Source organism: Chiloscyllium punctatum, chromosome 26, assembly GCF_047496795.1.
Source record: "Chiloscyllium punctatum isolate Juve2018m chromosome 26, sChiPun1.3, whole genome shotgun sequence".
NCBI classification, from domain to species: Eukaryota; Metazoa; Chordata; class Chondrichthyes; order Orectolobiformes; family Hemiscylliidae; genus Chiloscyllium; species Chiloscyllium punctatum.
In genome coordinates this window covers 74,535,969-74,666,448 of record NC_092764.1, presented here as the reverse complement: position 1 = coordinate 74,666,448, position 130,480 = coordinate 74,535,969, and the positions used below count along the sequence as shown (strand labels likewise).

The 130,480-nt window shown below is 46.6% G+C and overlaps 1 protein-coding gene across 1 annotated transcript; it reads right to left on the bottom strand.

The window, feature by feature from the left end:
• Positions 1–20,143: 20,143 nt before the first annotated feature.
• e2f4 (E2F transcription factor 4) lies at positions 20,144–68,502 on the bottom strand. The gene is made up of 10 exons (XM_072547655.1): positions 68,214–68,502; positions 47,413–47,522; positions 42,196–42,357; positions 41,304–41,347; positions 40,880–40,944; positions 40,462–40,735; positions 39,081–39,284; positions 33,101–33,148; positions 29,234–29,278; positions 20,144–28,913 (listed from the first exon to the last, which is right to left on the bottom strand). Exons 1-10 carry the CDS (start codon positions 68,328–68,330, stop codon positions 28,798–28,800), a joined length of 1,185 nt encoding a protein of 394 aa, XP_072403756.1. The 5' UTR covers positions 68,331–68,502; the 3' UTR covers positions 20,144–28,797.
• Positions 68,503–130,480: the final 61,978 nt, after the last annotated feature.

The following is a 130,480-nucleotide window of genomic DNA, read 5'->3' as shown; positions in this document are numbered from 1 at the left end:
AGACACATACAGGAACAGACACACACACACACAGATACTGACACAGATGAATATACAGGTGTTAACTTAGACTAACATACAGTCATTTCTACAGAGATACAGAAAACACAGTGTGTTAAAGCATTGAGCAAGTCCGCAGAGTCGGGAGCTCTGATTCCATGAATTAACAGTCGAATGCCAACCCTTTCTGGAAGTGGAGGAGGGTGCTAATATCAAGACTCCAACTGCTCAGTCTTTCAGATTGACATAACCTCTGACCCCAGGAATCAGCTTTGTGAAACCTCTCTGAATTGTTTCCAATACCATTATGTCACTCTTTAAGTAAGGGAACCAAAGCAGTGCTCCAGGTATGGTTTCACCAATACCTCATCCAGACATCCCTACTTTAATAGCCCATCCGCCTTATAATATCAGCCAATGCTTCCTAATTATTTGCTGTCCAGGTATCCCCCGCTATCTGAATGTACAGCATTCTTACGAAACCTTTCGTAAGCTAAAATGGCGTAAATTGAAGAAGCATTCATTTATATGGGGAAAATTTCGCCTTTTCTCACAAAAGCAGAAATCCTCTTCGGATTTCTTTCAGTTAGCGAAAGCAGGTACTAAGGTAGGTCCTTCGTAAAAGTGAGGTGACGTGGAGCGAACTTGTGAAAAGTGGGCGATGCCTGCACCTTCAGATGAGCTTTGAACTTCATCTTAGACCACACGATAGGAAGGATTTGATTACAGTGGAGGGGTCGGATGCAGAGGGTGTTCACCACGATGCTGCCTGGGATGGAACACTTCAGCAATGGAGAGAGGCTGAACAAGCACGGGTTGTTTTCTTTGGAGCAGAGGATGTTGGGGGGGAGCTGATAGAGGGGTATACGGTTACGAGGGGCATGGCCAGGGTGGATAGGAGGCAGCTGTTCACTTTAGTCAAAGGGCCAATAACAAATGGGCATAATTTTAATGTGAAACACAAGAGTTCAGCAGGAAAAAAAAGCATTTTCACACCGAGAATTGGTGGGAATCTGGGATGCGTTGCTTGGGAAGGAGTTGAAGCAGGAAACCTCCCAGTATTTGGATATGCACTAGAAGTGTCGAACTTCATGGCTATGGGCGTACTGCGAGAAAGTGGGATGACTGCAAGATGTAGGATATTTTTGGCAGTACAGACTCAGTGTGCCAAAGGGCCTTTTCTGAACTGTCTGCTTCTACGCACAATATAGAGCACCCATTCTCTCCAGACCACAGCATTCCACAGTCTTTCACCGTTTAAACAATACTATGCTTTCCATTTCTTCCCAGCCTTTGTAGACCTCGTTGAAGTGGAACGGAGAACCTGACACCCAGATGGATTCCAGGTCCTGACCCTCTGTCTGAATGCACTGCCCCCCTGCGGTGTTATTCCAGCTGGTGAGGGGTGGGGGATGGGGGAGCTTGCAGTCCGGGTAACATTCCCGGGAACCTCCCGGAGATAGGAGCTGTCTGCTTGGCATGAGCCACAATAGTCAACAGTGACCATGTTGGGGGGGGGCTGCCCCTGCTTTTCTGACTGGAGCAAGCGACCTTCAAAAGATTATGGAGATGATGGCCGAGTGGTATTATCACTGGACTATTAACCCAGAGACCCAGGTAATGTTCTGGGCACCTGGGTTCAAATCCCCACCACGGCAAATGGTGGAAGTTGAATTGAATAAAAATCTGGAATTAAGAGTCTAATGATGACCATGAATACATCGCCAAATGTTGGGGAAAACCCATCAGGTTCACTAACGTCCTTTAGGGAAGGAAACTGCCATCCTTACCTGGTCTGGCCTATGTGTGACTTCTGACCCAAAGCAATGCGGTTGACTCACAACTGAGGAAGGGCTTATGCCCGAAACGTTGACTCTTGTGCCCCTCGGATGCTGCCTGACCTGCTGTGCTTTTCCAGCACCACTCTCTCGACTCTGATCTGCAGTTCTCACTTTCTCTTTTGTTAACTCTACTTTAAAACACGTTTCCTTTCATTCTGAACTTTGTATCTCTGTATTTTTCTAATTTATTACTACGATTTTTATACCGTTGAAGGTCTGTAATGCTGGACCTTTTATTCCCTTATTTTCTAATTCTTTCCTTGTGAATGTTTACTCCAGAATCTGTACCGAAGTATCTTTGAACCTAAGCTGGTGCCGCAAGTGGTGGCCTGTGAACGTTTCACTGTACTCATGTGACTACATGTGACAATAATTCTAATTCTAATCCTTTTACTCAGTAACTAATACAGCAGCTGTGTACAAGACTGTTCGGAAAATTCCATTCTGCGCTGCACAAGCCCCATAGAGTTCCATTAAGAACTTCAAGGGTGGGAAGCAAATCTGATTTCCTGTCCTCCCCTCTGACCAATCCTCTGAAAATAGTAAACCATACCCAATGTGTACCAATGGGAGTGCGATTTTCAAATCAGCAGATTCTAATCCCGCGGCCCTTTAAAAGCCACCCCTCTCAGTTGCCCTTACAACTTAAACTCCCACCAATCATCGCTTCATCAGCCAACTTGGCTTCGATACAGGAATTCTGAGGCAGGGTCACTCTCGACTCGAAACACTAACTCTGATTTCTCTCCACAGTTGCAGGCCAGACCTGCTGAGCTTTTCCAGCAGTTTCTGTTTTTTGTCTCTTCAATACATTGAGTTCCTTGACAAAATCATTGATATAGATTGTAAGTAGTTACAGTTTGCCAATATGAAAATGATAATTTCATCACAGCTCTCTGTTCCCTGTACCCTTGACCCATGCTAATATCCTCAATGACAAGAGCTTTCATGTTGCTTATGGCACGTTGTCTTGCACCTCACTTTTGGAACTCCAAATACATCACATCTGCAGATTCACCTTTATCCACCCTGCTTTTTACACCCTCAACATTCTCTCAAAATATTCCCAGAGATTAGGGCAACATGGTGGCTCAGTGGTTAGCACTACCACCTCACAATACCAGGGACCTGAGTTCGATTCCAGTCCTCGGGTGACTGTCTGTGTGGAGTTTGCACGTTCTCCTTGTGCCTGTGTGGGTGTGCTCTGGTTTCCTCCCACAGTCCAACGATGTGCAGGTTAGGTGGATTGGACAAGGAAAAGAGGGCTGGTGTGAAAGCAAAGGGCTGAATGGCCTACTTCCACACAGTAGAGATTTTATGATTAATTACTTTTTAAAACTCTGCTTGACTGTATTACAAATTTCTAAATATCCTACCAGCACTTCATTAACAATTGATTCCAGCATTTACCCCCACCCCTCCAACAATAGATATTAGACGACCTGACCCATAGTTTTGTGCTTTCTGTTCCTCTCAGTTTTTGAATAGAGGTGCTACACTTGTGCCTAAGAGTACACTGGTGGATGTACTGCATTTATGATTTACAGAGAGCATTCCAGAAGGTGCCATATCAATTGTTGAAAATAAAAGCCCATGGGATAGCAGGTTGCATGTTGGCATGGATAGCAGATTGGCAGGCTGACAGGTGACAGAGGGATGGCATAAGTATATAATTTTCGAGTTGGCGAGGTGATGTGCCACAGGAATCACATCTGATTTTTGCAATTTTTATAAATGACTTGAATAAAAGGGTCAAAGGTCCGATTGCTGGACTTGCTGATGACACAAGCACTAGGGAGGGAAGTGAGGTGGGGAGAGAACATAAAGAAGCTACAAAGAATCATAGCATGGAAGCAGGCCATTCAGCCCATCCAGTCCACGCCAACTCCCCAAACAGCATTCCGCCCACACCCACCCAATCCCTGTAACTCTGCATTTCCCATGGCCAATCCACCCAGCCTGCACATCCCTGGACACCATGGGTAATTTAGCACAGCCAATCCACCCAGCCTGCTCAACCCTGGACACCATGGGCAATTTAGCACGGCCAATCCACCCAGCCTGCTCATCCCTGGGCACCATGGATAATTTAGCATGGCCAATCCACCCAGCCTGCTCATCCCTGGACACCATGGGTAATTTAGCACGGCCAATCCACCCAGCCTGGTCATCCCTGGGCACCATGGGCAATTTATCATGGCCAATCCACCCAGCCTGCTCATCCCTGGACACCATGGGTAATTTAGCATGGCCAATCCACCCAGCCTGCTCAACCCTGGACACCATGGGCAATTTAGCACGGCCAATCTACCCAGCCTGCTCAACCCTGGACACCATGGGCAATTTAGCACGGCCAATCCACCCAACCTGCACATCCCTGGATACCATGGGAAGTTTAGCATGGCCAATCCACCCAGCCTGCTCATCTCTGGGCACCATGGGTTAGTTAGCACGGCCAATCCACCCAGCCTGCTCATCCCTGGACACCATGGGTAATTTAGCACAGCCAATCCACTCAGCCTGCACATCCCTGGGCACCATGGGCAATTTAGCATGGCCAATCCACCCAACCCGCATATCCCTGGACACCATGGGTAATCCAGCATGGCCAATCCACCCAGCCTGCTCATCCCTGGACACCATGGGTAATTTAGCACAGCCAATCCACTCAGCCTGCACATCCCTGGGCACCATGGGCAATTTAGCATGGCCAATCCACCCAGCCTGCTCATCCCTGGGCACCATGGGTAATTTAGCATGGCCAATCCACCCAGCCTGCTCATCCCTGGACACCATGGGTAATTTAGCACAGCCAATCCACTCAGCCTGCACATCCCTGGGCACCATGGGCAATTTAGCATGGCCAATCCACCCAGCCTGCTCATCCCTGGGCACCATGGGTAATTTAGCATGGCCAATCCACCCAGCCTGCTCATCCCTGGACACCATGGGTAATTTAGCATGGCCAATCCACCCAGCCTGCTCATCCCTGGGCACCATGGGTAATTTAGCATGGCCAATCCACCCAGCCTGCTCATCCCTGGGCACCATGGGTAATTTAGCATGGCTAAGCTACCTAACCTGCACATTCTTGGGACCATAGGAGGAAACCTGTGCAGACCCGGGGAAAACGTGCAAACGCTCCACAGTGATGGTCACCCGAGGTTGGAATCAAACCCAGACCCCTGGTGCTGTAAGGCAGCAGTGCTGTCCACTGAGCCAACATGGGCAAGGTGGAGACAGATTCAGTGATTGGGCGAAGAGGCAGCAAATGGAATAGAATGTGGGAAAATGTGAAATTGTCCATGTTGGCAGGAAGGATAAAAAAAACTGCATTATCCAATGGCGAGACATTGAGGATCTCTGAGATGCAGAAGGGCTTGTGTGACCCCAGGCATGAATCACAGCCAGTTAGTACACAGGTACAGGAAATTAGGGGCATAGCTTTAAAGAGAAAGGCAGAAGATTTGAGGGGATTTGAAGGAAAAACCCAGAGGGTGATGGGAGTTATACCTGGTGTCATGATTTTGAGATGCTGGTGTTGGACTGGGGTGGATAAAGATAAAAATCCCACAACACCAGGTTATAATCCAACAGGTTTATTTGGAAGCACTAGCTTTCGGAGTGTCGCTCCTTCATCAGGTGGTTGTGGAGCAGAATCATACGACACAGAATTTATATCTGTGTCATGGAGTGCGATATTAAAGAAATTTAGCTTGAGTCTTTCATCTTTTAGAGGGATCATGTTAGTTTTGGTTCCTTTATATTTAAATCCCAGAGCTTTTTTAAAAGTCCTGAGGGCTCCTGACAGGTTTGCACATGGAAAGCATGTCTCCTCTTGTGAGAGAATCGAGAGCTAAGCGACACTGTTTTAAAGCGACGGTGCGCTCAAGACAGGGATCAGGAGAAATCTTTCTGACGAGAGGATCGTGAGATTTTGGAACTCTCTACCTCAAAAGACAGTGGAAGCACAGTCTTCATACTCTTAAGACGGAGATGAATAGATTCTTGAAAAGCCAAGGTTATCGAAGGGAGGCAATAATGTGGTCAAATCCACCAGAATCCAATTGGATGGCCGACTCTTGCTGGCACAGGGCTGATGGGCAGAGTCAGCCCACTGCCCTCTGGGAATGGTTAATGGGACACATTGTTTGTTTCAATCCACCAGTCATTGAGATAAATGGCCGTCATACCTGGCATCAAGCAACACTGAAACCCAGATCACACTGCTTACTTTCATGATGGCAGTAACCTGTTAGTGTAGAAAACCATTTATTTACTGCATAGTAGCAGTGTGAGGCAACTGGATCATCTGCTGTTTGAATGTTTGAGCCACTTTCTCCTTCCACAGTCATGAGAGGCAGTTTGGGGACCACTCAGAGCGACAGGGTAGCCAGGGGTTCTTTGCACAATACACAGTGAGGGATTATTATACAGGATGGTTTTGGTATACTCTATTTCAGTATCACGCTTACACGATGAGCAGATGACTGGTTACCTATTCACGAGGTTGCCAATAAGATTGATCTTGTAGCGAATAGGAATCCCAATGCATATATTGACCAGTGAATGTAGATTTTTGGGAGATATTGGCAGAAAACCCAATGGCAGATTTCTCAATTAATACACCAGGGAAGGTGGCATATTTGATTGCTCCCATCTCAATGGTAGATTTGAGCATAGGATGGCACTCATTATTAATAAAAACAGGAAGTGCTGGAGAAACTCAGCTGGTCTGACAGAATCTGTGAGGGCAGAAACCGTGGTAACATTTTGAGCTCAATTTCTCGTGTTTATCAAGCTTTGTAAACAAATTCCTTGATATAACTGCAGATTTGAATACTGCAATACATACATATTGGGTGTTCACAAGGGTAGAAGGTTAGTGGATATTCTATCAAAACTGTGTTTCCCATGATAACTAACGAAGAGATTAGCAACAGCTGGGTCTACAGGGTAAACCTTAGCAATGGCATCCAATTGGGCCTATGTGGCATCACTGAGACTGCACTCAACTGTCAGGGTCACTAAGTTCATGAGTTCAATGTACACAGTTTCGGACATGTGTGGCATATGTGGATTGCCATGTTACAATGACATTAGATTAGATTACTTACAGTGTGGAAACTGGCCCTTCGGCCCAACAAGTCCACACCGACCTGCCAAAGTGCCACCCATCCAGACCCATTCCCTTACATTTCACCCCTTCACCTAACACTACGGGCAATTTAGCATGGCCAATTCACATTTTTGGAGTGTGAGAGGAAACCCACGCAGACATGGGGAGAACGTGCAAACTCTACACAGTCAGTCGCCTGAGACGGGGATTGAACCCGGGTCTCTGGCACTGTGAGACAACAGTGCTAACCACTGTGCCACTGTGCCACCCGTGGTTCAATGTCAAGGCTTCCTTGGATGGCACATTGTTAATGCCCTTGCCAGAAGAACACAGAGATGTGCTATCACTCTCAACATGTAGCTCTTGTACAGTCTTCATGGAAGTGAGGGAATCCTGCACATTTAATGTGGGAAAACCATTTAAAACTAGTTGCAAGGAGCTCACTCATCCATTTGAGTCACTTCATGTTGCACATAGTGTCAGAGATGAAACAGGGTGTACAGGACCATTGCTTTTGTGAGTTGGGTGATCCTCACTGTCGATGCACTGAGCCATAAGGACAAAGTGAGGCAGGTCACTTGCACATCCTTGTGCCAGTCTAATAGATGCCTCTGCAATGTGAGTGTTGCCATGTGGTCATGGGCAGTGGTAGGTGGTATAGATATTACCCTGGAACCTTCATTGAGCAGCACGTACGTTTTGCTGTGCGACCATTCGAGATCCTTTGTTGAGTTTACGGTTGTATATATCAAGTTTGTCTTGTGACAATGCAATGTTACCAAACTGGGTGGCATGGGCAGACTGGGCCTGTTTCCATGCTGTCAACCCTATGGCTCTATTCATGTTGCAGATATTATTCGGTATTCCTCGATGTACATCTGTCAGATCTGCTTAGTGTATTTTCAGGACCGAAGCATCCTTGTTGGATATTGCTTCGGGGTGGGAAAACTGGTAAGGAAGGAGTTTGAATTCAGCCAATTCCTGTTTCATACAGGACAAGAATATTCCAAACTTAAAACCACGAGCGAGAATAGGGTTCATGTTTCATCCCTGTTCAAACAGATTTAGCACATATTTAGTAGCGCCTTAACTGTGATACTAAGCTGCTTACAATCATATATAGTGTGGGCATTATTTATGGTGCAGTTATCTATTGAGTCAAGAGAGTGGCATAAATGGTTCAGGAGTTGGCAACAGTGTGATGATGGCACTGGACTGGGTACAGTTCCAAAGTTTAAAAGACATTTGGATAAATACATGAATATTAAAGGTTTGGAGGGATAGGGACCAGCAGCAGACATCTGGGACTAGTTTAGTTTGGGATTATGGGTGGCATGGACTGGTTGGACCGAAGGGTCTGTTTTCATGCTGTATGATTGGTAATCCAGAGTCTCAGACTTGATCCACAGGTTCAAATCCCACCATGGTAGGTGGTTAAAACGGAATTAAGTAAAAATGTAGGATTTAAAAGTAAAGCTGGACATATTCCTGATGAAGGGCTTTTGCCCAAAACGTTGATTCTCCTGCTCCTTGGATGCTGCCTGACCTGTTTTGCTTGCCCAGCAACACACTCTCGACTCTATGCCAATCATTGTTGACTTTTCTAAAATCCCACCTGGTTCACTAATATCCTTGAAGGAAGGGTAATCTACGGAAATCTGGGGTTCTTAGCCGGTGTGGCCTACCTGTGACTCTGGACACACAGCAATGTGGCTCTCTGAAATGGCCTAGCAAGCCTCTCAGTTTAAGGGACGTTAGGGATGGGCAGTAAATGCTGCCCTTGTTAGTGATGCCCACATCCCACAACTGATGGAAACTGTCAAAAACATGGAAGGAAGTTGCACAATCAGACCAAGTGTCGTGTACAACACGGTGTTGATTAGTAACCCTGTGAACAACCATGTCTGACGATGGGACTCCGTCTCAATTTAGCTCTCTCGCTGCACTTGAAAACAAACACTATAATACCTTGGGGGCAACACATTGCTGGCGAATTCAGGAGGCAGATCTACCCCATTGACCAATCACAGCAGGAAGTGGAATGATCATACTCAACCAACCCAGGTTTGCAAGCCTCAGAACACCATGTGCAACACAAAAAATTATCCTGCCATTGGCCAGCATTTATTGAACAATCCAGACTGTGCTGGAAACTACACTGAAATCCAATCTACGATTATCAGTCAGGCTCAAAGTTAGATGTTGACACACAGGACTGTGTTTTATACGGGCAGAAAGACATACACCACAACTTCTTAATTGTGGAAATAGGGGCCAGGGAGACTGCCAATCTCTGTTGCATTTCAATGGCAACACCCTGACCAGGGTTTATCTCACTGGCCAAGGAATGAAGATTAACAGTTAACTGTTCTTGCCAATGATAGTCTGATTCATCAGCATCTCCTTCTCAGGCCGATAAACTGCTGATTCCTACTCCCCCCACTCTACATTCAAACTGTGGTTACCTTCATCCTAGTCCCTGATGAATGTAAGACAAAAATAAAACCTCACCTTTGTATCTCCTTTTTGCAGCATCTATCTATCTGTACATAGACGACTTGATAACCTTTTTTTGGACATCAGGGGTGAATCTTCCTTGCATATCTATTGTGGTTTGTCTGTGTTGGTTATTCTGTATTCATTCTGGCTGTGTTTATAAAGCTCAGTTCTTGAGACCTCGCTAATCAGCTGAGACTTCTATAATTCTGGTGTCTCTCTCTCTCACGTGAACTGCAGATTGGCGTGGTTAGAGTGGAATTGAATTAGGAGAAGTTTCATTTTAAAATAGCCCCAACCTCAGTGCGTGAGACTCAGCTACAAGGAAGTGGGGCCAGTCTTGGTTCTTGTTCCCAGTAACTGAAAGCAACTAAATTTAGTGTAAGAGTTTTCTGGGAAATGCTTTACTTTTTAAAGAAAAATGGACAAGTAAGTGTTGGTGAGACACAACAAGAGGGTGTGGATCTGTCTGTGAGAATGAAATTGTCAAAGTCAATTGGTTCAAGTGAATAGCTGCCTTGTATTTCTTGACCAAATTGTTTTGTTGGTATATATTCAACTGTACCCTCACTTCTCCTCACACAGGAACATGGGCATCAGCGTTCAGTGCCTACCCCTTGCTCTGAATGGCACGTAAGAGTGGCAAACTCCCTCCCCTAAAGACCACGACTGAACCACTGTGAGTTTATATGACAATTGGTGGTTGTCACGGTCACCATTATCGAGACTAAATTAATAGTCCAGATATGATTGAATTGAAATTACCCCAGCTGTCACTGTCAGGTTTGAACTAACATCCGCAGAGCATTAGCCAGGGCCCCCACATCCATAGTCCATCCATCTATCTCCTGCTAACATAAATGGATTGATTTATCTGTTAATTTGTACAGAGAGCCAGACCTGTATTCTAGCAGTTTTCACATGTAATGCCCCAAGGGGTATCCAAGCCAGTGAATTATGCTTGAACTGTAATCAATCTTTAAATGAAAAACACAGTAAACATCAGCATGGGAGGTGTTATGGACTAAACCAGACCACTCAAAACATCCTCAAGCAGGCAGCTCAGACCATAACTTTGCAATCTGTTTCGGTAAGTGTACAGTGAACATTGCTCAGAATAAGTTAGCTAGGTTGACTACTAGATTTTAAAACAGACAGAAATTTATTCACAAAACTACACAGTGAAACACGAAGAACAGAATAAAGAACCCCTACAGAACTCAGTCTATCCAACTAGACTTAATTATGCTGTTCCGAATATACACAACAGTCCCAATAAGCAAACTCCCTTTGAAACCCAGTATAAATGGAACACATGCTTACAGCTTGAAGTTGAGGGGCAGAAAAGAGAGAGAGTTTCCACACAGCTCCCTGTTGAACTTCCCAGTTCAAGACTGAACTAAACAGCTCAGCAAGAAAGCTGACCACTCCCCTTTCTATATATAGGTCACTTCTAAAACATGACCTCTTTGGCCTGATGTCTTATCTGTGTAGATATAAACAGTAGGCCTCTCAAAATCCTTTTCATCTCTGTACCAAAGCAGACTGATTGGACCCCAGCCTGGTTTATTGCCCCTCTGAACAAAATCAAGGACAGAGTCTCCTTGAGCCAAGGAACAGCTTTTAGGAAAATAAAGGGACTAGCTTTGTGACAGAAGGGCCAGGTTATTTGTTAGGAGCTGGCTGCTTGAGGGATAAATGCAGACCAGGACACCACAGAGAATTAGGCGAACGTGAGGACTGCAGATGCTGGAGATCACAGTCAAGATTAGAGTGGTGCTGGAAAAGCACAGCAGGTCAGGCAGCATCCGAGGAGCAGAAAAAATCGACATTTGGGAAAAAGCCGTTCATCAGGAAAGGGCTCGCTGCGCCACAGAGAATTACCCCACTCTGCTTTTGATTGGTGCAGTGGGTTCAACACCAAGTTGACATCAGAGGTCGACAATCTTTCATCAGGATTGGGAAAAAAACCAGAGTGGAAGTAGATTTCCAGCAAGGGATGGGTGAGAGGAGGAGAATTTGGTCTGCGATAAGATGGACAACAGGACGGGAAATAATGTCAAACGTGTCTGTTGCAGCTTTTTAATAATGTAATTCTTAGGATAGGAAATAGGCAGCCAGTAGATGTCGCACGAATGGATTCTCTTAAGGTATTCACTAAGGTCCTACAAAGTAGGTGAGTAAGCAGACTGAGAGCATGGGATTGGTCTGGACTGCAATTCATGAATAGGGGGTAAACCAGAGACAAAGGACAGTGCTCGAGTCCCAAATGGTCACCATCTATATCAGCGGTGTGAACATGTGCACCAAATACAATAGCTCCAAGTTTGCTGATGACAATAACATGAAGTGGGAAGGAGAGTTGAAGAGGCTTCAATGGGATTTAGACGCATTGACTGAGTGAGTGGGCAAGAGCACACCAGGCGGGATATAATGTGGAAAACATGTAAAGTTATCTAGTTTGGAACAGGAAACAAATGCCCAGCATTTCTCAGATGGTGAGAGATTATGAAGTGTACAAAAAGATCATCACAGACCTCCTTCCACCCACCCCATACTTGAAACCTATTTTACCTCGGAGTTTTCCCAATTCTGGTGAAAAGATTCGTCAGCCTGCAGTGTTAACGTGGATTCTCTCTCCACAGATGCTGCCAGACCTGTTGGGTTCCTCCAGGAATGTCTGTGTTTGTTTCTAACAGTACCGTTCACAGCCAGAGAGAGAGATAGTGTGTCCAGATCTCAGGTGAGGTCGTGATTATTCAGGATTGCGATGCGTTTGTGGTTGAATATCACCATAATGGCCATGGTCTGAACTTGCACAAATGGGGCGGCCTGTTACTTTGGGATCAGTAGGGCGAGTGAGAGAGCAAATCAGCAAGGAAGTGAAAAACGTTTTCAGAGAACATTGAAACTGGTCAACATTTTGAAAGACGGTCAAGATCTTGAGAGATTAATTGTGAGGATATCGTTGATGGATTTGTCTAGGTGGTAAATCTTTGGGATTCAGGATACAAATTGAATGTTTCAGGGTATGAGAGTTGGCAGGGAGGGTGCAATTCACAGCTTGTCCACATAGTGGTGCTGTGTTCAATACACATCTCCCCTGAACCATGCAGACTCCCCCACCCCCAGCTCAGTGTGGGGTATTCTCCTAATTCAGGAGCAGTGTCCATCCTGAGGAGACCAGGAGCCAAGAGGCGTGACCTAAACCATCTTGCATCATTAAGTAGGAAGTTCATGATGAAAGCACATTTGTTATCATTGTTTTACAAGAAATTGTGTCAATGGGTCCCAGGTTCGATTCCAGCCTCGGGCGACTGTCTGTGTGGAGTTTGCACATTCTCCCCGTGTCTGTGTGGGTTTCCTCTGGGTGCTCCGGTTAGGTGTGCAGGTTAGGTGAATTGGCTATGCTAAATTGTCCATAGTGTTAGGTGTAGGGGAGGGTTACTCTTTGGAGGGTCAGTGTGGACTGGTTGGGCCGAAGAGCCTGTTTCTACACTGTAGGGAATCTAATCTAATCTAATGTAACTTTAATGAAATGTATTCTCTGTTGTAATATGGAAAAACTCAGCCAATTTGTATACCAGCAGCTTCCAGGTACAGAGATTTGATAATAATTAGTTAATTAGTTTTTATTGATGTTGCTTGTAGGATAAATATTGGCCAGGACAAAACTGTGCTCCCATGGGTGAATTTAAAAGTTGCCATTGCACTTTATTTTTGAAAGAGAGCAGTGTTCTCTCTGCTCTTTTTCAAAAATAGTGCTATGGTAACTTTTAGATTCACCCATGGGAACATAGTTTGCCCCTCTTCTTAACACTTTATCTGATCAACACCTATGACACTGCAGAACTCCCCATGTAGCAAATTGTACGGGTGGCTCAGTAGTTAGCGCTGCTGCTTCACAGCGCCAAGCACTGGAGTTTGATCCCAGCCTTGGGTGACTGTCTGTGGAGTTTGCACATTCTCCCAGTGTCTGTGTGGGTTTCATCCCGCACCCCAAAGATGTGCAGGTCAGGTGAATTGGCCATGCTAAATTGCCCATAGTGTTCAGTGCATTAGTCAGAGGGAAATGGGTCTGGGTGGTTTACTCTTTGGAGGGTCGGTGTGGACTTGTTGGGCCAAACGGCCTGTTTCCACACTGTAGGGATTCTATGACAATGTATACAAAAACAGAAATTGCTGGGAAAGCAGCATCTATGGAGAGAAATCAGAGTTAACGTTTTGGATCGAGTAACTCTTCCTCAGAACAAATTGTACGTTGGCCTTTACAGTAATATGGTAGTCACGATTTGGAGATGCCGGGGTGCCCTTCATCAGGTGGTTGTGGAGATGAAGGGGCAGCGTTCTGAAAGCCAGTGCTTCCAAATAAACCTGTTGGACTATAACCTGGTGTTGTGTGATTTTTAACTTTACTGCAACAAGATGAGTATAGGAGTAAAAGATTTCTTAATTCTATTCTACAGAACCTTAGCGAGACCACACCTGGAGTACTGTGAGGATATATATGGAGAGTGTACGGTGGAGGTTCATCAAAATGAGCTGCTGGAATAAAAACAGAAAATGCTAATGAATCATAGTAGCTTTATCAACTTCTGTGGATAGAGAAATAGAGTTAATGTTTTTTGTCTAATATATCTCTTCTTGAGAACAATGGAACCTGGTATTACTGTGGTTGTCCTATGAAGAGAAATATTTTGAAGACGGACTCGCATCAAAACCTCAAATTCTTACAGGGCTCGACAGGGGAGATGCAGGAAGTATCTCTTTCTTTCGTCTCAGAGAATCTAGCACAAGGCGTGGAATCTCGTAAGGATTAGGTTATTTAGGACAGAGATGATAAGAAATTGCTTCAAGGAAGGTGGTGAATCTTTGAAATGCTGTACCCCAAGAGGCTTAGTCATTGATTATGCTCATGACTGAGATGACAAGATTTCTGCATGCTAAAAACGCAAAGGGATGAGGTAGCGACCAATTACAGTTGTGATATCGAAGTAAATTCCCCAGCCGAGCCTGAAAACTTTCTGGTGATCTTTCTTCAGAATAAGGGTCACTGGATTCGAACTCTGTCTCTCGTTCCACAGATGCTGCCAGACCTACCGAGTTTATTCAGCTATCTCTGCTTTGGTTTCAGGCCTCCAGCATCGCAGTTCTTCATTTCATTAAACTGGAAATAGTTCCCCTTCATTCCTTGGAACTTGGCCCCAGGACATGCGAGCCTAATCAGGTAAGCATGGTAGATTCACCTGCCTAAAGAACATTAGTGAAGCAAATGGTTTCTGACCATATGATGCAAGACAAGTAGACCATTCAGTGCATTGAGCCAACTCCACAGAACAGAACACTTTGGGTTACCATGTGCAAAATTCACCAAATTCCTCTGTTCTGTACTTTTCTGCAGTTTAAATGCAAATTTAAATAATATTCAACTTAAATAAATTTCAAATAAAATTCAACTTAAGTAAATAAATTCAATTTAAATAATATTCAACTCCTCTAGTCCTGCCAAGGTGCACAACCTCACATAATCTAGGGTGGCAAGGTGGCTCACAGTACGAGGGACCAGGGTTCAATTCCCGCCTCGGGTAACTGTCTGTGTGGAGTTTGCACATTCTCCCTGTGTCTGTGTGGGTTTCCTCCGGGTGCTCCAGTTTCCGCCCACAGTCCAAAGATGTGCAGGTCAGGTGGATTAGCCGCGCTAAATTGTCCTTAACGTTAGGTGAAGGGGTAAATGTCGGGGAATGGGTCTGGGTGGGTTGCTCTTCGGAGGGTCGGTGTGGACTTGTTGGGCCGAAGGGCCTGTTTCCACACTGTAGGGAATCTAATCTAATTTTATTGGAAGGTGGAGCTGACTCAATGGGCTGAATGGTCTACTAAGTAATAGGTAAAACAAATGGAATTTTGGCTTTTAGTTTAAAAGGGAGCTGAGTATAAAATTAGGGAGGACTTCCCATAACTATACAAATCACGGCCAGTTTTGCACCCTTTATCCTAAAGGAGGATATAGCGGCATTAGGGGCAGTCCAGTCAAGGTTCACTAGATCAATAGCAGATATGGAGCGACTGTCTAATGAGGACAGGTTGAGTAGATTGGGCCTGTGCTGAGTGGAGGTTTGAAGGAGGAGGTGACCTTACTGAAGCACAGAGCATTCTTAGGGGGCTTAACAGGAAAGATGTGGGGAGGTTGATGTGGGACAGCATAGGACCAGAGGGCATTACCTCAGAATAAAGGGTTACCCCATTCACGACAAAGATGGAGAGGAATTTCTTCTCCCCGAGGGCAGTGAATTTGTGGAATTCTTTGCTGCAGAAGGTTTTTGACACTGGGTCAATAAATATATAGGCTGAGATATTTAAACCATCAAGGGAGTCAAGTGGAGTTCAGAATCAGATCAGCCATGATCTCAATGAGTGGCAGAGCACACTCAAACGGGCTGAATGGTCCACTTTTACCCCTATGTCTATGGGACAGTGCAGAAAATGGTGCTGATGTCGAAGATCGGCCATGTGATTAGATTAGATTAGTTACAATGTGGAAACAGGCCCTTCGGCCCAACAAGTCCACACCGACCCGCCGAAGCGCACCCACCCAGACCCATTCCCCTACATTTACCCTGCACCTAACACTATGGCCAATTCACCCTAACCTGCACATTTTTGGACTGTGGGAGGAAACCGGAGCACCCGGAGGAAACCCACGCAGACACGAGGAGAATGTACAAACTCCACACAGTTAGTCGCCTGAGGCGGGAATTGAACCCGGGTCTCTGGCGCTGTGAGGCAGCGGTGCTAACCACTGTGCCACCGTGTCGCCCACTAATGTCTCAATGAACGGCAAAGAGAACCCGATGGGTCAAACGGTCTACTTTCACTCCCATTTTCCCTCTCATCATCTAATAACCCAGGACCAGGTCAGCACAGCTATCAGGCAGGGTTCCATTTTTGTGATTACCAACAGTTTGGAAATGTCTGTCTTTTACTCAGCCCTGGGATGTTCTCGTACAGGTGGGAGGGATGGGGAGGGACAACAGGGATTAATGACCCTGTTCCAAAGAGTGAGCAGGAACAGAGGAGCTCATGGTTTGTTTGCATTAATCTTTCAAAGTGGCCGGTCACACAGCAAATTGTTAACAAAGCATCACGCACAAAACCAGGCAAGTTATACTGAACCTTTACATAGCTCAAACAAATGCCCAGCTGCAACACAGTGTCCAGTTTTGGTCAGCACTCATTAGCAAGATGCAAAGGTTGTTGAGAAAGTGCAGAGATTTACCAAAATGACTCCAGGGGACAAGGTAATTTAGTTGCAATGTTGCAAAGTCAGGACTAAAGGAGATTGAGGGGAGATTTGACTGAGGTACACGACGACAATGTGGGCACAAGCCCTAACGCCCAAAACGTCGACTCTCCTGCTCCTCGGATGCTGCCTGACTGGCTGTGCTTTTCCAGCACCACACTGGTTTAGATCTCATAGTTAAAGAAGGGCTGTTCTCAGTGGCTGATGGCACCAATGATCAGGTCGCAGATGTGTTTGGTTTTGGGCAAGAGGTGCCAGGACGTTTTAGGAAATAATTATGTGACAAGTGGTAACGATCTCTATGACCTGGAGATGAATGTCTGCAAAAAAAAAATGTGGTGGTGCAAGCCAAGATTTGAATGAAAAGGCACGAGGGAACCAAAGCTCCAGGACGACGAGATTGGAATGAATAGGACGGACGATATTGCTGTTCGGGAGCCAGCATCGAGTCCACGGCCTCCTCCTGTGCCAAAAGTCTTCATGCATAGCATCTACTTAGATTACCATCCCATGATCTAACTCATCTGCTAATGTCACCAATCAGGCGCTGAACTACATAATGGTATCCCTGCTCAGGTGGTGAATACATCACTCTCAGCGAACAGCAAAAGGTTGATACCCCACTGGAAACTTAATTTGCACCAATTGCCATTGACTGGAATGGCCCTCACCAAAGTAAACCTGCAGCTCACTTACGGTAAAGTCCATACCTTGAATTAGTCGCACCGAACTTCAGTAAGGCCAGATATTTGCAGGAGAAAGTGAGGACTGCAGGTGCTGGAGATCAGAGCTGAAAATGTGTTGCTGGAAAAGCGCAGCAGGTCAGGCAGCATCCAAGGAGCAGGAGAATCGACGTTTTGGGCATGAGCCCTTCTTCAGGAATGAGGAAAGTGTGTCAAGCAGGCGAAGATAAAAGGTAGGGAGGAGGGACTTGGGGGAAGGGCGTTGGAAATGTGATAGGTGGAAGGAGGTTAAGGTGAGGGTGATAGGCCGGAGTGAGGGGTGGGGTCGGAGAGGTCAGGAAGAAGATTGCAGGTTAGGAAGGTGGTGCTGAGTTCGAGGGTTAGGACTGAGACAAGGTGGGGGGAGGAGAAATGAGGAAACTGAAGAAATCTGAGTTCATCCCTTGTGGTTGGAGGGTTCCTAGGCGGAAGATGAGGCGCTCTTCCTCCAGCCGTCGTGTTGCTATGGTCTGGCGATGGAGAAGTCCAAGGACCTGCATGTCCTTGGTAGAGTGGGAGGGGGAGTTGAAATGTTGAGCCATGGGGTGGTTCTTCCTGACCTCTCCGCCCCCACCCCTACCCCGGCCTATCACCCTCACCTTAATGGGTGGCACGGTGGCACAATGGTTAGCATTGCTTCCTCACAGCGCCAGAGACCTGGGTTCAATTCCCGCCTCAGGCGACTGACTGTGTGGAGTTTGCACGTTCTCCCCGTCTGCGTGGGTTTCCTCCGGGTGCTCCGGTTTCCTCCCACAGTCCAAAGATGTGCAGGTCAGGTGAATTGGCCATGCTAAATTGCCCGTAGTGTTAGGTAAGGGGTAAATGTAGGGGTATGGGTGGGTTGCGCTTCAGCGGGTCAGTGTGGACTTGTTGGGCCAAAGGGCCTGTTTCCACACTGTAATCTAATCTAATCTAATCACCTTAACCTCCGTCCACCTATCGCATTTCCAATGTCCTTCCTCCCTACCTTTTATCTTAGCCTGCTGGACACACTTTCCTCATTCCTGAAGAAGGGCTCATGCCCGAAACGTCGATTCTCCTGTTCCTCGAATACTGCCTGACCTGCTGCGCTTTTCCAGCAACACATTTTCAGCATATATTTGCAGGGCCTACAGGCCAATTGCTGAGAGAGCCTGGACCAGGTGCCTGCTCAATGTGAAGGTCTCGCTCCCCAGTGGCTGATTTTACCCACTGTGCTGACAGGAATCCGAGCACTGGGAGGGAGCTGCTGCCTACAGCCAATACTAAGCCCCGAGCCAACAGCTCCAAAACACAACAGACAGAGCGAGTCTTGGAAATAATCAGTAGGCCACACAGTGTGTGCAGACAGAAATCAGAGCTGGTATTTCAGGTTGACAAGTTCATCAAATCACAGGAAATGTAAACGTTTCTATCAAACTGCAGAAACTATCACTTCGTTCAAACAAGAGTCCGGTTTATATATTTGAACTGAATGAACCAGCCCTTCCACTCCAGTTTCTGTACTGAGCTGAAACAAGTTGGGTTGTATACAGGCAGTGAAGTTGGTTTCTGCCCTGTCGGGGCACCTTCCTACCACTATTCCACCAAGGGAATAGGCCAAGCATCACCTGATTGCACCCAACCAACCGAGAAATAGAAAAGGGGGAGGTGATGGCCGAGGGACATTCATCCAGAGGCCAGACAATGACCTGCGGACCCAGCTTGACATCCCATCATGGCAGGTGGTGGAATTTGAGTTCAATCCTCAATTAAGAGTCTAATGATGATCACGAATCCATTGTCGATTGTTGGGGGAAAAACTCATCTGGTTCACCAAAATCCTTTAGGGAAAGAAACTGCCATCCTTGTGTGTTCTGGCCTGTACGTGACTCCAGGCCCACAGCAATGTGGTTGGCTCTTAACTACTGGGCAATTAGGGATGAGAAATAAATGCTTCCTAGGCAGTGATGCCACATCCTGTAAATGAATAAAAAAATGCAAAGGAACGGTTTGGAGGGATATGGGCCGGGTGCTGGCAGGTGGGACTAGATTGGGTTGGGATATCTGGTCGGCATGGACGGGTTGGACCGAAGGGTCTGTTTCCGTGCTGTACATCTCTATGACTCTAAATCTGACACACCCAGGGTCACCAATAGCTGACTAACAAAAAAGCCTTGAGGATCATGTTAGAGCCAGATTCCTATTTTGAAAACCACAGGCTTCAGTTTGAAAGTAAAGAGCTGGAAGATGATGAATAGGGTGAGAGTGACAGAGCCCAGGAGAAAGCATAGGCTGTTGGTCTGAAATTCAGTGTGAAGACAAGCAGAAGAATCGGTCATTGGAAATGTTTGTTGTATGCGCACTAACCTGCTTCTGAAATTTAAGGTGGTGGTCCTAATGTTGTGGCGTTTGGTGCCACATTGTGGGATTGGTACACTCACGAGGAAGCCGATTTGTCTGCAGCAGGATACAGTTCGGAGGTGGGGACAGGCACCATCGACCTCTTTTCAGAAAAGTGCAGCTATCAATACTAGCTGGAGGCAGGACAGAGTCTATGCAATCGCAAGGACAAATCCCACTCACTCAAAACCCAGGGGAAGTCCGTCTTAATTCACACACTGAACAAAATGGCCACTCCTGCTCTGGGCTCTGGGATTGTTAATCACCAGAGATCAAAAAGCTATATGTACTGATGGGAAGCAATTAATTCAAAAAACAGGATTTGTTTTTATTAAGACACTGTACAATTCCCAAATGCATTGTGGTTAACACGACAACAGTACAAGGAAGAGCTGCCAAAGGAGGGGCACTAATAAGGAGACACATGCATTTATCACCTGGCATAAAACAGCCAAACATGGTACATTGCTCAACCAATAAAATAAAGCTCATAAAAACAAAAATTATAAAGGGGGGGGAAGCACAATACAATTTCTTAAGCTGAGGAAACATTGTATGCAAACATGTGACAATAAAGTTGTAGTATTTCAAAATGATTTTCCTCAACTGACTCAGATACTATTAAAATACAAGAAGAAAAATAATATATAAATTCTTCCTTTGCAAAGCTACTGTCTACAATGGAATGACCATCTGTTGTCTTATGATACAATATAAACATCTGATTTCTCTAAAGTGCTATATTGAGATGAATATCAATTTACGAAAGACCGTATTATAAATTCTACAATAACTGGTATGTGTTGATTTTAAATGTCCCCCTCACAAAAGTACAAAAATAATTTTTTTTCTTCTTGAGAACCAAATAAAAAGTGTTATCTTACATTCTTATCATAAAACGCCACCCATAAATCCCTAACTAGACAAAGCAAAGTGATAAAACAATCCAAAAGGAAAATATCAAAGACGCTGGAAAATACTCAGCAGGTCTGGCCACATCTGTAGACAGAGAAACAGAGTTAACAATTTAGGCCAAAATATTTTCCAGAAGTAATGAAAAGTCATTGTCCTGAAACACAAACTCTGACTTTCCCTCGCCACAGATGGTACCCGAGCTGCTGCACATGCCCAGCATTATTTTGTTACTGTTAAAACAATCCAACTGTCTTTAGCTTAAAAGAAATGGGAGGGGTCACTAGCTTTTACAAGGAGTCAAACAGTCAGGCAGTAGATTTAAAATGTGTGACGATGGCACTAGGCAAAACTGAAACTTTGTTTATTGAGAAAGGGGGTGGAAAGCCAAAGGATCTCCCACCCTGCGGGACCCGAACTCAGATATCCAGTGTGACAACCATACTTTCAGCCCCTCATTTTCAGTAAAATATCCTCTACTGCCTAGTAACCAGCCTCATTCTATATATACACAAGCACTCACACACACACACAGACTCTCTCTCTCTCTCACACACACACACACACACACACACACACAGACTCTCTCTCTCTCTCTCACACACACACACACACAGACACACACTCACACAGACTCTCTCTCACACACACACACACAGACACACAGACACAGACTCTCTCTCTCTCACACACACACACACAGACTCTCTCTCTCACACACACACACACACACACACACAGACAGACACACACACACATACACAGACACACATCTGATCTTTTAGCTCAAACAATGAACAAGGGACTTATGACAAGTTAAGGGGTCCAGGAGATGAAAGTAAACCTGAAATTAGGGCCACTTTAGATATATCTCTTGTCTTCAGTATTTTTAAGAGTCTTCATCCTTTTAGGGTAGTCTTTCAGGGTGGAAGGCTTGGGTTTTACACCACGTAAAGCCTTTTACATTCAAGTTAAATTCAGCTAACTATTAAATCAAAATTTCTTTTGACAACTGAACTGTCAAGCCCCAGGAATTCAAACGTCCATACAAAGAATGTCGGGGGCATGTTTAAAAACTCCCTTTTAAAATACCTTCAAATTAAAACCAACACAAAAATCGAGGAAGCCATTAACCTCATTATTCTCTTTTGCCCAAGGATTATGGGTGGATGGGAGAGAGGCCCAAAAACAGCTCAGCAAGCTCCAAACCAAATCCAACATTAGAACACTGCGCATGGGTTCAATAAAATTTCAAATACAAACAGGCCTTCCTTTCAACAAATCATGGGTTACTACTTGGATTTGAGGCAGGATCCTCAGCCAGGTTCCATGGTGTGGTTTTTCTGTTAAGCTTTCAGAGAGTCAGGTTTTAAAACAACAGAGCTTCAGGTAAGGCCAATGCTGGGCCTGTAGTGTTGGAAACTAGAAAGTTCCGACAGCAGTGAGCCGGCGATCGATGAGCAATGTGTACAGACGGTTGGAGCCTTTCGCTCTTCATGTTTACGGCGAAAAGATGCAACAGTGGGGAGCCTTGAAACCTCTCAGGAATCATCAAGGCATATTTTACCCAATTCCACCTGTTACCTTAAACTAAAATGGTTTAATTGGGGTTTTTGATTTAGTGGCCCTCCTGTGTGCTAGGTAACACAAATTTGACTGCAGTACCTCGACAATTTAGATCCGAAAGGAGGGTCCAAGCCCCCATGAGCAGGAAAGCAGTGAAATTCAAAAGACTGCAAGAGAAGAGGTAGGTGAAGACAGTGAACAGCTAAAGGATTTCTTACACAGAACAGTATGCTGCTCTGATATTGAGAAAGTTTGAATTGGAACAGGAGAAGGCCGCAGCAAGGAGGACCGAAGAAGAAAATGCATCAAGTTGTGACAAGGAGAAAAGAGGGATTAATCTCTCCCACCCAGGTACGAGAGAGTCTCTCCACATCAAGGTAGTGTTCATGTCTTGGGTGGACATTAGCTCCAAGGAGAGTTTAATCTGATCAGGTGCTCAAATGGAAGTGTTGAAGATTCAGGAAAGGGGAGGGGGACAAAGGATATCCAAATCAAGCAAAAGGAGGTACTATAAAGCTTTTACAAAAGGTTGCTTTGCCTCAGGCTTCAAATTGGAGCACAGCGTCCAATGTGATATCTTCATATCTTCAAACAGCAGCTGAAGGCGTTGGATACTATGGACTGTGGACCTTGACAATATTCCAATCACAGAACTGAAGTCCTGTGCTCCTCTAGACAAGCTGTTCCAGTTCAGTTATAACACTGACATCAACCTGACAACACTGGATAACATGTGAGTATGTCCTGTGTCCAGAGTCAGGGACAAATCCTGTCAATTGCCTTCCGACAACTCTATGCTCAATCATCAGTAAAACGATGGAACACCATCAACTGCAAAGTGGAAAGGAATAATCTGCTGTCCCTCAATTTGAGTTTCACCATGTCCCCAGTAGCTCTTGACCTCATTACAGAGTCTCGCACCAAACATGGATGAAAAGTGGGGAAATCCTGAGCTGCAGCGAGTGCCACTTCAATTGACTGCAATGCACTTGTGGCATCAAGGAGGCCAAATGAAACGGAAGTCAATGGGACTCGCTTTTGGTTGGAGTCATACCGAGCATAAAGGAAGATGGTTGTGGTTGTTGGAAACCAATCCTCTGAGCTCCACAACATCTCTGCAGGAGCTCCTCAAAACAGGCCCAACTGTCTTCAGCTGCTTTGATGATCTTCCAGCCATAACTGCAGGAAGTATGGTTGTGTTATCGTCAGTGAAAGATAATCAGTACTATTCCTAACTTCTCAGAGACTGAAGAAGCCTGTGTCCAAACGAAGCAGCCAAGTTCACATGCGATAAGACCTGGACAACATCCAGGACAACTGGACCTGGACAACCGATTTTTGGCAGCTAACATTCCTCTCACACAAGAACCAGGCAATAACCAATGTCTAACAAGAGAGAATCTAATCATACCCCCTTCACATTCAGTGGCATTTCTATCACTGGAACAGTCCTTATCAAAGGCTGGGGATTACCTTTGACTAGAAAGTGAACTGGACTAGCCACATTAACACTGCAGCTCTAAGCACAGGTCAGAGGTTGAGTAGAAACTCACCTATTGTCTCCCCAAAGTCTGTCCACAATCCACAATGGGAATATGGTGGTATATTCCCCACTTGCCTGGATGAGTGCAGTTCCACCAACACTCTAGAAGCCTGACAGCATCCCTGTCAGAGCAGCCTGCTTGTTTTGGCACCCTACCCACCAATTTCAACATTCACTCCCTCCCACACTGATGCAGAGTGTGTACCCTCTACAAGATGCATTGCAGAACTCACCGAGGCTCCTTAGACAGCACTTTCCAAATCAATAATCGCCTTTGCCTTGAAGGGCAAGGGCAGCAGATACATGGAAACACCACCACCAGCAAGTGCTCTCCCAAGCCACTCAGCACCCCGATTTGGGAACTCTATCGCCATTCCTTCACTGTCACTGGATCAAAGTCCTGTAAACTCCTTCCTAACACTACTGTGGTTTCTCTACAACCCAAAGCCTGCAGCAGTTTAAGACGACAGCTCAGCACCATCTTCTTGTGAGCTATGAGGGCTGAGCTACCAATGCTGGCCGAGTCAGTGATATACACAGTTGCTGAATAAAACAAAACATCTAGGCCGAACCCTTCAGGAAGTATGTCAACGCCTCGGAGAGGGTGCAGAAACACTTTACGAGAATGGTAGCAGAGATGAGACACCTCATTGTGTGGAAACAGTACCAGCTTGCAGAGTAGACAAAGTCAATGGAGGTTTCAACAAAGCATTACAATCACGAGAGACTTCGATACAATAGATACCTACATAAAACAACGTTGGTCAGCCAAGGTCTGAGACCCAAGCTCATTGGCAAGACAGCGAGAAATTTCTAATCTCTCTTCTAAAGCAAATTGTTATCAACTGCAATGTACTGCCCTAAAGGATGGTCAAAGTAGATTAAATGGACACTCAAAAGGGAAGTGGATAAACATGGGGAAACAATTGAAGAGCTAAAGGGCATCGGGACTAATTTCATAGATCTTTCACAGAGCGTGCAAAGGCACCTGGGCATAAAGAGCCTCCTTCTGAGAAAAGGAAAGAGAGTTGGAGGGGAACATCTGAGGTGAACTGTCAAGCCAAAGTGGCCGTTCCCATCAGTATTGTATCTGTGCAACATTCTAGCTGGTAGATATAGCACCAGCTAAGTGCATGAATGTGTTGATAACACAGGAATGGGGAACGTTACATAGGAACACATTGTGCTTACCTTGAAGTAATACATAAAACCAAAGGGCTTCACTGAAGAAGCTATACCTTGATGGCTAGTAACAGGACAAGTGAGGGAGAGAGAAAAAGACACTGATACATACAAATGAGAGAGACAGGGAGAGGCAAGAAGGATGTGCGCAAACGAGTGAGAGAACACAAGCAATCTGGAGTGATCGGTCCAGATTGGGCCATATTTCAGAGACACCAACGGTCTCAGTCAAACATCTCAATGAAGGCTGAATCTCTTTAATGCCACATCTGGGTAAACAAGGCGATCGCTATGAAACGGAGCAGGTCCAGAGGAGATTCACCACGATGCTGCCTGGAATGGAGCACTTCAGCAAAGGAGAGAGGCTGAAGAAGCTCAGGTTGCTTTCTTTGGAGGAGAGAAGGTGGAGGCAGGAACAGCTGTTCACCTTACTCAAAGGTCAATAGCTAGGGGGCACAACCTTAAAGTGAAAGGCAGGAAATCTGACAGGATTTGAGGAAAAGATTTTTCACCCAGAAGGTGGTGGGGGTCTGGAATGCATTGCCTGAGAGAGTAAAGCAGATGAGTACTTGGATGAGCACTTGAAATGTCATAACACTCAAGGCTCTGGGCCTAATGCAGGCCAGTGGGACTAGTGTAGGTACTCATGTACTTTTAGCGGTACAGTCTCAATTGGCCAGACAGCCTCTTCAGTACTACATGGTTCTATAAATAATGAGGGTAATTGAACTGAGAGCGTAAGAAGCTGGCCCCTGTGAAACCACAACAAACCTCAGTTGTGAACACTGCACGCTAAGAGACGTGACTAGTCCCTGAGTGAGTCACGAGACATGGCCCAGGAACTCATCAAAGGTCAGCAGTAGGTCAGTGAATAAAGACAGCTCTCCTGGAAGACTATTAGTGCTCACTGAGGTCTGTGTCAGGAAATACAAGGGGCATTCGGTAAAACTTGACAGGAAGAGAGAGTGGTCATGTGTAGGAGTGGAGTTCAAACAATGGACCCAGCCCAGCACAGGAAGATAGTTCTGTACGATATAAGGCTAGTCTGATGGGTGGGAACATTCAAACCAGAATCACCTGATATCACAGCTACAAGCTATGAAATATAGGACACTCTCCTTCACCTTGAACAGTGGCTCCCTGGCCTGAAACGTCAGCTCTAGTCAACACTCGTTCGGCTGGTTGTAGAGTGAGCAAGCCCATGAACTACTCAGTTCCTCCCTGTCAGATATACCACTGCACGCATCTCCGACACAAACCGGATTCCACCCACAATTACCTCCAGTTTCTGACTGTCTGTTTCCCTTTAAGGCAACACTTTAACTTCTTAGTGCAACATAAGCAAAGCATTCAATTGAAACATTCACTCCCTCCACCACTGACCCACTAGCAGCAGCGTTTACAGTCAAGATGCACTGTAACAAGGCTCCTTACACAACACAGTTCAAACTCACAACCTCTACTACTTAGGAGAGCAGCAGATAATACATGGGAACACCACAACTCACAGTTCCCCATCAAGCCATAAATCATCCTGACTTGGAAACATATCGTCATTCCTTCAATGTCACTGGGTCAAACTCCTGGCCCACCCTTCCCAACAGCATTCTGGTTGTCCCTACACCAGATGCAGCGGTGCAAGGCAGCTGCTCACCCTTCCCCCCTTCAAACAGAGCAACTAGGGAGAGGCAAGAAATGCTGGCCCAGCCACTGACATTCACATCTCATGTACGGACAGAAAAAAAAACATTGTTTTGCAGCGTGATCAACGTTTCACTGAACTCTCATCTCGGGCATAGAGGAAGGAAAGGCATGCAGAGATAGAAAATCATCTAGAACCGGGGCACCACGTAGCACTGTTGCCATGTTCCGTCTGTCAGGCTAGATACCAACAGGAAGTGAAACAACTCAATGAGTTCCCCAATTCTCACTCTTCTCCTCTAGATATGAAGCAATGAGGATGTTAGGCCCTCTCTTGTTAGTGTGCTACCTTTGTAGTGAGACACATTGTAGAACAGTGACACCCAGCTGGGTTCTAAGCATCCAGACTTCCCTGAGCCCCATCGTGAGGCAAGCCCCAGTAAAACTCTCAATCACTATCCCACCCCCAACTTGTCTTCAAATCCCCCCCCCAGGAGTTAACGGAATCCACCTTGAGTCAGGCCAAATGGCCGAGCCATTTAAGATCCATATTATGTTTAACCAAGGAATGGAGTTTGAATTTTACCACTACGTGTATGTGCAATGTCAGGCACAAGTAGGTTTTGCTTAAGGTGAGCCATTCTGACTTTAACTTGCTCCATAAACAATGCCACAGGTCACCACGGTGATAATCACCAGGAAACAGCCTCAGCACCATCTTCACCCATGAGCACATTGGAAGACATCAACTAGGGAAAGCAGATTGTCATGACAACTGGTGGCAGTGTGACTTTTGACTGTACAACTGATTGTGCTTCTCATGGGCAACATCAGCAGCCTGACAGTGGTCCATGAGGGGAGCTCCTCAAGGAGTCAAGAAAGTGGGAGAAACAGGTTGGGGGACGGGGGGAGTTAAAAATACTTAAAATAGTGCCACAGGTTCACATCCAAGCTGACAAGGCCACTCAAGAGTGACCGTCCTTTGCAATACACTATGAGAAAAGCAATTTACATGTCAACTCTTCAGTGGCGATGGCATTTCAAGAACCACCCTTTGGAATCACAACCTTTGGAACTACCCAAATAGGCTTTCCAATCCCTTTCAATGGAAGGTCAATTCTTAAAAAGCGACAAAGGAGTCACCAAATTATCGCAGCACAGAAGAAAGCCATTCAGGCCACCCACTGGGTGAGGTTTGACAGCGTACTTGTCCATTTGCACCAATCTTATAATCCATTTAGCCTGGATGAGCAGGATTGCATACATTGGATGAGTAGAAGCAGTGGGAATCAGACTGGAAACAGTGTCCAAACCGACATTAAAAAGAGGCAACACACCTGCAGTTCTGGAAGATTACAGAGGTGGATATTGAGGAGGAAATCAGCTTTTAAAGTAACCTGATCGAGAACAAGTGTTGGATTAAAAATAAAATTAAGCACAAAAACAAAACATCCTCATCTCAACTTCTAAACTGACCAAGGTTTATAATGCCCACCTGCCACGGAAGAGACTATTCGATCTGGTGAGGTCGTACGTTGAACAGTTAGTGGAAGGAGATAGGGCTAGTACTGAAGAGGCCAGTGGCACGATCCATTGAAAGCAGATGGGGGAGGGGGGGGGAAGGGAAAAATGTCTCGACAATAAACAGAAGGCAGTCTTGGCACCGTAAAGCGTGAGAAGATGGCTTTTCACATGAAGTGTCAATCCAGAGCAGCTGACTCCAATCCAGGTACCTGGAAGACCAGCTTCATTCCCAGCCACCACCTCCAGGGGGCACCACACAGCGATATCAATGATAGAGTTAGCCAGACGTCTGCTTGGCCACTAAAGGAACGATCAATATATCTGAGAACGTGGAGACAATTTTAAAAAAAAAGGAAAGAAAACCAATAGCAATTTGGAAATCATCCATCTGTTGACAACCTTTGCCTCTTCCATTATTTCTTCACCATATTCAGATGCAGTTACATCAAAAGTTCATCTCACTCCAGGGAGACTGACTTAGAATTTGCAAAAGACGTCTGTTTTTTTTATAAAAAGTTTTTTTTTGTTAAAAAAAATGTTTTTTTTTTAAAAGTTCAATACACAGCTGACCGACTGCAAAGTTTGTTGATAGGTCAAAGGTTAAGTATTGGCACATCAAATAGATCACAGACGCCTTCGCTGTCGTCGAGGTTGAAGTAATAGTCGTGGTCTCCTGGTGGCGGAGACAGCCTCAGCAGAGGAGCAAACACTGTAAGGGAGACAGGACAGGTGACACAGTTAAACAACGGAGCACACAACAGGAGGCACTCAACGTGAGGCCTGGCTGGCAATGATGCAGGAGGAAGGAGGAATCACGTAGACAGGCCTGCCCAGCTGCCTCTCAGTGGTCACAGGGAAACCCCCCCCCCCACTCCCTCCAAAGCCAAATGAACCGCACGTCCCTGAAAGGGCTCCCATTCCTCCGAAATGGTCCAATCCAGCCATCTCTTAGAGCTCAGACACCAGAGAAGAATCTCTCCACCCTACCCTTCCCCCACTTCTTGGGGCTCCCCTGTTTGAAATGCTCACCTTCTGAAGACATCAGCTCGTCTATGAGGTCGGAATCCATACATTCTGCAAAACAGAAACAAGGAATCTGCCACGGTGTTGCAAGGTGACCAAGTGATGTGTTACAGTTGGGCCAGCGAGCACCGAAGCAGCTCTATCTGGTCTCCAGACCACCTCCCCACTCCCAGCCAATCCCTCAATCTGCTACAGTGGGAATCATAAATGCCCAATCATTTCCAAATCTAATTAACAAAGAGAAAGCCACACTCCCCAGCCACTTATGTCCCTCCCCTCGGCTACTTTATAATGAAGCTTCCAATTATAAAGGGCACTATTCTTTCTTGGAGTCCATTCTGGTCATTAGTCATTTACCATGACATTTTAAACAAAATCATCTCACACAATATGAATGTTGCCAGCTGGATCAGCATCAATTGCTCACTCCTAAGCACTCCTTAACAAGGTGATGAGCAGCCTTCTTGAACTGCTGCAGATCTTGAGGGTGTAGGGGTGCCCAGTATTGTAGAGGAGATCCAGGGTGTTGACCCAACAACAGTGAAGGAATGACTATCTAGAGCCAAGTCAGGACAGTGTGTGGTATGAAGGGCAACTTGCAGGTTGTGATGCTCCCACACAAATGCAGCCCCTTGTCCGAATGACCCTTGGTGAGTTGCTGCAAAGCACCTTGGGAATGATACAGACAGCTGTCCCTATACATCACCATACCCTGGAGTGCCAGCCCTGCCTCATTGGATAACACTCTCACTGCGGAACAAGGTGTTGCAAGTTCTACTCCAGAAACACATGCACATGTTCAAGATGTACACTGCCTTGCAGTAGCAACAGAACATTGCACTCGCAGATGGGACATTAAAATGTGGGTCGCTGCCTGTCCTAATGTGGAGACAGGAGATTCGCAGGAGCAGGGAATCTTCCACCACTCTCTGGCCAAGTATCCATCCCGCAACTCGCTAAAACAGAACACCTGATCGTTGACATTATCACACGGCTGTTTCTGGGAGTTTGCTTTGCACAAATTGGGTTTCACATTTCCTCTGTTATAACAGTGATCACACCCCAAAAGTTGTTCAGGAGCTGTAAAGCAAGGTTACCATTCCTTGCTGTAACACTGCACACCTCAGAAGGTTGAAGGAACCAGGAAAACCTGAGGGAGATCTGGGGGAAACCGGAGACAGCCAGTGCTGAAAGCAGGCCTCCCTCGCGGTAGGGAGTGGGTCCAACTGGAAATGGAGTTCCAGAGACTGAACAACAGCACGTTGATGCAGACAAGACAGAAAAACAGACAAACGCACACATGAGCAAACTCAGCCCCAGTTTAGCAGTGGGGACTTTCCAGGTTAGACTTGACGAAGCCAGTGCATGCAAAGACAAGTCAGATGGAGGAAGAAAACAAAGCAAAAACTACCAGGCGAAACAGAACTGTTGGAGATGAGTCTTCGTTGAAAACAACAGGTGGACAAACAGTGAGAGATCGTCTGGCTGGGGGTGGTTCTAGCTCGCCTGGTGAGTTTTCATCCCAGCTCACAGCAGCTCCGACATGCTTAATGAAGGACCCTCTCTCCTTACTCCTTGCGGGTGGCAAGGGCAGAGACTGAACCTGGTTCTAACGACCCCAGGCCACACATGATCCAAACCTGGTCTGTCTTCAGTCAAGAGGCGGTGGGAGTGGCTGGTTTCAGACTGGAGGGTCACAGTGATGCGGAGACTTGACTTTGCTTTTTCCCCAGTCTATATCTGAGACTGCATCACTACACTCAAGGACAACATGGGATCCACTTAACTGACTATACCTGTAAGCTAAGGATGTGCCACAAAGTTCCCTAATTGTGTGGTGAACCTTAAAAAAACCCACACTGTCCAATTTTAAAACAGATAAATGTCCTATACTATCTCACCCCCACTGCCATGGAAATGGATTATTTTACTTCAGGTCATTTGGTGAATAGCCAATGGAAGGAGATACAACTGACGAGGTCATTGGTCCAATCCATTGAAAGTAGTGGAGTAAGATTAAAAGTCTTGACAATAAACAAACATTTGGGTTTTTAAAATTAGTGAGCATGGCTTCTCGGAAGGCTTCCCGAAACAGCAATTTGGCATTTTATGTCCCACAGTCATTAAGTCACCAGGGTAGTGAAAGGCTTTGCATTTATACAGCACCTCAGGACATCCCACCACACAAAAGCTGATGAAAGGACTTTGGGAACATTGTGGGGGCTGCTTTGATTTTGGAAACGTGAGACCACTGCATGCACAGCAAGATCTCTCAAGCAAAGTAACCTGGCAACCACAAACAAGAGGATGCTGAAGGAACAAACAACAAAATCCACACAGAAGCAGATGTGTTCTGGTATTGATTCCTGTATCTCAACACTGGGGAGTCCCAGCACACCAAGTTTTAACATGGCTCGGTACATCAAGGGTGAACTGGTCCCAGCACAGACAATACTTCCACTCTCCATGTTTAGGGGATACTTCAACTGTAGTAAGGCAATGTGTTGACTGGGCCCAATATTGATTTGGTCTCACCGTATCACATCATGGCTGGTAACATTTTTGCAAAAAAAGTGTTCCAAAATAATGCACCAGCTTATAAAGCAGTAATTACTGCTCCAAACATTTGAGGAGATCAGCTCCAATACTGAAAATACCTCAAAAAAAAGGAGCAGCTTTCACATCACAATTTTTTCCCATCCTCCATCTTGGATTAGCTGGGGCTGTTTTCTCTGGCTCATCGGAGGCTCAGGGCTGACCTTATAGAGGTTTATAAAATCATGAGGGGCACAGGTAGGGTGAGCAGCCAAGGTCTTTTCCCACGGTAGGGGAGTCCAAAACTAAAGGTTTAGAGTGAGAGGGGAAAGATTTAAAAGGGACCTAATGGGCCTACTTTTTCACACAGAGGGTGGTGCGTGTATGGAATGTGCTGCCAGAGGAAATGGTGGAAGCTGGTACAATTACACCATTTAAAAATGTTGTATGGATGGAGACAGGAATAGGAAGGGTTTAGAGGGATAGGGGCCACTGGGAGTAGATTAATTTAGGATTTCTGGTCAGTATGGATGAGTTGGACCAAAGGGTCTGTTCACACGTTGTACAACTTTTTGACTCTCTCTCTTCCTTGTCACTGAACACAATTCTTCGAGCCACATTCAGATGCCTCACGTTAAAATGGCAACACTGAATGGGGTAGAATTCAGTGCAGAACCAGGCACAGGTTGCGTGTCAAGAGGTGGAGAGTGCCAGGTCAGGTCTGAACAGGGTGAACTCAGATCAGTGGCTTGGGTATATTGTGACACAGCAGGGAGCCCTGGTTGAAGTTAGGTCAGACTGCTCAGGGGAAGGGAGATGGTGGGGCTGATATTCAGAACTGATCGTCACAAAAGGCCTCCACCATGTCTCCTCACTGATCAGAGCCACGAGTATGGGTAGGGTTGGTCAAGCTGTATTTGTGCAACTCAGCAGCAGAGGGCGGCAACCCACTGAAATTAGGAGCTCAGACGAGGAGAAGACAGGGAGGTGAAACACAAGGGATCTTACACATGGGCAACACAGAGCAGAACAACCGCAGAGTGATGGTACTCAGTCAGAACATCGATCGATTATGGTGAGGACAGAGCCATCAATCAGTCTCAGCCCCGGGAGCAAATGTAGCAAACTATTGCACCAACAATTATATCAGCGTGAACAGAAAACAAGCCAGCCCGTTGTGCTCAGGAGCAGTGTTTCGGCCAGGGATAATTCCCTTCAGAAGAGCACAAGAGTAGGGATTCAGGGAGACCAGTGACCACAGCTCATGGGCTCAGAATCACGTAAGATGAACATGGAAAAGGTTGGAGGCACAGGTCACAGTCCCCCAGTCACGCCTACCTTTAATGGGGTCAAACATCTCTGTCAACTCTTTCGGAAATTCCAAGTCTGTGAACAAGAAAGCAGAACAGTGTGTTAGGGCACCTGGACCCAATGAGGCTGAACGGGAGGGGGTGGGGGGGAAGGAGGAAGAGGAAGGCACAAGTCAGGACAGGCGAAAGTGAGGACTTCAGATACGACAGATTAGAGTCAGGATTAGAGCGGTGCTGGAAATGCCCAGCAGGTCAGGCAGCATCCGAGGAGCAGGAAAACCGACGTTTCGGGCCGGAGTCCTTCCCGATGAAGGGATGCTGCCTGACCTGCTGGGCATTTCCAGCACCACTCTAATCCTGACACAAATAAAGACAGGTTGGGCCTGGAGAGCAGAGGTGGCCAGATGAGGGAAGGGGGTGAGAGTACAATCCTGCAGTACAATCCTGGTACGGTTAGACAAGCCTGCCTTCATTACACATCACCAAATCCAGAACTGCCTGTCCCCTCATGGGCTCTGCCCCAGTCTGCTCCAAACAAAAGCCATCTTGCAGACATTGCACAAATTTCTTGAATCCGTTACCAAAATGATTTCCCCAGTCCACCTGCATACTTAGGCCCCCCCAGGATTATTGTAATGGCCTTTTACTTCTATGCCTTTTCTATCTCCTGATTTACTTTCTGCCCCACATCCTGACTAGGAGGCCTGTACCCAACCTCTGTCAGGGACTTTGTCCCTTTGCTGTTCCTCAAATTGAGCCAAGAGGATTTGAGGCCTTCTGACTCTACATCACTGCTTGCTGTCAATTTAATTTCATTTACTAACAAGGTAATGCCAGCCCCTCTGCCCATCTGCCTGTTCTTTCAGCAGGCCATAATCCTTGGTTACTTAGTTCCTAGCCCTGATCCCCTTGCAGCGGCGTCTGGGATACACACATCATATCCACCAACTTCAATCCATGCTACAAACTCATTTACCTGGTTTCATATATTGTGTGCATTTAAGCACAACACCCAGAGTCCGTGCATTGAGAAGGGGAGCCCAGTCATTGTCCGCCCCTGCCTGAAGTTAGTTAGATTCCTGACCTTTTCCATACTCTCTGTCCTATTGCTTGTTCTGGAAACTTTAATAACCTGTGCTGAGCCCTACCCCATTTTCACTTCTTCCATAATTTTCCATGCAACTAAAACCGCCTCCCAGCCCCCCTCAACAATTTAGTTCAATGCCTTACCCACAGCCCTCGTTGTGTGATTGGCCAGGACTCTGGTGCCGGCCTGATTCAGGTGGAGCATATTCCCTCCTTCCCCAGTACTGGTGCCATGAACCCAAACTTGTTTCTCCCTATCTTTAAGCCATGTGTTTACCTCTTTAATCATGTTGACCCCACACCAATTTGCTTGCAGCTAATGTATTAATCCAGAGCTTATCACCTTTTTGGTTCTGCTTTTTAGATTTAGCCCTAAGTACCCATATTCCCTCAGCAAAACCTCTTACCTCTTTTCATCCATTTGTTGGCATGTACATGTACCACAACTGAATCTTTCCCCTCCCATTCCAAGTTCCTCTACAGCCAAGATGAGATATCCTGAACCTGGGTACCAGGCAGGGAAACAGCCTTCAGGACTCTCGATCTTGGCCACAGGGTCTATTCCCCTGACTGTACTATCCAATTACATTTCCATTTCTGACTGCTCTTGAATGGTTCACTGTACAAATGTGCAACGGTCAGTTTGCACATCCTCTACCGTCAACCTCCCACACAGGGAGTAAGGATTTCAAACCTCGGAAGACGAGCTCAAGGGCAGAGGCTTCTTCAGCACTATCTCTGGGATCCCCCGACCTGCCTCTCTCATAGTCACACCCTCCTGTGCCTGCCTCTGACTCAACTTGAGGTAGTTAATCTAAGGGGACTGACTGCCTCCTGCAACACAGCGTCCAGGTAACTCTCCCCCTTCCTGATGTGTGGCAATGTTCGAAGCTCATTAATTTACGGGCAGCATGGTGGCACAGTGGTTAGCACTGCTGCCTCACAGCGCCAGAGACCCGGGTTCAATTCCCGCCTCAAGCGACTGACTGTGTGGAGTTTGCACATTCTCCACGTGTCTGCGTGGGTTTCCTCCGGGTGCTCCAGTTTCCTCCCACAGTCCAAAGATGTACAAGTTAAGTGAATTGGCCATGCTAAATTGCCCGTAGTGTTAGGTAAGGGGTAAACGTAGGGGTATAGGTGGGTTGCGCTTCGGCGGGTCGGTGTGGACTTGTTGGGCCGAAGGGCCTGTTTCCACACAGTAAGTAATCTAACCTAATTCTGAGATGGTGTTCCTCAAGCAACCAATTCCTGCTACAAGTGTGGGCAATATGAACCACAATAGGGTCCACCAGCTACTATAGCATGCAGTTCCAACACCTCGCCCAGCCCAACACCTCTACTTTAATTACTTGGTTCTTAATTTAATTTTTAAAAATGTCCTACTGGCCTTTCAGTTTGTAGCCTGTAAACCTTTCTCCTGTTTATCTCTGAGGGATGTCAAGACAGACTGGACTACGATCTTTTGCCTAATGACCACCCTGCAACACCAAGCCATACACTGTGTCCCGAACGGCAGACACATTTGTGTGTTCATCCTTTTACACGTGATCAAGAGTCAGTTTGAACAGTGCTAGAGTTTGCTCAGGGGAATGAATGTTCTCTTGTGTACCAGTGGGCTAAGATAACATGTACTAGCCTGGGTTTGAGAGTTAGCATATTGCAAAGGTCATTGCAGGTAAAGGGGTTCTCTCACTCAATACTAGAAACCAGCTAGCTAGCCAGACAGAAGGAAACAGGCCGACAGTAAATACTCTCCTCTCACCCTGTGCTAGAATTCAGTAACCTCAAAAGGAATCAGAACAACTGAATCTCAACCAAACTACAAAACTGAGCAGCTTGAAATTGACTGTTAAAGAACCAATGTCAACATTACTGGTACCTCCAATGGCTGCAATGCTCAACAATCCACTCTTCATGAACAATTCACACATCCATATATCTTTTTTGAAACTTTTTCATTTGTTCGGACTCACCTCTTACTTCTAATCTTGACCCCTGTTGCCCTACTAATTCTTTCCTTTCAGTAACTAATAAGCGCTCTTTATTAATTTAAGAAAGTCTGGTTAAACCATCACTTCATCTGCATCTGGGAGAAATGGACCCTCATTGGAAGGCCTTCATTCTTAAACTAACCTTGTTGCGACCAGCCGAGAGAGAGAGGGAAGAAAGAGAGAAGGGGACAAGAATAAGGAAGAGTCTCCCGCATCCATCAGCTTAACAATTTGTGGTATCCTGCCTGGAATCATAACGAATTAGGAAATGCACCAAGGGCCTGATTGTAACAATGCAGCAATACTCAGGATTATAGACTAACCACAGCCAACCCCAAATCATTATTCTCAATCAGAGCTAGATATAAAGGGAGGAAACCCCAGGGGCTGAGAAACCATAAACCATGAACATGCTACATTTATCACATCACATCAAAGCACTCGGAAATATAGCATCTTAGGGATACAAACTGAATAAGTCATTATATTTGAATGAATCAATAAATTCGGGTTTCCACTTTCTCTACAAAGGGTCTGTATCATAACCACTCACTCATTGAAATACTCCCACAGATTTGTTTGGAACATACTCCACTTCAAGATCAGGCTATATTCTACTCTGGGGCCTACTACTCAGGACAACATGAGAGCTCTTATCATGGTCTACACAATTCAGTCCCCTTAGAATCTAAAATAAGTAGACATTTCATTTCTTTTTCAGTAAGAAGACAATCCTTTCACAGACATTCACTTTATTTCAGCACATTGTTGACTTTTACATACATCCCAGTTTCTGCTTTGCTTCAGTCATCATCACCGACAATGGTGAAGATAGCCTTAAGTTACTGTCAATTACAAAGTCCCATATCTCTTTCACAAGATTATCTTCCCTTTTCCCAGATTTCATTTGTCCCCACGTTAAGCAATTTCACCTGCCACATATCTGCCCATTCAACAATATCATCCTACATTTGTACGTAATACCTTTAACATGGAGAAAGGTCCCAATGGCTTTCTGCAAAAGCATCATCAGGAAAAAGACTTTTATACCAACCTGTGAAAGGGGTTATGTCAAATGATGAGGGGTATGGACAAACAGGCAATGTTTGATGAAGGGCTCATGTGTGAAACGTCGATTCTCCTGCTCCTTGGACCTGCTGTGCTTTTCCAGCACCACACTCTCGAGGTGACTTTTGAGGGTGTATCTTTAAGGAGGACAGCAGGGCAGAGGAGTGACAAGGTTCCAAAGGTATTTCAGAGATTAGGGCCCAAAGCAGCCAAAGGCCAGAGACATCAATAGCAAAGCAATTAAAACCAGCCATGTCCAAGAGAGGTGGGCTGCACATATCCTGGAAGATTGGGGAGCTGCTAAGACATCACAGAGATAATGGGGCCAAACCATGGGGAAAGATGAAAATCATAGGATCCCTACAGTATGGAAACAGGCCATTTGGCCCAACAAGTCCACACCGACCCTCCAAAGAGTAGCCCACCTAGACCCATTCCCTTATTACTCTACATTTACCCCTGACTCATGCACGTAACTCACACATCCCTGAATAATACGGGGCAATTTAGCATGGCCAATTCACCTGACCTGCACATCTTTGGATTGTGGGAGGAAGCCGGAGCACCCGGAGAAAACCACACAGACACGGGGAGAATGTGCAAACTCCACACAGACAGCCGCCCGAGGCTGGAATAAGGAAGAGAATTTCAAAATTGAGGCATTGCCTGACTGGGACTCAGCGTAGGTAAGTGAGCAGAGGGGTGGTAGGGAATAAGACTTGGTGCACGGTAGAAAATGGGCAGCAGAGTGTTTGGACGAGCTGAAGATTCTTATGAAAGCTGGGAGATGAAACACAGCCAGGAGAGAATTGGAATCACTGAGGCCACAGCTTGATAATGTGATGAGTATTTCACCAAATTGAGTGGCGACAGAGTCAGACAACGTGACAGAGGACAGGCAGAGATCATTTCTGGAAATATGAGATTCATATTGCAAACTGTCAGGTTTAGCCTGAGACAGTTGCTAGGAAGAGGGATGGATTCATTAGCCAAAGAAGGATTTGTGGCAAACACTGAAGAGAATGGCTTTGGTCTTCCCAATATTTAGATGGTTTGAAGTTTCAGGTTATCTGGTACTGGATATTGGAGAAGGGGTCCGATCACTTCAAGGTAGTGGAAGAGTTGAAAGTGATGGCAGGGAGGTTGAACTGGACGTGATGATGACAAACAGGCCATGGCATCATGGATAGAACCATGGGGACCTCAGAAGCAGGAAATTTCCATTGCCGGTGATTGTCTGGCTATGATACCGATAGATAAGAATGGAACCAGGTGAGAACACCCTCACCCAGTCAGATGGGAGTCGAGATGGATAGGGTGAGATAGTGCAGTCAACGGTGACAAAACTGGTCGGCATGGACCAGTTTGGGCCAAAGGGTCTGTCTGTGTGCTGTAGGACTCTATAAATACAGACAGCTTGTGAAGGATGAGGAACAGAAGTTTAACTTTTCTTACAGCCAGATAGGATGTCACGTGACTTTAGCGAGAGCTGCCTCTTTATAATGGTGGGGCAAAAATCTCTGAGCCTTAGATTCAAACACGGCATTCTGAGAATGGATTTTGAAGATGACGACATGTTGAACAAATTTGGAGAGGAGAGGGAGGTTGGGGATGAGAAGGAGTGGGCTTTGTTTTCAGCCGATGATGGCAGATTTGGGGGGAGGGGTGGAGGGCATGGGAGTTGAGAAAACGGAACTGTTAGCAACATCAGCTAACAAAAGCTCAGTGCAGCTCGCATTTTTCAATTTTGCAATGTGCCACTTAAATAGCCTTGGAATGTTTGCAAATTAGCTTCCACCTCCACGCTGTAGGTCCAAAGACCTCAAAGGACATGCCGCCCAGAAAGTGGGAAACGTAACTCACCCACAGAAGGTTCAGTTTTGATCGGTACAAAGGAGGTAGTGGGGTTGGATAAAGATGTGCTGCTGTCCAATGAGGCTGAGGATTCCAGCGGCTGTGTTTCCATGGTTACGGACTGACTGGTGGGTGTTGGCAGCAAGTTGAGAGGCTCCAGGCTTAAGACATTGCTGGTGTTGCTGGGGGACTCTTGCGCTGATGCACTTGGCACTGAATAAGAGGGAAGGGCAGAGATGAACAGCATTAGAAGTCAAGGCAAAATAAATCTCTTCCAGTCCAAAGGGAGAGTTGGCAGCTCACGTCCAATGTTCAATGCCTTGCGATAAAGCCTGCTGTAAAAGTGACATACCAAAAGAGCCAACACCAGCCAATCAGAGGTCAAAGGGCACCTCTGCTCACATTCAACACATACCAAAAACTTCACTTGCTGATTGTTTCACATTTCAATTAATTTCTCAAAACTTTCCCCAGTCACAATAACAGTTAAGAGGCTGAGTGCAGCACATCACCATGGTGATATGGACAAGACAGTATACAACAGTGACAACTCTTTTCCTGACAGAGCAGTGAAAACTGGGTCGCTGAATACATCCAAGGGCATAATTGGACCAATTTCTAATTGACAATGGTTATTTATTCCTTTGGCGGGGGGGGGGGGGGGGGGGGGTCAGCGGAGTGGTGGGGGGAGGATAGAACAGAGAAACAAAGTGGAGTTAAACTCGTGATCATATCAGACATAACACAAATTCAAGGGAAATTAAACATCAGTGGAGTTAAACGTTTAACGTTACTGGTAAGGAAGGCAGAGCAATAGAAACAGGAGGTCAGGTCAATGGCTGCAAATTCTGCAGGAACTCATTTCCTCTCTCCCGAGTGCCAGCCCACTAATTACAAGGCATCACTCTGGAGTGTGATGGGATAGTCTCCGCTTGCTTGGATGAGTACAATTTCAAGAACACTCGATGACATCAACATCATCTGGGACAGGCAACGTCACTTCATTGAATTCACCAGGTTCTCCGATGAAAGGTCGTCAACTGGAAGCATTCTGTTTCCGATGCTGCCTGACCTCCGCAAGTGACACTTATTTTTCACCCCCAGGGTTCCAGCATCTGCAATACTTTGCTCACATTCACTCGTGAGATGTGAGGTTTGCTTTAATTCACTAAAACAGATTTAAATACTCGACTGCTCCAACATCGATCTGTGTTCCTGAGCAGTGATAGTCTCTGATGTGCACTTTGCAAGCTCAGTGAGCCATGTCCTAAGTGGGAACCTATGTTGGCGACATACACAAACTGACCAGTTCCATTCCCTGCCTCATCTACTGTTTGACCCCCTGACCGTGATGCTGAAAGCTCACTGTAGCGCGGTGGGCAGTGCTCACCTGTGGGTGTTGTTGCTGTGGGCTGAGGCTGGGTTACCTCTGGGGCAGTGGACGGAGAAGCAGACCGGGCTGGTAACGTCGGCTCAGCCTCCTGGTTACTGGCCAGGGCTGGCCTCTGTGGGGTGGTTGGCGTACACTGGATCATGTCTTCAGGCGGGGGCACGGGTACCACCACTGGGGAGGACGATGAAGTGTCCTTGTTCACCAACAAAACGTTGATGGGACCGGTCGTGCTCTTCAGGTGGATCTGGTATTTCTTTTGTCCATTCAAACCCTAGAACACAAATAACATGCAAGCAAGCTGCTCGACAAAGGCTGGGGTGGGAGAAACATTACGGGGGGGAAGGGAAGGAGGAGGATGAGGGGAGGAGCAGGAGGAGAGAAGAGGAGGTGTGAGAATATCAGATTAAATACTCACGCCTTCTGGAATGGGGACCTCTAGTTGGGTGCCCGAGGGTGCCTGGATGGCTAACAACGTATCACCTGATCAAAGAGACAGAAGACATTATGAGAGGGAGAGTGTGCTACAGAAAGCTGTGAAAGCCACTCAGTGAATTACCACTATCCTCAACGGCACTGGCGACGGTCCCAAGACGACGAGGCCTTGTGACACCAAGTAGAATAAATGCACAGTTCAGCACTAGCCTCTCTAACGCCCAGCACAGAAACTCCCAACTGCCATTCTGCTTCGGGTAACCAAGAGTTCGGTGCATTCCCTGCATTCATTCACCCCCATATCTTGCACAGGTCTTGCGTCCAATCAACTTCCCTGCAGGATCATCTCCCACCCCACCAAACAGATCCCAGGAACTCCATATGGACACAGACGCACAACTTCTTACCTTTAAAACATCGGCACATATCCTCATGTGTCACATATGCTAGTGTAAAGAACAGTTAAGGAGAGGCAACGCCAAGAGCTCGTTCACTCCCGGCTGGTGAAACTGCACTCTGCCTCTACACAGACACCAAGAGAAAGGCAACCGACTGTCAAACCTCCCACTGTGTTCAGGAAGGACCGATGTGTGTGTGTGTGTGTACGTACTGCAGGCACGTGGATGGCAGCATGCTAGAGACAGCACTGAAGACCACAGGGTATCAGACAGAGGAGGTCCAGACAGTTCAATAGCTCACCCACAACCGATGCAACACCAGACTCCTGTACCTGATTATACATAAACAATGGGTGTATGGGCAAGGTATCCGAGGCATGTCATTTGTGTTCTAGGGCTTGAATGGACAGAAGAAATATCTGATTCAACCGAGGAGCATGACCGGTCCCATCAACGTTCTGTCGGTGAACAAGGACACTTTTTGTCCTTCGCCCCAATGGTGGTACCTGTGCCTCCACCTGAACCAGTGAGAAATAACGGAAATGGGTGGGAAAAATTAAACCATAGTAGGTGTTGCCTATTCACATGGGGAGGAGGATTGTGCAGTAATTGAGTGTGGGCAGCAGGGGTGGAGGAGGGTGTCCAAGTGTTTCTTCTGTGGGAAAGCCAGTCTCTCAGAGAGCAGTTCGCAAAGTGGGCAAACTTGTGTTGGTATTAGCGAGCACAATGCGTTTGGGGGAAGTCTGAGTACACAGCTGAAGTGGATAGCGCCAGTGTAGTGTTTTCAGTACTTGATCACTGAGTGAATGCTACACCAATCGAAGGATGCTGGGGGAGGGGGGGGGTCACAGATTTTAAAAAAGGAGCAGTTGGAGAGACCAAGGTCTGTGCCAAAGGATATCTGCTGTTCTCGATGTCGTCCGTCACGTTCTGAATGCTCTGTTGGACCCAGACTCGCTGCTGGTCGAGCTCCTGCTCTCGTCTGTCCAAGTCCTCGATCTCTGCCTTTAGGTCTATCAGCTTATCTGCAATCTCTCGGGTGTTGCAGCCAGGACCCACTCCTCTGTGACCGAGTACAAAGATAAAAAACGGTGTAAATCCCTGCTCGGACAAACATATTCAGGAAATAGAATCAGGCCAATAGAGGGAGTCTCCCAGCTGAGTTCAATGGAAGAGTCGAGTGCTGGAAGATAGCTGTGGCTATTCACCCTCCCCGCATTAGTCACCATCTCCACACCTGACCATGCCATTGGAATAGTTGGATAGAATCCAGTCTGGTGGTGATGCATCCTGTAAGGAAACAGCCAGCTAGTACTACTTGGGCTCACACATAGAGTGTGCGTGCTGACGGTCATAACTGACAGACAAATCCAGCCAGCCCTACACCAGCTGAGAACAGGCAAAGATGGAGTGAAACTCCCGGATAGCCCCCCCCCCCAGATACTTCTCCATCCACCATTCCACCCCAGAATAAACGACCCACACCCACCAAACATCAATCCCATCCCTCCCCATCTCCCCGAAAAGGATTAGTCAAACACACTTCCTCAGGAAGGAAGCAGACATGGCAATTTGCCTTGGCACCCTCTGGAAGAGAAACCAAATGGACAAAATATTCTGAGTAAACAAAATACCATCATTTCTAGAATGCCCATCTGGTGTTAAGACAGCACAGGAAGGTAAGACAGAACGAGAAGAAAGAAAAAGGAAAGTTAGCCCTAATTAAAATAGTATTAATGTCACAGTGACCTTGTTCCAATTTCCATCCTGACCAAGCCTCCCTCTGTGGGGCTCGAGATTTTACTTTTTTACTGGGATGGGGGAGGAGAAAGAGAGAACGAACACTGAGAAACAACTCAGCGAGAGTGTCTACAAACAAGGCAGGATTGTTGGAGAGAGCGCACTGTCGATGTTTCAGACTGATAATTGAATTAAACCAAGAGGAGAGATTACAAAGTAGAGTTATATTCCTGCAATTTAAAGGGCGGACTGCTGAATGTTTTCAAGATATTGAGGACAGCAGATAGTGTAGGCGGTTGAAAACTATGCCCACTGGCTGAGGAGCCTGTGACTAAGGGGTAGAATCAAAAAAACCTTTCAGAAGTAAAATTAGGAAACATTTCCACCACCGAGCATGTGTGTGAAGGATGACGTTTGGAATTCTCTTCTGCAAATCGTAATGATACTTGATTAATTGTTCACTTCAAAGTCAAAGATTACAGACTGTCCTTAACCCAAGATATGAAAGGGAATGGGGTAAGGATGGGTAGATGGTTCTCGGTCATGGATTCAGAGGTCAGGTATGCCGCCACCAAATGGGAGAGAATGCTCTCCATGGGTTGAATAGTCACCCCCTATCAATATAGTTATAGAGTCATAGAGATGTACAGCATGGAAACAGACCCTTCGGTCCAACCCGTCCATGCCGATCAGATATCCAAACCCAATGTAGTCCCACCTGCCAGCTCCCGGCCCATATCCCTCCAAACCCTTCCTATTCATATACCCATCCAAATGCCTCAAGTGTTGCAATTGTACCAGCCTCCACCACTTCCTCTGGCAGCTCATTCCATACATGTACCACCCTCTGTGTGAAAAAATTGCCCCTTAGGTTTCTTTTATATCTTTCCCCTCTCACCCTAAACCTATGCCCTCTAGTTCTGGACTCCCCCACCCCAGGGAAAGGACTTTGTCTATTTATCCTATCCATCTTTACAAAAACTTAACAGCTTGACCATAGTGTGGCACAGAGAGATTCAACAGTGGCTCTCAAGAGGGAACTGGTAACTAGGTGCAAAGAAAATAAAACTTGTAAGGTACAGGAAAAGGGCAGAAGAGTGGAACTAATCACAGTGCTCTTGTACAGTCAGCAAGGACACGATGGCTTGGATGGTTCTCCTTCTGTGCTGTAAACATGCTTAATTCTTCAATAGGAGTATTCTCCAAATTGGGATGTGGTTTCGTGAGAAATGGGCAATAACCTTTAGGTAATGTCCTTTAGGGAAGGAAACTGTTATCCTTATGTGGCCTGTCCTACAGACTCCAGATCCACAGGCACATGGTAGACTCTTAGTTGCCCCCAATGGAGGTGGTCGTGGTGAATCTGGCATCACTGTACTGGGAACACGTACTTACAGCTACCAAACTCAAGGCAAGTCAGAGAGGTAAAGCGATAAAGTTGTGGCCACAGTTAACTCGGAAATCTCAACTCAACCTGCAACCTTTCTGCTACCTATTGCCCTAATAACAGCTCAGATGTGAGCAACCAGAGGGTAACTCTACCCCAGCTTCACCTGGCATGGACAGCAACATAATGGAATTAGTGAACTCCACAATCCATTGAAACCAAATCCTTTCAAACTGAAACATCCCCTAACCTCCCAGCATCTACGAGGAACAAGGCAGGAGTTTACCTGAATGGGTGCAGCTCTGACAACACAAGATCGACACCATCCTGGACAAAGAGTCTGCTTGATTGGAACCCATTCAGCACGTTCAACATTCACCACCAACACTCAGTAGAAGCTGTGGGCATGATCTACAGGATGCATGGTGGTGACGAAGAAAGGCTCTTTCAAAAACATCTTTCAAACCTGCAGATTCTGCCAGCTAAAAGAGCAAGGGCAGCAGATGCATGACAATACCACCACCTGCAAGTTCCCCTCCATATCACTCAACATCCTATTTGGAAATACATTACCGTTCATACATCACCATTGGGTCAAAATCCTGAAAGTCCTACCTAACAGCACAGAGGGAAGCCCTACATGCCTTGGATCAGCTTGCACCAACTTACACAGTCAGCCTACAGCTGCTGGTAATATTCAGGATATCCCTACCAAACCTGTTTAACTGGTTCGGAGAAAACTCTTGAATCTTGAAGCTCAACATTTGTGTCAGAGATTTGCCTTTGCGAAAGGGAAACTGTGTTTATCCAATTTGTTAAAGCTTTTTAAAAGTGATAATAAGCAACATGGGTACAGGGTGTATGTGGTATACTTGGATTTCTAAAGGACATCAGGCTAAATGCCACATCAAAGGTTACCATACAGAAGAACTCATGGTAAAGGAGCTAACAGATTTACATGGACAGACAATTTATTCAGCTAAGAGAAGGAACGATAAGGGATAAGGGGGTCATTTTGGGGTTGGCAAGCTGTAATTAATAAACCGCCACAGTAATCAGTACTTTGTCCTCAATTATTTACCATTTATATCAATGGCATGGACAAAGCGCCCAAACATATTTGCTCTCTTTGCTGATGACACAGGTAGGCGAGAGAGTAGCTTGTGAAAAGGACACAAGGAGTTTGCAAAGGAGACAGGTTTACTGAGCAGACAGAAATTCGGCAGATGGAATATCACGTGGAAAAGTGTGAGCTTAACTATGTTGACAGAAGCTTCGAAAAGCAGGACATTATTTCAATGAAAAGTGACGACAGAGCTCAGAGGTCCACGAGAATTGGGGTGCCCTGTAAATCACAACAGGTTAATCTCAGACACAAACGTGTTGGAGAAGCTCAAAGGTTCTGAAGAGGAGTTAAACAGGACAGACGCTGTCAGAACACAGCGAATGCTGGGGAAACCCAGCAGGTCTGGCAACATCTGTGGTGACAGCAGAATTAGCGCTCGAGTCCAGTATGACTTCTTCACAACCTGCTGAGCTTCTCCAGCATGTTCAGTGTTTATTTCAGATTTACAGTATCAGTAGTATTTTATTTGAGAACGCAGATACAAATGATTGGGAAGACGTTTGGAATGTTGGCTTTTATTGCAAGAGGAAGCAACCACATCTGGTGTACACTTTTGGTCTCCTCATTTAAGAAAATTATCTCAGAAGCAGTTCAGAGAACATTGACGTGACTGATTCCAGGGACAAGGGAAAAACGAGGAAAGGTTGAGTAGATTGAGTCCGGATCCACTGGAATTTAGAAGAATGGGAAATTGGATGTTTGCCCCGGAGAAAGATTAGAACTAGAAACAGAGTTTAAAAATGAGGCATTTTCCATTTAAGAGAAATGTTTCCTTTCAAGAGGGTCATATGCCTATGTCATTTTCTTCCTCAGGACAATGAGGCAGGATATTTCAAAAGCTAAGTTTGAGAAAGAGACAATAATAAAGTTGCTGGAAAAGCTCAGCAGGTCTGCCAGCACCTGTGGAGAGAAATCAGAATTAACCTTCTTCAGAAATCCTGACTGACAAGGGAGTCAAAAGGTTATTGGGTGGACAGGAAAGTGAAATTAAGGCCATAATCAGATCAGCCATGATTGTACTGAACAATGGAACAGACTCAAGGAGCTTCTAATTCATATTTAGAAATGTTTCACCATTTTAGTTCTACTCGCTCGATCCTAGTGATCCAGCATGGGCAGCCATTTTGACAGCTCCTATCAAAGGGTAAGTGCAGAATGTAAATGTGAGATTTGGGTGTCAGCGGGCCCTCTTCACTTTATTAACCAAACTGACGATTAGGAAAGAAATGCTGGCCCTTTAATACAGCTGCAGTTTTTTAAACATCACTCCTGTCTGACTGGAGAAGAATGGAGTAGCCTGAGATGCCAGAGAGTGGTCATGACTGCCTCTTTCTCAGCCTCTCTGGGCATAATAGGGGTCCCAGGGGCACCGTAATGAGCCACGGTCAACACCAAAACCAGTCAACACTGGCAGAGATGACGGAAGAGCTAAGCAACAGAAAATCACCAAGCCCTCTTTTCCCTGGTCATATGGTTCAGATGAAGTTGAAAATCGTGGCGAGGAGGCAGTTATCCTACTAACTGAAGAGGAAAACGTAAAACCATGAAACTCTGAGAAATGAGCAGAGGATTTACCCTTCGTCACATGACTGCTGTTACCCACTCAACAAATCTCAGAGTTTCAGACAGAAAAACGTTTCACAAAAGACTGTCTGAGAGCTCTGAGGTTTGATATCCCAAAACTAGTGGGAGAACCCTAGTTGAGCCTTTAGAGGAAATCAATACTTTAGAGTAGCACAATGGCAAGACAAGAGGGAAGAGGAAGAGACAGTATGGTGCAAGAAGATTAGGGATGAAGATGTCAACACAGAAATGTGGTATTATTAAATGTTTGCTCTGTTCCTGGGTTTTTCAGACACACTCACTTCCACTGAATGCTGTTTTTCGATTTCTTCTCGATGAGCCCAATGCCCTCCAAGACATTGGTGATGTCATATATCCGCCGCTTCTGTCGCACTGCCAGGGTATCTGCTGCCTGAACAGAAAACACAACTTACATTGATTACACAGCACAGTAACGTGCCATTCAGCCTCATTCATTGAGACTAGTGTTTAAATTCCACACACTCCGTACCCTTATCTAACTCAATTAACATATCCTTCTCCATCTCCCTCCATCTATGTCTAACTTCCCCTTGTATATTTCTGTGCTATTTGCTTCAACTACACCTGTGGTAGCGATTACCTACATTCTTTATGTAAAGAGGTTTCTTCTGAATTCATTACTGGAACGTTTTTTGTCGTTATTCTTTGCTGGTATATGGGTGTTACTGACAAAGCCAGCATTTTCTGCATATACCCAATTGCTCTTGAATGGAGTGGCATGCTAGGTCATTTTACAAGGCAGTTAACAGCCAACCATGTCACTGTGGGTCTGGAATCAGACCTGGATGTAGCGGATTTCCTTCCCGAAAAGCCATTAGTACCTGGCAGGCCTCTACAACAATCGCCGCATAGTGGCCACTCGGACAAGGAAGTCTGGGCTCAGGACCCACCTTGGCCCTTGAAGGAGATAAAGGAAGCAGGAAAGAACGTAAATAATGAATTAGGACGGCTAAAAAGGAGGTCCTTCAAAAGTAGGATTAAGAAGAACCCCAAAGCATATATTACGAGCAAGACAATAGCTAGGGAAACGTTAAGTCTACTCAAGGATAAAGAAAGGAGTGGCGCCAGAGGAAGTAGGTGAGATTCTTAATCAATATTTCACACTGGTAATTTACGAAGGAAGGGGACATGGATGATGGTAGGATTACAGAGGGGTATGTTGATATTCAGGACATATCATTACCAAGATGGTGGTGGTGTCATATGTCTTGAAAAACAATAAGGTAGCACGACAGCTCAGTGGTTAGCACTGCTGCTTCACAGCACCAGGGACCTGTTTTTGATTCCAGCCTTGGGCGACTGGCTGCACGTTCTCCATACGTCTGCGTGGGTTTTCTCTAGGTACTCCAGTTTCCTCCAACTGTTCAAAGTTGTGCAGGTTAGGTGGACTGGCCACGCAAAATTATCCTATAGGGTCCAGGGATGTGCAGGCTAACCGGGGGGGGGTTAGCCATGGGATAGGGTAGTGTTTCAGGGATAGGGTAGGGGAGGGTTGGTCTGGGTGGGATGCTCTTCGGAGCATCAGTGTGGACTTTATGAGCCGAATGGCTCGTTTCCACGCTGTAGAGATTCTATGAAACGCCATCACAGCCCACTGGGATCTATTTCAGGATACAGAGGAAGGAGCTTGCTGGGACTTTGACAGAGATCTGTGCATCCTCTTTAGCCACAGACGAGGACCCACAAGACTGGAGAATAGATAACGTTGTTCCGGTGTTTAAGGACAACAGGAATAGTCCAGGAAATTAAAGGTCAGTGAGCCTTATATCAGTGGGAGAGAAACTATTGCAGAAATTTCTGAGGGACAAGACTTCTCACATTTGGAAAAGAATGGGCTTGTTAGGGATAGTTAGCATGGCTTTGTGCGGGGGACGGGGGACGGGGGGGGGGGTGGAGGGGGAGGTTTTGTCTCACTAATCGGATTGAGCTTTTTGAGGAAGTGATGCAATTGATTGATATAGGCGGAGAAGCAGATGTGGTCTACATGGACTTTACTGAAGCATTTCCCAAGGTCCCTCATGGTAGGCTGATGCAGAAGATTAAGTCACGTGGGATCTATGATGAGTTGATAAATTGGATACAAATTGGCTTAGTCATAGAGGGTAGTTGGGGAAGAGTGTTTTTCTGACTGGAGGTCTGTGACCACTGGAGTTTCACAAGGATCAGTGCTGGAATCCCTGTTGTTTAATATATAAATAAATGATTTGAATGAAAATGCAGTTGGTCTTCTTAAGTTTACATTGCCATGAAAAAGGGTGGAGTTGTGGATTGTGAGAAAGATTGTCAAAGGATACAGCAGGACATAGTGGGAAAGTTGAGCAGAGAAATGGCAGATGGAGTTTAATCCTGACAAATGTGAGTTAATGGATTTTGGGAGGTCAAATGCAGGAAGGATCTTGGGCTGGAAGTCCATAGTCCCTGAAAGCAGCAATATCAGTGGTAAAGAAAGCATACTTGCTTTCATCAGTCGGGCCACTGAGTGTTAACGTTGGCAAGTCATTTTGCAGCTGTATAAAACTTTAGTTAGGCCACATTTGGAGTACTGTATACAGGTCTGTTTGCCACACTATAGGAAGGATACGGAGATTTTGGAGAGAGTGAAAAAGAGGTTTACCAGGATGGTGTCTGTATTGGTTGTAAGGAGAGGTTAGACAAACTTGGCTGGTTTTTGTTCGAGCATCAGAGGATGAGGAACGACCTGATAGGGATCTATAGAATTATAAGAGGCATGGATAGGGCCGATAGACAGAGTCTCTTTCCCAGGGTGGGAATGTCAAATAATTGGGAACATAGGTTTAGGGTCAGATGGAAAAGCTTAAAGAAGATGTTTTTTTTTTAAAACACTCAGGGTGGTAGGTACCCGGAACACTGCCAGAGGAGGTAGTCGAAGCAGATATGATAGCAACATTTAAGAAGCATTTACACAGGCACATGAACAGGCAGCGAATAGAGGTTTACAGACCACGTGCAGGCAGATGGGATAGTTTAGAATGGTATCATGGCCAGCACAGACGTAATGGGCCGAAGGGCCTGTTCCTGCACTATGCTGTTCTATGTAACGCTCTATTTAATACCTGGCAGGAACTTAAGACATCTCTGAACTGGTTGATTAGAAAATAGCTTACACAATAGCCATCACTGAAACTAGCTTTAGAGTTCCAGATATTTTAACTGAACTTAAAGTTGAGCAGCTGCCACGGTGAGATCTGAGCCCAGTTTCCTATAATATCCCCCTGGATTACCAACACAGTCATATTACCACCACTATTTCCTCATGGTTATTAATTATTTGTGAGTATCTTAAAATTATCGTCATTAGTTCTGATCTTCTCCAAAAAGTAGAAATGTCTCCCAACACCCCCCCCCGCCCCCCAAAAATCCTTCATAATCATGAAGAATTCTATTATCATTTCAGCCCTCAGACATCTTCCGAGGACAAACAATCCTAGCCTGATCAATCTTTCCTGCTCAGTACGATCCCTTAGCTCTGGTATTAATCTAGTAAAGCTTTCTTTTCATTATTTCTCCAGCCCCCTTATACCTCAAAATGCAAGTCCAAGGAAGCACTGACCGAACCAAAGTTTCATACAGGTTTAAAGTGACTTTTCTGCTTTTCAATTCGATCCCAATAAATGCTTCATGTTATTGCCTAACTAAGCTGTATTGTTTTGCGTGATGTGTGCAGACATATTCCCCAGCTTGCCTTCCTTTCTCCATTACATTGTTCAAGAAATGTGGCTTCCCATTGTTTCAACCAAGGACATAACCTCTGACTAGTTACTCTTGAATTCATTTGTCAATGACATAGTTCTCCCAGCAAGTTGTTGACCATCAGATCACAGTCAGAGATGTGCAGCATGGAAACAGACCCTTCGGTCAACCCATCCATGCCAACCAGATATCCCAACCCAATCTAGTCCCACCTGCCAGCACCCGGCCTATATCCCTCCAAACCCTTCCTATCCATATATCCATCCAGATGCCTCTTAAATGTTGCAATTGTACCAGCCTCCACCACTTCCTCTGGCAGCTCATTCCATACACGTACCACTCTCTGTGTGAAAAAGCTGCCCCTTCGGTCTCTTTTATATCTTTCCCCTCTCACCCTAAACCTATGCCCTCTAGTTCTGGACTCCCCCACCCCAGGGAAAAGACTTTGCCTATTTACCCACCGCCCAAACATTTGGCGCAGTTACAAACTTTGATGCTGCTCTGTCGATTCCAGAGTCCCAGACACGTTGTGAAAGTGGCAGAGAGCTGCAATGTCGGTGGTGGTCTGTGTGGGGCACTTTCTGTCACTCTGAGTGATCACAAAGTCCCTGTCAGCTTGTTAGCCATTCTGCGACTTGTTCCCTTTACTGCACGTTCTCTGAACCTCCTTCAGCTTCACGAACACTAAGTTTTAGGAAAATTGGACTCTTCTCAGTTCCACCTTCTGTCCTACCTTGTGCACAGCCCACTCAGGGCCACTCAGAGAATCCTGGTCTGTCTGGAACCAACAATCGATTGCCTCAGTCCCAGCCTTAAAGGCAAATTAATGGGCTGCCCATGACAGCCACCAGACATGGTGGTGTCAAGGCCAATCACATGTCTAGGCAGAGTTAACTAATCTCAGCCTGGGGAGGGTAGCAGTTGACCTCAGTGCTGGTCATCTGTATTCAGGGATCCATTAACATGTGGGCCACGGGTTTGCAAACAGCCTGGGTGGATGAGTAGACTGTCAATCTGAAATCGAGCTGAGGATGATCACTGGGCTGAGGTCTGAGAGGACAGCAAGTGCCCACATGTAAGCCAACCCAGCTGATAGGGCCTACACAAAAAAAAGGGCAGAGCCATACCAGACCCCACCAGGCATAATTGCACGTGGCTTTGTTCAAACCGAGCCTGAGATTCAAGATTCTCCACACATCTCCTTCCTCTCACCAGCCCAACCAGAAGAGGTTGAAAAGTCGTGAGTGATATCATTGGGTAACTCTATGGCCTTTGAGTGAAAAGGTTGCGAGCTCAAGTCCCAGTCTCCCTGTCGCCTAGCCAACATTTATTGATCAACGACCATCAGATTGGTGGAAAGATCATGAACCAAATGGCCCAGGTTCAAAGGGAATTAGCAAATCAGACAAAGGGGACATGAGGAAAATTTTTTTGCACTGTCAGTGATTAGGGTCCGGATGGAATGTCTGAGGCTGTGATAGAGGCAGGTTCAATCAAGGCATTTAAAGGGAAACTGGATCATTATTAGGAAAGAATAAATATGCAGGGCTATTGTGAATAAGCAGCAAAGTAGGATGAAGTGAATTTAAAGTGTCAGTACGAATATGATGGGCAGAGTGGCTTTGCTTTAGGTAAAAGTGTAGGGAAATTCAATAACAGAACAAACTGAAAGGCTTTGTATATTAATGAATGAAGCATTTGAAATAAGATGATGAACTGACAGTGCAAATTGAGGTAAATGGATATGATCTCATAGCCATTAGGGAAACATGGTTACAAGGAACTTAACATTCAGGGATATTTCACCTTTCCAAGAGAAAGGAGGAATGGAAAAGGTGATGGTGTAGTGCATTGATAAGAAATGAAATGAGGACCATTTTGAGCGATGACCTAGGCTCAGAAACAAAAACAGCAAGGGAAAGAATGTTGGTAGGAGCAGTGTACAGATCCAAGCAGTAGCCACTCTGTGGGAAAGCCTATACATCAACGAATAACATCAGCATGTAGAAAGAACAAAGTTACGATTATGGCTGACTTTAATCTTCGTGTTGATTGGGTTAATCAAATTGGAAAGGGCAACCATTACAACAAATTCATAGACCACAACAGGGGTAGTTTCCAAGAGCAATATGTCATGGAGCCAACCAGGGAGCAGGCTATCTTGGATCCGGTAATGGGTAATGAGGTAAGTTTAATAAATGACCTCAGAATAAAAGATACCCTAGGATTCAGTGATCATAACACTAAGGAATTTAATATTCAGTTTGAGAGTGAGAAACTCGGTTTGGAAACAACTGTTGAACTTCAATAAGATGAATTACAATAAAATAATAATGGAGTTGGCTGAAGTGAAATGGGTGGATAGAATAGCAGGATTAACAGCAGGCAACCAGTAGCAGACATTTAAGAAGGTGTTTCCTGACGCTCAGCATAAATACATCCCAGTAAGGATGAAAGGTTCTAAGAGAGGGTTAAACCAACAATGGCTAATCAGAGAAGTTAAAAGATGAAAGGGAAAGCATCCAAGGAGGTCAAAGTCAGTGACAGCCCTGGATACTCAGATAGAGAATACAGCAATTGAGGATTAAAATGATAACAGAGACAGAACATAAACGATGAAAGCAAACTAGCAAAGAATATAAATCTGACAGTAAGCACTTATTTGAATATAAAAACAAAGAGAGGGGTCAAAGTGAACTTGGGCTCCTTAGGAAATGAATCTGGACAGGCAGCTTCGGGGAATTAGGAAATGGCAGGAATTAATGCATCAGTCATTATGTTGGAAGATACTCTAAACATTCTATTAATACTAAAGAATACAGGGGAGGTATCAAATACCATCACCATCTCGAGAGAAGTAGCATTAGAAAAACTAATGGGGCCTAAAGGTAGATGAGCCTCCGGCCCTGTTGGGTTGTATCTGAGGATCCTTAATAAGGTAGCTAGAGGGGTAGTGGATGCATCGACTGTAACTTTCCAAAAAATCCTTGGATCCTGGAGAATTATCGGAGGGTTAGAAAACTGCTAATGTGACACTCCTATTCAAAAAAGTGGGTGGGGGAAGATTGAGAAAATGCAGATAACTACAGACTGATTAGCCTAACATCTATTGTTGGAAAGGTAGTGATATCAAATATCAAGGAAGTAATAGCAGAACATTTGGAAAATCTTATTTTAATCTAGCAGAATCAGCATGGCTTCATGAAAGGGGGATTCTGACTAATTCATCAGAGTTTTTTTTAAGATGTCTCAACCAGAGTGGATAGAGGGGAACCAGTAGATGTGTTGTATTTGGACTTCCAGAAAGCAATCAATAAAGGTAACTCACAAAAGGGTAGATCATAAGATAAGAGCCCACGATGTTATTTTATTGGCATGGATACAGAATTGGCTCATGGGCAGGAAATGGCTAGTGGGGATACGGGGCTCCATTTCCAGTTGGCAACGTGTGCAGTAAGGTTCCACAGGGATCAGTGTTGGGACGGTAACTGTTTACCTACATTAGTGAGAAAGGAAGCAAATACTCTTGAAGCCAAACTTGCAGATACACAAAAACAAGTGGACAGGCAGGGTTGAGATAGGGGGATTCAAACTGTTTACATGGAGATATTGATAGGTTAAGTAAGTGGGCAAAAAGTTGGCAAATGGAATATAATGTGGAAAAATGCAAAGGTGTTCATTTTGGAAGAGAGAACAAAAGAACAGTGTATGATTTAAACAGAGAAAAACTGCAAAAAAGCTGCAACACAATGGACTTGTACATAAAGCACAGAAAGCTAGCACACAGGTGTAGCAGGTACTCTGGAAGGCAAATGGACTGTTGACCCTTATTTCAAAGGGTTTGGAATAGTAAGAGAAGGGAGGTTGTACTGTTGGTGAGACCACATCTGGAGTACTGAGCAGTTTTGGTCCTTTTAAAAGCTACCATTTCATTGGTAACAGTTCAGGGAAGGTTCACTAAAATGATTCCAGCTACGGAAGGATTGTCTTATGATCAAAGACTAAACAGATTGAGACTCTACTCACTGTGGTTTAGAAGACGATGATCTCACTGAAACCTCTGGGATTCTTAAGGGGCTTGACAGGGTCAATGCTGAGAGGGTGTTTCCCTCTCATGGGAGAGTCTAGGACCCAAAAAGCACAGTCTCAGAATAAAGGGGCACCAATTTAAGGCTCATGAGGAGGAATTTCTTCACACAGAGGGTTGGGTGTCTTTGGAACTGCTTGCACCCAGAGCTGTGGGGGGGGGCAGAGTCCTCGTGTATATTTGACGCTGAGGTAGATAGGTTCTTGAGTCGGGGAATCAAGGGTTATGGGGAAAAAGTAGGAAAGTGGACATGAGGCATGTTGGATCGGCCATGACCCTTGTTAAAGGCAGGGCAGGGTCAAGGGGCTGAATGGCCTACTCCTGCTCCTTTTTTTTAACAGTCTTATGTAGCTGGTAGATAGCATATTGTTTGCTGTGTGTAAGTAGTTCTGAACTAAACAAAGAGCTGAGAGGTTGACAAGGAGCCAGTTTGCCACAAACTCAGATTGAACAGAGCCACTCTGGTGAACTGGGGGTTCTTGACATAACTGTATTTGCTCCAAATGATTTTACAGTGGATGGAAAACACCTGCTGTAAATCCCCACCCACCTGCCAAAACAGAAGCTCAAATAAGCATCAGGAACTGACAAGAAACAAAACAGCAAAGAAAGCAGAAAGCGACTTGACTCCACTGCTTGGGGAAAATCCCAGACACCATCTGGGTCAAAAAAGGAGTGAAATGAGTGTAAGCCTCTTTCACTGCTCCTGCCGCAATATTCACAGGCTTCATCGGAGTTAACAGAAGGCTGCTGCAGACTGACAGGCTGGTGCGATAAGAGACCAGGCGCTTAATGGCAGACGGATGTCTCAAAATGGCAGACAGAAGGAGAAACACTCCAGCTCCATCAGCCTCTAGGATGGGTTGGACCTCTACCATCCACCCGTTCCTCTAGAATGTTGACAAGATTGTTGACTGAGAAAGCTTGCTGGACATCAATTAGTCGCCAAGTTTCCTAAATGACAACAGTAACCACACTCCAGAAGCACTTGACCGGTTGGTAGAGTGTTTTGGGATGTCCTGAGACCATGTAAAAGGTGGTACATAAATGCAAGCTCATTTTTCTTTTGCACATCTCAACGTGACATGACATGGTGCAGTCACTGACTGCTCTATCAAGGAAACATTCACCTCCTTTAATTCCAGGAGTGCAAGATAGCTGAAGCCTTCTCCCCAGGAATCTCCCCTACCCTGGGGCACCACATTCTCCATAACATTCTCGTCCTCAAAAGCTGACCACATGACTCGACTGAAACAACAGCATAAGCAGGGAGTCACTGAGCTCTTCATGTTTATTCTCTACTTCACATTCAGACCAAGCTGCAGAATCAAACTGAAGCACATAAGAAGCCATTCAGCCAATTGTATCTCTGTCAGCTCTATCAAGGAGCCATTCTACAAGTCACATTCTACTGGCCTTTCCCCACAGACATAGAAAATTTCCTTCAAGTAATTATCCAATTCTCTTTCAAAAGAGATGATTGAATCTGCCCTCAATTATTTCAGATAGCTCCCAGTCACAACATACTGGGGGCTGCAAAAATAATATTTCCCTTTTACAACACAAACAGAAATTTCTGGGACAGCTCAGCAGGTCTGGCTGCATCTGTGCGGAGAAATCAGAATTAGCGTTTTGGGATCGAGTGACCCTTCTTCAGAACTGTTATTAGGAAGGTTCACTTGACCGGAAACGTTAACTCTGATTTCTCTGCACAGATGCTGCCAGACCTGCTGAACTGTCCCAGAAATTTCTGTTTGTGTTTCCAATTTACAACATCTGCTATTCTTTTGGTTTTTATCTCCCCTCTAGTTTTTTTTTAAACTACACCTTAAATCTGTATCCCCTCTGACTATCAACCCTCCTGTCATTAGAAACAGTTGCTTCTCATTTATTGTCAAAACTCCTCAGAATTTTAGGCATCTCTATGAAGTCTCCCTTTAACCTTTTCTGCTTTAAGATTAATCTCATGTTCTACAGTCTTCCCACATTTCTAGAATTATACCACAGATGCGGGAAATCAATTACTCTCCTCTGCAGCATTTCTGAGGGCTTGAAATTCTCCCCAACATGTGGCGCCCAGAATTAGCCAGAATACTTCAACTGGTGCCAAACCAGTCAGTTTAACTTCCTTCTTTTTGAACTCTACTAATAAAGCCATGTGCTTTGCAAAGCTTGTAACAGTGAAACAGTTCAGGAGCTTTAAGATTTCTGAGATGGAGACTCAATGCGTTTAATCGGACAAGCGACACCACACTGCACTTCTAAGGTTTTGTCCGGCTGAGGAAGCAGTTGTTGCTCAAGGTTGAGGTGAAAAGTCCATTGAGTAGCTTCAGCTAGTGCAGCTGAGAATGGTTGTACCCTCACTAGGACTGTATCTCTCAGGACAGGAACTCAGTGTACGGGCGACGGGTCACATCTACACTGGGCCCAAGCCGCAGATGGTTGAGGGTGACTCAGATTTGGAATGGGAGGTTCAAAACCTGGGACTTCACTGATCTGATCAGATACCAGGGTGCAACTGATGATGTTTATAGTCAATCAGAAGATGTAGGCTGTATCAGATTGTAGGGTGCAGAGTGTGATCCAGCTTGTGGTACAGGGCGTGCAGTTTTTTTTTGCACTGTCCTGTATCAGTGGGAATGCTTCTTTAGCTGTCAGCCAGTAGTTTTCATTGAGGGAGATGCTGGGCGATTTAATTTTGCTGTTGCAGAAAGCCACCCAAAATGGGTTGATCTTGGTAGATAGCTAGCTGTTTGCAACTCAGAGGAAACATCAGGGGGAGCTAAAGTCGACCTCAATGTCAGCTGCTCTGCCTCAGGCAGAATCTCAATGTAACTGGCAGCAATGCCTGCTGAATGCATGTGGATACCAGACAGGCAAAGGGGCCTTTTGTGCTTTTATGTTCACAAATACAGACCTCTCACTGGCATCATCTGTCCACACATACACACAACCACAGAGATTGGTCACTGCTCCCAAATGTCAGTGAAAAGGACTGCAGAATACAAAAGGATTTGCTCTAACCAGGAGGACTGGCTCACAAAACAATGTCGGTTCCAAAAGGGTTCACACCTCCTTTCCAAATATTAATGTCAACTGGTCTGGTCTGGTCAGTTACAACAGTTGATGATGGTTTCATTATCACCATGACAAAGACTACTTTTTCAATTCTAGAGTTATTCATTGAATTTAAATTCCACCAGCCGCTGTGCTTTTACCAGATGACCAGCTTCAACCTCATACCTGATAGCCCAATGCCATCATGTTCGGGCCACCATCTCCTTCCTCCAGTACCCCTTCCTTCTCAGCAGACCTCACCTGATACCCTATACTCCTAGCCCCCCACCATGGATCCAGGCCCCTCCAGCAACAGGCCCATCCCCAGGGCCCAGTCGTTCCAGTGTTATCTTCCCTGGGGCTCCAGTGCCTCCTCCTCAGAATCCAGCACGTCGTCATAACATGCTGAAACTTTGAGGGAGGTCTGGGTTTGTCTTGTATCATAGTCAGGATAGCTTTGTCCACTTGACAGTTAAGTACATCACCTGCTCCTTGGGTGGAAGGCACTGCTGTAACATGGTGTAATGCAGACCTTTGTATCACAGGCCCATTTTTGACCCTAAATCCTCCAGTCTCCAAAGATTACAAACACAGTCACGCACTTTAAAAGCAACATTAAAAAAATCAGCTATTTAATTCTTTGGCTGATTTTACAAAGTACTTACTTTATTCAATTATCTTGGAGGCTGTGGCCTGGAAACTGTTGGGAGGTACACACATTATTGATTCTGATGGAATCATAGCTGGATCAAGCATCGGCTTTGAAAATGTGGTCTCACCTATAACATGGCCCAGGTATACATGTCTGGGAGCTAGTTACAACAGGGATTCCAGTGTACTGTGAAATTAACATTCAAAAATACAAACTATTCCCAATGAACTGGGTTAGTTCGCTGGTCAAAAGACAGCGCTTTATATTTAGACCCGGTGTCGGATTTTCCACACTGCCTCCACACAAAGTAATGGCTCTTTCTTTCTGCGGAATAGGAGGCATTTTTAAAGCAGTGCCTGCCCTGCACCATACAAATTAAAAGTTGGAGAAGACCATTTGGCCCAGAGCCTGGTCTGCAATTCAATAAGATCGTGGCTGATCTGATTACTCCACATTTCCCACAGGTTTCTGATAACATTTCACTCCTCCCCCTCACCCCACCCACTGCTTATCAATATTTTGGACACAAAAATATTCAAGGGTTCGGCTTCCACTGCATTTTAAGGAAGAGAACTCCAAAGACTCACCTCAGGAAAAAGAACTCATCTGTCTTAAGTGGGAGACCCCTTATATTGAAACAGTGAGCCTTGGTTCTAGATTCTACTGCTACAAGAGGAAACATCCTTTCCATGTTCATCCTGTCAAGATCCCGCAGGATGGTCTAAGTTTCAATCAATTCACCCCTGATACTTCTAAACTCCAGTGGATATAATAAACCTCATCTGTCCAACCTTTCCTCAGGAAGCAACCTGTACATTCTTGGTATTGGTCTGGTAAATCTTTCCTGAACTGCTGCCAGCACCTTTCCATCCCTCCTTCAATAAGTGAGCAGTTTTACTGATATTGTCTTACCCTTTCTAAGTGATTTCTCTGCTTTTCGATTCAATTCCCCTTTCAATAAGCGAAAGCATTGATTAGCTTTGCTGTACCTGCAAACTAACCCTTTACAATTCATGCACAAGGACAGCCGGATCCCTCTGCTACTCTGAGGCACTGAAATCTTCGGTCTGCTCCTTTTTAAATAAATTCTTCCTGTCTGATTTATCCCCCCTCAGCGGGGCACCATCCTTAGAGGCGTGGCATTCAACATTTGGCTTCCCTAGCCCTTTGGTATTTGGCTCTTCACAGACTGCTCCCCATTCCCTGCATCCTGAAGATTGACAGGTTACTTCTGGACCACCTCGCAATGTGCCAAGTACCAGGAATCCCTTTCAGGGGAAAGAGGCTGGCAGAGTAGGATTTCAACTCAGTGAGTCTTCACACTGGGAATGACACTTCTACTGAGGTCTTCCTAGCCAGCACTAAAACAGGATAGAGACCTTTTTATAAATAGCAGCCTGGCACTACACAGAAAGAATCATCTTCCCAGCAAATGTCTGGGTTTGAACTCTGCTCCCAAAGCAGGTGAAAAGCCACTTTAATTTCAGCTTTTGCAATTTGAATCTTCCTTTCTTTTTTTAAAAATACTTTATAGGTTAAAACTCACAACACCAGGTTATAGTCCAACAGGTTTATTGGGAAGTAATAGCTTTTGGAGTGCTGCTCCTTCATCAGGTAGCTGATGAAGGCACAGCACTCCGAAAGCTTGTACTTCCCAATAAACCTGCTGGACTATAACCTGGTGTTGTGTGAGTTTTAACTTTGTCCACCCCAGTCTAACACCGGCACCTCCACATCATGGCTACCTTTAAAAAATATGGCACTGCCAACAATGGGGTTCATGTCACTGGATTATTTATCCAGAGGGTCTGGAGACTTGTGCTCAAAAATTCAATTGATAAATCTGGAGGTGAAAGCCATTCTCGGTCACGGTGATGATGAAACTATTATCCACTAACACAAAAAAATCACGCTTTTTTTTAGGAGGACGAAATCTGCTGTCTTCGTCTTTTCTGGCCTAGATGCAAAATATAGTTGACTCTTAACTACACCCTTAAATGGCCAGTGATGTCGACCTCTCATGCAAGGCTAAAATTACTAGGACTGGGCACATTGCTGGAGTATCCCAATGGAAAATTCTTCTTGTAAAAGAATCACAAGATCCTTGGTTTTCTGCCTTGTCCCCCACTACCTTCTGAAGCAAAAGAACAACCTATCCTAGCTCAGATGTTACAGCAGTCGGCAACAGGGCCAGATTGCTGGCTATTTATTTCCACAGGAGAAAGTGAGGACTGCAGATGCTGGAGATCAGAGCTGAAAATGTGTTGCTGGAAAAGCGCAGCAGGTCAGGCAGCATCCAAGGACAGGAGAATCAACGTTTCGGGCTTCTGTTCCTTGGATACTGCCTGACCTGCTGCGCTTTTCCAGCAACACATTTTCAGCTATTTATTTCCACAGTCAAACAGAACAGGTTGACAACAATCTCTTTAGCAAGGAATGAATCACAACCACAGCAGATCTCCATCCAGTAACTATACGCATTAAAACTTCACCTAATGAAAGCACATCAGAAATGAGACTCTCTGCTGAAACACTGGTCTCTATGTCATAACAAATTACTGTTTTGAATAGAATCTCTCTCTCTCTTTTAGAATATCATACATATATATAAGTGATGATTTTTGGAGTGGAGTGACTTATGTAGGCATCATTTTGCAAGCAGAGAAAAGACAGCCAGTGCGTGGTTAGTCAGTTTGCTAGTATAGGGAGGAATCCCAAACGATTTATCTTGGTATACTGACCAAGAGTCTCACACATCCGCTCAAATGACTGACAAAGATAGGCAAGGTTTTGGGTCCAAAACTCACCTAAGGGATGGCAACCTCTGGCAGTATTGCACAAGAGCACCAATAACGCAGGCCTCTGGGACAGGGCTTCATCAAAAGCTAAAAGGTAGTTACAATACCAGCAACTAGCCAACAATATAGAAAATTGCCAGGTATGTCTTGCTTAGAAAGAAAAAGCAGGACAAATCCAACCTGGCCAATCACTGCTGTATCAATCTACTATTGATTATCAGAGTGAAGGAAGGAGTCAAAAGTGTCTTTAAATAGCACTTACAAAGAAATAACCTGCTCACTGATGCTCAGTTTGAGTTCCACCCAGGTCATTCAGCTCCTGACCTCACATCAGCAAACATGAGCAAAAGAGTGAAAGAGCTAAACTCGAGGGGAGGAGAGAGTAATCACAATCATATAGAATCCCTACAGAGTGGAAACAGGCCCTTTGGCCCATCAAGTCCACACCGATCCTCCAAAGTGTAACCCATCCTGACCTGTTCCATTACCTTATTATCCTATATTTACTCCTGATTAATGCACCTAATCTACACATCCCTGGACACTAAGGTCAATTTAGCATGGCCAATTTACCTAACCTGCTCATCTTTGGATTGTGGGAGGAAACCCATGCAGACACAGGGAGAATGTGGAAATTCCACACAGACAGTCGCCCAAGGCTGGAATCGAACCCAAGTCCCTGGCGCTGTGAGGCAACAGTGCTAAGCACTGAGCACCGCTCCACTTTTGAAATCACCTTTGACATCAAGGCAGCACTTGATAGAGTGTGATATCAAGGAGGTCTAGTAAGACTGGAGACAATGGGAATCAGAGGGAATCTCACTGGTTGGTGACACACCTTGCACAAAGCAAGATAGCTATGGTTGGCTTAGCCAAAGGACATCACTGCAGGAGTTGCTTAGGTAGTGTCCCTGGTCTAATCATATTCAGTTGTTTCAGTGACCTCACTTCTGACCTCCATGATGAAGGGATGTTCAAAAATGATGGCACAATGTTCAGCATCGTTTGTGACACCTCAGATACTGAAGCAATCTGTATCAACATGCTTCTCAAACCTGGACAACATTCAGGCCTGGGCTGCTAAGTGACAAGTAACAGTCATGCCAGACAGCATCAAGCAATGACCATTTCCAATAAAGAAAAATGGATTGCTGCCCCTTGATATTCAATGGCATTACCATCATTGAATCCATTATTCCCACTGACCCTAATCCTGGGTGTTTCTACTGATCAGAAATTGAACTGAAGCAGCCAGATAAATGCAGGTTAGTGTTCAGGAACTAACTCACCTAAGTGAATATTCCCCCAGTGCCTGTCAACCACCACTTACAAAACACTAGTCAGGACTGTGATAAGATTCTTCACTTTTCTTAGATGATTGCAGCTCCAACAAGACTCAAGGAGCCAGACGCCATTCAAGACGATAATATATCCACTTGTCTGACACCCAAACCACCACCTTCAAAATTTACCCCCTTCACTAACAATGTATGTCCCAGCAGGGTGTACCATTCACAAGATGCACTGCAGTAACTCACCAAGCCTCCACTAACTGCACTTTTCAAACCTGTGATCTCTTACACTTAGAAAAGAGAGAGCAGCTGACACAAAGGAACACTACAACCTTCAAGCTTCCCTCAAGATGTACGCTATCCTGTCTTGGAAAATCACTGTTCCTTCGTCATCGTTGGGCCAAAATCCTGGAACTCCCTTTCTAAGGTGATTGCGGGTGCCCCGATGGTAGCAGTTTAAGGTGGCAGCTCAGCACCACCACCTTCTCTAGGACAATAATCACTGGCAGAGCCAGTGACACCTACATCCCATCAACATATATGATAAAACAAATTACCCCAAATGAGTCTGGACAACAGAAGGAAATGGGGTTCTGAGTTTGTGCACCGAGTAGTTTTATAAAACAGATATTCTTGGGCACAATAAGTAAGTAAAACTTGAAAGATTCAGACAGCACAGATCACCAGATGTCTTTGTGCTCCCCTCTGACTCAGGTAGCCAATCCTCATGCCTGACATTACGATCAAGGGAAAAGCTCACAGCACAAAACTGCACATGGAGGGCAGGACAATGCTGGCCTGGAACTGCAAGTGCCAAGATTTTCAACGTCGCTCCAGAATGGAGCAGCCTGCTCAGGCAAAATCCACCAACCAGGATTATCAATGGAAGACTTTTAAGGCATCCCATCTGCACTCCTATAAGATACAACATTATCAGAGCTGTGCTGGTTGTGGGGAGGAATTGGAGTAAAAGTACTGGAAAATGGTGAGGACTAAGGCAGCTGACAGCTCCGACACTGCTCACCCACTTCCATATTGCACGCTGCCTTGTCCACACAGGGAGTGGTCTGCCAAAACAGATAGGATTTTAGCGACAATCACAGATTTGCAGGTACTTTCATCAGAAAACTGCCACAGTCGTAAGCTGCATCTTGGGCTTGAAAAAGAAGACAATTATCTTAATGATAAAGTCCTGGGGAGTGTACCAAACACAGAGAGGTTGGGGTGCAGGTTCATAGTTCCTTGAAAGTAGTCAAAGGTAGACAGGGAGGTGAAGGAGGCATTTGGTTTGCTTGCCTTTATTCGTCAGTGCAGTGAATAGAGGGGTTGGGAGGTCATATTGCAGCTGTACAGGACATTTGTGAGGACACTTTTGGAATACTGTGTTCAATTCTGGTATCCTTCCTATAGGAAAGATGTTGTGAAACTTGAAAGGGTTCAGAAAAGATTTACAAAGACGTTGCCGGGGTGTAGGATTTGATCTAGAGGGAGAGGCTGAATAGGCTGGGCTGTTTTCCGTGAAGCATTGGATGATCTTATAGAAGTTTATAAAATCATGAGGGACATAGATAAGGTAAATAGCCAAGGTCTTTTCCTCAGGATAGGAGAGCTCACAACTAAAGTGGATAGTTTAATGTGAGAGAGGAAAGATTTAAAAGGGACCTAAGGGGCAACCTCTTCACGCAGAGAGTGGTACGTGTATGGAATGAACTGTCAGAGGAAGTGATGGAGGCTGGTACAATTACAACATTTAAAAGGCAACTGGATGGGTATATGAACAGGAAGGATTTAAGAGGGACATCAGCCAAATGGGACGAGATTAATTTGGACAAAAGGGTCTGTCTTCATGCTGTACAACTCTGTGATCAAATAGGCATCTGGATAGGTACATGAATAGGAAAGATTTAGAAGGATGTGGGCCAAATGCTAGCAAATAGGATGAGGTCAGATTGGGATGTCTGGTCAGCGTGGGCGAGTTGGACTGAAGGGTCTATTTCTGTGTCTTATGACTCTGACTCCAAATCACCCAAGACTCCTGCCTACATTCAGTCACGTACTAGTTCACTGTCATGTGGGCCCAAAACTTCAGCCCTTGTTCTTGAACATATAAGAATCTTATGGCAAGTCAGAGAGAGGAGAGAGAGTCCTTCTACATATCCTCACACAATCAACATGTATTGTGCTGCAAAATCATGACGGATAGGTGGATACCCACTGAGTCCTAACCCGATCGTCAATCAGAAAACGATATCAGGAAATATAAACTGCTGAACAAACTGCCATACTGTACTGTTGAGCAAAAGGCTGTGAGCAGGCAAGAATTTTCCGCTACCTCATTCAGGGGTTGCGCCAGCCACAGAGAGCCACATGGGAGGGAACAGGAAGTAAACATAGCAGGGAGATCGGACATCAATAAGCAGCTTACTCAAAGAAATTCCACCTCTGCAAAGAAAAAAATGCCGTGCTGAAGCAATTACAGAAATCCTACACTGCAGATAATTCACCTTTAATTAAGGGGTTCAGGATGTTAACGGGAGTTACAATGGATTCTAAGGGTCAAAGGTGAAGGAATGCTCAGGATATCATGAATGGATTGAGCTATTCTGCGTCCTGTGAACCCATGACACCCCTTAATACTCCTTCACCTTTGACCCCACAAGGCCATTTTCACTTCCTGTTGGGACATTATGAATGGAACAAAGCTTCCTCGCTGGAGGGAGGACTGCAACAGGCCACGAGTTACATCTGTAATGTTCCACTGCTCAGTAGAGAGGACGTGGAGATATAGCTGCTCCTTTAGTATTCCAGAGGGGGCACACAGTGCCAACCTACCTACATTTAACAGCTGAAATCTCAACAAATATGTCTTACTGAGGATGGCACAGAGAGGCTGTCAGTAACAAGAGCTTTGTGACACCAGTGAGACACCCAGGAAGATAGAGGTGGGGGTGGGACCTGGGGCTTTATATTGACAGATTCTCCAAACGGACGACCAAACTCAACAAAGTCTCCATCCACCCCAGCCTCCAGGAATGACTAACAGAGGAAATCCCCAATCAGCTACACTCTGTCCACGAGCAATGTTCTCCCTCGATGTAGCCATGCCATTTTGTCACTCCATCACCTTCAGCAAAGAATCCTTCCACATACCCCACTGACCTGTTTCCCTACTTCTAAAAATGGAATGTCATTCACCCCAAGGGGATGGTGCGAGATGGGTTATTGAACTGAGGGGAATCAGAGCACAATTAGATATTGACAGGGCAGCCTGGGAATCGAAGGATCACAGCACCACACTGGCAGCCTCACAGCAGCAACTGAAGCTCTGACCAACCACCGACTGGCCAAAACCACAAACCCACAACCAAAATCCAGGCCCAAGAAAAGGACAAGAGGTCACAGGTGGCACTGGACTGGCCCAGTCACAGTGTCTTTAACTAAGTGACCCGGGACAGTCGAACAGCAGTCTAAATCAAGAAGGCCTTAACAGATTCATATCTTCTCCAAGATAACAGCCATGGGAACGTTCTGCTGACAATAGGGTTCGCCTCCCACGATTTTCCTGAGCTTGTCCCCAAGATCTGTCTTTTGCCGCAGCCACGCTATGCAAAGTTAACACAAGGTAGTAATTGTTATCTGTCTGTCCAGACTTTCAGCAAGCTGGTTGAGGGGGTGAGCAGCGTTTTAGACATGCATGTCTGAATGAGATCTCTTCCACGTGTCCTCTCTCACAGGACACCCTGATCGGTGATAGAAGCAGCTACTTCACCACTGTCCTAACAGAGATGCAGAGGCTCAGCACAGATCAAAGACTGAACCCCTGACCTCTGGTAAACTGTGTGTGGCACTGAACAATGCAACTAGCAACTGAACCAGAGTAACCACGTGCGTGTGTGTGCTGTTGAACAGATTCCAACATTGTCTTGGAGTTTGCTAAAAAGCAAAGGAAAACTAAGGTCTACCTGTGTGACCTGAGGAACAGTTATTACCCAGAAAGTTTCAGCAGTGACTCAGTGTGAATGATCCCAGTAGCCACAGTAATGAGTTCAGCAACAGGACATCCCCACGCTGGATAGGGCTCCTCTCTCTTTCAGTACAATGTTATGTACTGTAAAAGATAACATTCACCCTTACTGCCAATAACAACCAGAGAGATAGACACTGCCAGTAGTGGAGGCACAGCAGGGTTGGCAAGAGGGGTGGGAGGGGAGAGGACAGACAGGGCGTAGTGGGGTGTTGGGGATGAGGGGGGAAGCGGGAGGTGGGAAGTGGAGGGTGGGATGAGGGTGGGTTTGGGGGGGGGGAAGTGGAGGGTGGGGATGAGGGTGGGGGATGGGGGTCAGGGGTGGGGATGAAGGGGAAAGTGGGGGGTGGGGATGGGAGTGGGGATGAGGTTGGGGGGTAGTGGGGGTGGGGATGAGGTGGGGGGGAAGTGGGAGTGGGGATGGGGGGAAGTGGGAATGAGGGTGGGTTTGGGGGGGAATTGGGGGGGGTGGGAATGAGGTGGGGGTAGTGGGGGTGGGGAAGTGAGGGGTGGGGGGGAAGTGAGGGGTGGGGGGGAAGTGAGGGGTGGGGGGGAAGTGAGGGGTGGGGGTGGGGATGGGGGTGGGGGGGTTATAATGCACGCTGAGCAGGGCGATACCAATGAGGGTGATGATGGGGGGGGTGATGATGGGGGGGGTGATGATGGGGGGGTGATGATGGGGGGGGGTGATGATGGGGGGGGGTGGGGTGATGATGGGGGGGTGATGATGGGGGGGGTGATGATGGGGGGGGTGATGATGGTGGGGGGTGATGATGGGGGGGGGTGATGATGGGGGGGGTGATGATGGGGGGGGGTGATGATGGGGGGGGGTGATGATGGGGGGGGTGATGATGGGGGGGGTGATGATGGGGGGGGTGATGATGGGGGGGGGTGATGATGGGGGGGGTGATGATGGGGGGGGTGATGATGGGGGGGGTGATGATGGGGGGGGTGATGATGGGGGGGGTGATGATGGGGGGGGTGATGATGGGGGGGGTGATGATGGGGGGGGGGTGGGGATGGGGGGGGTGATGATGGGGGGGGTGATGATGGGGGGGGTGATGATGGGGGGGGTGATGATGGGGGGGGGGTGGGGATGGGGGGGGTGATGATGGGGGGGGTGATGATGGGGGGGGGGTGGGGATGGGGAGAGAGAGCAGTCCCTCCAGCGGACGCGGGCTGCACCGGGAGTTTGAGCACGTGCTCTCCCCCTCCCCCGGGGATGGGGGCGCGCGGCCTGCTCTGTGTCTCGCGCATCCTGGAGGGCTCCAACCGCCGCTCTCCCGCCGCTCGCGACCCCCCCCCCCATCTCCAAGGCCACGCGGGGGGTCCCGGCCTCCGGGTATCTAACCCCCCCCCCCGGTCAGCCCGGGACCGTGTCCCCCCCCCCCCCCCCCCCGGTCAGCCCGGGACCGTGTCCCCCCCCCCCCCCTCTCTCACCACTTTCAGGTCGAGGACCCCGTCCTTGGCCTCCTGCAGCAGGGACACGAACTTGGTGGTGAGGAGTCCCAGGCTCTTCTCGTGCCTGCTCGGAGTCTGCGGTAAGGCCTCGGCCATCTTCCCCCAACACTCTCCCCCTCTTTAATCCCTCACTCCCTGGATCTCTGGGGCCGGTGGATTCTCTCCCTCGGTCGGTCGGTAGCCGTTAGCAGCGCGCAGCACGCCGGGACTGATTTGAACTAGGAGCAAACAGCAGCCTCCCCGGGCCCCGGCCAGGGAGCGTCCTCAAACCGCCTCACTCCCCGCAAAGCGCAAAGCTTCCCCCCTCCCCCGGCCAGGGAGCGTCCTCAAACCGCCTCACTCCCCGCAAAGCGCAAAGCTTCCCCCCTTCCCCCGGTCCCTGACCAGGGAGCGTCCTCAAACCGCCTCACTCCCCGCAAAGCGCAAAGCTTCCCCCCCTCCCCCCCCGGCCAGGGAGCGTCCTCAAACCGCCTCACTCCCCGCAAAGCGCAAAGCTTCCCCCCTCCCCCGGCCAGGGAGCGTCCTCAAACCGCCTCACTCCCCGCAAAGCGCAAAGCTTCCCCCCTCCCCCGGCCAGGGAGCGTCCTCAAACCGCCTCACTCCCCGCAAAGCGCAAAGCTTTCCCCCCTCCCCCGGCCAGGGAGCGTCCTCAAACCGCCTCACTCCCCGCAAAGCGCAAAGCTTCCCCCCTCCCCCGGCCAGGGAGCGTCCTCAAACCGCCTCACTCCCCGCAAAGCGCAAAGCTTTCCCCCCTCCCCCGGCCAGGGAGCGTCCTCAAACCGCCTCACTCCCCGCAAAGCGCAAAGCTTCCCCCTCCCCCGGCCAGGGAGCGTCCTCAAACCGCCTCACTCCCCGCAAAGCGCAAAGTTTCCCCCTCCCCCGGGCCCCGGCCAGGGAGCGTCCTCAAACCGCCTCACTCCCCAGCCGGGGAGCATCCTCAAACTGCCTCACTCCCCGCAAAGCTTCCCCCTCCCCCGGCCAGGGAGCGTCCTCAAACCGCCTCACTCCCCGCAAAGCGCAAAACCTCTCCAGATCCCCAGCCAGGGAGCATCCTCAAATCACTTCACTCCCTGCAATGCATAAAGCCTCTGGATGCAGTCAGGGAGCGTCCTCCAATCGCCCCCCCCCCCCCAGCTCCTCGGCAGCATCTGCAAACTGTTGCTTTCCCCACATATTATAAAATCTCCAAGATCTGTTCAGGGAGCATCTGCAAATCACCAAATTATCAACAAATGCAATACTTCCTGTTGCCTACATCAGGGATTGTGTACTAAAAACAAGCTCCCCAGAACCACAAAACTGCCTACCTTAGGAAGTGTCTTTAAATCACCATTCCTTCTGCAAAGTGCAGAATCTACCAACCCTGTCGTAACCTCCACAAAGGGCAGAATATCTGGGTGGGTGTAGGAATGCAATAAAAGTTTGCCTTTATAATCCATCTTTAACATCCCAAGTTTGAAGGCTGTGATGTGTTGGTTTGAAATAGGAATTGAGGCCTGGGGTTGATTAGCATTGATCTCACTGAATGGCAGGGTAAGCTTGAGGGGCCAAATGGCCTCCGCTTGTTCCTTTTCCTTATGTTCTTACAGCTTTCCAACTAAAAGAAGATTTCAGCTCAACTGCCCAAACCCCTCCACTGACCTCTCTCCAAGATCTTCTGCCAACCACCTTCATTACTCATTCATCACGTTTTGGGGAGATGGTGGCATCGTGCTATTATCACTGGATTGGTAATCCATGTTAAAACATTTGGGGGACGTGGGTTCAAATCCCATATGACAGATGGTGAACTTAGTTCTCTGACTAAATCAAAAACTAGTTTAATGGTAATCATGAAACTACTAGCAATTGTCATCAAAACCCATCAGGCCCCAAAAATGGCCTTTAAGAAAGGAAAATCTGCTGCTGGTCTGTCATTTCCAGACCCACAGCGCTGTGATTGTACCCTTGGCATGCCTCTCAGTGGTATCGAACTGCTACAAAGTCTGAAAAAAGGAATAAAATCAGTTCCATCAACCAAGTATCAGAAATAATAATAGCACCCACAGTCCTTTTGACCTTACAAAGTCTTCCTGATCCTAGCAGATCTAGCACATAATGTGCTGTCAATCATCAGCTACAATACCAAGTGATCAAACCTGGTTCAGTGAGGAGTACAGGTGGACATGCTAGGAGTAGTACCAGCCACACCTCAAAATGAGGTGTCAACCTGGTCAAACTACAACACAAGACTTCCTGCATGCCAAACAACAATAGACAGAGCTAAGGGTTCCACAACAGATAGATCAAATCGAAACTCTGCAGGCTTGCCACATACAGCCATGAATGGCATGGACAATTAAACAACTAACAAGAGAAGGGGCTCCAGAAATCGTCCATAATGGAGGAACCTACCACATCAATGCAAACGACAAGGTTGAAGTACTCTCAACCATGTTCAGCCAGAAGTGCTAATTGAATGATCCATCTCAGCCTCCTCCTGAAGTCCGGAATGTCTCAGATTCCAGGCTTCAGTCAATGCACTCCAAATGGTACCAAGGAACAGTTGGAGGTGCTGGACACTGTAAAAAACATTGGACCCTGACAGCATTCCAGCAATAGTACTAAAGGCTTGTGCTGCCAATACAGTTGCAACACCTGCATCTTCCCAATAATGTGGAACATTGACCAGGTATGTCCTGTTTACAAAAAAGCAAAACAAATCCTACCCAGCCAATTACCATCTCAGTAAGATGATGAAAGGTGTCATCTGTTGTATTATTAAGCAACACCTAACTCAACAGAAACTCACCACTACCAACATCCTTGTGGTTACCATTAATGATAAGCTGAACGGGACATGAGAAGCCATAGAAATGTTTCTACAAGAGCTGGTCAGAGACTAGGAATTCTGTAACCACTAATTTGGCTCCCAGAGACTCTCTTCATTGACAAGATACAAGTCAGAAGTGTAATGGAATACTCCCCAATTTCCTGGATGGGGACAGTTCCAAAAACACTCAAGAAACAAATGCTGGCAAATGGGACTAGATTAGGTTAGGATATCTAGTTGGTATGGACGAGTTGGAGCTAAGGGTCTGTTTCTTTGCTTACATCTCTATGACTCTAAGCAGGATAAAGTGACCTACTTGATTGGCATCCCATCTAACACTTCCAATATTCATTCCTTCCATCATCAATGCACAGTGGCAGCAGTGCACAAGATGCACTGGAGGAATTCACCAAGGCTCCATTGATAGCACTTTCCCAATCTGTCACTTCTTCCACCTCAGAGGACTAGGGCAGCAAATACCTGAGGCCCTAAAATGACTTTCTCTCACAAATGTGGATGTTATCTGTTTGGTGCACAATGATCAATTCCATTCGCAACTCTCTGGATATGAAGTAGTTTATGCCTGCCTGCAGCAAAATATGCTTATCAAATGGAAAATAGACAACTGCAATTAGAGAAGGCATTTTTTTCAGTTTAAAAGAATAGATTGAGCTTTTGTCTGTATCTAACACCATGCTGTGCCTGTCCTGGGAGCATTTGATAAAGATACTACCCAGAGATATTTACTTTCTGTTTAAAAGACTAGAGGGAGTTATACTCTGAATGGAACAGAGTGCTGTACTTGTCCTGGGACTGTTTGATGGGGACAATGTAAAGGGAGCTTTACTCTGCAGCTAGTCCTTATGCTGTCCTTGTCCTGGGAGAATTTAATGGAGACAGCGTAGAAAGACCTTTACTTCCAATTTTCTTTCGGTTTAAAGAAGTAGAAAACTTAAATTTCAGTTTAAAAGATTTGAAGGAACTTTACTCAGTGTTAAACTCTGTGCTGTCCTTACCCTGTGAGGTTTTGAAAGGGATGATGTAGAGAGATCAATACTTCCATAAGTCATACAGCACAGAAACAGACCCTTTGGTCCAACCAATCCATGCCAACTGTAATCCCAAACTAAACCAGTCCTACCTGCCTGGTCCTGCCCCATATCCCTCCAAATCTTATTTAAGTGTCTTTTAAGCATGGTAATAGTGTCACATCCATCACTTGCTCAGGAAGTTCATTCCACACACAGACCACCCTCTGTGTAAAACATTTGTCCCTCGTCGTTTTTAACTCTTCCTGCTCTCCCTTAGAAATATGCCCCCTAGTTTTGAAATCCTCCATCCTAGGGAAAGGACACCTACCATTAATCTGATCTATACCCCTCATGATTTTATAAACCTCTCTAAGTTTACCTCTTAATCTCCTTCGCTTCAGTAAAATAAATCCCAGTCTATCCAGTCTTTCTTCATAACTCCATACCCAGCATCATCCTGGTAAACCTCTTCTGAATCCTCTCTAGCTTCATAATAGTCTTCCTATAACTGGGTGACCAGAACTGGACACAGTATTCCAGAAGATGTCCTGTACAACGTCAACATGACGTCTCAACTCTTATACTCAAAGGTCTGCACAATGAAGGCAAGTCTGTTAAGTGTCTTTTTAACCACCTTGTCTACTTGTGATGTAACTTGAAAAAACTATGCACCTGAACCTGTTGGTCCCCAGGGATGTCAAAAGGAAGGCCCTGTATAGACTGCTGCTGCACACCGTCCACCTCTTCTCCCTCATCCACCGTTCGGACACGCCTTGGCGTGCCCATTTGCCACCGGGCGGCGGGGATCCCCAGTGGAGGGCTCTCTACGCGGGAGTCCCCCCCCTTTCTCTCAGGGATCTGGGGTGGAGGGTGCTGCACGCAGCAGTCCCCTGCAACCGCAGGTTGCGGTGGTTCACGGACTCCCAGCCCAACTGCTTGTTCTGTGGCGCTGTGGAATCCGTGGACCATGTATATATTGGGTGTGGGCTTTTGCACTCCCTTTTTTGATTTTCTCAAAAACCTTCTCCTCTGCTTTTGGTTGCACTTCAGTCCCACGCTTCTGATCTTCGGGCACCCGGTACGGAGGAGGGAGGGCAGGTCTGAAGACCTCCTCGTGGGTCTGCTCCTGGGCCTGGCCATCAACAGGTCCAGACAGCGGGCCGTGGAGGGGATCGTTAGGGCCGACTGCCTGCCCCTCTTCCGGGGTTACGTTAGAGCCTGGGTGTCCTTGGAGAAGGAGCACGCGGTGTCCACCAACACCCTGGAGTTGTTCAGGGAGAGGTGGGCGCCGCAGGGAGTGGAGTGCATTATTTCCCCGTCCAACTCTATTTTGATTTAGTCCCTACCCTCCCCTTCACTGTTTTGATCACACAGCATTGCCCTGTGGTTTGAAGGGCAGTGCTTGTCACTGGCCACTCGGGTGTTTTCCTATCTTCCTGGTGGTGGCAACTGAATAAAGATTTGTGCACTTTGTGTCTTTCACTGTGTTTTTAAAAAAAAGAAAAACAGAAGATTGTTTTTCCTATCTTCCTGGTGGTGGAAATTGAATAAAGATTCGTGCACTTTGTGTCTTTCACTGTGTCTCACACCTGCACACACACACCAGGGGTGCTGGGGAAAAATAAGCACTACCGCAGTTAGGCAGTAGTGTGGGGATTAAGAAGAGAAAAAAAAACCTGTTGGTCCTCTGTGCTACAACACTACCGAAGGCCTTACTATTAATTGTATAAGTCAAAAATACTCTGTCCAGATTGAACTTCATCTGCCATTTTTCAGCCCTTTGATGTGCTTTACAGCCTGTTGATGTCATGGGAGTGTTTGATGGGAAGAAAAACCAACTTTGCAAGGTAGTGACCATTTCCAGCAAGTGAGTCCAACCACCTCCCCTCCTCATAATCTTCAACAGTATCATGATCACTGGATTATCCACTATTGCCATTAGTGGTGATGGCGATGGTTGGGAGTGGGGGAGGGAATTGTTGGTGGATATTGACCAGAAACTGAGCTGGACCAGCCTTATAAACACAATGGCTACAAGAGCAGGTCAGAGGCTAGAAATACTGCAGTGTTTCACTCACCTCTCTCTCCAAACCCATCAAGGCACAAGTCAGAAATACAATGAAATGCTCCCCAATTGTCTGGATGAGTGCAGCTCCAAAAACATTCTAGCAGCTCAAGACCATCCAGGTCAAAGGACCTACTTCATTGACCTCAACTACCAGTAGCACAATGGCTCACAAGTTAGCACTGCTGCCTCACAGTGCCAAGGACCCAGGTTTGAGTGACTGTCTGTGTAGAGTTTGCACATTCTCCCTATGTCTTCATGGGTTTCCCTGGATGCTCCAGTTTCCTTCCACAGTGCAGGGGTGTGCAGATTAGGTGGATTGGCCATGGGAAATGCAGGGTAACAGGGATAGGGTATGGGGGTTGATCTGGGTGGGGTGCTCTTCAGAGATAGGTGTGGACTTGATAGGCTGAATGATTTTCTTCCACACTGTAGGGATTCTATGGTTCTATGATGCCACCTTCAATATTCACCCCTTCCACCACTGACACACAGTCAGTGTACCATCAGTAAAGTGTACCACCTACAAGTTGTACTTCACTAAGGCATCTTTGACATAACCTCCTGAGCCCTAGAAGGACAAGTGCAGCAGGTACAAGGGGACAATGCCACCTGCAAGGTCCCATCTCAGTTGCACACCAACTTATGTTCTAAAGCGCTGCCTGATGTTGCTGCCTAATTTTGCAATGTTGCTATTGAACTTGAAGCATGAACCCAACGTAGAAAACTTGTGCAACTTTGCGTACAATGTGCATCTGGATATGCTACTTTACATCCAGACTGAAAATCCTCTTCTGTTTTTTATTGTTTTGGGAGTTCACTTTCAACAAGGCATGAATACTTTGGGAATCATTCAAAAAAAAGAGCATCAAAGAATTGATTGTGGTCTCATCTTATAGAACATATTCAAGAATAAAGGTTCAGAAAGGACTTGGTGCAGCCTCTTTGAATGTCCACAGAATTGCTTGATGTATTGCTTGAATGCATGACTAAAAGCCGTGAATGTAAGTCAATAAGTCTCCCAAGAAGAAGCAGATAAGGTGGAATTTTCCATATAAAGTAAGAACTGCATTTACATAGCAATTGAAACAGCCTCAACGTGTCAGTGAAGTACTTTTATTGCAGAAAATGCAGCAGTCAATTTGTGTGCAACAAGCTCCCATACACTCAGCAACGAAACAAATGAAAATGCTCAAAAAGTGCCTTGAGGTTGTTTATACGCACTGGAAATGGCAGAGAGGAACTTGGTTTAACATCTCAGATGAAAGTTGGCACCACCATAGCCCTTTCTCAGTACATCATTGAAGCATTGGGCTATGTTGTAAACTCTTGCCTCTAAAATGGGGCTTTGTAGCCATGAGGTTTTGATTGCAACGCCAGAGTCAAGCCCGGCCACACAAATCCAAGGAACAGGATCTTGGAAATTCACAACTAAAAATGTGGTGGCAGACAGGTTGAGAAAAAGCTGGACAAATTTAGAATGAGAACTTCAAGAGAATTGGAAGGCAGAGGTGAGTGTAGTGGCCATCACTAAGGAGAAGGTGCTGGGGAAGCTGAAAGGTCTGAAGTTGGATAAATCACCCAGACCAGATGGACTACACCTCAGAGTTCTTAAGGAGATTGTGAAGGCATTGGTATGATCTTTCAGGAATCACTAGAGTCAGGGAGGATCTCAGAAGACTGGAAATTGGCTAATTTAACACCCCTTTTTAAGAAGGGAGGAAGGAAGAAGAAGACAGGAAACTATAGGCTGGTTAGCCTGACTTGGGTCATTAGTAAGATTTTACAGTCCATAATTAAGGATGGGATTGCAGAGTACCTGGAAATGCATGGTAAAATACAGCTGAATCAGCATGGTTTCATCAAGGGGAGGTCATGCCTCACAAATCTGTTAGAATTCTTTGAGGAGGTAATGAGCAAGTTAGACAAAGGAGAGCCAGTGGTCGTGACCTATTTGGATTTCAAGAAGGCCTTTGAAATGGTGCTGTTTCGGAGGCTGTGAAATAAGAGCTCAGGGTGTGCGGAGCAAGCTACTGGCATGGATTGAGGATTAGCTGACTGACAGAAGACAGAGAGTGGGGATAAACTGGTCTTTTTCAGGACGGCAGTCACTAATTTGGGGTTCCACATGTTGGAACCGCAAACAATTGATGTTATATATTAATGCTCTGGACAAAGGAACTGAGGGCATTGTTGCTATGTTTACAGATGGCACAAAGATAGGTGGAGAGACAGGTAGTGTTGGAGGAGCGGGGAGGCTACAGAAGGACTAGGACAAGCTAGGAGAGTGGGCAAAGAAGTGGCAGATGGAATACAATATGGGAAAGTTTGAGGTCATGCACCTTGGTAGGAAGAATAGAGGCGTAGACTATTTTCTAAGCGACAAAAGGCTTTGAAAATCTGAAGCACAAAACAACTTAGGAATTCCAGTTCAGGATCCTCTTAAAGTTAACATGCAGATTCAGTTGGCAGTTGGGAAGGCAAATGTGTTTATCTCAAGAAGCTTAGAGTGCAAGAGCAAAGATGTACTGCTGAGGCTGTATAATACTCTGGTCAGACCACATTTAAAATATTGTGAGCAGTTTTGGGTCCTGTATCTAAGGAAGGATCTTCTGGCATTGGAGGGGTCCAGAGGAGGTTTACAAGAATGATCCCAGGGACGAAGGGCTTGTCACATGAAGACGCTCAGTCTGTAATTGATAGAGTTTAGGAGGATGAGGAAGGATTTGATTGAAATTTATAGCAAACTGAGGAGTCTGGATAGAGTGGACAAGGAGAAGATGTTTCCACTAGAAGGAGAGCTGAGGGCCTGGAGGCATATCCTCAGAGTGAAGCAATGACCCTTTGGAACTGTGATGGGTGGAACTTCTTCAGCCAGAGGGCGGTTAATCTGTGGAACTCATTGTCTCAGAAGGCTGTGAGGGCCAAGTCATTGAGTGTATTTAAGACAGAGACAGGTAGGTTCTTGATTAGTAAAAGGATCAAGGGTTATGGGTAGAAGGCAGGAGAATGGGGTTGAGAACCAGGTCAGCCATGATCCAATGATGGAGGAGACTTGTTAGGCTGCATAGCCTAATTCTGCTCCTGTATCTTACGATTGCCAGGAAAATGCAGTATTTAGTGTAAAAATCCCTGACTCTGGAAGTATTGTGAACAGAAAAGCAAATGTTGAAGGCTAAATAATACAGGGTCAAATGTTCGATCTAGTTTCTGGACTGTAGCTTCAATTAAAAGCAAAACACTGTGCATGTTCCGCAGAAGGCGCATGCTGGATTTGAAACATTAATTCTGCTTCTCTCTCCACAGATGGTCCCAGACCTGCTGAATTTCTCCAGTACTTTTCTGCTTTGACATAGGTTCATTTATCTTTGAGGGTGTGGTATGGGTGGTGAATTCATTCTCTACTGATAAAATAGAAAATTAGGATAATGTCCTTGACGGGGTGTGAGGTACCTAATGTGCAAAATTGAGCTGTGGGCTTGAAAACCTTGCTTCAATTCATATTTTGATATAATAATGAAACAGAGACTAAGTCAATGATTAAAAAATAGAAGTTGAACAAAGATTACCATCCCTGTTTCAGTGAAGAATAAACCAGCATGGAAAGGTTGGCAAAATGACTTGCTTCCATTGTTGAAAATGATACGCAATTCATTCCTATAGAACTCAATATAATATTCCATAAAGAATCACAGCTATACTGACTGGCCAGGGCTGTTTCTTCTGTATAAATGGGTCTGAGTAGAAGATAATTGCTACCCCACTCAATATCTCATATAGCTGCCTATATGAGATATTGACAGACATGTTCATTTCTGCTACTTCAGTAATCAGCTCTGTTGCTGAGGGACAATTGGCCCTCCCAGAGCTAGGGAGAGAATAAAAAGATGGTGACCCCAACTTGTAAAATATAAATTGTTGCATACTAGGTCAGAGACTAGGCATACTGCGGCAAGTAATTCATCTCCTGACTCCCCTAAGCTTGTCCACCATCTACAAGGCACAGTCAGGAGTGTGATGGAATACTCCCTACTGGCCTGGATGGGTGCAGTTTCCAACAACACTCAAGAAACTTGATACCATCCAAGATAATCCACTCTCTCCATCACTGACACTCAGTTGCAGCAGTGTGTGCTATCTCCAAGTTGTACGGCAGAAATTCACCAAAGATTCTCAGACAGCACCTATGAAACCCCCGACCAGTTACATCTAGAAGGACAAGGGCAGCAGACACATAGAAACACCAATATCGTCTGACTGGAAGGCACTCAGCGTCCTAACTTGGAACTATATTGCCATCCTTTACTGTTGCTGGGTCAAAATACTGGAATTCCCTCCCTAATTGCATTGTAGGTCAACCTACAGCACGTGTACTGCAGTGGCTCAAGAAGACAGCTCACCACCACCTTCTCATAGGCAACTAGGGACAGGCAATAAATGCTGGCACAACCACCAATACCCGTGTCTCACAAATGAAGGAAACAAAAACAGTGTGACCACTGGTGGATGCTGGGTGAGGACAGGATTAGGTAGGGCCTATCTATCTGGAGTTACATGCAGAAAAGCTGACATAACACTAACTACAATCAATATAGATCAGTGTGATGCTGGAAAAGGCAGCATCCGAGGGGCAAGAAAATCGATATTTTGGGCAAAGACCCTTCATCATGAATAGAGGCAGGGTGCCTGCAGAGTGGAACCCCTCTCATTTATCTCTCCACTCTGCAGGCACCCTGCCTCTATTCCTGATGAAGGGCTTTTGCCCGAAATGTCGATTTTCCTGCTCCTCAAATGCTTTTCCAGCACCACTCTATTCAAGACTCTGGTTAGTAAGTTTGCCGATGACAGGAAGGTTGATGGAATTGTGGATAGCGTGGAGGACTGTTGTAGGTTGCAACAGTCACCTGAGTGCCAGCACAATATGTGTGCTTACCTAAACCAGACAAAATCCACCAAGTTCAGTTCTTAAACTGATTTTTGTCTTGCCATTAGCTCCTGGTTCCTTCAGATACATTCTGTTGGTTGCAACAGGTGGCAGAGCTGGGCTGATAAGTGGCAGATAGAGTTCAACCTTAAGAAGTGTGAAACGATTTCTTTTGGAAGGTTGCGTTTGCATACAGAATACAGGGTTAAAGGCAGAAAACTTGGCAGGAGGGAGGAACAAAGGGATCTTGGGGTCCATGTCTATAGATCGCTCAAATTTGCCAATCAAGTTGATGGGGTTGTTAAGAAGGTGTATGGTGTGTTGGCCTTCATTATCAGGGGGATTGAATTTAAGAGCGGCGAGGTTAATGCTTAGCTCTGTAAAGCTGCGGTTCAACCATACTTGGAATATTGTGTACAGTTCTGGTTGCCTCATTGTAGGAAACATGTGGAAGGCTCAGAGAGTGTGCAGAGGAGATTTACCAGGATGCTGCCAGGACATGTCTTAGGAAGAAAGTTTGAGAGAGCTAAGGCTTTTCTCCCTGGAGCAAAGAAGAATGATAGCTGACTTGGTAGAGGTGTTGAGAGACAACGATTGGATAGGCGGAGTCTTTTCCCAGGGAGGAAATGGCTATCAACAAGGGGCATAATTTTAAGGTAATTGGAGGAAGGTTTAGGGGAGATGTCAGAGGTATGTTCTTTACACAGAGAGTAGTGGGGGCAGAATGCACTGACAGCGGTGGTAATAGAGTCAGATACATAAAGGATATTTAAGAAGACTCTTAGATAGATACATGGAAGTTAGTGCATTGAAGGTAATGTGTGTTAATCTGATCTTAGAATAGGATAAAAGGCCGGAAAAACATTGAGAGCTGAAGGGCTATTACTGGGCTGTACTGTTCTATGTTCCAAGTTTCTCTCAGTTTGTGGATTCTCATCAATTGGTGAATGTGTGCAGAGGTGAGGTGTGTTAGTCAGGAAGCTGGGAGTGCTATTAGGCCAAGACTTCCAGATATGGTGTGCATGGTTACAGTCACCTGAGTGCCAGCACAATATGTGTGCTTACCTAAACCAGACAAAATCCACCAAGTTCAGTTATTAAACTGATTTTTGGCTTGCCATTAGCTCCTGGTTTCTTCAGATACATTCTGTTGGTTGACCAATGTATTAATATCTAACCATCCACAGACATGTACAATTATATTTTGATACTGGTGAATGTGAAGGTACATTTATTGGATATAATTTCAGAAGATTCACTGTGAGACACAAGATGCTGCTGAAGACTGTCAATTGTGAACATTTTCCAGGGGACAGATGTATGGAGTTTTGGGGGGCATGCCAAATGTCAGCACCATAAGCAATACCATGTGATTCTGATACTCCATGTCCATACAATTGCTCTCTGGTTCAGGCTCTGACTGAAGATGAATTTGTAAGATCTGGTCTCTGGTCAATCATTGGTATCTAATTTAGACAGTATTTGTAACTACACTGAGAACAGTAACAGCCTCTTGGCTAGTTTCCTCCTGCCCAAGGTGGAATCCAAATGATTTACTTTGAAGGAATGTTTGAATGATTGCCCTGACCCAGATTGGGAACTCTCTGGACAGATTCAGGAGCAGGCCAGTGTCTCACTCAGTGTCACAGGCAACTATGAGGTCCAGTAGCATGGTTCCTGAATTCAGGCCTTTTGGAATCCATTTTTAATATTGGTCATGATTGCAACATGGTGGGTTTACTGACCTGACCACTAATTGGGTGTTTACCATGTTTGTGAATTGGGCAATGTTGATATAAGAGCTACAATTATTCAACTGAATAATAATTACATCATCTCTGAAAACAACTAAATTGATGGAACAAAAATATAAACACCTAATAACATTTTATTATACAAAAGTAAATAATGCACGTTTTGTTTTGTAACGAAAAAGAACACATCTGACTATTCTGGTGATCACAATTACACAGTGAATGTCAGTATTCAAATGCATACATTGTCACTCTATCGTTTGCAAAGTAGTTGACCTCTGACTGATTACATATTTAGAGTGAGCAAACGATTGAACAATCAAATAGAATTATTATTCTGACACATTTAAATATAATCAATCGATTTAATTTCTCACTGAAATGTGCGAGCTTCAGCTATATGCCAACAATTCTATTAGTTTTAAAATAGTGATGGAAAAGGGTAGACCAAATCTAAAATTTGAAGTTCTAAATTGGAGAAAGGCTAATTTTGATGATATTAGGCAAGAACTTTCAAAAGCTGACTGGGGGCAGATGGTCGCAGGTAAAGGGATGGCTGGAAAGTGGGAAGTGTTCAGAAATTAGGTAACGAGAGTCCAGAGACAGTATATTCCTGATAGGGCGAAAGGAAAGGCTGGTGGATATAGGGAATGTTGGATATTGATAGAAATTGAGGGTCTGATTAAGAAAAAGAAGGGGAAATGAGATAGCATTGACAAATAGAATTGAGGAGAATGCAAAGGATTTTACAAAGACATTAACAACAAAAGGGTAAATAGGGAGAGAATAGGGCCCCTCAAATATCAGCAAGGAGGCCTTTGTGTGGAGCTGCAGGACACGAGGGAGATACTAAATGAGTATTTTGCATCATTGTTTACTGTGGAAAAGGACATGGAAGATATAAAATGTCGGGAAATTAATGGTGACAACTTCAAAAAAGTTCATACTGCAGAGGAGGATGTGCTGGATGTATTGAAACGCATAAAAGTTGATAAATCCCCAGGACCTGATCAGGTTTACCCGAGAACTCTTTGGCAGCCTAGGGAAATGATTACTGGGCCTGTTACTGAGATATTTATATCACCGATAGTCACAGGTGAGGTGCCAGTGGACTGGAGGTTGGCAAATATGGTGCCACTGTTTAAGAAAGGTGGTAAGGACAAGCCAGGGAACTATAGACCGGTGAGACTGACAGCGGTGATGGGCAAGTTGTTGGAAGGAACCCTGAGGGAAAGGATGTAATATATTTGGAAAGGCAAGAACTGATTATGGATAGTCAACATGGCTTTGGGAGTGGAAAATCATGTCTCACAAACTTTATTGAGTTTTTTTGCAGACGTAACAATGATGATTGATGAGGGCAGAGTGGTGGACGTGATTTACTTGATCTTCAGTAAGGTGTTTGACGAGGTTCCTCATGGGAGACTGGTTAGCAAGTTTAGATCTCATGGAATACAGGGAGAACTGGGTCAAAGTTAGAAGACAGAGGGTGGTGGTGGAGGGTTGTTATTCAGACTGGAGGCCTGTGACCAGTGGAGTGCCACAAGGATTGGTGCTGGGTCCTCTACTTTGTATCATTTATATAAATGATTTGGATGCGAGCATAAGAGGTACAGTTGGTAAGTTTGCAGATGACACCAAAATTGGAGATGTAGTGGACAGTGAAGAAGGTTACCTTGGATTGCAACAGGATCTTGATCAGGTGGGCCAATGGGCTTAGGAGTGGCAGATGGAGTTAATGTACATAAATGCGATGTGCTGCATTTTTGGAAAGCAAATCTTAGCAGGAGTTACACTCTTAATGGTGAGGATCTAGAGAGTGTTGCTGAACAAAGACACCTTGGAGTGCAGTTTCATTGTTCCTTGAAAGTAGAGTCGCCGATAGATAAGATAGTGAAGAAGGCGTTTGGTATGCTTTCCTTTATTGATCAAAGTATTGAGTACAGGAGTTTTAAGGTCATATTGTGGCTGTACAGGACATGGTTAGGCCACTTTTGGAATATTGCGTACAATTCTGTTCTTCCTATCGGAAGACGTTGTGGAATTTGTAAGGGTTCAGAAAAGATTTACAAGGATGTTGCCAGGGTTGGAGCATTTGAGCTATAGGGAGAGCCTGAATAGGCTAGGGCTGTTTTCCCTGGAGTGTCAGAGGCTGAGGGGTGACCTTTTTGAGGTTTACAAAATCATGAGGGACATGGATAGGGTAAACAAACAAGGCATTCTTGCCGGTGTGGGGGCGTCCTGAACTAGAGGGCATATGTTTAGGGTGGGAGGGGAAAGATATAAAAGAGAACTAAGGGACAAAGTTTTTCAGGCAGAGGGTGGTACGTGTATGGAATGAGCAAGTGGTGGAGACTGGTACTATCGTAACATTTAACTGTCATCTGGATGGGGATATGATTGGAGGGATTTGGCCCGGGTGCAGGCAGGTGGGACTCGATTGGGTTGGGATATCTGGTCGGCGTGGATGGGTTGGACCAAAGGGTCTGTTTTCGTGCTGTACATCTCTATGACTCTATGGTTTCCAGCATCTGCAGTCCTTGTTTTTACCTGCAATCAATATAGTCAGTGCTTCAGCAGAGGGTTGCTCAGTAAAACAGATGAATGGGGAAAGAAGGAGTTACATAGAATTATGACAGTTTGGAAACAAACCATTCCCCAATGGGCTGTTCTGACATTTATGCACCATATATGCTTCCTCCTGTGCTGAAATACCTTGGTAAGCCAGCATAACCTTCCATTCCCAAGGCATTGTTTTTGGTTGGAGGAGGACTGTGGGGCAAGAATTTACGTACAGGTCTGCAAGCATGTCACGTTTCAAGACTGAACCATTACTCATCCCAGCAATATACCAGTCCTTTGCACTGCACAGCCTTAATTTTTAAAACAAAATTGCCCAACTCAAGGTTCAGAATAAGCAAAATGGATGCACAGAGCTTCAACAGAGAGAGGCGGAAATGTAACAGCTCAGATTGATAAAATACAAGAAACCTGCAATAGAAATGGTGGTTTCAAAATGACTGACTTTACACTTATTCAGAAAGGCCAATTATAGAGGCAGCATTATTGACACAGGATTAGCTGTGCTTAGCAGTGAGGTTATGGTGAGCTTACAGTGGTAAAATTATGTCACCCCGATTGATGTTAGCGGCTAGCTCTATATCAGTTGTTTTATTATTGTTACAGAATGTAAAGTAACTGATAAGTGGGATTAAAAAAGAGTTTGTGGGACTGAGCAGTACTGACTCGATACAGACCCAGTGTGGGACTGAGAGATACAGCCCGGTTACGGAAACAGTGTAGGACTGAGAGATTCTGACCGGATACAGACACAGTGTGGGTCTGAGAGATAGCGACTAGATAGAGACAAAGTGTGTGACTGACAGATACTGACCAGATACAGACACAGTGTGGGACTGAGAGATACTGACAGGATACAGACAGTGTGTGGGACTGAGAGATACTGACCGGATACAGACACAGTGTGTGACTGACAGATACTGACCGGATATAGACACAGTGTGGGTCTGAGAGATACTGACAGGATACAGACACAGTGTGGGACTGAGAGATACTGGCCGGACACAGACACAGAGTGGGACTGAGAGATACTGACCGGATACAGACACAGTGTGGGACTGAGAGATACTGACAGGATACAGACACAGTGTGGGTCTGAGAGAAAGTGACTAGATACAAAGTGTGAGACTGAGAGATACTGACTGCATACAGATACAGCATGGAACTGAGAGATACTGACCAGATACAGCCAGTGTGGGACTCAGAAATACTGATCAGATACAAACACAATGTTGGACATGAGAGATACCGACCGCAAACAGATATAGTCTGGGTCTGAGAGATACTGACCGGATACAGACACAGTGTGGGACTGAGAGATACTGACTGGATACAGACACAATGTGGGACTGAGAGATACTGACCGAACACTGACATAAAGTGGGACTGAGAGATACTGACTGGATACAGACACAATGTGGGACTGAGAGATACTGACCGAACACTGACATAAAGTGGGACTGAGAGATACTGACCGGATACAGACACAGTGTGGGACTGAGAGATACTGACAGGATACAGACACAGTGTGGGACTGAGAGATACTGACCGGATACAGACACAGTGTGGGTCTGAGAGATAGTGACTAGATACAAAGTGTGAGACTGAGAGATACTGACTGCATACAGATACAGCATGGAACTTAGAGATACTGACCAGATACAGCCACAGTGTGGGACTGAGAGATACTGACCGGATACAGACACAGTGTGGGACTGAGAGATACTGACCGGATACAGACATAGTCTGGGTCTGAGAGATACTGACCGGATACAGACACAATGTGGGACTGAGAGATACTGACTGGATACAGACACAGTGTGGGACTGAGAGATACTGACCGGATACAGACCCAGTGTGGGACTGAGAGATACTGACTGGATACAGACACAGTGTGGGACTGAGAGATACCTACGGATAAGGACACAGTGTGGGAATGAGAGACACTGACCGGATATAGAAACAGTGTGGGACTGAGAGATACTAACTGGATACAGACACAGTGTGGGAATGAGAGACACTGACTGGATACAGACACAGTGCGGGATTGAGAGATAATGACTAGACAGAGATACAACACGGGACTGAGAGATACCGACTGGATAAGGACACAGTGTGGGACTAAGAGATACTGACCGCATACAGATACAATGTGGGACTGAGAGATACTGACTCGATACAGACCCAGTGTGGGACTGAGAGATACTGACCGGATACAGACACAGTGTGGGACTGAGAGATACTGACTCGATACAGACACAGTGTGGGACTGAGAGATACTGACTGGATACACACACAGTGTGGGTCTGAGAGATACTGACCGGATACAGACACAGTGTGGGATTGAGAGATACTAACCAGATACAGACACAGTGTGGGACTGAGAGATATTGACCAGATACAGACACAGTGTGGGACTGAGAGATACTGCCTGGATACACACACAGTGTGGGACTGAGACAGGCTAACCGGATACAGACACAGTGTGGGACTGAGAGATACTGACCGGATACAGATACAGTGTGGCATTGAATGATAATGACCGAATACAGATACAACATGGGACTGAGAGATACCCACCGACCGGATACAGGTACAGTGTGGGACTGAGAGATACTGACAGGATACAGACACTGTGTGGGACTGAGAGATACTGACCGGATACAGACACAGTGTGTGACTGACAGATACTGACCGGATATAGACACAGTGTGGGTCTGAGAGATACTGACAGGATACAGACACAGTGTGGGACTGAGAGATACTGGCCGGACACAGACACAGTGTGGGACTGAGAGATACTGACAGGATACAGACACAGTGTGGGACTGAGAGATACTGGCCGGACACAGACACAGTGTGGGACTGAGAGATACTGACCGGATACAGACACAGTGTGGGACTGAGAGATACTGACAGGATACAGACACAGTGTGGGTCTGAGAGAAAGTGACTAGATACAAAGTGTGAGACTGAGAGATACTGACTGCATACAGATACAGCATGGAACTGAGAGATACTGACCAGATACAGCCAGTGTGGGACTCAGAAATACTGATCAGATACAAACACAATGTTGGACATGAGAGATACCGACCGCAAACAGATATAGTCTGGGTCTGAGAGATACTGACCGGATACAGACACAGTGTGGGACTGAGAGATACTGACTGGATACAGACACAATGTGGGACTGAGAGATACTGACCGAACACTGACATAAAGTGGGACTGAGAGATACTGACTGGATACAGACACAATGTGGGACTGAGAGATACTGACCGAACACTGACATAAAGTGGGACTGAGAGATACTGACCGGATACAGACACAGTGTGGGACTGAGAGATACTGACAGGATACAGACACAGTGTGGGACTGAGAGATACTGACCGGATACAGACACAGTGTGGGTCTGAGAGATAGTGACTAGATACAAAGTGTGAGACTGAGAGATACTGACTGCATACAGATACAGCATGGAACTTAGAGATACTGACCAGATACAGCCACAGTGTGGGACTGAGAGATACTGACCGGATACAGACACAGTGTGGGACTGAGAGATACTGACCGGATACAGACATAGTCTGGGACTGAGAGATACTGACCGGATACAGACACAACATGGGACTGAGAGATACTGACCGGATACAGACACAGTGTGGGACTGAGAGATACTGACTAGATACAGACACAGTGTGGGACTGAGAGATACTGACTGGATACGGACACAATGTGGGACTGAGAGATACTGACCGGATACAGACACAGTGTGGGACTGAGAGATACTGACCGGATACAGACACAGTGTGTGACTGAGAGATACTGACAGGATACAGACACAGTGTGGGACTGAAGATACTGACCGGATACAGACACAATGTGGGACTGAGAGATACTAACTGCATACAGACACAGTGTGGGACTGAGAGATACTGACCGGATACAGACACAGTGTGGGACAGGGAGATACTGACCGGATACAGACACAGTGTGGGATTGAGAGATACTGACCGGATACAGACTCAGTGTGGGACTGAGAGATACTGACTGGATACAGACACAGTGTGGGACTGAGAGATACTGACTGGATGCACACACAGTGTGGGACTGAGAGTTACTGACTGGATACAGACACAGTGTGGGACTGAGAGATACTGACTGGATGCACACACAGTGTGGGACTGAGAGATACTGACTGGATACAGACACAGTGTGGGACTGAGAGATACTGACCGGATACAGACCCAGTGTGGGAATGAGAGACACTGACCGGATATAGAAACAGTGTGGGACTGAGAGATACTAACTGGATACAGACACAGTGTGGGAATGAGAGACACTGACTGGATACAGACACAGTGCGGGATTGAGAGATAATGACTAGACAGAGATACAACACGGGACTGAGAGATACCGACTGGATAAGGACACAGTGTGGGACTAAGAGATACTGACCGCATACAGATACAATGTGGGACTGAGAGATACTGACTCGATACAGACCCAGTGTGGGACTGAGAGATACTGACCGGATACAGACACAGTGTGGGACTGAGAGATACTGACTCGATACAGACACAGTGTGGGACTGAGAGATACTGACTGGATACACACACAGTGTGGGTCTGAGAGATACTGACCGGATACAGACACAGTGTGGGATTGAGAGATACTAACCAGATACAGACACAGTGTGGGACTGAGAGATATTGACCAGATACAGACACAGTGTGGGACTGAGAGATACTGCCTGGATACACACACAGTGTGGGACTGAGACAGGCTAACCGGATACAGACACAGTGTGGGACTGAGAGATACTGACCGGATACAGACACAGTGTGGCATTGAATGATAATGACCGAATACAGATACAACATGGGACTGAGAGATACCCACCGACCGGATACAGGTACAGTGTAGGACTGTGAGATACTGACCGGATAAAGACGCAACATGGGACTGAGAGATAACAACCGCATACAGGCACAACATGGGACTGAGAGATACTGACTGGATACAGACACAGTGTAGGACTGAGAGATACTGACTGGATACAGACACAGTGTGGGACTGATAGATACTGATCGGATACAGACACAGTGTGTGACTGAGAGATACTGACCGGATACAGACACAACATGGGACTGAGAGATACTGACTGGATACAGACACAGTGTGGGACTGATAGATACTGATCGGATACAGACACAGTGTGGGACTGAGAGATACTGGCCGGACACAGACACAGTGTGGGACTGAGAGATACTGACCGGATACAGACACAGTGTGGGACTGAGAGATACTGACAGGATACAGACACAGTGTGGGTCTGAGAGAAAGTGACTAGATACAAAGTGTGAGACTGAGAGATACTGACTGCATACAGATACAGCATGGAACTGAGAGATACTGACCAGATACAGCCAGTGTGGGACTCAGAAATACTGATCAGATACAAACACAATGTTGGACATGAGAGATACCGACCGCAAACAGATATAGTCTGGGTCTGAGAGATACTGACCGGATACAGACACAGTGTGGGACTGAGAGATACTGACTGGATACAGACACAATGTGGGACTGAGAGATACTGACCGAACACTGACATAAAGTGGGACTGAGAGATACTGACTGGATACAGACACAATGTGGGACTGAGAGATACTGACCGAACACTGACATAAAGTGGGACTGAGAGATACTGACCGGATACAGACACAGTGTGGGACTGAGAGATACTGACAGGATACAGACACAGTGTGGGACTGAGAGATACTGACCGGATACAGACACAGTGTGGGTCTGAGAGATAGTGACTAGATACAAAGTGTGAGACTGAGAGATACTGACTGCATACAGATACAGCATGGAACTTAGAGATACTGACCAGATACAGCCACAGTGTGGGACTGAGAGATACTGACCGGATACAGACACAGTGTGGGACTGAGAGATACTGACCGGATACAGACATAGTCTGGGTCTGAGAGATACTGACCGGATACAGACACAATGTGGGACTGAGAGATACTGACTGGATACAGACACAGTGTGGGACTGAGAGATACTGACCGGATACAGACCCAGTGTGGGAATGAGAGACACTGACCGGATATAGAAACAGTGTGGGACTGAGAGATACTAACTGGATACAGACACAGTGTGGGAATGAGAGACACTGACTGGATACAGACACAGTGCGGGATTGAGAGATAATGACTAGACAGAGATACAACACGGGACTGAGAGATACCGACTGGATAAGGACACAGTGTGGGACTAAGAGATACTGACCGCATACAGATACAATGTGGGACTGAGAGATACTGACTCGATACAGACCCAGTGTGGGACTGAGAGATACTGACCGGATACAGACACAGTGTGGGACTGAGAGATACTGACTCGATACAGACACAGTGTGGGACTGAGAGATACTGACTGGATACACACACAGTGTGGGTCTGAGAGATACTGACCGGATACAGACACAGTGTGGGATTGAGAGATACTAACCAGATACAGACACAGTGTGGGACTGAGAGATATTGACCAGATACAGACACAGTGTGGGACTGAGAGATACTGCCTGGATACACACACAGTGTGGGACTGAGACAGGCTAACCGGATACAGACACAGTGTGGGACTGAGAGATACTGACCGGATACAGACACAGTGTGGCATTGAATGATAATGACCGAATACAGATACAACATGGGACTGAGAGATACCCACCGACCGGATACAGGTACAGTGTAGGACTGTGAGATACTGACCGGATAAAGACGCAACATGGGACTGAGAGATAACAACCGCATACAGGCACAACATGGGACTGAGAGATACTGACTGGATACAGACACAGTGTAGGACTGAGAGATACTGACTGGATACAGACACAGTGTGGGACTGATAGATACTGATCGGATACAGACACAGTGTGTGACTGAGAGATACTGACCGGATACAGACACAACATGGGACTGAGAGATACTGACTGGATACAGACACAGTGTGGGACTGATAGATACTGATCGGATACAGACACAGTGTGTGACTGAGAGATACTGACCGGATACAGACACAACATGGGACTGAGAGATAACGACCGGATACAGACACAACATGGGACTGAGAGATACTGACTGGATACAGACACAGTGTGGGACTGAGAGATACTGACTGGATACAGACACAGTGTGGGACTGAGAGATACTAACTGCATACAGACACAGTGTGGGACTGAGAGATACTGACTGGATACAGACACAGTGTGGGACTGAGAGATACTGACTGAATACAGACACAGTGTGGGACTGAGAGATACTGACCAGATACAGACACAGTGTGGGACTGAGAGATACTGCCTGGATACACACACAGTGTGGGACTGAGAGATACTGACTGGATGCACACACAGTGTGAGACTGAGACAGGCTAACCGGATACAGACACAGTGTGGCATTGAAAGACAATGACCGAATACAGATACAACATGGGACTGAGAGATACCCACCGACCGGATACAGGTACAGTGTGGGACTGAGAGATACTGACTGGATACAGACACAGTGTGGGACTGAGAGATACTGACTGGATACAGACACAGTGTGGGACTGAGAGATACTGATCGGATACAGACACAGTGTGTGACTGAGAGATACTGACCGGATACAGACACAACGTGGGACTGAGAGATAACGACCGGATACAGACACAACATGGGACTGAGAGATACTGACTGGATACAGACACAGTGTGGGACTGAGAGATACTGACTGGATACAGACACAGTGTGGGACTGAGAGATACTAACTGCATACAGACACAGTGTGGGACTGAGAGATACTGACTGGATACAGACACAGTGTGGGACTGAGAGATACTGACTGAATACAGACACAGTGTGGGACTGAGAGATACTGACCGGATACAGACACAACATGGGACTGAGAGATAACGACCGGATACAGACACAACATGGGACTGAGAGATACTGACTGGATACAGACACAGTGTGGGACTGAGAGATACTGACTGAATACAGACACAGTGTGGGACTGAGAGATACTGACCAGATACAGACACAGTGTGGGACTGAGAGATACTGCCTGGATACACACACAGTGTGGGACTGAGAGATACTGACTGGATGCACACACAGTGTGAGACTGAGACAGGCTAACCGGATACAGACACAGTGTGGCATTGAAAGACAATGACCGAATACAGATACAACATGGGACTGAGAGATACCCACCGACCGGATACAGGTACAGTGTAGGACTGTGAGATACTGACCGGATAAAGACGCAACATGGGACTGAGAGATAACAACCGCATACAGGCACAACATGGGACTGAGAGATAATGACCGGATACAGACACAACATGGGACTGAGAGATTCTGCCTGGATACAGACACAGTGTGGGACTGAGAGATACTAACTGCATACAGACGCAGTGTGGGACTGACAGATACTGACTGGATACAGACACAGTGTGGGACTGAGAGATACTGACCGGATACAGACACAGTGTGGGACTGAGAGATACTGACCGGATACAGACACAACATGGGACTGAGAGATACTGACTGGATACAGACACAGTGTGGGACTGAGAGATACTGACTGGATACAGACCCAGTGTGGGACTGAGAGATACTGACCGGATACAGACACAGTGTGGGACTGAGAGGTAACGACCGGATACAGACACAGTGTGGGACTGAGAGATACTGACCAGATACAGACATAGTCTGGGTCTGAGAGATACTGCCTGGATACACGCACAGCGTGGGACTGAGAGATACTGACTGGATGCACACACAGTGTGGGACTGAGAGATACTGACTGGATACACACACAGTGTGAGACTGAGACAGGCTAACCGGATACAGACACAGTGTGGCATTGAAAGATAATGACTGAATACAGATACAACATGGGACTGAGAGATACCCACCGACCGGATACAGGTACAGTGTAGGACTGTGAGATACTGACCGGATAAAGACGCAACATGGGACTGAGAGATAACAACCGCATACAGGCACAACATGGGACTGAGAGATACTGACTGGATACAGACACAGTGTGGGTCTGAGAGATACTGACCGGATACAGACACAGTGTGGGACTGAGAGATACTGACAGGATACAGACACAGTGTAGGACTGAGAGATACTAACCGGATACAGACACAGTGTGGGACTGAGAGATACTAACTGGATACAGACACAGTGCGGGACTGAGAGATACTGACCGGATACAGACACAGTGTGGGACTGAGAGATACTGACCGGATACAGACACAGTGTGGGACTGAGAGATACTGACCGGATGCAGACACAGTGTGGGACTGAGAGATACTAACTGCATACAGATACAGTGTGGGACTGAGAGATACTGACCGGATACAGACACAGTGTGGGACTGAGAGATACTGATGGGATACAGACACAGTGTGGGACTGAGAGATACTGACCGGATCCAGACACAGTGTGGGACTGAGTGATACTGACGAGATACAGACACAGTGTGGGACTGAGAGATACTGACGGGATACAGACACAGTGTGGGACTGAGAGATACTGACCGGATACAGACACAGTGTGGGACTGAGAGATACTGACTGGATACACACACAGTGTGGGACTGAGAGATACTGACTGGATGCACACACAGTGTGGGACTGAGAGATACTGACTGGATGCACACACAGTGTGGGTCTGAGAGATACTGACCGGATACAGACACAGTGTGGGACTGAGAGATACTGACCGGATACAGACACAGTGTGTGACTGAGAGATACTGACCGGATACAGACACAGTGTGGGACTGAGAGATACTAACCAGATACAGACACAGTGTGGGATTGAGAGATACTGACCGGATAGAGACACAGTGTGGGACTGAGAGATACTGACCGGATACGGACACAGTGTGTGACTGAGAGATACTGACTCGATACAGACACAGTGTGGGACTGAGAGATACTGACAGGATACAGACACAGTATGGGTCTGAGAGATACTGACAGGATACAGACACAGTGTGGGACTGAGAGATACTGATGGGTTACAGACACAGTGTGGGACTGAGAGATACTGACCGGATACAGACACAGTGTGGGACTGAGAGATACTGACTGGATGCAACACACAGTGTGGGACTGAGAGATACTGACTGGATACACACACAGTGTGGGACTGAGAGATACTGACTGGATGCACACACAGTGTGGGACTGAGAGATACTGACTGGATACACACACAGTGTGGGACTGAGACAGGCTAACCGGATACAGACACAGTGTGTGACTGAGAGATACTGACTGGATACAGACACAGTGTGGGACTGAGAGATACTGACTGGATGCACACACAGTGTGGGACTGAGAGATACTGACTGGATACACACACAGTGTGGGACTGAGAGATACTGACTGGATACACACACAGTGTGGGACTGAGAGATACTGACTGGATGCACACAGTGTGGGACTGAGAGATACTGACTGGATGCACACACAGTATGGGACTGAGAGATACTGACTGGATGCACACACAGTTTGAGAGTGAGACAGGCTAACCGGATACAGACACAGTGTGGCATTGAAAGATAATGACCGAATACAGATACAACATGGGACTGAGAGTTACCCACCGACCGGATACAGGTACAGTGTAGGACTGTGAGATACTGACCGGATAAAGACGCAACATGGGACTGAGAGATAACAACCGCATACAGGCACAACATGGGACTGAGAGATTCTGCCTGGATACGGACGCAGTGTAGGACTGAGAGACACTGCCCGGATAAGGACACAGTGTGGGACTGAGAGATGCTGACCAGATAAAGAAACAATATGGGATTGAGAGAAACTGACCGTATACAGACACAGTGTGGGACTGAGAGATACTGACCGCATACAGACACAGTGTGGGACTGAGAGATACTGACCGGATACAGACACAACATGGGACTGAGAGATACTGACCGGATACAGACACAGTGTGGGACTGAGAGATACTGACTAGATACAGACACAGTGTGGGACTGAGAGATACTGACTGGATACGGACACAATGTGGGACTGAGAGATACTGACCGGATACAGACACAGTGTGGGACTGAGAGATACTGACCGGATACAGACACAGTGTGTGACTGAGAGATACTGACAGGATACAGACACAGTGTGGGACTGAAGATACTGACCGGATACAGACACAATGTGGGACTGAGAGATACTAACTGCATACAGACACAGTGTGGGACTGAGAGATACTGACCGGATACAGACACAGTGTGGGACAGGGAGATACTGACCGGATACAGACACAGTGTGGGATTGAGAGATACTGACCGGATACAGACTCAGTGTGTGACTGAGAGATACTGACTGGATACAGACACAGTGTGGGACTGAGAGATACTGACTGGATGCACACACAGTGTGGGACTGAGAGATACTGACTGGATACAGACACAGTGTGGGACTGAGAGATACTGACTGGATGCACACACAGTGTGGGACTGAGAGATACTGACTGGATACACACACAGTGTGGGACTGAGAGATACTGACTGGATACACACACAGTGTGGGACTGAGAGATACTGACTGGATGCACACAGTGTGGGACTGAGAGATACTGACTGGATGCACACACAGTATGGGACTGAGAGATACTGACTGGATGCACACACAGTTTGAGAGTGAGACAGGCTAACCGGATACAGACACAGTGTGGCATTGAAAGATAATGACCGAATACAGATACAACATGGGACTGAGAGTTACCCACCGACCGGATACAGGTACAGTGTAGGACTGTGAGATACTGACCGGATAAAGACGCAACATGGGACTGAGAGATAACAACCGCATACAGGCACAACATGGGACTGAGAGATTCTGCCTGGATACGGACGCAGTGTAGGACTGAGAGACACTGCCCGGATAAGGACACAGTGTGGGACTGAGAGATGCTGACCAGATAAAGAAACAATATGGGATTGAGAGAAACTGACCGTATACAGACACAGTGTGGGACTGAGAGATACTGACCGCATACAGACACAGTGTGGGACTGAGAGATACTGACCGGATACAGACACAACATGGGACTGAGAGATACTGACCGGATACAGACACAGTGTGGGACTGAGAGATACTGACTAGATACAGACACAGTGTGGGACTGAGAGATACTGACTGGATACAGTCACAGTGTGGGACTGAGAGATACTGACCGGATACGGACACAATGTGGGACTGAGAGATACTGACCGGATACAGACACAGTGTGGGACTGAGAGATACTGACCGGATACAGACACAGTGTGTGACTGAGAGATACTGACAGGATACAGACACAGTGTGGGACTGAAGATACTGACCGGATACAGACACAATGTGGGACTGAGAGATACTAACTGCATACAGACACAGTGTGGGACTGAGAGATACTGACCGGATACAGACACAGTGTGGGACAGGGAGATACTGACCGGATACAGACACAGTGTGGGATTGAGAGATACTGACCGGATACAGACTCAGTGTGGGACTGAGAGGTACTGACAGGATATGGACGCAATGTGGGACTGGGAAATACTGACCGGATACAGACACAGTGTGGGACTGAGAAATACTGACCAGAGACAGAAACATTGTGAGACTGAGAGATACTGACCAGATAGAGACACAGTTTGGAATTGAGAGATACTGACCGGATACAGACACAGTGTGGGACTGAGAGATACTGACCGGATTCAGACACAGTGTGGGACTGAGAGATACTGACCGGATACACTCACAGTGTGGGACTGAGAGATACTGACCGGATACAGACCCAGTGTGGGACTGAGAGATACTGACCAGATACAGACTCGACATGGGACTGAGAGATACTGACTCGATACAGACCCAGTGTGGGACTGAGAGATACTGACCGGATACAGACACAACATGGGACTGAGAGATTCTGACCGGATACAGACACAGTGTGGGACTGAGAGATACTGACTAGATACAGACACAGTGTGGGACTGAGAGATACTGACTGGATACAGTCACAGTGTGGGACTGAGAGATACTGACCGGATACGGACACAATGTGGGACTGAGAGATACTGACCGGATACAGACACAGTGTGGGATTGAGAGATACTGACCGGATACAGACTCAGTGTGGGACTGAGAGATACTGACAGGATATGGACGCAATGTGGGACTGGGAAATACTGACCGGATACAGACACAGTGTGGGACTGAGAAATACTGACCAGAGACAGAAACATTGTGAGACTGAGAGATACTGACCAGATAGAGACACAGTTTGGAATTGAGAGATACTGACCGGATACAGACACAGTGTGGGACTGAGAGATACTGACCGGATTCAGACACAGTGTGGGACTGAGAGATACTGACCGGATACACTCACAGTGTGGGACTGAGAGATACTGACCGGATACAGACCCAGTGTGGGACTGAGAGATACTGACCAGATACAGACTCGACATGGGACTGAGAGATACTGACTCGATACAGACCCAGTGTGGGACTGAGAGATACTGACCGGATACAGACACAGTGCAGGTCTGAGAGAAACTGACTGGACACAGATACAACATGGGACTGAGAGACACTGACCGGATACAGAAACAGTTTGGGATTGAGAGTTAATGACTGGATAGAGATACAACATTGGAGTGAGAGATACTAACCGGATACAGACACAGTGGGGGACTGAGAGATACTAACCGGATACAGACCCAGTGTGGGACTGAGAGCTACTGACCGGATACAGACACAGTGTGGGTCTGAGGGATAGTGACCGAATACAATACAACACGGGACTGAGAGATACTGATCAGATACAGACACAGTGTGGAGCTGAGAGATACCGATTGGATATGGACACAGTGTGGGACTGAGAGATACTGACCGGATATAGACACAACATGGGACTGAGAGATACTGACCAGATACAGACACAGTGTGGGACTGAGAGATACTGACGGGATAGAGCACATGATTAACTTCATTCATCCAAATACTGGACCTGAAACAGCTCCCTGATTATTGTGAAGTTAATGAAGGGAACCAGTTTCCCCGCATTCCACAATGTGGTTTGATGATATTGGGCTCGGGTTGGCAGCTGTAGCGTAGATGCAGTGCCCACATGAGAGCAGCCTTTCGGATTGTGTATCACAGCTGAGAGAGGTGGGACTGTAATGCCTGCTGTGACCTGGGCTTTCATTCTGCTTCATGGACTCTGAGATGTCCTAGATTTGGAGAAAAGCAAGAAGTTCCCCATTTCCATTCTTATGCTATTAATTGGAGATCACCTTGGAGATCGGTGTTGCGGTAGTGATCAGCCATGATCTGATGGACTGAATGGCCTCCTCCTGTTCATTTTTCCTGTATACACTGGGGACGATTTAGTATCTGAAAAGTGAATTGAATCGTGATTGTTGAACCTCTGCTTTTGAGGATTACTCGGCAGATTTGAACAACTCTCAATCCTCATTGATAGAGAATCTTTGTCAGGGACAGGATTGCATGAGCTGCACTGCTCAGTGTGAGCAGTTCCTACTGTAGTGCCAAGCCACATGGAGCACCTCGATTCTGAGTTCAATTGCTCTGTCTTGGCTGCAGTGGTCAACAGAGGCGAGGAGTTTTGGATAGGGTACATGGTCTTGAGGATCGATGTGAACCAGGTCTCGGGGTCAAGTTACCAAAGAAAAGGCAGCTGAGCTAAGGCTGTAGGAGACCACATTACTTCAATCAGCAAGTGTTCATGAAAATGGAAAGGGGGCAGTATGATTCTCCTCAGAGATCCTGACTTTGTCCTTGCTGTCTCTCAGAAAGAACTCAAGGACACTCTGTGACTGATGTGGGACCGAACAGGAACTGTAATCTACTGTTGAGCAATGGAAGGTGATAAGCAGATGGAAATCAAAGCAGGGCAGGAGTCATGTCGGGAGAGAACAGGAGGCGGTGTATTCAAAGGCAGCACAAGCCTTCCACCTGATAAAAAAAACCTTATGTTCAAGCTCTGCCCGGCCTCTTTGATGTATCTGCCAATTTTCATACTATACTTGTCAGTAATGATCCGGAAACTCTTATAAACCTGGGTGGAGGGATGCAACAATGGCTGGTACTGTTATAACTGTTTTAATATGGTAAAGCACCCCAATGTTTCACAGGGCCGTTACGCAGCCCCCAAGCATTGGGAAATTGCAGAGGGAGCCTCCTGACTGATGGGTGAACTTTCCAGAATGGGAATTGGAGCGTTGCAGCAGACGGTTCACTCCCGCCAGGTGGCTGAGCTGATCGACATTGATATAACCCTGCTCAGGATTCAAATAAAGCTCATGGTTTTCTCCTGCCTGACAGATGCTGACTTGTGCTAGGAGACGGGGGCCCCTGGCGCTGGCTTCAATCCACCCTACATCATGGAGCCAAGACTCTGAGCGTGAGCAAATTCAGTCAACTGTTGTGGGCCAGAGTTGTTTTGTTTCTGTAGGTTGCCCAGGAGCTTAGTCTGGTGCCTCAAGGGGAAACCACACACGCAGTATCCAACCAGTTGCATACATCTCCAGACGTCAGCGCTGACAGATCCTGGTGTTCACTTGGATTCATCGCCAATGTGATGACAGCCCTTTCCAAACCTCCAGACCCACTCAATGCAAACAAGAACAGCAATAAAAAGTACAGGCAGGGCTAAATTGCCTCAGATTTGTGACTGACAATGTATACAGCCATTATTTTCTTTATAATGATCTCCTGCAACATCTCCCTTCATTTTGAGTCTGACATTTGCAGATACTCTCTCGACCTTTCAATCTTGTCTCATCTCATTGCTCTCTTTCAAACAGCACAAATGCAGATAAAGTTTAATTCTGATCTCTTCCTTTGCCCCATATCATCTCAATTCCATTTTTAACCAACTAATGGAATGTTTTATCCTAACTCACACAGGTTGGCACTTTCAAATGACCGACTCTTTCACTTTCAGTCCATCAGTTGACATGAGTGTTCTACAGCTCACTATCTGCTAAACCACCCTCTGCCTCCATATTTGATTTCCTGGTTGAGGGACAGACAATAAATGTTGGCCTTGCCTTCATACTTTATTGCTTTCATATGCTGAGCCTACCTAATACCCTATTATTTCTTACTCTGGTGTTGATGTCTCTCTCAACTCTCTGTACTGAAACATTCCTCTCTGACATTACATTATGGTTCACATCTCTGCCAAAATAAACCTTCCTCAATGGCATGAGCAAATCATCCCAGAAGGAAGTCGTTTGAAGATCTGTTCAGCTAGTGGTCTATTATAGACTGTTCAGTAACTAGTTTGGCCTGCATAGGTCCTTTCTCCACACAACTGATCTCAATCTCTCTCCTGTATCACCTTTTCAGCCACTTACACCCTTATCCCCATCTTCAGTCTTTCAAGTTTAGCAGGTAAAGATTGCAACATTTCTGGTTTATCATATATATCCAGGTTATACCAAGAACAATCAGGCCCTGTTCTGATTCCATACACTCCAATCATAGTCAGTGTATCTCCTGCAATGACTTAACTTTCCTACCTGATATTATTTCCTCTTTCCTTCCCCTGACCTTGAATCTATCAGCTTATCATTTGTTATCATTACCCAAATCCTGACTAGTACAGCCATCAATATGGCATCATCTGCACCTGCAGTCCCAGTAATGACCACTATCTCTGGTAACGTTCCTGAACTGCAGCCCTCTGATTGGACTTCCAGTTCTTGCGGGGAGTGGGGGATGGATTTCTGTCTTTAATGGAGGTGGAAACCCTGGCAGCAGTCACTCATTGGCTGCCAAACCCTCTGTCATTCCAAACCCTCTGTCATTTCAACCACTCGCTGCGCCCATCAAAAGATGTGAGCCATTCACATTCACCATTCAGTAGTTTGCAGGTCCCCTAACCCATTCAGTCCTTGTCTGTGATTCGTGTACCTGTTGAACATATTAACCTGCTCCTCCCTGTTCTCCTTTAGCCTTTGTGAACACAATACTGCCTGAAGCAGTGTGTAGTTGCTGGATGATTCCCAGCATAGAACCGTACTGACGATTGACTAGTGTACTCAAGAGTACGCGCTATTTCAGCATCAGGTCAAACAGGCCAGTAATCTGCTATGCTGGTGACAAGGTTTGGGGAAACTGATGTGCACGGACGAGTGGGACTGCAGGGTCTGTTTCCCTGACTAATTGCCAGGGGTATCAGAATCACTAGGGGCCCCTTGTACCCAAACAAGTCCAATGTACACATGGGCGGCTCACAGCACCAGGGACCCGGGTTCAATTCTGACCTCGGGTGACTGTCTGTGTGGAGTTTGCATGTTCTCCCCATGTCTGCATAGATTTCCTCCAGGTACACCAGTTTTCTCCCATCTAAGTCCAAAGCTTAGGTGGTATTGGACAGGCTAAATTTCTCTGTAGTGTCCAGGTATGTGCAGGCTGGGTGAATTAGCCACAGGAAATGTGGGGTTATGAGAATAGGGAGGTGTTGGGCTGTGTGGGATGCTCTTAAGGATTATAGATTCATAGAGTCACACAGCACTGAAACAGACCCTTGGTCCAACTCAGCCATGCCAATCCAAACTAAACTAGTCTCATTTGACTGTGTTTGTCCTATATCCCTCTAAACCTTTCCTATTCATGTATTTGCTCCAATGGCTTTTAAATGTTGTAATTGCACCCATCTCTATCACTTCCTCTGACAGTTCATTCCATAAATGCACCACCCTCTGTGTGAAAAAGTTGCCTCTCACTGCTCTTTTAAATCTTTTCCTCTCACCTTCTATTTGCGCCCTCTAGTTTTGAACTCCTCTACCCTCTGCTAAAGACCCTTGCTATTCATTTTATCTATTCCTCTTATGATTTTATAAACCTCTATAAGGTCACCCCTCAACTTCCTATGCTCCAGGGTGAACTGGCCCAGCCTATCCAGCCTCTCCCTATGTCAAATCCTCCAATCCTGGCAAAGTCTTTGTAAATCTTTTCTGCTCTTTGGAAAATTGATGCAGCCTCGATGTTCTGAATGTCTCTATCTACATTGTAGGGATTATGCTGAGGTGACGAGAGGGCTGGGGAACTGCCATTCAACAGGGGTAAGAGAAAGGGTGAAAGAGGAAAGGGTATAGTCATTTCTCCACAGGAGCAAGCAAACCCCTCAGCTGGATATCCACCATGTTCCATTGGCAGTGTTGGCCCCTCGTGAGGATGGTTTTACTGTTACAGACATCTTACTGTTTTTGCTGGTACGCTCGAAGGCTGTGACAAATGATGGCTGAATGGATTGAACTAACACTGTTGAGGTTTCAGATTTGACAGTGCTGAATCCAGCCAACACTTAAAGGCATATCGAGGTAGCTGCCAACTGTGGAGGGCATTGCCATGGAGATAAAGAAGGAACAATGAACGCTGCAAGTCTGAGATAACACCTCATTCTACCAATGTGACCCACCCAGTTAGTTGATTAGTATTCACCCTCATTGGATGCTGAAATACTGAATTTTACATTTCCTTTTTGTTGACAATGTATTGCAAAGTCTGGAGCAGCTGTTGCAGTCCCCTCTGTGAAGGGATTTTTCCAAACTTTGAGCATTATTGCTAAGGCCAGCATTTGTTGCCATATATGAGAATGTGACGGGAGGTGACCGTCTTCAACTGCTGCAGTCAAACTACACAGTACCATCAAGAAATGAGTTCCTGAGTTTCGACCCAGCAACACTGAAGGAACAGTGATATATTTCCAACTCCGGACAATGTCTTGGAGGGGAACGAACTGGTGGTGGTGTTTCCATGGATCAGCCATGGGTCTGGAAGGTACCATCACAGGAGCCTAGGGGAGTTACTGCAGTGTATCTTGTAGATGGCACACACTGCTGCTATTATGTGTCAGTGGTGAAGGAGGTGAACATTGAAGGTGCTGATTGAGGTGTCAGGGCTGGTTTGTCCCGGATGGTGTCAAGCTTCTTGAATGTTGCTAGATTTTCACCAATCCAGGCAAGTGAGCAGTATTCCATCACACTCCTGACTAGTGCCTTGTAGATAGAGTCATAGAGTTATAGAGACAATAGAGCATGGAAACAGGCCCTTCAGCCCAACTTGCCCATGCTCAACAGGTTTCCTAAACTGAACTGGGTCCATTTCTCTGCTTTTGGCACAGTCTCTCTAAACCGATCCTATCCATGCACCTGTCCAAATATCTCTTAATTGTTGTAATTGTACCCACCAACCTTACCACTTCCTCTGGCAGCTCATTCCATATGCACACCACCATCTGTGAAAATATTGCCCCTCATGACCCTTTTAAATCTTTCCCCTCTCACCTTAAACCTATGTCCTCCCATAACCTGATGAAGAGACCTTGGCTATTCATCCTAGTCATACCTCTCATGATTTTATAAACTTTTACAAGGTCACCCCGTAGCCTCCTACACTTCAGGGGGGAAAAGGGTCCCAGCATGTGCAGCGTCTCCCTGTAGCTCAAACCCTCCAATCCTAGAAACATCCTTGAACCTTTTCTGAACCCTTTCAAGTTTCAGAACATCCTTCTGAGAGCAGGGAGACCAGAATTGAACGCAGTATTCCAAATTTGACCTATCCAATGTCCTGTAGAGCCACAACATGACCTCCCAACTCCTATACTCAATGCCCTGACCAATAAAGGCAAGTATACCAAATGCCTTCTTCACTATCCTATTTACCTGATACTCTACTTCCAAGAAACTATGAACCAGTACTCCAAGGACTCTTTGTTCAGCAACACTCCACAGGACCTTACCATAAGGGTGTTAGTCTGCCTTGATTTGCCTTTCCAAAATGCAGCACCTCACATTTATCTAAATTAGACTCCATCTGCCACTCCTTGGCTGATTAGCCCATCTGATCAAGATCCCATTGTAGTGCGAGGTAACCTTCTTTGCTGTCCACTACACCTCCAATTTTGGTGTCATCGGCAAACTTACTAACCACACCTCCTATGTTCACATCCAAATCATTTATATAAGTGATGAAAAGCAGTGGATGCAGCACCATGATGGAGGGAAGGTCTTGACGAAGGAGCTGACCATGGTTGGAGCTGGGATACTACCCTCTGGAACTTTTCATGGGGCCAGGAATACTGGCCTCTGTCAAAATCAGCCATTTTCTTCTATTCTCAATATGACTCAAGCCATGGGAAAATTCTCCTTGCCATGCCCATTAAATTACTGAAGTCCTTTGGTGCTCCACTCATTGATGTAGCCTCAATGTCAAGGGTGGTCACTTTCCACTCAGCTCTGCAATGCAGCTCTTTTGTCCATGTTTGGACAAAGTCTGTGAGGAGCTGACTGGCCCTGGAGAAATTTAAACTCAACTTCGGCGAGCAGATCATTGCTGAAAAACATTTCTACCTGATTTCACTATCAACAACTCCTTCAGTTACTTTACTAATGATTGGGATGAGGAAAGGTGGGGGTGATGATTGCTTGGGACATAACTGGGCAATTTTCCACATTGATGGGAAGATGCTAGTACTCTAACAGCACTGGAACAGCTTGGCTAGGGGAGTGGCAGGTTTTGGAGCACAACTCTTCAGTGCCATTGCTGGGATATTGTCAGGGCCTGTGGCCTTTTCAGTATTCAATGCCTTCAGCCACTTTTGACATCACATGGAATGAATAGAATTGGCTGAAGACTGGCATCCAAGATGCTGGAAACTTCAGGAGGAGGCCAAATGAATCATCCATTTAACTCTTAAAAATGTTCAGCCTTATCCTTTGCATTGACGTATTGGCCTCATCCATCACTGAGGATGGGGGTATTTGTGGAGCCTCCTCCTACAGTGAGATGTTTCATTGTCCACTATCTTTGTGGCAGGACTGCCAAGCTCCGATCCGATCCATGGTTTGTGGGATCACACTTAGCTCTGTCTAATGCACACTGGTTTCCGCTATTTGGCGTGCAAGTAGTCCTGTACTAAACCATACCCACTGCCCTTAGACTCTCAGTTTGACTCATATCAACTGTAACATATACTCTTGGTTTAATTCAGAATGCTGAGGTTTTAGCAAGAAATGGCTCCACCTTGATGCTCACTGTGCTCATTCTCCCTCTCTCACTGTGCTCTACATTCAATCAGCCACCCTCCCTCCAACCAATCCGTCAATGGGTTTAACAGTTTGCAAGCCCATATTGAAGGGTTTTGTGAGAATATTGACCATAAAACATATGACAGTTCTGTAAGTAAGATGCTGTGTCATGACCTTCGACCAATCATGTGGAAGACAGTGTATAGAAACATCGAAAACAGGTGCAGGAGGAGGCCATTCAGCCCTTTGAACCAGCACCACCATTCAATATGATAGTGGCTGATCATGCAAGCTCAGTATCCCATTCCCACTTTCTCTCCATACCCCTTGATCCCTTCTAGCTCCCTTTTGAATATACCTCATGAACTGGCCCCAGCAACTTCCTTGGGAGTGAATTCCACAGATTCACGACTCTCTGGGTGAAGAAATTCCTCCTCCTCTCAGTTCTGAATGGCTCACCCCTTATCCTGAGTCTGTGAACCCTCGTTCTGGACTTCCCCAACATCGGGGACATTGTTCCCACATCCAGCCTGCCCAGTTGCATCATAATTTTAGATGTTTCTATGAGACCTCCCCACTTGACAGTGTTCTAAATTCCTGTACCAGACCAGTCAATCCAATCTTTCTTCATATGTCAGTCTGCTACCTACGGCATCAGTCTGGTGAACCTTTTTCGCTGGGCTCCCCTATTTGTGTGTGTGAGTGTGAATGAGTGTGTGTGCCGTTGTATGTGAGTGTGCGTATGAATTTGTGCATGTGTGTGTTGGTATGAATGTGAGTGTGAATGAGTGTGTGTGGTTGTGTGTGCGTGTGTAGTCTTTTAGCACCAATATCTTGCTGTATCACAAAATTCTTAAGCAGTAATTAGGAAGTGACCTCTGTGGTAGTGAAGATCTTCTTGACAGTGGGAGTGAGGCACTGGGGGTTTAGGGATGCCGTTCCAATGTGTTTTTAGCGCATTGTTGCAGGAAATCTGATTACTCGGCAGGGGCGGGGTGAGGTTGGTATTGTGGAGGACGGCAGAGGCAGGTGGAAGGACAGAGCTGGAGAAAGGAGCTGAGGTGGGCAGAGGCAGTGCAGAAATAAGAACCTTTTTTGCACCAAGAGCATCAGCAAAGTGACAGTGACAGGAAGGCTAGGGGCTGAGAGGGGAATGGGACATAACATAGGACAGGTCGCTGGGCAGAAGCTTTTCTGATCAGTTGAAGATCATGTTGGTTGGTTGGGTCGCAAAAGAAATGGTATGGGGTGGAAATTACTGGAGAGATGGGAATATACATTGTGTCCGAGGGTTAGGAATATGAAACTTAACCTTCTGCTTAGTCTTCTGCTGTAGTCCTGTGACCTCTAACATGGGGCAAATGCAGGCATCCACCCTGTAGCCAGGTCAATGAAGACATTAACCTGTCATTGCTAAGGTGTGGAATTCCTTAGGCCCAGGTCTTAGCTACCCACAGTTGTTGAGAGAATCAGCTTGTATAGTTGTACTAATTAAGTTCATTAAAATTATATTCCAATGACCTCTGCCACTTGCTATTAAATAGCTATCCCTGAATAAATTGCCCATACTGCTGCCTACTATTCAGGCTGTTTCTCAGGTCAGGTGGTTGAAATGCCACAGTTCTCAAGGTTTATTAGTTGCTATGGAAACAGACTCCGGTAAGAGCTCAGAACACCAGCAGAGGAAGAGGAAGAAAACGAGAAAATAATTTTAATGTCCTTGTTTTCCTCTGGACATGTCGTAATGGATGGTGCTGGGTTTGTCAAACTTACATTGAAGAACAACTAGCTTGTTGGGAATGGGCGCAGTGAGGAGGTCAGGTAGCCAGGGTGACAGTGGTGGAGAGAACCTGCCATCGGACTCAGGCTTGTATTGTGTAAGGGAAGGTATTGCCCTGCCCGAGTCAGAAGGTCCAGTCTCACTTCAGAGACTCCGGCACCTCAGCATCAAACTGAAGGAAGGAATGCTGCATTGTTGGAAATGCCAGCTTCTGGGTGAGATAGTGAACCCAGGTCCCATTACCTCTGTCAGACACCTCAAAGATCCCATTGAAGAGGAGCAGGGTAGTTATCCCCAGCATCCTGGCCAATGCTCATCGCTTGGTTCTTCGAACAGCTAAAATTCAAAACTCCTTCACTGATGATGACGTGCTTGGGGAGATTGGTGTTATAATACAGGCAACTCTTTCTTTCATCTATATTGCTGTTAGTACCATTTAGCACTCTGTCCATTTCTCATATATGAGTGGAGATATTGAATATTGCCGGGCAGATGTATCCATTTGTATATGTCTCTACTCTTGTGCAAGTCTGTGTCTATGTGTGTGTGTTTGTATGTGTGCATCTGTGTGTGCATGTGTGTATGTGCCTGTCTGATTAAATGTTTTGTCTTTGTGTACATGCGTGTGTCTGTTTGTGTGTGTGTCTTTGTGTTTCTGTGTGTATCTGCATCTTTCTTTGTGTGTGTGTGTTTGTGTATGTGCGCGCACGCATGCATGTGATTCCTCAATGAGGGTACTTTCAGCTTTGGGTTTGAGTTCAGCCCAGAAACTTTGCCTGCTCCCAATCAGACTGCCTTGCATTCACTGTTTCCAGACTAGTGCTCAGTGCAAGCTAGTGGTGTCAGGAGCCAAGGGGTGGGGGGATGGTTTGAGGGGGGAGAGAAAAGGAAGCTTTGGTACTGAGAGTGCCAAGGAGGCACTGGGATAGGAATTGAATTTACCCCTTTGATGGATAAGCGCTGGCTGCGGCTACATGGATCCAAAGGGAGGGAATTAGTCACAGTGCCTGCATCTGAATCAATTATGCAAATGGCAAACAACTAAGCAGCAGAAAACTTTCAGCAGCTTGTGCCCCACACATGGAATACTCTGGGAGATCACCAGATGCTAGATAATCTGTGCTAACTACCCAGACCCACCTGCTCAGCCCTCCCCAGTCCTAAGGTGCAAGGTCATCCTGCAGACCCAATACATTGACCTCCACCTTGAGATCTGGTACAGGGAATGGGCTGTGGGTCCGGAGTGGTGTCCGATGGAGGAGTGGTACAGGGAATGGGCTGTGGGTCCGGAGCGGTGTCCGATGGAGGAGTGGTACAGGGAAGGGGCAGTGGGTCAGGAACGGTGTTGGATGGAGGAGTGGTACAGGGAAGGGGCAGTGGGTCAGGAGTGGTGTCCGATGGAGGAGTGGTACAGGGAAGGGTCTGTGGGGTCGGAGCGGTGTTGGATGGAGGAGTGGTACAGGGAAGGGGCAGTGGGTCCGGAGCAGTGTCCGATGGAGGAGTGGTACAGGGAAGGGGCTGTGGGGTCGGAGCGGTGTTGGATGGAGGAGTGGTACAGGGAAGGGGCTGTGGGTCCGGAGCAGTGTCCGATGGAGGAGTGGTACAGGGAAGGGGCTGTGGGGTCGGAGCGGTGTTGGATGGAGGAGTGGTACAGGGAAGGGGCTGTGGGTCCGGAGCAGTGTCCGATGGAGGAGTGGTACAGGGAAGGGTCTGTCGGCCCGGAGCGGTGTCCGATGGAGGAGTGGTACAGGGAAGGGTCTGTCGGCCCGGAGCGGTGTCCGATGGAGGAGTGGTACAGGGAAGGGGCAGTGGGTCAGGAGTGGTGTCCGATGGAGGAGTGGTACAGGGAATGGGCTGTGGGTCCGGAGCGGTGTCCGATGGAGGAGTGGTACAGGGAATGGGCTGTGGGTCCGGAGCAGTGTCCGATGGAGGAGTGGTACAGGGAATGGGCTGTGGGTCCGGAGCGGTGTCCGATGGAGGAGTGGTACAGGGAAGGGGCAGTGGGTCCGGAGCGGTGTCCGATGGAGGAGTGGTACAGGGAAGGGGCTGTGGGTCCGGAGCGGTGTTGGATGGAGGAGTGGTACAGGGAATGGGCTGTGGGCCCGGAGCGGTGTCCGATGGAGGAGTGGTACAGGGAAGGGGCAGTGGGTCCGGAGCAGTGTCCGATGGAGGAGTGGTACAGGGAATGGGCTGTGGGTCCGGAGCGGTGTCCGATGGAGGAGTGGTACAGGGAAGGGTCTGTGGGGTCGGAGCGGTGTTGGATGGAGGAGTGGTACAGGGAATGGGCTGTGGGCCCGGAGCGGTGTCCGATGGAGGAGTGGTACAGGGAATGGGCTGTGGGTCCGGAGCAGTGTCCGATGGAGGAGTGGTACAGGGAAGGGGCAGTGGGCTAGGAACGGTGTCAGATGGAGGAGTGGTACAGGGAATGGTCTGTGGACCCAGAGCCCAACGTGGTCAGAGTGAGCCCAATTTGTCGGTGAGGGTGCTCCCCCTGCATCTGCGCTGTGGAGACCAGGAAGCCAAAGGTTTATCAGAGAGCTGGAGGAGACTGAATCCTTCCACTTTAGATTACATTCCCTACAGGGTGGAACCAGGCCCTTCAGCCCAACCAGTCCACACCAACCCTCCGAAGAGCAACCCACCCAGACCGATTCCCCTACATTCACCCAACACTACGGGCAATTTAGCATGGCCAATTCACCTGACCTGCACATCTTTGGACTGTGGGAGGAAACCGGAGCACCCGGAGGAAACCCACACAGACACGGGGAGAATGTACAAACTCCACACAAACAGTTGCCCGATGCGGGAATTGAACCCAGGTCTCTGGCGCTGTGAGGCAGCAGTGCTAACCACTGAGCCACTGTACTGCCTAAGAAAGAGGGCTTAAGAAAGACTTGACCTATTACCTTTGTTCCTTTATTTTTCCACTTGATACCAGAAAGGGCTGTAATGTTAACTTTTCACTATATTCTTTTATTTTTCTAATTATACTCAGAACAATAGCAATTTTTTACTTTTAACTTTGTCCAGGTGACATCTTGTAACTACATTTTGTACCCAGGTACCTTTGTACCTAATATGACACCCCAATGCAGCGACATTCTACACTTTTCAATGTTCTCCTGTACTTGAGTACGCGTGATAATGAAGCTTAAATCACATCAAATGCAGTGTACCAGAGAGCCCTCTTTTAAAGAAACTGGTGTTCATTGCTGACGCATTAAAGAGCTTTGATGAACTGCTCTCCTTGAGGGTCAACTCCTGTCCATCCCAACTAATCAAGCCCAGGATCAGCTGCTCTGGACAAAGTTTTGTAACTTCAGGAGTCTCAAAGCTCTTCACAGTCAATACAGTGTGACTGAAGAGTCATCGCTGCAAAGCTGCAATGGACAAAATGTGGCAGCCCCTTTTCAACCTGCCAGCTACCACAAACAAGCAACGTAATGAGCAGCCACCTTTGTTGGGTTTTCAGTACATTTTTTTGCCCAGGACAGAGGTGAGAACTCGCCTGCTGTTCCTCAAAATAGGCCCTGGGCGTCTGGCTTATCCCTAATTGCGACTCGGTGAAAGTGAAGACTGCAAACGCTGGGGATCAGATTCGAAAAGTGTGGCACTGGAAAAATCCCAGCCTGTCAGGCAGCATCCGAGGAGCAGGAGAGTCGACGTTTCGGGCATAAGCCTTTCATCGGGAATATAGGAAGAGGGGGTCAACGGGGCTGAGGGATAAATAGGAGGGTGGGGTGCGGGTGGGAGTAAGGTTGCTGGGAAGGCAATAGGTTGATGGAGGTAGGGGATGATGGCGATAGGTTGAAGGGGAGAGTGGAGTGGATAGGTGTGAAGGAAGATGGACATGTAGGACAGGTCAAGAGGGCAGAGCCGAGTTGGAGGGTTGGATCTGGGATGAGGTGGGGGGAGGGAGATGAGGAAACTGGTGAAGTCGACATTGATGCCGTGTGGTTGGAGGTTCCCAAGGCGGAAGATGAGGCGTTCTTCCTCCAGACTTCGGGGGGCTTGGATTTGGTGCTGGAGGAGGCCCAGGACTTGCATCTCCTTGAGGGAGTGGGAGGGGGAGTTGAAGTGGTCGGCCACAGGGCATTGGGGTTGTTTGATGTGTGAGTCTCAGAGATGTTTCCTGAAACGAAGAGTCAACCACATTGCCATGGGGCTGGAGTCACGCGTAGACCAGACCAGTCAAGGACAGCATTTTCCTCCCCTTAAGGACGTTAGTGAACTAGATGGGGTTATCTGACAATACTTACATGGTCACCCCATGAATCGTCTTTTTTTATTCAGTCCAATCTTTTCAAAATTGAAAGTTCACCCTCTTTCGTGTCCCCAGACCATTACCCAGGGGCTCTGGATTATTAGTCCAGTGATATTACCGTTGTGCCAATTCCCTGCCCAACTTGTCCTGTTACCATAACACTTTGGCCTTGCATCATCAACCCGTTAATCCCACCTAACCTCCTGAGTAGTCCATCCTTATAACAGTCCCTCTCTTTCCCCATCCTCCTTTTCCCTGCCTCTGCACTCACTTAAAACCAATTACATTTCTAACATTCTTCTGAAATATGACAGAAGACACGCTGTATTTCATCCTCCACATGATCTTCAACGTTTCCTGTTTACATTTCTGGTTTCCAGAAAAGCTAATGGTATAAATGGCTTGCCAAGTCAAAAAAAAAACTTGGTGAAGGAGAGATGTACAGTAAAGGGTTAACTAGTGATAGCTACTGAGTATGTGCATGAGGAGCTTTTGTATAATGTACGATCACATGCGGCAGAGATCTGATGGAAGAAGTTACTAGCAATGCCTTGCGGTCCATTTTATATGAATAAATATGTTTAAAGGTTAATAACCATTAAGAGATCATGCTCATATAATGTTGTCTTGTCCCTAGTTCTCTGATGTTGCATGATTCCAGGGTCTGTGGTATTATGTCCTGTTTAAAAGATTTGATTGTTGGGCAAGGGTTTTTTATTATTTGTTTTTGTACCAGTCAAGCCTTCATTAGCCTTCCCAAGGGCAGTTAAGAATCAACCACATTGCTGTGGATCTGTTGTCTCATGTATGCCTGACCAGGTAAAGATGTTAGATTTCCCTCCCTAAAGCACATTAGTGAACCAGATTGGGTTTTTTTTTTAGGACAGCTGACGATTTAGCTTTTTGTTCCAGATTTTATTTTCATTGAATTCAAATTCCGCCCTCTGCCATGGTGGGATTTGAACCCACATTGCCGAATCATTAACTTGCGGTTCTGGATTACTTGTCCGCCATGCAGTCTACATTGCTGTGACAATATGCATTTTTCCATGCACATTGTACCCTGGCACTATCGATAGTGATTGGAAACCTTCCGGTGTTTTGATTTGATTTGGAGTTATAGAATTATAGAGATGTACAGCAAACAACTCATCCATGCCAACCAGATAACCTAAATTAATCTAGTCCCATTTGCCAGTACTTGGCCCATATCCCTTCAAACCCTTCCTTTTCATATACCCATCCAGATGCCTCTTAAATATTGCAATTGTACCAGCCTCCACCACATCCTCTGGCAGCTCATTCCATACACCTACCACCCTCTGCATGAAAAGGTTGCCCCTTAGGTCCCTTTAAAATCTTTCCCTTCTCACCATAAACCTATGCCCCTCTAGTTCTGGACTCCCCTACCTCAGGGAAAAAACCTTGTCTGTTTACCCTATTCATGCCCTTCATGATTTAATAAGCCTCTGTAAAGTCATCCCTCAGCCTCCAATGCTTGATTTATTATTGTCACAGTGAAAAATATTGTGTTGTGTTGTATCCAGGTAAATCATACCTTCCACTAGTACATCAGGGCAATAGAACAGAATCCAGAGAAACAGCCACAGAGGAAGATCAACTTTAATCTTTGAGAGGCCCATTTGTGACTCTGATAGGATTCGATTCCCTACAATGTGGAAACAGGCCCTACTGCCCAACAAGTCCACAACTCCGAGGAGTAACCCACCCAGACCCATTTCCCTCTGACCTAATGTACCTAACTCTACAGGCAATTTAGCATGGCCAATTCACCTGACCTGCATATCTTTGGACTGTGGGAGGAAACCGGAGCACCCGGAGGAAACCCATGCAGACATGGGGGGAACGTGCAAACTCCACACAGTCAGTCGCCTGAGGCGGGAATTGAACCCGGGTCTCCGGCGCTGTGAGGAAGCGGTGCTAACCACTGAGACATCGTTCCACCCCATGATGTTGGAGTTCTTCCCAGGAGTTGGGAAGAAACTGTTCTTGAATCTGTTGGTGCATGTTTTCAAAGTTTTGTATCTTCTGCCCAACTGAAGGGTGAAAGAGAATATAACCAGGGTGGAAGGGGGTCTTTGATTATGTTGGCTGCTTTCCCTAGGCAGTGGGAGGTATAGATAGAGTCAAAGGATGGAAGGCTGGTTTGTGTGATGGACAGGGCTGTGTTCACAACTCTGTAATTTCTAGCGGTCTTGGGCAGAGCAGTTGCTGTACCACACTGCGATCAATCCAGATAGAATGCTTTGTATGGTAAGAGTCATCTTGGACGCATCAAGATTCCTACTCAATCACGATATACTCTGTTGAATGTCTGTCTGATAGACTCGTTTGCGAAACCTATCTGGTTATTCCTGGAAGGACGTGGCTCTGAATCCTGGACCCGACGGATCAGCTGCTAAGACAGTTAGAAAGGACATTTGTTTCTCATTCCTCCGTGGGATGTGGGCACCACTTGCTGGTTAATCATTCCCCATCACGAGTCAGCCAGGAGAAGCCGGTGGTCAGCTGTCATCTTGGACCTCTGCAGCCCACGAGGTTTAAGGGCATGTTTGGTGCTGTTAGGGAGGGAATTCCAGAATTTCGATCCAGTGATAGTGAAGGAACAGTGATATTGTTCCAGTCTCCAACATCCTGGAATCATTGCTATGTAAGGTAATATTTTTCTAACTGGTTTACCATCCTTAAAAGTCTCTGATTGTCCTGAACTGACTTAAAGATTGCAACCATCTGAGGATCTGTCATTATGCCATCACTGTTGACAATGTGCCCCAAGAGATCATAGAGTCAGAGAGTCATACAGCACTGAAACAGACCCTTCGGTCCAACCAGTCCATGCTGACCATAATCCCAAACTGAACTAGTCCCACCTACCCACGCTTGGCCCATATCCCTCCAAACATTTCTTATTCACGCACTTATCTAAACGTCCTTTAAATGTTGCAACTGTACCCACATCCATCACTCCCTCTGGAAGTTCATTCCACACACGAATAACTTTCTGTGTAGAAAGGTTTTCCTTCGTCTTTTTCAATCCTCCTTCTCTCACCTTAAAAGTATGCCCCCTAGTCTTGAAATCCCCTACCCTAGGGAAAAGACACTTGCCATTCATCTTATCTATACCCCTCGTTATTTTATAAACCTCTATAGGGTCACCTCTCAACCTCCAGTGAAAAAAGTCCCAGCCTATCCAGCCTCTCCTTATAACTCAAACCCTTCTTTCTTGGCAACATCCTGGTAAATCTCTTCTGAATCCTCTCCAGCTTAATACTATCCTTCCTATAACTAGGCAACCAGAACTGGACACGATACCCCAGAAGAGGCCTTACCAAAGGTGAGTGAATGGATTTCTTCAAGAATTCCCACTTGCCATTAAGGATGAGCCCCTCTGTTTGTAAGTACTTCCTCCAAACATGCTCCTCAGCTGTTTCCCCATTCATCGGCACATCATCCAAGTGAGTTATGACTCTATGAAGAGTGTTTGCAAAATTGGACAAAGTCTATTGAAAAGTGTCTGGGCCTGAGGAGATCCCAGATGATAACCCAGTGAAACAAACTCTCTTAAAATGTGTTCTGAATTTCGGGAGTAATCTTGCTGTAGACTTGGTGGGTTGAATGGCCTAGTTCTGCACTGTAGGGATTCTGTGAAATGTCCCTGAGGAGGTGGATTGTTTTAGTGAAGGTCCGATGGGCCTTGGGACAGTCCTTTATCTAAACGGGGTGGTGGGGGAGGGGTGGGGGTGGGGTGGGGGGGGGGGGGGGGGGGAGCAGTCATGAATCACAGTGTCCCTTTACATCTGAGACTTGTTCAAAAAGATGGCCTTTCGAGATTGTAAAAAAGGAAGTAAGGCTGGGATGCAGAGGAACAAAGACATTTTGGTCTGGAATTCCAACACTAAGGCAGCTGAAGATTTGCTCCCAATAGGGAAACAATGTAAATCAGGAACAAGCAGGGGAACTCAACTGAGGTCATTTTCTTTATTATTCCTTGGGATGTGGGTGACTGGCAAATCTGGCATTTGTAGCTCATCCCCAGTTGCCCTTGAGGAGAGATTTATGAATTGACTTTCAGTTTACCATCTGCCATGGTGGGATTCGATACCTTGCCGCCAGGCCGACCCGTTCAACACCAGACTTGCAGTGAAACTTCTCCAGATCCGAATCAGCTAGAGCTTGCAAGGGCCGGCTCCAGTTAGGACCTGAGGTGGCAAAGCCAATGCCTGGGCAGAACACTGCCAGCCTCTGGTAAATGTACTCGTTGCAAGGTCAAAAACATTTCTTCAGGAAAACCCTGTTTCTTTAAAGACAAAGCTCCGAGGGTAAGTGTTTGCAACCGGAATGAACGAACGCTATTTCCCGTCATGACAATAACCTGTGGCGTGTAGTTTGCACATCATGCTCTTCCCCCACACTCCCAGGGGATGAGCTCAGTTCCCACTGGGCCACAAAGTCTGGCACAGGCCAGTTGTTTTGAAGTGCTACCTCCACCAAGTGTCTGCATTGTATTGAGGAATTCTATCTGCATGGCCTATTCCAGATGCATGACTGACTCCCAGTCAAGCAGGTACAACAGCACCCTGATGGAGTGGGGAGTTACAAGCAGAACAGAGGACGCGGATTGGACCTGCACCTTTTGGGAACACTCCAGTTCACGAGGCCCACTCGGAAAGTGAAACCAAGCTTCTCATATCTGAGCAGCAAAGTAGCGGAGGGATTAACTCTTGGCGGACCCAACTACAGTTTTACCGTCTACACTACCCCTTTCCCCTCGGTAATGCACCGAGGAGGTGGAAAACAGGCCTGGGACTCAGTGAGTTGACACCGTTGTCAGTATACCTCCTGGTAGGGTCAGACAAGTCAGACAGATTGAGAGGTCTGAGCTGAATGAAAGTTGGGGGGTCTCCCCGGTGAGGTAGTGGCAACGGGTTGTGCGAGTCAAGTCAAAGACTGGACCACGAGGTCGAAAACTCCAGAGGCAAGTCCGTTACAAAGCTGAAAATATCAGATCTCCACTGTGGTGAAGCCCACTCTCTTAAGAATAGTTAAACATAGAACATAGAACATTACAGTATGGGAGCAGGCCCTTCAGCTGGGGTGGCACAGTGGTTAGCACTGCTGCCTCACAGTGCCAGAGACCCGGGTTCAATTCCCACCTCAGGCGACTCTCTGTGTGGAGTTTGCACATTCTCCCCGTGTCTGCGTGGGTTTCCTCCCACAGTCCAAAAATGTGCAGGTTAGGTGAATTGGCCATGCTAAATTGCCCGTAGTGTTAGGTGTAGGGGAATGGGTCTGGGTGGGTTGCTCTTCGGAGGGTGGGTGTGGATTTGTTGGGCTGAAGGGCCTGTTTCCACACTGTCAGTTATCTAATTTAAAAAAAAACTGATCCCATCTCCCTGTACATGGTCTGTATCCTTCTATTCCATGCCTGTTCCTGTACCCATCTAAATATCTTTTCAATGTTGTTATCGCATCTGCTTCTACTGTCTTTCTGATAGCGTGTTCCAGGCACCTATCACCCTCTGAGTGAAGACTTGCCTCTTACACATTCCTTAATCTTTCGCTCTCTCACCTTATACTCTGGTAGTTACAGCCTGGGAAAAAGATTCTAACTATCCACCTTAACCATTGCCTCTCAGAAGTTTATGCATTTCTATCAAGTCCCCCCCTCAGCCTCCAACACTCTGGCAAAAACTACCCAAGTTTGTCCAACTTCTCCTTATAGCTAATGCACTCCCATCCTGGTAAGCTTCTTTTGCACCCTCTCCAAAGCCTTCCTATAGTCTGGCTACCAGAACTGTACACAATATTCCAAGTGTGGCCTTAACTAAAATTTTTTTTTTGGAGCTGCAACATGACTTGCCATCTTCCATACACAGTGCACTGACAAGCATGTTGTATGTCTTCCTTACCATCTTAACCACTTGGTTTGCCACTTTCAGGGAGCAATGTACACGTGTCCCAAGATCCCTCTGTACATCAATGCTCCTGCCATTTATTTTATGCTTCACTCCTGCATTTGACTTCCCAATACGCATCACCTCACACTTGCTCATCTGCCATTTTCCCTGTTCAACTTTCCAGTGGATTTATATCCTGCTATATCCTTTATCAACCTTCCTCACTGTCCACAATTCCACTCATTTTCACGTCAACAGCAAAGTTACGAATAAGACCATCTACAATTTCATCCAAATAATTTCTGTACATTACAAACAACAGAGGTTCCAGCACTGGTCAGTGACAATGCGACAGGAGTCAGGTATCTGCACGGACATCAGTGAGAGAAGTGGGCTGTTGCTTCAGCCTGTGGGACAAGAGATCCTCCCTCACAAACATCAAATAATGGAAGAGGTTCAAAAGTGTAAAGAAGATGTCAGATGGAGTTGGGGAGGTGTGGGAGAGTGGGCAGGGGTCCATTACTAAGGTAATAAAGCCATAAACTATTAACTGATAAATCCAGTTGGAATTCAAGGAATGGAAACAATGCTCAGGATTCCTGTGCTTGCACGCGTGTGTGTGTGTGTCTATGTGTGCGTATATGAGGAAGTGTGTGAATGTGTGTGAGAGGGTGTGTGAGAGTGTGTGTCTGTGTGTATATGTGTGTGTGTGTGCGTGTGAAGGGGTGTGTGAGAGTGTGTGTCTGTGTGTATATGTGTGTGCGTGTGAAGGGGTGTGTGAGAGTGTGTGTCTGTGCGTATGAGAGAGAGGGATGTGTGTCTGTGTTTGTGTGTGTGTGTCTATGTGTGTATGTATGTGTCTTTGTGAGTGTGTGTGTGTGAGAGAAGGTGTGAGGGCGTATGTGAGAGGGGGTGTGAGGGTGTGTGTGTGCGTGTATGGCGCGGGGGTGGGGGGTCATGTGAGAGTGTGTGTTTCTGTGTGTGTGAGGGTGTGTGTGAGTGCATGTCTGTATGTGTATATGTGTGTGAGAGTGTGTGTTTGTGTGAGTCTGTGTGTGTGTAAGGTTTATGAGGATTATATACACACACAGGGTGGGTACACAAAGCAGTGGGCTCGGATGTGAAGCCCTCCACGGTTGGTCAGCTTGCCAATAACAACTGTCACAATACACACATGGATGATAGAAAGGACGGAGAGAAGCTGCATTTATATAGCCCTTCTTACTGCCCCAGAAAGCCACACCTCCTCACTCCAAACTGGCAATAGTTCTCTACTTATTGGGCAGGCTGTTGAGGCTTGGTGGTTAGGTATATTCAGGGCTGAGATGGACAGGGTTTTATTCAGGACAGGAGTCAAGCAAAAAGGAGAATGTGGAGTTGAGGGTTATCAGGTCAGCTGTGAACTTATCGAAAGCTGGGGGAGACTCAATGGGCTGAATGGCCTACTTCCTCTTTTACGTCAGTCTTATGGTACAGAAGCAGGTGGGACGGGGAATGTGTGGGGTTGGGGTGTCGGGTGTGTGTGGGTGGGGGCGCTGAATGTTGCGGTGTGGAAGTGGGGGCTGTGTGTGTGGAGGTGAGGTGGAGTGTGTGTGGGTATATGTGTTGGGGTGAGGTGTGTTTGTGGGGGTGGGGAGGTGTGTGGGTGTATGTGTTGGTGTGTGTGGGGGTGTGTGGTGTGTGTGTATTGGTGTGAGGTGTGTTTTTGTGGAGGTGGGAGTTAGTGTGTAGGTGTGTGTGAGGGTGGGGTACCGTGTATGCGGTTTGGGGATGGGAATGTTTATGTGGGTATTGAGTGAACATGGGGGTGGGGTGTGTGTGTGTGTGTGTGTGTGTGTGTGTGTGTGTGTCTGTGTGTGTGTGTGTGTGGGGTTATGTGGGTGTGTGTATGTAAAGATGGGGGTGGGTCTATTTGTGTGTGTGCACCTGCGCACCTGTGTGGGGGTGGGGAGAGAGCGTGTGTGTGTGCGGGGCTAGGGGGTGTGTGTGGGGTAGGGGATGTGTGTGGGGTAGGGGGTGTGTGTGGGGTAGGGAGTATGTGGGTGTGGGGTTTGTATGCCTGTATGAGTAGGGTGTGTGTATGCGGGGACAGGGTGTGTGTGGGGTAAGGTGTGTGTGTGGGTGTAGGGGGTGTGTGTGTGTATGTGGGGGTACGGGGTGTGTGCAGGGATAGGGGGTGTGTGTGCGGGTGTGGGAGTGGGGTGTGTAGGTAAAGGGTGTGTGTGCAGAGATGGGAGGTTTGTGCAGCAGTAGGGGGTGTGTGTGGGGATTGGGTTGGGGATATGTGCATGGGTTGGGGGGGTGTGTGTGTGGGGTTTAGGGACGGGGATATGTGCACAGGGTGGCGAGTTGTGAGTCGCGGGGGTGAGGATGGTGTGTGTGTGAGGGCGAGAGTTGAGATGAGCTGTGTGTTTGGGCGCTATGTTTGGGTGTGTGCGAGGGTGGGGGTGGCAGAGTGTGTGGGGTTGGGTGTGCATGTGTGCAGGTGGGGTTAAACATGGGTATATGTGTGGAGGTATAGGTATATGCTGTGGTAGGGGTGTGTGGGTGTGGGGTATGTGTGGGCATATGTGTGAGGGTGGGGATGGGAAATATGTGTGAGGGTGGGGGGGGTGGCAGGGTGTGTCGGTTGGGGGTGGGGACACCTTCTCTCCATTCCCAGGGTGGGGGTGGTCAGAGGTGAGGTTGTGGGGCTGATAGAGGGGAGAGAGTGTAAACTGTTGGTCAGGCCCTGATTGATTTTAATTCCATTGCCCTTGCAGCTTGCGCTGACCGTAATCCCCCTGCCCCCGAGACATCCTCTGCCACACTCCCATTCTCCACCGAATGACTAAAGCCAACGTTTAGCGAGAACCCAGAAATGCAGGAGGGGGGGGGGGGTGGGAATGTTAGGGCTACTAGAATCAAAGGGAGGTCACCTCAAAAGCGGTCTGCTAGGCTACACCAAACGCCTCACAACCCGTTCACTCAGCGACCGTGCCCTCAGGCTGCAAAGTGCTCTGCAGGTTTAGGCCCCAATTTAAAAGGACACTGTCGCTGTGACAACGCTCCCTCAGAGACCGAGGGCCAGGGACTGCACAGGGCCTTGCTGTTTGGAGTTAAACCTGATCCCCTCCCCCAACAACCCCACCTCCATTCCATATCTCCATGACCATAAACCACTCAGTGTTCGGAATTCTGTGGCCACGACCCCTGCCTCTCAGTACAGTGTTCTCCAATAGGAAGCCATCTGTCATTAATGTTCTGTGGTTACAAGGGCACGATTGAAAACAGGAAGTAAAATGGTCAGCTTATTATCTGACATCCTGCTTCTCCTCACTGCAAAGGAGTAACTCAGGGATTTGGTTGATGGGGATGGGTGTGGGGGCTGGGGGTATAGGAAGCCAGTGGTGTCCCTCAGTGGGGACAGTGGTGGTCAGGGGTGGGCCTATGTGGATCATTTACAGCTGTGGACCCTTTATCGGTCTCACTCTCAGGCTGCAAGTGAGGTTTAGTTGAGGCTTGAGGCACGGCCCTATCGCTTCACCATCTTCCATTCCAGGGACAGAAGTGGGCAAAAATACATAACCTGCAGGGAATATCGGCAAAGGGGCCTGAGTAAGTATGAACTCTCGGAAACCTATGATGTCCTCTCAGGTGGACATACGGGAGCCCGCGACGTGACCTGAAGAAGCTCAGTCCATTCAGCCCATCCGTCATTCAATTGGATCATGGCTGATCATCCAACTCAGCCCCCTGTTCCCGCTTTCAACCCATACCACTCTGATTCCTTTCAGCCAAAGAACTATGTCTAACTCCTTCTCAAAAATATGCATGTTTCGGCCTCAACTGCTTTCAGTGGCAGAAAATTCCACAGGGTCCCCGTTCTCTAGGTGAAGAAATCTCTCCTTGTCTCAGGCCTGAATGATGTACCTCGTATCATTAGACCGTGGCCCCTGGGTTCTGGACCCCCTGGTTATCAGGAACGTCCTTCCTGCGCTTATCCTGTCTAATCCTGTGAGAAATTTACAGGTTTCCGTAACTTGCCCCCCACTTCTCATTCTTCGAAACTCAAGCAAATGCAATCCAAACCAATCAGTCTCTCACCGTACATCAGGCTTGCCATGCCAGGAGTCAATGTGATAAACCTTCGTCATACTCTCTCTTCTTAGCCACAACATCCTTCCTCAGATAAGGAGACCAACAATGCATGCAATAAAACATTTGAAAAAAAAGACATGCACCTATATTTTGCTTTTCACAAGCTTAGGACAAAAACTTTTTGTAGTGTATCCACTCTTGTCATGCCGGGATTTTGCCAGCCAGTCCCAGAAAGAGCCAGAACATTCCGTTGTATGGATTGATGTGCACCAAGAGACAGTTCCCCTGACAGTGCAGCATTGCTACAGTACTGCACTGGTGACTCATCTTCAGTTCCATGCTTCAACTCTCTGGACTGGGATCTCAGGGTCTCCAGTGGTCATATGAGGTACCTTTCCTTCATTTCTTGCTGGTCATAGAATCCCTACGGTGTGGGAGCATGGCCATTTGGCCCATTGAGTCAAGACCGACCCTATGAAGAGCAGGTCCATCCCCTCCACCCGCCCTAACCCTACATTTCCCACGGCTAATCCTCCCAGCCTGCACATCCCTGGACAGCGTGGGTAATTCAGCATAGCCAATCCACCCTAATCTGCACATCTTTGGACTGTGGGAGGAAACCGGAGCACCTGGAGGAAATCCACGCAGCTGCAGGGAGACTGTCGTCCGGGGCTGGAATCGAACCCGGGTCCCTGGGACTATGAGACAGCGGTGCTAACCATTGAGTGGTGATACTGGGAGTTTGCTGTACCCCTTGCAGCAGTGATTGCCCACCTTCAGGAGGGAGTTTCACACTGTTTTGCAGGAGAATGGATGACACGATCGGTCCCCTTTCCCATTAGAAGGTAAAACCAATAAAATTTACAAATGACACAAACTGATTTGACTCACCTTTTGTTTACTCAGTTGTGGGACATGGGCATTGTTGGCTGGGCCAGCCTTTATTGCCCGTCCCTAATTGTCCTCAAGAAGGTGGTAGTGAGCGGTTACTGAGCGTCGGTGGTGAAGAGATTGAATATTTGTAGATGTGGTGCCAATCAAGTAGGTTGCTTTGTCCTGGATGGTGTTGAGCTTCTTGCGTGTTGTTGGAGCTGCACCCATCCAGGCAAATGGGGAGTATTCCATCACACTCCTGACTTATACCTTGTAGATAGTGGACAGGCTTTGGGGAGTCAGGAGGGGAGTTACTCACCGCAGTATTCCTCCCCTCTAACCTGCTCTTATAGCCACTGTGAATATGTGGTGTAGTCCAGTTGAGTTTCTGGTCAATGGTCCCCACATTCCTGATGGAGAGTTTATGCTCGAAATGTCGAATCTCCTGCTCCTCGGATGCTGCCTGACCTGCTGTGCTTTTCCAGCACCACACTTTGTGACTCTGATCTCCAGCATCTGCAGTCCTTGCTTTCTCCTCCTCAGCGGTAACCCCCAAGATGTTGATCGTGGAGGATTCAGTGATGGTAACACCATTGAATGACTTAATGTCACTTGCATTTGACAGTGAATAGTGCAGTAAAATGCAGCAAAAAGCCTCCACAATCCGGTGCCATTTCGGATAGTTTAAGAACAAAAGGTTATAATAGGGTGAGAGAGTCCTGAACCGGCTCACCAATGACAGCTGTGGCACCACCCTCCGCCACGGCCTGTGCCAACAACGTGGGAGTCGCCACTCTTCAGGCGCCACCCCTTTGCTACTGGGTCCACCTCACTGCCAATGTCAGGTCCCGTACTGAGCCAGGGTATGCCCCCCACCCCCTCCCCTTCAGTTCTGGGCCTGCAGCAATGCCACATCCGCCTAGCCAACACCGAGAGGCCTGCAACGGCTGCTCTCCTCCGAGCTGTCCACCTCCAACCACTGGGAGGCAGCAGTCAGTCCGAGCATGGCCCCCTCCCGCTGCTGTGCCATCGCCCCCATTAACCTGCCACAAAAGGCTTTAAGGAAAAGAAAATCAAATGAGAAAGCAAAACCAAGAAAGGAAAATGAGCAGATGTGTCAAAAGAAGAAATAAAGCAGGCAGGAGTGGATGAGCCCCAGGCTCAAGAGTCTGCACTCGGCCCTGCCACTCCACCGCCATCTTGAATGTCAAGAGGCAGTGGTTAGATTGTCTCTAACTGGTGATGGTCTCAGCCTGGCATTTGTGTGGAGCAAATATTCTTTGCCACTTATCAGCCCAAGCCTAGGTATTGTCCAGGTCTTGTTGCATTTGAATGCCAACTGCTTCAGTATCTGAGGACTCGCAAATGGTGCTGAGTGAACATCCCCACTTCTGACCTTATGATGGAGGGAAGGTCACTGATGGAACAACTGAAGGTGGGTGGCCCACTTTTAAGTGGCTGGCCAGTATAACTAGTAGGCTGTCTTCCAAATGTTCCTGTTTCTATTTTCTGGGCTGGTGAATCTGCTGTGAGAGGGCAGTGTGAGGGTGGGGAGGTGTCCAGAGGGATGGATGAATGAGGATGATGGGATGTTGATATTTATCAGGTCCCACCACATCTCCACATTTGCTGGGTTTGTTTTCGGAACGGGCTCAGGTAAAGTTCAAAGCCAGTAAAGGATCACCAAATCAGAGAGATGTAGCATGGTCCAGTCCCTGGCCCAATGAAGACTCCTCTCCTTCCCCTGCCCTTAAACACCCATTTCCCATGTCAACACCTTCCATTTCATCTCGGCTTCTCATAAGCAGCATCAAGCTGTGTTCACCTTTTACTCAACCTGGCACATTCCTCTGCGGGGGTTGGGGTGGGGTGCCATCTGGAGACCCGAAAAGAGACATTAACCCTATACCATCTGGGGGGTCTGGAGCCTTCTCTTATATCTCACTCTGGGTGAGTCATGTTACTGAGCAAGATTTTAGTTGTTGGGGGAGGAGGGAGTGCAGTGGGCGGTGAGCTGAGGGAACGTTCATCCTTTGTCAGCTCCCGCCCACAGCTCAGACTGTCACGCCAAATGCCCAGTTGATGGTGACCCATAGAGGCCAAGAAATGGACACAGCCTCCCCAGACTGAAGCAGATTCAGCTAAAACTGTCAGCTGTCCCACGTTTGTTTGAGGCAAACATCTTTCAGGGTCACCCCTTTGTGATTGCTGCTGCCCCGTCGGGCTGAGGTGGGTGCAATGCCTCCAATGGCATGGGAGCACCACGGAGGAATCGTGGGGCCTGGTGTTGGGAGTCCAGCGCCATTGGTGACAAACAGGAGGCTGGAAGAACACAGCCAGCCCAGGCAGCACCAGGAGGTGGACAAGTCGATGTTTCAGGTATCAACCCTTCTTCAGGACTAGCCCCACATCCAGTCCTGAAGAAAAGTCATATCTGAAATGTTGATTCCTCCCCTTCCTGATGCTGCCTGGCTTGCTGTGTTCTTCCAGCCTCCTGTTTGTCTACCTTGGATTCCAGCATCTGCAGTTTTTTTTTCCTCTCAGAGCCATTGGTGGGGTGGGTGGGGGGGACAGCACAGTAGAGGGGGTCAATGTTGAGAAAGGAGGATCATGGAGGGACATTGGGGTATCCATTTCCCTAGGTGGGAGCACATTGATGGCTGGTTATGCACTTCCTGCAACTATTTTATGGACCACTAATAGTCGAATGAATCAATGAGAGGGTGGATGTAGAGATAAGTGCTCCTCCATGAAACACTTTGTTAAGAAACATTCGCTATTGTCTCTGGAATCCTCTGTGGGAGCTCTCCCACATTCAAACAGTGGAAGGAATTTATTTCCTAAAAGGAGTGTCCCTTTAATTTATTTCTGCCGCGACCGTTTCAAATTACAGCCTGAGAAAATAAAATAATCCATTGTGGAAAAGACTTTTCAATCTGCACCAGCCATATCGAATGACCTTGCTTTCTGTTATCCGAACGCACGCTTGGAGTTTTCGAAAAAGGAAGCACGTCTGCAGGTTCGTTTCTCGTCTGCTGAACCACTTGTCTCAAACGTTGAAGTCAAAGGTCGCCCCCAAATATTTAACCTTGCCTACTGGGCCTTCCAACCCGTTGCCAAGGTAGCAGAGCATTCTGGGTGCAGGAAAGGGGCACTGATCAAAGCGTTTGGAATGTTTCCATGCTTTGTTTGGCCAACACAGAGCTTATCTCTGATCAGGGCGGCAGGTCGTTTGTTGTGCAGGTATACCTGGAGTTTACCTGATTATCAACTCTATTATTGCCTTTGGAATGATGTGATTTTCCTTCACTTTCTTTTCCATAAAGGACACTGTCTTGGTTTTAAATAATACTTGGTGCCTTTCCTTACAATTAGTGATTCTCACCACCGGTGATACATAATGGTTCTCCCTAAAGCTGCCAATTGCTGAAAGCGCACGTTTTTTCCTTTTCCGATGAGTGGGGATGACGAAGGTCTGCCTGGATACGCCTTGGCATGTTTGTTTACTGTTGAGTGACGGGCATCCCCAGTGGTGAGCTCCCTACGCGGGAAGGGAGCTCCTCCCACCTTCTACTGGGGTCCTGGCATGGAGGGTATTGCGCACGGTGATCCCTTACAACTGCAGATTGTGGCTGTATACAGACTCCCAGCACAACGGCCTACCCCGCGGCTCTGTGAAGTCCGCGCACCCGTGTATGTGTGTATCGGTTGTGGGCACTTGCACACCCTTTTTAAGTTATTTGCAAAGGTCTTGTGTTGCATTTCTGGTGGCACTCCAGCCCTACGCTCCCAATCGCTGGGCACCCGGCGCGGGGTGGGGTGTGGACAGATCGGAGGATCTCCTCGTGGGTCTGCTCCTGGGCCTGGCAGCGGGCTGAGGAGGAGGGGGGTCATCTCCGTCAACTGCCTGCCCCTCTTCCCTGGTTACATTCAAGAGTATGTGTCCTCAGGGAGGCAGCACACAGTGGCCATCGATGCCTTTAGAGTCAGGTGGGCACTGCGAGGGATACCGTGCTTTATTTCCCTCTCCAACTCCATTTTGATTTAGCCCTCTCTCCCTACACCCCCCCTCCCCCTCATATCTGATGGTATGCCATAATGGGCTTGACATGTCATTATTGAATTGGCTACACTGACGATTTACTGGTGGCTGTTAATAGCGAAAAACAAACAAAAAGTCTTAGTGATTTGGTGATGGGGTTAAAAAGAAACACATTCAGTTGCGTGTGAGAGCACTTCTGGCTGTTAAAACAGTGACAAAGGTGGCTTTACGTCTGACCAATGAAATAAAAAGCAACACCATTTTGGCAGGAAAATTTTTTTATGCTCTTGAAATAATATTGCTTCAACCAACACGCTCATTATCCTTACCTTGTTTCTCAGTGATCGTGAAGCCATCCAGCGCACTAAGGGGCCATTCAGCCCATCATGCTTTCTGGATTAGTGGTGCTGGAAGAGCACAGCAGTTTAGGCAGCATCCGTGGAGCAGTAAAATCAACGTTTTGGGCAAAAGCTTTTATTCCTGATGAAGGGCTTTTACCCGAAACGTCGATTTTACTGCTCCTCGGATGCTGCCTGAACTGCTGTGCTCTTCCAGCACCACTAATCCAGAATCTGGTTTCCAGTATCTGCAGTCATTGTTTTTACTGTCATGCTTTCTGCCAGCTACTGGTCGCATTACTTGTAGTCATTCCTGAGCCTGTTTCAAGTTTGCCCTTTTCCAGTGTCCACCCTGTTTCCTTTCCAGCAGTGAGAATCGACTCTGCTTCCTCTTGTTATGGACCAGATCTGACTCCCTCCAAATATTTTAAGAAAGTAGCCTAGACCCTAATGTTTTCTTATTTAAAAGGTAAATGTAAAGTGCTGTGTTCCACATGCAATTCGATTGGTCAATCAACTGGACTTTAAGCAAAACACAATTTACTCAAACACTAAAGTTAAAATACAACAAAAGAAAGAACTTAGAATAACTTGACTATGTTGGGAAACTTTAACAGAATAATAGATACAGTAACTAGTACTAATTAACTGTTCCAATGTAGTAACACCCCCTAAACACACGCTAGGCAAAAGGCAAATTCAGAAAACAGATATTGCCTCACATGCAATCCAACAGCCCAGGAATAGAACCCCCAGCTTTTGCCTGTAATCGAGACAGGGAAAAACAATGTCCACTTTTTCAAGATCCCAAATGGCTGAAAACTAAAATCCCATGGTTCTGTGGGTGGGAGCTTGACCACACCCATTCAGGCTGCTCCTATTGTTCCAGCTTTTAGAATAAGAAAGCACCCTAGGCTTCTCAAATCGTTTATCTTCACCTAGACTGCTTAGGACCTGTTCCCCAACCTCTCTCCCTAAAAGAAACCAGGAAAAAATACATCGCTTGAAGCCACAGCATCGTCACATACTGCACTTTGACATGGTTCATTCCAGATTGCAATGTGCTGTGAATTCCGAATTCTCCTAACCTTCAAAAACTCACTGGGAAGATAGTTCCACAACACCATCTTTCTAGCTATTCAAAATATGGGTGCTGTTATAGACCAGATCTCTCAAAATATATCAAGGAGATAGCCTAGACCCTAACTTTTATCTTATTTAAAGGCAAGTGTAAGCACATAGGTTTCACATGTGATTTGATTGGTCAAGCTACAAGGCTTTAAGGAAAACACACCTTATTCCTGCACCGCAGTTAAAATTAAACAAAAAAGAAGAATTGGCATAACTTTAACTCGATTGAAAGACTTAATAAAATAATATATGATCTCACTATCAATCATCAACTGTTCCAAAATAGCAGTATCCCATAAACACACCCTTGGCAAAGGCAAATTCAGCAGAACAGCTTTTCCTTGCTTGCGATCTCCAGTCCTGGAGAAAGGAACAATCTAGCAGCAGAGAGAAAATTCAAGTTTTTTTTTCACTGAAGCAGAGAGAGGGAGCTGTACCTAGCGGCTTCAGAAGTCCAACTCCAACTGAAGGCAAAACTAAGCCCTCGCTCTGTGTGAGCCTGACTCGGCCCCAACATCCTGCTTTTCTCTCATTTTTATATAAAAAAAACACTCTGGGATCTCAAAGCTATTTGTATGCTGCTTCTGCAGCAGATATCCCAGCATCACGGTGGCTAACACTTCTGTAGTTAATATTGTTACTATGGGTGTGTGAATAGGAGGCAATTGGATTGAAACGTTTAAACATCTCAGGAGGCCGATGGGGTGAGTGCAGAAAGGATGTTGGAGAAACTAAAACCAGGGGACCCAGATAAAAGCAAGGGGTCTCTCATTGAGGATGTAGGTGAAGACAAATCATTCCCCTCAGAGGATAATCAGTCTAGAGAGTTGGACTTTGGATATTGGCTGACTGAATACCTTTAGGACTGAAGCAGAAAGACTCCTGACTGACAAGGGAATGAGCTAGTATCGGGAGGTAGGCAGGAAAGTCGTGTTGAGGCCATGATCAGATTGGCCATGACCTTGTCCTGTAGCAGAACAGGTCAGAGATCAGACAATGGTGTTCCCATGTGTTTGGATCACACAGCCATCTTTTATCGCATGCACCTATCAGCAGAGTTCACTGGTTTTCAATGAGGATTGGCGATTCTTGTTTCAACTTGCTCATGGATTTCAACTTGCGTTTATTGCCCGGGGGGCAGTTAGGAGTTAGTCACATTGCTGTGGGTCAGACCGGGTAAGGAAGGCTGGTCTCCTTCCTTAAAGGACATAAGTGAACTGGTTGTGTTTTTACAAACAATTAAGAGCAATCATGGTCATCATTAGACTGGCTCTTTATCCAGATTTATGTTTCTTTAATTTTGAACTCAAATTTCACCATCTGCCATATTGGGATTGGAAACAATGTCCTTAGAACATTAGCCTGAGGCAGTGGATTTTTGGTCTGGGTGACATTACTGCTACACCACAACCCTTTCCGAAGTCTCATTTTTTTTCCCATCCCCTTTACCCATTGGGGGTAACCAGCAACTGGAACTCTCCCCCCATCTGCCTGTTAGTTAGTTCACTGGTCTGTTTCAGCCATTGACAAGCTAGGGCTTCCCATCAGCCAGTGGGCTACCTTGCATCTCCTGAGAGGTTCTGGGGAAATCTCTGAAGAGTTTCCACTGTCCAGTTAGCTGTCTCCTGCTGTGACTGAGCTCAGAGTGGGGCAGTACCTTTGGGAGTCCAGTGTCAGCCGTACAGACCACATGCCTCACCCAGCAGAGTTGGTTTGGTGTGCTTAGTGCCTCGATACTGGCTTGAGAGAGGACAATGCTGTTGGAACATACCTCTTGCCACTGGATCTGGATGATTATGTGATGATACCACCGGTGCTATGTCTCCCATACTCACTCACTCACACAAGCACACATAAAAACACATACACTCACTCACACAAGCACACACACTCATACACGCACAAACACACTCTCTCTCACACATGCACACTCACTCACTCACACACACAAGCACACAGACAGTCACACACACACACACGTACACGCACATACACGCACACACACAAACGCACTCAGTCTCTCTCACACACCCACACAGTCACTCACACCCACATGCACACAGACAGAGACACAAATGCACTCACACACACACACGCACCCACCCACCCATACACACACACACTCACCCACCCACCCATACACACACACTCATACAAACTCATTCACTCACACACACAGCCACCCACACAACCACACCCAAAACACACACACTCACTCACACACCCACACACAGACACATACTCATACACACACACTCACTCACTTACTCACACACATATACATTCTCACTCACACACACACTAACTTGCCCACTCACACAGACATTCACACACGTACTCACACACTACTCATTCACACCCCCACATGCACACACAAACTCACTTATACACACACACTCACTCACAAATACACACACAAACAAACAGATATACATAAATACACACAGTCACTCGCACACACACACACACACTAACTCTCACACACACACTCACTCACACATAAATACACACGCACTCACTTGTGCACACAAACACAACCATGCGCGCACACACACGCTCCTTCACACACTTGCACACGTGCACATACACACATACACTCACTCACCCAGACAGACAGAAACACACCCACACACACGAGCACACGCACATACACACACACACTCCTCACCCACACTCACACACACACACTCACTCACACACCCACACACTCACTCACACCCACACACCTATATACACACACAAACACTCACTTACACATCCACACACCTACACACACACACTCACTCACACACCCACATGCACGCCTACATATACACACACACACTCACACACCCACATGCACACCTACATATACCCACACTCACTCACACACCCACATGCACACCTACATATACACACACACACTCACAAACCCACATGCACAGGCACACACTCATTCACACACAAATTTACTCACACACATGCGTGACATACACACACACATAGAGACTGACATACACACACAGACATACATACACACAGGCATACACACATTGACTCACATACACACATTCACTCACACACATGTACACACACTCACTCACCCACACAGACACACTCTCACACACACACACAGACACGCTCTTACCCAGCCCCCCACACACACTCTCACCCACATTCACAGACATACACATTCTCAACTCCACACACACAGCCACAGTCTCACCCACACACATACACACACTCACCCACACACACAGACACACTCTCACCTCCCCCCCCACACAGACACACACAGACCCACACACACAAACACTCTCAACCACACACACAGACACACTCTCACCCAGTCACACACACACCCACACACACAGACACACTCACAACCACACACACAAACACTCTCTCACCCAGACACACTCTCATCCACACCCACACACACACACACACACACACAGACCGACACAGGGACACCCACACTCACTTGCCCACACTCACTTGTCCAGCATCCCTTTATT

What these genes read in the sequence shown, in the direction of transcription:
- e2f4 (XM_072547655.1), bottom strand. Translation starts at nt 68,330, where the DNA reads ATGGCCGAGGCCTTACCGCAGACTCCGAGCAGGCACGAGAAGAGCCTG. An exon ending in GGGTCCTCGACCTGAAAGTG is followed by an intron (nt 47,523 to 68,213) that starts GTGAGAGAGGGG and finishes TTTTCTGTTCAG; the next exon opens with GCAGCAGATACCCTGGCAGT. An exon ending in CACAGCAACAACACCCACAG is followed by an intron (nt 39,285 to 40,461) that starts GTGAGCACTGCC and finishes CCTCTTATTCAG; the next exon opens with TGCCAAGTGCATCAGCGCAA.